The sequence below is a fragment of the Haliotis rufescens genome, unplaced genomic scaffold (assembly GCF_023055435.1).
Source record: "Haliotis rufescens isolate VD_foot unplaced genomic scaffold, xgHalRufe1.0.p SCAF_73, whole genome shotgun sequence".
In the NCBI taxonomy this organism is placed as follows: domain Eukaryota; kingdom Metazoa; phylum Mollusca; class Gastropoda; order Lepetellida; family Haliotidae; genus Haliotis; species Haliotis rufescens.
In genome coordinates this window covers 882,744-1,002,604 of record NW_025964365.1, presented here as the reverse complement: position 1 = coordinate 1,002,604, position 119,861 = coordinate 882,744, and the positions used below count along the sequence as shown (strand labels likewise).

The following is a 119,861-nucleotide window of genomic DNA, read 5'->3' as shown; positions in this document are numbered from 1 at the left end:
GGATAATCAAACTTTCCGGATTAACGAGTCTTCGTTGAGGAGTGATTTAACTTTGTATACATGTAAGCGTCCTCAGCAGTGATCGCCCGGAAGGTAAGGTTTCCAGAATAACGTAGTCCGAACAAACCAGGTTTCACTGTATCGTATTTTCGTATTTAAAGGGAAAATGACCTCCTCCGTGGTAGGTACGAACTCCGGCCGCGTCATACCAAAGGCGTTAAAATGGTACTTGTTGTTACCCTGCCTATCGCTCGGCATTAGGGGCTAAAACTAGGACTGGTCGGTTCGGAGTCAGTATAATGTGTCTGTGTAGGGTATTCATGTTTAACTGCGGCATGGCATCTCAGTGGGCTAGAACTATAAACTCGGCATTATACCAAGCCAATACACACACGCACGCACGCACGCACGCATGCGCCGCTATATAAGTGCAACAATCTTGATCGCGACGTTAAACCCCATTTCACCTCCTCGGGTAAATTGCCATTCATAGTATAACACTTAGTCTCCCTGAAAATATGTAATTTTGATAGAAACAAACAACTACATTGAAACTGAATGGGAACCCCAGTGGGATGGGAGATTCAGATAGGAAATTCTAGACTTTCTTCATTTAGGGCTGACGCATTGCAGTAAGGCATGGGCGGATGGGAGAATAATATGAAGAAGAGAAGAAGACAATTTTATTTTTTTTGTCTCACCCATGGTCACAAAATACATAACACCACAAGATGAAACATGGCCACCCATTCAGGGTTATGAGAGGCATTTATCATATAAACAAATTATAAATTAAATCACATATTTGAAACATATAAGTATTGGGTCACACGAGCAACCTGCACTTACAATATCAAATATTACCCACGATATAATATCTAAATATAACGTGCAATACAATGCTTAAAGACGACCCGCAGTGTAATATTCGGATACCGACCGCTGGAAACAGTGCTTTGTACAAATAATAAATTAATATTATATTCTTATAATATATTTACATCCATACGTCGTCGAAACATCAGGGACACTGTTGCAGCTAGGCAATGTTGTATCTCCTCGTGTTGCATAAGGTAAACAAACTGATTATTTTTGGCTAAACTGAGAAAATTATTGTCGGTGGTGTGAGCGTCCATCAGTAAGTTACAACGGATATCTGAGTATAGTCTGCAGTTCATTAGGTAATGAAATTCGTCTTCTACGATATTTTGATTACAATAGTTACATGTTCTTTCCTCTAGAGGAATTGGTGGTCGACTAAATCTTCCTAATTCAATTTGAAGAGGAAGAGTGCCACATCTCAATTTAGCGAGATTACTTCTATGTTGTCTGCTTCTGATTAATTTAACGTATGGTTCTGTGCAGGGATTAACTTTACATTTCCTATAGGTACGAAGCTTATTACCGTTGGCTAGTCCTCGGTCATTCCACAGGTTATTAAACCACGTAACAGAGTCCATGTGGATTAAATGTTCTTTGATTGTTTATTAAGCTTACGAGTTTCTAAAATAGAATAAAGAGAATACAAATGTTCAAGCGTTCCCCGTTTTCTTCTGAAACTATTTTGTTCATCAACAAGTATTTCATTATCTTCTAGCCAAGTTGAAAGTGTACAGTTTAGTACATCGGAGTATATTTTACCCGGGACTTACAGCAACGATATTCCTCGGTATCCTAACGGGTCCCTCGGGTCTGTGTCAGTTTTCTTAATAGGATGAATAATGTTAAGTTTCCAAAGTTCAGGATATGTTTGGTTTTCGAAGGAGAAGTTGAAAAGTTTATGTAAAATTTCTATACATTTGGCGTTTTTCAAAGCTTCAGCGGGTATGAAATCTTATGATTCAGGGACTGTGAGACAGGCTATAGCAGTCCCAGCAAGATTGATTCAAGTCGTTCAAACACCAGTGTGTGGCCACAACTCAAGCGTTATAATTTATAAATATCTAACAGATAATGAGTACTTTAATTACATACTGCAATGTCTCATTTTCATTGAAGGCTCTTATTACAACGTCTAGACTTCGCCATGTAGGCTCTCTCCTAGGCGGGGCGGTCGGGTAGCCTAGTGGTTAAAGCGTTAGCTCGTCACGCCGAAGACCCGGGTTCGATTCCCGACATGGGCACAATGTGTGAAGCCCATTTCTGGTGTCCTCTGCTATACTCACTCACTCCCTCCTAGGCCGTAGAGAATAAATTAAAAAAAGGAGTCCAACTCAAGTCTAGGTTGCCTCAGCGCGAGCACTGAAATTTATGATTGTTCTTGGCTCCATTTGGATTATATCTTTTACATTTTGAAGATACATATTTCTGGGTCTATTAGCCCAATAATCCATCTTGTCCATTGAAAATATTAATCCTGTTTATAATGAATAATGTATTAGTCATTCTATTTTTAAACTATGACTGATAAACATGTGATTCATTTGGGTTTTTTCTGCCCTTTGTAAGAGGGGTTAAAATTTAAATACTTAACATGGATACAAGAAACCAACACAAAAAAACACCTCAACAGTAATGTGTTTTCAGTAATCTTCTATTTCAATGTTCACGTATATTATTTCGATGAGGCGCCCAAATACACTTCGTGTTGACGCATTCAATGAGTATGGATAAACGAGTCAAGTACCGACTGCCGCCTTGCGTTTAGCTGGGCTCCGTCTCTTACAATGCGCAAATGTTTATTTCGGATGCGTACAGCGATCTTATAACCAACTTAGGGGGCGCATGCGCTGATTACGTCAGACGACGGCCATGTTAATGCAGTGAACGATCTGACTGCATAGTGAGACATTAGCCTCTTGAGCTATTCTGCACAACAGGTCTCGCGAACATTCTACCCTACTTGTGATAAAGACTCTTGCATTATGGCAGATTTCTCAGATCCAAACCCAATGGATAGTCAACCAGAAAGCAACAATTTTACAACCGACGATTTCGAGCGAGTGGACAAATACGATGCAGCTGGTGCCGAAATGGATGACTATCTTGCCCAAGACGAGGAAGTGACATCAACCTCCATTCCGGGTGAGGAACAGGCAGAAGAGGACCGATATGCTGCTGGTGCGTCGGAGGCTGAACAACTCTTGACAGATCAATTGATCTCGTTCGGAGACGAGCCTTCCCAACAGCCCACAGAATCTGTCCCAGAACCTGACTTCGCCCCTGTTCTTGTCCCATCAATTCCCGACCACTCGTCTGCATCCCCACCCTCATCATCTACTCTAGAGCCAACCCCGCCCCCTACCCCAGAGCCATCGGACTATGTTAAAACAGAGCCTCCTAAAACTATTGTGGAGTCTAGCGAGGAGCCTAAATCTGAAGGTAATTGGAGAAGTGAGGCTTGCAGTCAGCAGTACTTGTATATTGCACATCTCAGGTCTCCTTAGCACGTTGCTTACAGTATGCTTATTACGTTGATTTGTGTGTATTGTTGCATGTCATTATGGATTCCGTTTTCAATGTCAAAGTTGTTAGCAAGGGATTATTGCAATATGCACCATGTCAATTTGGTATTAAAGTGGTTGACGTGTACGTAGCACCAGTTTTCCATCTTGGCTATAGCCCGCCAACTGTCATGTGATTGTTTTGTGTGTGAATTTTATCACTAAACCGTCCTGATCAAAAATGTGTTAAGTCAGTGTAAAGATCTGAAAATTCAGCTTTTGCAGTCTGTTCTAAAACCTTTTGAGTCTTCTAGCCCGAACATGGCAATTATCATTATTTTGAGTAGTTTTTAGTGTGAATATATGGACAGTTACCAGCTGAGCTTACAAGACTCAGTCTTAGTATTTGTGGTTGAAGTTGCAGACTGGTTGTAATCAGTGTGAATAAGTTCAATGTTCAAACTGTGTATCTAATATACAAATAATCAAGACAATAGAAGAGATGTGATACCTAGCTTGGTATGCTCAACAGCTGGGTAATTGGTTGGATTAAGTTTTACAGTATCAATCTAGTTTGTTTCTAGTGTGTGGAATGCATACTAATTAAAACCTATTAAATGGTACAAAGGTTAGAATTATCATGTTCAGTTTATCTTTAGTAGTAGCAGTATAGTATGGAGATGACAGATGTATATTCGATTGCAGTATGAAGCTACATGTTAGGTATTCCCCCCATTTTTATCTCTATGTCCATGGTGTGGGTGTCGTCATGGTTTTTACATCAAGAAATTTGTTTGATTGTGAGTTTTTGACTTGAATGGCCATAATTATGAGATGACATGGTGCATATTTATAAGGTTTGCCTTTTTGAAATAATGGTTCTTTTATGGAGTACTATTGGTTTTCAGGACACATTATGTTTTTCACTTTTATCTATTCAATATTCTCTTGTGTTGTTTTAATTTAATGAGTTAATATTTGTATCCTAAAGGCTGTTCTATGATAAGCATCATAGCATAGGTCTGTGCAAAGTAGGATACCTGAATTTAAAAGTAGATGTATGAGCATGAACATCTAGCTGAGTGTCTTATAGAGAAGTAGAAGTGAAGATGTCTGTTTTGTAGTTTGGTATTGTGGGGGACGGGGCTCATTTTATTTTATTATTGATACTGATTAACAGAGTATGCATCAAACTACCTCCCAATTTCCCCTTGTTCTGGTCATGCTAATTATGTTCACCTCCGACAACTCGCAGCATGGTTCTTTTAGCTTTCTCTATTGTAATCATGGTGTACTTGTTTCTTGAGAGATTCCCTGAAAGTTTTCCCGACAATTTATGCTATACATAAACCTCCATTATTGATTTCCAATTGGGGTTTCTTGTCCCAATGTTAGAAAGATATAAACCTTTTGGAACTTTCAGGGCTCTCAAAAGGCATTATTTAATTGCTGTATGTTTCTATTTTCTTTATTTGAATATGCCTGAAGTGGTTAAATACTCTTTTAATCTATTACTTGTTTTGCTTACAGATTCGGGAATACTGGTATAGAAACACAATATATGTATTTCTGTAGAAAGTCTTATGTATCACAGTGTTGTTTTGCTGTTTCAGTTACTGAAAATAGATGTCAATTGTAAAATAAGAATTTATAATGTAAGACATGAGCAGTGATACTGAACATTTTCTCTAAGTTTGTGTGTGTACCCTGTGTGGATTCCAGGTTAGTGTAGGTCCCCAGCCACCTATGCTGGTCGTAAGAGACAACTTAATCATGTTAAAAAACAACTTGTAGAAAGTAAATATATTTTATGTAAAGTTGGTCAATTAAGTATTCAGAATCGGTGTTTGAATAAAGCATAAAAGTTCATGGGTGGATCCTTGTTAAAATTAAATTTGAAGATTTATGGTGGTCCCTTCATTCAAATTCTAACAGGTGCCATACTGTATTTTAAGAGTACTATTGAATTGTGTATAGCATTAATTAATTTATGTAGTTACAAGTAATTTTCAGATCTGCCATATCAAATAGCTAGACATTCCAGAATTATGAGACACATAAGCTGAAAGTAGGTTCTACATGGCTATTCAAAATTGCCAGGTTCTCAAAGAAACTGACAAATAAAATGCAAATCAGCTTATCTGAAATATGTTTTGGGAACAATAGGTAAATGCTTATTGGATGTATGGGTTACAATTTTGGAACAGAACTCTCAAAGACAAATGTGATATTACTTCTATAAATATTTTCATGACACAATGCACACACTTTGGCCCATCACTTAATGATTTTAATTCTGTTACTATTTTGAATTAAGTGTTCAAGTACATTATTTTACCTATATCTGTGTTGACTGACATTTAGTCTCAGAAATAAAGTTACCGTACTTAAGAATATATATCTACAAAATAAAACAAATAAAGTCCAAATGGAGCCCAGAACAATCCATAAGAGGCAGTCTAGACTTGCCTAATCATTCTAGACTTGAGTTGAGACTCCTGGGAGACAGATCAACATGGTTACCAGTAACATGATAAAATAAGGATGAATTATCAGACTTACTCATTCACATGCATTGTTTCTGATATGCTTTCAGTATGCTTCAGTATCTTTATATACTACACATGCTAGATGTTCTAAATAACAAGGGCTGTGGGGTGGCCTAGTGGTTAAAGTGTTTGATCATCACGCTGAAAACCCAGGTTCAATTCTCCCCATGGGTACAATGTGTGAAGCCAATGCTGGAATATTGCTTAAAGCAGCGTAAATTCATACTCTCAGTAAATAACGAGACCCAGTAGTGTCCCGGCATATTGATGAATTCTTGTTTCATGTTGTGATGCTGTAAGTGTGGAATAACTCTTTATTCTATTAACACGTGAAAATCTCTTTCACATCTTTTGTATTAACAATTCTTCCTCAATTATTTCAATCAGCAAGTTGAAGTTGTATTAAGATGCATGTATACAACGTTTAACTGACACCTTGTATTAGATATACTTTCTTCAACTGAGACTGTTGTGGTGACTGGTGTGAGGTGATCTGTTGTTGTCCCATTCTAAACTCCCTTTCCTTGTGGTGGTGTCTGTTTTGTAACCATGGTAACAAATTGTTGTTGGTTATTAATGCTACCTTCAGATGTTGGTTCACGGTCCCACACTTCTCCCAGAGGCTCAGTCCGATGTTCCAAATGTCACCCCCAGTTGTGTCTACACGAATGAATACACACACGTTTTGTCATTCGTTCCAGATGTGATTTCTGGATAAAATACATGTACAGAGTGTGCAATTTTGAACTGAAATTTTAAGCGAAAGAGCAGAAGCAGACTTGTCTAATTTTTATTAAAAAAAACATTGTTTAGTTTGTACACAAACACCTTATGTTGTGTGGCTAAAGCATGATGCAATGAATGAAAAAGAAGACATCATTTGTTCTGCCCACCATTTCTTGTGACAAACAATCTGAAGTATGACTGATTGTTGCACACAGTTGTGATAAACAAAGTTACCAGTCAATAATTTTGTTAAAAGATACATAGTATTAGTATAAGAATATTAACAGCAGAAGAAATAATCAATTACCTTATTCTTCGTAAAAAGCGCCTCAGGCATTTCGATAAATTTTATAGATGGGGGTGCTTATTAAAACCATAAACAGCAAGATTAAATTTATTGTCTGAGAATGTGCCATAGTGGTTAAAAGAACATAGACTGTTATGTTAATGTTGGTCATATGACGGTGGTGCTTTTTGAAAGGGTAGCTACGGATTGGTCTAGAAGTTGTTCAACAGGGCACTTAAAACAAGAATTTAACAGAAGTATTGAGTGTGTTCAAAGATGGATTTTGTGTGGACAGGTAGCAGATAGTCAGACAAAAATATTTTTTACAATGCACTTTGTGCATGTAGACATTAATGTTAAGTTGCATCTTTCAATAATAGGTTGCAGCTAAATCAAGTCCTGATTATTAAATATTGATACAATATTATGCTATTCAACCTGATATCTCTTTTTTTAGAAATGGTTATTGTTACTAAAAAGTACTTTGATGAAACAATAATACTTTCGTAGAATGGTTAAAGGGACTTGGTATTGGTCTTGCAATATGTGAACTGAGCAGAAGCCCATAGCCATTACATGACACTGATATTGAGGATTGGTTTGTTTTTTTATGCCACACTCAGCAATATTCCAGCTATATGACGGCGGTCTGTAAATAATCAAGTCTGGACCAGACAATCCAGTGATTGATATCATGAGCATCGATCCACGCAATTGTTTTACGGCAAGCAAGGGTTGCTGAAAACCTATTCTACTCTTAATCTTCACGGGTCTGATATAAAGGAGAGGCTAGGTTTGTTTTGGCAATGTCAATTTGTTTCTAAGTTCAGGGGTTAAAAATTGTAAAGTCTTAAGTTGCTGACTCTTAAAAACACACCAGTGACTTGCTTAAATTAAGTCCAATGTACCAAGTCCTGATATAAAAACAATATCTGGATACTGTGGATTTAGCTGATTCATAGTCAAGGTAATCACAAGGAAAACAATTTAAGTGGATGGTAATCATGTTAATTGTCTACTCTTTCCCATATTATTGACAAATTGGTAGGACTCAAATTTTATCTGTATCAGTAAATGTAACTCTCTAGGATTTGTTGATTTATGTAAAGGGATTTTATTGGGTTTTTTTTAGGAGGGGGGTGATTTTTGTCTTTATAGAATTTTGTACCATAGGCTTTTGTTTTACAGTAATTCAAGTCCTCAGAAACCCAATGATGGTTCCTGTGTAAACAGGTCGAAAGTTTGATGTCGGATAAAAATAAATCCTTATGTTTTGACAGGTACCCAAGCATCCCCCAAATGTGTGAAAATGTTGACTTGTTCAGAAAGGAAAAAAAAGCACATAAATTTTCAAGGTACCAATACATTATGTTAAGACATCACAGCAGACCCTACATGCTTAGAAAGGTGTTTTGAACAGGCACAATCATTCTTGTATTTCATATTACCCTTTGATCTACAATGGTGAATTGGTGATTCTGGTTATTTTAAGAGAAGAAATATTACAATTAAGCTGTTAATTGTGGACTTGAAGTGTGAGCACCCTCAAAAGTAGACTGTTGTCAGAACCCGACGTACCACCTAGATAAGAGAATAACAAGATGGATGTTGTAGTTCAATGCCAACTGAGACTTGTTGAAATCCAGACTGACAATTTGTTATCTCCCCAAATTACACTCTGTATCACAAATCACTAGTCCAGTTTAAGATATGGACGAGTTGGATGGATTTCTACCCCTGTTGTTTCAATTGGTTTAATGTTATGACTGTACAAAGTTTGTGAGCGAAGCTCTTGTATTAAGAAATGTCCATGTGTGAAATTAAAATAACGTTTCCATCTTACTGTAAAAAGAATCGTGCTGAATTTGTGCACAAATAGCCTATGGCCTTTATACTGCATACAGCTATTGATATTGTTATAATGCAAGTTGACTACAAAACAACATGACATTAGATAACTGAAAATGTTGAGGAATTGTTGAGGGAAGTACCATGTAGAGCCACTGTGTCGGCTCGTACATTGATTTGGATTAAAAATTGAAACCTTTTGAATGTAACGTGATAAATTTGTAGACCATCTGACACATGTTGTCACAGATCAATGTTGAGGAGTGCCAAATGTGGTTTAATTAAATATCAGATTACCAGCTAAGAAAGGTTAAGTTTATGACCATGATAACGTCTCATGACTTTTAGTTTAGAGATATTTTTGCATTTTCTCAAATAGTTTCGGGATGATTTCAGTTGTAATGTATTTTTGTGTACGATTTACCTTGTATACAGGCTGCTTAGAACACTGGGTACCTGGGTTAGACGAGGTTGCCTGCACTTGATTTCTTGTTGTAAGAGACGAGCTCTTTGGATTGGGTGGGCAGACTCAGTGACTTTGTTGATGACACATCATCGCACCCAGATGGCATGGGATGGTTCTGAGTAACAGTCACTGGTATGTCTGGTCCATACCGTGTAAAATATTGCTGCATTCAATGTAGTCAACTGGAGTGCCAAATGAGGGTTGTCAACAAATTAGGTTTTGGTTGATTAGACTGATTGAAACATGCAATGCAGTATGGTTGCCAAATACCCCACACTTGTAACAAGTCATTTGAATGGACATGGGATGGTATGTTGTGTATTCTGGCTTTTTATGTGTCGTTGAACCCTGACACTGACTCCTACTTGATTTCAACCCCTGGTTTTGGCTGGTCGGGATTGCTTGTTCACAAATTACCATGAAGTAACATGCACTCTTACTTCCTCAGAGTTCAGTTTAGTGTGATGCCTACTTAAATTCCTTTCTGTAATGTATTAATTCCAATAGGGTTTATAATCAGATAATTAGCCTAAGATTGTTTGACATCTAAGAGTAGGAAGAATGTATAACTGATCATTTAAAACTGCCAAAGTTCATAGTGTATTGATTTATGTCGTGTCAGAATAAGTAAGTGAACTATTTGATGAAGTAGAACTTTCATCACATGAGGTGTTGTGGAGGTACATTGACAACAAGTGTGTTCATTGCAGGTGAACAGCCATCTGCACAAGCATGGATGAAGAATGTGGACCCCAGAGGTAAGTCATTTTCTTCCTCCTACTGTTCTTTAAACATGTTTTTGGTTCTAGAAAATAGTACACATATTTTGTTGAACGACATTTCAACTTTGTTTCAATTTTTGGTGAAGAACCAATTTGAGGAATAACTTTTAGCATACAGTTTCAGTTGTATGGGGGAATCCTCGTTTATAAAGTGTCCCTTATTATGCCAGATATTAGTGAGGCACATGTTGGTTTCACCAGCCATTGCATGCCTGAAATATTGCTAAGAGCGGCAGAGAAATAAACTTGATCATTCGACCCGTAGTGAAAGTTTGTCGCACGTTTATCTTCAATACATCAATGGTTGCAGGTTCATTGGGATGTTTTCCTTTGGATCTGCTAGGAAATGGTAAACTTGTTGATTGTTGGAGCCCTTGTGGAGTATTATCATAGGAATTCTGTGGATTGTGTTGAATGCAATATTACACGGTACTTATGTCCAGTAAGTATGATAGTGCTTGTATTGCAAGTGTGTACTTGGGCACCTACAGATGAGAAAGGTCTCCATGTAGGTATTGTGTGGATGGTTGACCCGCATGCGTCTGTTCATCCACACACTAGTCGAGTAACTCCGGGGATTTGGCATGCCATACTCTCTGACATGGTCAAGTGTTGTGCCAAGCTTGCTAACCATCTCCATGCAGTGTACTTCGCAGAAATACTTCTCGCCTGCAGTCATACTCTGTGGTCATCTTTGGTCATCGCTTTATTAACACCAAATTGTGATGGTATGATACTTACTGTGATGATTCTGTGCATTAGTTATGGGAACTCAGTAACTTTGTCTATTTTGTGGCCTCAATGAAATTGTCACATCACATACATAAAGTGTGTGTGTTGGCATCATGTAGATGCCATGTTCCCTTTAATAGTTTTCGATTTTGTAGCCTGTGCATTTAATACTGTCTATGCCAAAAGCCTTTGGGTTAACCAGTCTGAATTTGGTGCTTGACATCATTTTCTGATTTTCTTATTGTCATGATGTAGACTATTACTAGCTAATGTTGGACTTGCAATAGACTTGCACAAGTCTCTAAGGCAATGGTTATAAGTATAAGTCATAATTTCTAGAATATATGTATAACAAGAAGTTGACTCTATAAAAGACTGGCATCCTATTATAAGGATAAATTTACTAAACATCCATGGACCTATCATCATGATCATTCAGTACAGCCTTGAAGCAAGGCTAGACTTGTCATGGTAATGTATTCCGTAATAAAGACAATCTGACATTTATCTGAGTACACATATTGGCCAAACATAGGTCATATGCTTAAGAAGTATATGACACAGTATAAGAAATATTTACTTGACATTGTTGTTTTTTTACTCTGACTTTGTTATATTTAGAATAGTTAAATGGCTTATCTTATTTGAAGTACTTTCAAAACTCTTGTAGAAGATAAGCTATCCTATTAAGACCAATGCCACATCTCAGGTCATGTTACCTCTTCCATGAATATGTGATTACCGTATTCGACGTAATAAGCGCCCTGCTCTAATAAGCGCCCGCGCCGACTTTTGCTAATATATTGGCTGGAGAACAATCCCAATTAGCACCCCTTCCGATTGATCAATGTACACAAGACTTATTTATTCGTGTATAATACGCACTCATGTGTTATATGCACCCTTACTTATGGACTAATAAATTCTGGAAAATTATATCTGTCGTACATAAACACTTCAGGCTGTCAGCATAAACCACGAAATTTATCTTTCAACTCTGTTTTTTCACCTAAATAATATTCTAATAAGAACACCCTTTTTCTAATATTGAGAGCGCCCTGGGCGATTATTACGTCGAATATGGTAATTGGCGATACAGCATTAAACAGTATTCACTTGTTGCTGTTTAGTGCTCATGCAGCACAAGGAATCTATTAGTGTTGCTCATTCTCTGTCGCTCCCCGCCAAGCACACGCCCAGTTAGGTCAACAATTACAGAAATGCCAGTTGTATTGCAAATTTGTGTATGATGATAATGCTGGAGAACATATTAAACAAAAGGGACCCAAAATGTTCCCAAATTTTGGTAATGTGACTTGTGAATGATCGGTATGTCATGTGACTGTGAGTCTCTAACCAGATTTGTTTAGCATCATTTTCAGAAGACTTAAGCATAATATAGCAGAGATTAAGAGACCGCATTTTTTTCTGAACAGGCTTAAGACAAAAAGCTGAATTTGTGACTCCCTGAAAATATGGGCAGATGACGGACAGTAATGAAGATTGATTGGTACCACTCAACCACATAGTGATAAAAATTAGGAGTGGTCCTGTTGCACTTGAGATTACTGCAACATATTGTAATTAAATACCTACTAAAGCTTTGTTTAATTACGGCCGGCTAAAGGAACATTCATGACTGGGATGACTTTTTTTAACGCTGATATGCAGTGCATTCGAAACCTGTTATTTCAGATTTGATTGATTAGTTACAAAGTTAATGTAGTAATGCTAGTATTGACTTCTGTGGCATGTTGATAACGAAGCTGTTCATTATGTTCAAATACTGCTGCTAGGCTCAGTTAGATGTATCCTGATTGTTAATATGAAGCATGCAATAATTGAAGCTTGTGCTGACATGACAAAAATGTTGGGAATGGATCTGGCAGTGTGTGACCCAATTAGTAAAACAACTCTTCATACAGCAGGGGAAAGGGCCATCATTATTTACAACAAACACCAGTTAATTAAAACTTGCTACTTATATATCGCTGACATTTACCTTGCCAGCGTTGTTGAGTTAATTACTCTGTTAACCATTTGATGTGGGTATGGGTTAGAAATAGTTTGCTCCAGTGTGTGGTAGTTGCTTTTCTGTGCACGATTTTGGCTGCTATGTTTAGAAACAGATCAACGTGTAAACTGAAGCATTGTGAATTCAGCACAGAGCCAAGCCAGTGCAGATCACCTTAACTTGTCCCATAAACAGAGGTTGATTTGAGTATAGGCAGGAATGCATGTGCCTCCATTGCTCCAGTGTGAATTAGACACTAAGTTTGAAAGCAGGAATGTTTTTCTGTTTTGCTTGTATTTTGGTCAAGGTTATGGTAATGAGCCAGTGAAGTTGAAAGAGCTTAGCTTCTGTTGCACGTACCTGGAGCGTGTGTAGTGATTCAGGGATGAGTCAGGGGGTTTATTTAGAATGGTAGAGTAATCACCACCTTCCATAAATGATGTAGTTGGAAATACCACTGCCTCCACTTGAGCCTCGAACCTTGCATGATGCCATTGGCAGTAGAGCAGGAACACCTGCCATCTGTTCAGCTTGCAGGACATTGATGTCCATATGGTCAACTTTGGTTCAGTAGAAATGATTGGCTAGATATGTTGGTATTCATCTAGGTTTTTTTCATACAAAAGAATGTTTGATGTTTTTAATGTATTTTTGAGCATTTTTGATCATTGGACTCATGATTTCAATGGAAAATTTGGCTCTTGCTCAGAAGTTGTAAAGTGGTATATTTTATGTAAAAATATCAGATATTTGTTACTTCCCGATGGATGGAATATAATTACCATTTCCCTTTTTGTGCTCATAGTTTCGAAAGTTTTTGTTGAGGCATATTTTAGGGAAATAATGTATTTAGAAAGTAATTGTGTTGAATATATTAGTCACACACACATGATACACTGTTCAAGTAAAAGTCAAGCAGATGATGTTGTTATGCCATACAGGAGAGTGGACTCTTAATCAGGTTTTCTCCCTCTCACCAGAACAAGACTGTTTTACCTTGGGGTTAAATATTAATGAATTTGACATTTGATTCCATACTCTGTCTTTGACCCGTAGATTTTAGTCTCTGTGTTTGGGATTATTTTTCCATGAATTTTTTTTACCAAATAAATTTTGTTGATTTATTTCAGTTTGTGCCCAAATTGAGTACTTAAAAATAGCATCTTTTTCATGAGATTTTAGTGCTATTATATGGACTATCATTAGGGACCGACCCTTTGATAGTTAGATAAAAACTATATGTCTGGTTTTGTAGCTGTAGCTGATAAAATATCAAATCTCGATACCATATCCCAGATCCCCACGCCCAGAATATCAAGTTGTCTGTCCCTCAGCTGAGGTTACTTGACCAAACAGAGTTTTACTAGACTCAGACTTCACACAAGTGGCTAAAGATGCAGACTGTTATTTATGCTTTGGGATTTGGGGACTTGTGGACCCAGTCTGCAGTATGCACGATTGTTTTGTTCAGAATTTGAAATTGCATTGTATCGTGCATTGTGTTGGGCATTTTCCGATGTTAGACTCTCCTTACAACTGTGATATGTTCGTGTACTGCCACTCAGCACTGTCTCATCTCACATCACATGCATGTATTCAGTGTCCGATGTCAGATGCTGACTCACAACCTTGTCAGCAGCATCATATGATATGTCAACACACATGATCAGTTTCCCACCAGCAGGACTGGGGAACATTTCAGCCGACTTATATAACTAATGGTCTGCCCACTTGAAAATTGAATTTTCCTGTGGTTTTGGTTTGCTACAGGTCACCTGCTCATCCTGCTCGTAGTGGAACAGGTTATTGATCTGTCATCCAGCGTTAGGACGGGCATAGTCAACAGAGGGTAATTTGGGGCATTTTGGGAGTAGATACAGAGCTCCAGATAAGCTTTTGGTGTTGTAGGTATTTTACCCATGCATTTTAAAATCATTGGGTATCAGTAATTCTACCTGCGTATTCAAATTTCTGTTACCCACTAGTTTTTACACATGTGGGTATTTAAGTTAAATATTTAAAAACACTATTCATCTAGTCCCTGCAAACTGGTGTCGTGTGGGTTCGAGAGCTTTATAGGACTCAAAAATACCACGATACTTCCACAAGAAAGCGTGATGGCAAATGATCATGATGTAACTGTCATCGTTTGGCAAGGTTGACGGAATGCCCGTTTATAATTTCAAAATAAGTTGCTGATTTGCTAATCGAATACGCAGGGTTACTTCACAATATTTTGATGATACGCACAAGTTTTATTTTTGTAGCGTATCTGTAATGTTCGTTGCGTATTTGATACGCTTGGATTATATTTTACTGTGTATTTCTGCATTTCTGATGCGTATTTCACGCAGATACGCAGCTTATCTGGAGCTCTGAGATATAATGTTGTAGACTAGAGTAGGTGTATGCAGCCACCTATGTGTTGGTATTACTGCCCGTCACGACTTGCATAGGCTTTGTGTGATAGGATTGATAGGACAGACATTAACTTGAAGATCTTCTAGCCAGGTAATATTGATTATGTACAAGCAGTCTGTGGCTTTCAGATGTTAGAAGATCAAGATAAAAAAATAATACTTAAACTAAACTTAGCTTTTTATCGCTCCATAGTAAATGTCAAACCATGGTGGACGCCATGGTAAGGCCAGTCAACTTTGATGTTTGGGCACAGGTTGTAATAGTTGTATAGCAGGATGGATTACCTGTAGAAATGGTAATTACTCACAGTATCTCCACATGGAAATATAATTCAGACAAACGATGTTGGGTTTACATGGCAATATCTAGAGACGAATGTGCTATTTAATATCATGATCTAGTCAGCAACTTTAGCCACAAGTTCAAAACCAAGGTGTGATAACATTTCTTTTAGTCAAGGAAGCTCATCTTATATACATAATATAATAAGTTTTGCTGAAATTGTGCAGGTAGATTGTGTGTACAATGTTCAAAATTAAGGAGAGTGGGGATGGTTTTCGATAGGTCTGGGACAATACACCAACTTTGCAATCTGATACGTATCACAATACTTGCATGTGCCCCTGTCTGTGGTGCATAAGCCATCTTTTTCATAGACAGGATGGCCAAATACCTGGCACACTGACGATTTACTGTTGGCAGTGTCAAGTATGGTGCAGTGGATGAAAATATTTACATTTTCACTAGTAATTAGTGTTTGGTGTAAGATTTATTAAAGAATACATTTAAGGTAAGAATCGATATTTTTTACTTATTGTGCGATTATGATCGATACTTGAATCGAGAAGTGAAAAATCATGATCCACCGATGCATAGGTGTGTTGTCCCACTGCTAGTTGTAGAGGTTTCTTGCTGTTGTATTTGAATGTAGGGACCCCTAAATCTTCAGTTTTTATGTAAGGTTCATGAGAAGGACCGTGACTAAGGTGCACTGTGTATGTCACTTGTATTAGTGGATGGAAGTTCACTTCATTTTTAACATGATTGTGAAGTAAAACACAGCTGCTATCAGAATTCATCTCCAATTGTCTATGATTTTGTGTTTTATTGTCCGCCAACTGATATGTCCCAGTGGCTGATCATGCTATAAAATAGGATACCAATATCTCTCAATTGTTATTTACAACACTGAAACCTTAAACTAATTCACTCTTAAACACACTATTGTGTTTTAAAACTACTTCTCTGGTTACAGATATTTTATTTATGACCACAGCTAAATATCAGTGTCTCTGCATCTTAAACCATTAAGATCTTCATCACATTGCCCCAAGTGTCATATTTTATAAAGCCAGTTCCCACACAGCACAGGTCATGCTTGACGAGACCAGACCAGTCCAGGCTGATGTCATGCTTGATTCACTAGCCCAGGCTGCTGTCATGCTCACCATGCTCGCCATGCATGACCACTGATGCCAGGCCAGGCCAGGCCAGGCCAGGCCAGGCAGAATAGTAATGTAAACTACAGCAAAGGTCACCATTATGGAAAATAATGCAATTGTAGTTTGATATTCTTTTGCGTACATTTTTTCGCACCAGAGGTGTGATGAGTATCATTTTTCAGTACCTCTTTATGGAGGTGTTTGACTGCATGTATGCCATTGTGGAGGCTGAAAAAGCATGACCTTCTTCCTGGCAGTATATAGCACACTGTTGTGACAACCAGTGTAGCCACATGATGACAGTTGTTTTTATTGTCATGGAAATAACCTCAGCTGTTGCACACATACATACTTCTCTGTATTTCGAGAATGTTCATATGGGAGCTATGTATCTCAGCCATTGTGATGGTCCTGCAACATTGGTAGTTAGAGCTCTAGTGTCAGTTGTCAATAATGATATTAATTATGAGAGACCATTTTGAAAAGAAAGCAGGTACATAAATTATAAAAAGTAATTCTGAATGGAAAGTAGGTACATTAATTGTAAAAGTCATTCTGAATGGAAACGGGGTACAGTGGCTCTGTGGTCTAAGATCTGGCAATTCAGTGTGCAGAGTTGTGTCCCTTAACTGTGCCAGGATCCGCAGTTCATGGCAGAGCTATAAATAAGCTTTAGGTTATTTTCGTATTTTACCCAGGGGTTTAATTTTTTATTGAGTATCCACAAGTTTAAGATGGTATTCAATTTTGTTTACCCACCTGTTTCTTGACATTTGGGTATTTAACTTAAAACCTGTTTCGTAACAATCCCTGTAAATCATTTAAAACTATGTGAATTGTGTATCAGTATGTGTGCAGCTAATCCATCAGTATGCCATTTTTTATTAATTTGTTAATTTCAATCAGCAACTAAGTAAGATACAACATGACTAGGCAGGATGTGCTTTTCAATTTCTATCTATCAGTATGTTTGTCGCAGAAGCTTTTCCGAATATAACTGTCAGTAAGAGAATTTGGCGATCAGCTGATACACAATCATTTCATCTTACAGTTGTAATATACGCAATCATTTTATCTGATAGTTATAATATACACATTAATTATATTTCAATAGCGTATTTATATTTTTAGTTTTGTATTTGATATTCTAGGATTTGGTTTGTCTGCATATTTCAGTTTATTTAATGTGTCTTTTACGTAAATAGAAGCTTATCTCGATCTTTGTCCAGGCCATTCCGATACACCATGATTACAGATCTTGGTCTGTCTTAGCATATACGACCTGGGTTAGGGTTAGTCGATTTCTTCCATCATCACCTGACAAGATCTTAATTACATGCAATCTCTATTTTGACTGCAGTGTGTAGTAAACAGAAATGTGATTATTCTTATATGTGATTTCCATTGTTTGTTGAGTGGAGTATTTTCTACTGTCAATCAGCTGTTACTGACATTGTCCTCTATATAACCATTCCCATGCGAACCCTATAAATTATTCAGGTGTTGTTTATTATTTATACCCTGTTAAGTAAAAAGATTATCTTTTACTGTTGCTGCTGTCTACCGTTAAGGCATTTTCCTACATACAAACTCATTACCAAAATCGATCTGCGTTGGCTGAGTGCACAGTGAGACATCATGGTGACTGCAGGTGCCCTTGCCACGCACATCTACAGCGCATGTAATGCACGGTGCAGCAAGTGGTATCTAAGCTTGTGTGTAGATCAATAACAAGCAGACTCTCGCTTTCCTTGCACACTGATGTTCGCCAAACATATGCTGCAGGCAGCATGGTTGATCCCAACAAAAATCAATTGTCACCGAGCTGTTTTCATCCTGAGGGGCCCATAGCACCTTGTCTATCACTTGCTCTTATAGCAGCTTAACTTTCTCAGCTTGGATTTATCTTGATTGGATGGTTTAGTTTGAATGTAGGAGTGATGAGACACTCTTTATACCTTACATAGAGTGATGCTAGCATGACCGAGAAAACTCTATCAGTAGCATCATGTATAAAAATAAATTAGAAAGAAAGCAAGCAAGAGTATTAAATAAGTATAAAAAGTGGTATGAGTTGGTAGGACTCTATACCACTTTTAGTGATTCCAGCAATATCATGGCAGGGGACACCAGAAACAGACATAAACATATCAATTAATGCAATTATATCTGTAGATTCAATGAAGTATCACATTCTATAAATATTGTGTTGGATTAAAATTTATTCGAGAAACTTGGATTTAATTATGTTTTTCACTGCATTCAGGTGATCGAGTGGTTCAGTTGTCATAGCAGCTTATGACATCATCGATGAATTGTAGCATGTCTTATTGTTCAATGAAAAGATTGTAATGAAATTTATTTTGGCTTTTTAAGATTCCAGAAAAGTGGGGAAGACAGGAATCAGTTATGTAGACAAACACCCAATAGGACAATGGTTGGATATGGCATTCAAGAATATCAAAATGATGGGAACGTTAACCTGTACCTGAGACACCTGAGCAATGTCTTCACCTTGAACATGTTAACAGGGCACTGATGGCTATCTACTGTTGCTTAGTAGCACTGCTATTATACAGGCTGGGATTTAGGAAAAGACCCCAACTCATTGGATGCAGACTCTAGCATGATTATGGTCCCCAGGGGATGGACTGGTGGCAGGGAATGCTGTATATATATAGTTCCTCTCTCCATCAACGTGAAGTGCTAAAGTCATGTATGGGATACGTCCATTCAGTCTTGCAACCAATAGCTCAATCAGCATATGGATTTCTGTATTTCTGGAAAGTGATGATTTTCCAGAAATATGGTCCAGGTGTTGAGTTATTGTGCAGTTAGCCTAGTGACCAGTCAGCTGAATGTAGTTTCACTTGACCCAGAAAGCCATCAGCAATGAGGTCGGGGAATGCCAGCTCCAGATCAATATGACTGTATTTGGTAGTGGTTAGGAACATCAATTATTTACTGCCAGAATGACTGCAGTGTATCCCGACCTACTCCACATTGATTTTAATATTTATCAGCTGTCATTGGTTGAATTTGGCTCTAGAACTCTTCTTTGAAGTGATAGAAATAGACACCAAATTAACATAATATATCGTCTTTGGGGTTACAAAGGAGTGTTCTTGGAGAAGAGAAGTCACAGAATGTATTGATCAGCTGTACTTGGTCAGATGGTGCTTGTCAAACCTTATGCTTCCAGTTGGTTTGTCAGTTACTGTTTTGCAAGAAAATATTACACAGCATGAGTCATTTGTCCAGTCAGGTGTTGAGGTAATCCACCACCATGACTGGAATATATGATACCACAAACAATCTAGATTATAAAAAAATTCATAGACTATATATAAGTCTTCTGTCGAGTTGTATTTCATTTCTTACACAAGTTACAGCAGGGTTGTTTGATGAAGGTCAGGTCTTATTGCAGTTAATAGGGGTGAAACCATACAGGAAGGTCATGATACGATATGTATCACGATACATGGGTCCCTATGCATATTTTTGTCAAATCGCGTGGAAAATATATATTTCAGAGCAGGTTCAAAAGGAAAGGGTAGCTGTAGGCCAGATTGGTAGTGGCTATTTTTTGTAGTGAACTTATTTTGCAGTATATGACTGACAAAAAATGCTTGTGGATGATTAAATGAGCAGTAAATATCTTATTTTAGCAAGTGTATCGTCTTGTATTGATACAGTAAAAAATGTATTGAATCCTCGCATGAAAACTCACAATGCACTGGTGCACCGATGTATTGTTTCCCCCCTAGGGGTTAAGAATATATATTATGGGTTCCTACTCTCCTACTCCAATATGTGAACATAGGGATCCCTTAGTGTATGACTTTTGACATTAGAGAGGTAGGACTCCAGGGATCGAAATTAACATTAGTCTGCATGTCTTAGACTAGCACAGTTCAGAAAGGACGAGTGACATTTCCTTGTAGACTACCACTTTTATCGTTAGGTTGATGGCAACTCTGTAACAGTTCGTTTTTGCAGAGTAATGAAAATAGAAATTGATTTCTAACCCTGAATAACATGGATCCCCTGCCTTTCATCCTTAATTTCGAACACAGCTTTATCTAATGTGAATGCCATTATCAGATTCCCACTGATAATTACATGAGGTCATCCACTGCAGGTAGTGTTAGGCTTGGAGTTGGTGGGTGGCAAATACAGGCTGGAAGCCACTCATAGAAGGGATATTGCAAATCGGTGGTAGCATCTAACTTCTTTTGGTTACAAGTCTTTATGATGTCTACAGGAAAACAGTCCATTTTTTTTAATTTCCCAAGTTCAATGAATACTTTAATCATTGATCATTTTGTGGTTTTGGAATGGTGTTAGTTTCTGATTCTGTTCAAGTACAGGAGGACATTAATTAAGGATATCTTGCTAATCAACTGTGGGGGCTAACTGATTTTATTTTCAAGTTCTTGTTATTTATGTATATGGGAGACCCTTGCACACTTCGTTATTTGCCTGACACAGTGGATACCTTAATTAAGCATGTTGAATTATGCTACAGCAGCAAGCACAAGTCACTTTGTAGCTCTTTCTGATGCTGACAGTTCAGAATAGAAACTATTCATATTGGGATGTTGCCAGTCACTTTGTCAGCCATTTGCTGATATTACGGAGTCTTGGTTGAGTAATACCTGTCTTCACTAAGACCCACCTGCTTGTAGTGGTGATGTTGTCAGTCAAGCTGTTACCTCAGAGATGTGTGTTATGTAATCATGTATGCTTAATCTACATAGCTTCTCATGCTTGAGTAACAGGCTTCCTTTGATGTTATGTCATGTAAGCATATTTACATAACATGTATACAATTGCCATAAATGTGAGGATTGCCTAAGTTGTTTTACTCAATATGATGTACCGTCATGGTTGGATGTGCATAAGGATAAATGGTGCTGCATACTGTGAATATTGAGATAGGCCTTATAAGGCCATCATTAAAATATCTGTTTCAGGAATGCCTTTTTCCCATTAACACAATTATGTGACCACTGACAGACGTGTTGATTGGGGAATTGTACACACCTGTAGTGCCTCATGATATGGGCCTATGAGAGGTATATGTTTATGTCTCATGTGGTGAAAAAACACCATATGAATATTTCTACCAAGACTACTTGATTCTGTATGTGTCATCATGTCGTTACATTAATTAGTCACCAGACCTGTTGAAAAACTGATACAAGATACAGAAACATGTCACAGCATTTGTCAAAGTGTAAGGTAAATAGTGTCGTTAACCAAGAGTGCATCCCGATATCTGTTTCTCACATTTATCAGCTTTGTGATCATAACACTTTCCTTTTTGGGTAAACCTTTTTTCTGGTACCATCCATGCCTTTGAACCTTTTGGGGCTGAAATAAGGGAAAGACTTGCGTTCTGTCGGCACATCTGTGATCGCAATTCAACAGAATGACATGATACCATATTGACAAAATTCTTCTACAGTTGCTACAGTTTATGAACAGCGCTGAAACAAGATGATTACAAATATGATGAGTATGAATTGAAGTTAAGTCTCACATTGAGACATATTGTTTACCAAAACCTGAAACCTTGTGTTTTAATACATAACCTGGGTATGTTAAATAACTACTGATTGTCTTTTGCAGTATGCAAACAAGAGAAACAAACGAATGAGATGCTCAGTGTTTTTTCAATGGCAACTTTCAACTTGTTTGAAAGGCTAGCTTAGCTGTTGACTTGGCTAGGTGGGTCTTCCTCACATCTCGTTGATTACGGATCTATTTGTGTAAATTGGGGTGGGTGTACTTTAAACCAGCAAAAATAATGGGTTGACTAGTGCTTGAAGCCAAGCCTTAGACACAATACTAAAGGGTATGTACCCCAAAAATATAATGCTGGCAGCCTGAAACAAAGGTTTTTTCTTCTTGTAGCCTGATGGCTTGTTCAAAAATATGTTTTTTGTCCAAATAGATTTACATTCACTCACTCATACTGGAGATAGTGTCATGTGGGCGTCACATGTAACATGACTGATGGAGTGTCACATCGGTGAGTGTCAACTCGCCCAGTTGGACTTGTACACCTAGTTTCTGACCTTCAAGGTGTGAGCTAATGTGATAACTGTCACACAAACCACTCTCTTGTAACCTGAGTTGTTTGTACACTGCAAGTAGCATAATATATACATAGGCATGTAACAGGATCATTAAATATTGTCGTAAAAGGCGACTAACAGGATAGGGTGCTCAGGCTCGCTGACTTGGTGGATGCATGTCATTGTATTCCAATTGTGTGGATCAATGTTCATGATGTCAATCACTGGATTGTCTAGTCCAGACTCGATTATTTACAGACCGCTGTCATATGGCTGGAATATTGCTGAGTGCGGCATTAAAGAACAAACTCAACCTCAAATATTCTGGTCATATATATATCAAAACCCACACATGCCGATGCCATCATGAAAGATGAAACCAAAAATTCTTATTTTTGTGAAATCATGTTATTTTGTCAAATGGAAAGGATCATTTGAAGTTATTTTGGTCATGAATCTGTTGATGCAAGACATTGTGTCTACCCTGATACTAACTGAAGAAGATATTTCCAGAGCAACTGCCACTTGTACTTGCTGTGTAGACTAACATGAATTCATCTGTGGAAAGGATTCTTTGTTCCCGGCAGGTAGCAGGTCAGGGTATATTGTGCGATGTATTGATTGAGACGGAAACTATTGCCCAGACTTGGCATGTGTTCAGCTTGAAGCATGCCGAGGTTGTTGTGCTGCTGGAGGACTAGTGGTTACCTCTAACATGCATTCAGTACTTAATCACCCACACTGCATAGCATGGACAGTTCACGTGTATAGTCTTGCATGCATGGCATGATTGAATCCTGATTCATCTTAATAATGGTTAGATTTGTTTGGTTATGTTAATTTCTTGTTTCAGTGACAGTGAAGAAGTTTTGTTTTTTGAATTGATTGCTGAAAGTATGATCAACTCGGATGTGAATACCGGTACTTGTATTGTGTAACAGAATATTGGAACTGCTCTCGTGCAAGGAGTTTGAGTATTATATTGGTCTATGAAGAGATTTTTTCAAAATTTATTGTATTGATTCAGCAAAGTTTGTAGAGACTTGTACAGACATATTTTTCTGTTTGGCATCTTAAAGTGTTCAGAATCCAATGACAGACTCTTTAAAGCGCATCTCAGAAAAGACAAATCAGTGTTAAAATCAACTGAATATTATCAGAAATAGAAGTTTGCTATTGTCGAAATGTTTATTATTCTACCATTGATAGTCATTTCTGTCAATGTGTGATGTCAGATTTGTAAGTCTTATAGGTCCCTTGCAATACGAAAAATTGTACTTGAAATTTACTGAGAAAGTGCTTGAATTTTGTTTCTCAAAATTGTTTGTGAACACATACAAAATTAAACACAAAGAAAATGAATAAAAGAAAGTAAAAATGATCAAAGATCAGAATTTGAAAATTATTCAGAATTGGGAGTGGATACTCGCAAGTTGGGATAATAGAAGTAGAAAGCTAAAAACATTTTGGGTTGATCAGAAAATATTTAGCAGTCTTTTCATCTAGTGGTTTATTTTGGTGGTACATTTTGGTGGTATATGACATTTTTTTCTGTTTTGTGTTCTAATATTATTTTCTCTTCATTTTAACAGAGAGTTCTACTGAGCCTGACTTATCTTCCTGTAAGTGGTTTAATCATTGTTAGTCAGTCTCGCCCCCTCGCATGTTGCTTTAAATGGAGTACACTCGATGTAGTGGAATGCTTAGACTCTTGGGTTGCAAGGTTGTGTACGTGTTGTCATCACATCAATTCATCTTGTTCTCTTTACTTTTAGATGTCTTCTTCATGATCAATTTCATATCTAATTTGCTGTCATTTTCCTTTGTTTGCCAAGCTTATTTTGGGACTAATTCCTTATTTTTACAGTAAGTGTTATTACTGTTAATGTGATGGCCTGCTATTTTGAGGCGAGGCCTTCATGCACTGATTGACCTGTGCAGGGAGGGGAGATATATATAGTTCTGTAGTACCATACTGTTTCGGCACAAGCCGTTTGTCATGGCAACTGCAGACAGCAAAACATTTAGAAAACATAAGAATTGTTTTTTGTTCACATGTGAGGCAAACAGCTGAAGATTTGTGGTAAGAAACAACACAAATTCCACACAGCTAGACATACCTGACATATTTTTGAAAGGGAGTCTTTGTAGCAATAAGACAGAACCAGGTGTAAAATGAATTATATTTCGTTTACTTCAAAAGGAAAAGAAAGAGCTACCTGCCTGAAGTGTATCAATCCAAAGTTAAGGTTAAATTTCATGCAAGTAAACATGGTAAATATTGTTTTAATTAAAAAAAAGCTTTTCAATAGAGTAAGTGCTTCAAAACAGACATGAGCTGTCTCTCCAGTGGTTCTCCGGGGATTTATGTAGATCTACTCAGAGGCAGCCTGCCTGCAACAAATGACTGTAAATATTTCAAATTTTGAAGTAAAGATTTCCCAATTCCTCCAGATTTACAAAAATATGAACATTTAAAAAAATTCAGTTTTTGAAAAATAATTCCCCAAATTTAGCTGTCAAAGGACATTTTGTCAGTTTGGAATCCGAGATCGATCCTAGTTCACTATAACGTGTAATGAGATAATTTCCTTTCCAATATGCTTCCCAATTTGTAACACCTCCTTTAAGGCCTGGGTGGCAGGGAAGTCTAATCGTTACAGCTGTCCCCCAGGTTCAATTCACCACATGGATACAATCTGTGAAGCTTATTGTGGATGGACACTGCCATTGCTGGAATAATGTTAAAATTACGTAAAACCTTGTACTCTTTGCTTTAGGACTAAGGGCCATACAGGTTGGATCTGCAAAGCAAAATAGATGTGCGCTTATTAGTCATTCTTTCCTGTCAGTTAAAACACTTCTTCCTGTCTAATTAATACACAAAACAGTACGCTTGTTGTTGTAACTTTTTTTAATTTAATTTGTTCTCGTTTATAATTTTTGATAATCACTTTGTTTAATTTCAGAATAGTTTTGTTTCAGGCAGGTTAATTGACAATCTGTATGTCATGTTTCAATAGTCTAATTATAGTGGAGTCCAGTCATGTTTCTTGTGATTAAAATACCTGGAATAAATGTTGGGTGGGAAGGTCCACAACAGCCTTGTTTGATGTTATATATAGGTCAGCCAGGACATTTTGTTATGATGGAAAATTTAAAATAAGTAAATCTGTATGCCTTTTAGTAATAACAGTCATACATAATATATCCAGTAATCCTGTAAAAACACACACACACGTATTTGACCCATGTCATAAGATGGGAATATGCAGGTGGTCAGAATAAATCTATCAGCATGGTATCTCCCAAGTGAATTGTTAGCGTACAGGTTACACATGTATGTAGGTAGGCCGGCTGGATAGCCCACAGCAGGCAAGACTTAGGTTTACGGCCTGTGTGCTGACTTGACAGAGAGGTGTGCTGCCCCCAACGTGGCTACTTTGATCGAGGGCTGACTCGGAGTACACGGATCTCTTTTTCTGGCCATACGCTTCAGTAACAAACACTACACTTGAGACAACTATGGAAGCTGGTATGGCATTGGGAAATCTATCACTTTGGGGAATGTGGTGATCTGGCAGGGTAATGAAAAACAGATTTATGGTGTAATTGAGGCAGGATCTGTTGATAGTTGTCTACCTGAAGACCATGTGGGCAGACAGGTGCTTATGATGCACTAGCATATGGTGGTAATCAATTATTCTTTTTTGACTTTTTCAGTCATAACTATGTATTCCTTGTCAGATTAATTCTGTATGAAAAGAAAAATACTTTTATGATTTTGTTCCATATGTTTTGTTAAATATGTTCAGAGCAGAAGGCAGTGACACACGAGGATTTTTGTTGTGATGGATTATGAGAAAGATGAATTATTACTTCTGTAGGTTTTTCATCATATCAAGAGGCACCTGTCTGGAGAAATACAGAGGACATTTGTGTTAACTTGTAACAGCCTGCATTACTATTGTGATACAGTTTTTTGAGCACAGCTGTAACAAAAGATAAAATTATCAAGCTCTGAAGTTTATTTCGATCCTGATAAATTTCATGATAAATGATACAAGTATCATGAGTATGTTTTATAATTTAATGCAGCTAAAACATTCCTAAATTGTGAGGTATTGAACAGAGAGGTGGGTGCAATCAGGGGCCATATTGCAAGGAACCTGATCGGTATAAGTGTGCTACCTGATGTGTTCTGTAGATACAGTGAGGCTATTTGATGACTGAACTGTGGACACAGAAGGCTTAACCTTTATACAACCCCCAAACACAACATCAGTCCCTTGTTATTGCTGCTTCATAGAAACAATCAGTTGATCAGATTACAGGACCAGTAACAGTAAGAAGGCTTTTCATATGCTGTATTAATTAGAGACTGGAGTAAATATTGGCAAAAGACTGAAAGTCTTGTGATATTTTGTTTGTTATGACAATGGAAGATGTAAGACTTGGGCGTGTCCTGCTCTGACGTGAAGAAAGGACTTCTCTCTGTGGGGCAGTTGGGTAGCATTGTGGTCAAAGTGTTTGCTTGTCACACCTTTAGCCTGGGTTCAATTACCCACATGGGTACAATGTGAGAAGCCCATTTCTGGTGTTGCCCACCGTGATGTTGCTGGAATATTGCTGAAAGCGGCGTGAAACTCACTTACTGTCCATTTAAATGTAACACTTTTTTAAACACTAGATGTAAATATATTCCATCTAATTATTATGAATGGCCTTATCTGTATAGATTTATTGCAATTGTATATTGTACGATTGGAACTAAAGTAAAACGTAACCACCATTGCGATCATGTTATTTTTATATATGCCCTTGTTCCACCATTTGTAGTGATTTGAAAATAAAGCAATGGGGGAAAAAAGTCACATCAAGATATTGTAAATATCTATTTAGCACTCCCTTCAAGGAATGAGATCATGTTTAGCATTAGAGCCAGTCATTTATTATGGGGATGGATGGCCAGTCAGAAAGGGGATGGTCACCAAATCCTTTGTTTGTGGTTAGTGTTGGGGTTTTTAAATTTGACATCCTATTATTTTAGTATCGGTAATATTTCTGTGGTTCTCACATTAAGCAGTCTACATCACCATAAGGGTCATGAAAGGCGGGACACAGCAGGAAGGTCATTTATGTGATGGGAGTCTCATGAAGGGGTTTTTATTTTCCTGATCGGTCAGGGTTCTGTTAGAATTTGAATTAAAGATCTCTTCTCCTTTAATCATGCATAAATAAATGTGAAATCTGTTTGACATCTTAATGTACCTTCTTGGATTTTTATTGCCAGGTGTGTGATTGCTTCTACACACTGTCGGCTATTAAACACAATCTACAAATGTTAATGAGACTTTCAGCTCTGTATGGCTACAATATAGATTATAAGAAATTTATTCAAATTCTAAAAATAAATGTGGGTGGAAAGGAAAAAATTTATTATTATTATCATCTTATATTTTTTAGCAAATAGTTCAAGGCATTTGAGTTCACTGTCGACAGATGTGATTCTTATGAAGTATGGATGTTTGCTATGGGGTAACAGTAAATGTAATTTAGTAAGGAAGACCCGTGAAGATCCGGGGTAGAATAGGTCTTCAGCAACCCATGCTTGCCGTAAAAGGCGACTATGCTTGTCGTAAGAGGCGAGGCGACCAACAGGTGGTCGGGTGATGCTTGTCATCGTATTCCATTTGCATGGATCGATTCTCATGATGTCAGTCACTGGATTCTCTGGTCCAGACTCGATTATTTACAGACACACTGTCATATAGCTGGAATATTGCTGAGTGCAGTGTTAAACATGTTAAACAACATAGAAAGAAAAGAAAAAAGAATAGTAAAGAATCAAAGTAAATACATAACCAATTTCTTCATCGGTTGGTACTTTGGCAGTATAAAAACGATGTGAGGCAGAGTGATTGATTTTAAGGATGACAGGGATGAAAATCTAACAAATAATCTGTTATGGCCTGATGCTTCAAACTACATTTTCGTAAATATCCAAGTATGAAATTGAGAACCTGATAATGTCCAGTAATTCACTGGTCCCCTGGACGGCCATCTCATCAGAAGGGAGGCGGAGTGTGTGCAGGTGAACTCAGTTTAAGCACCACGCATCACTACTGAGAAGCTCAGTATGTGTCCCTAACTTCCTCTTAGTAAACTCATACTTCAAAGCAATATCTGGTTCTCAAACCTGTTGGCTGTGTATTAATAGCTTCACTTAACTGTGGTATCAGTATAACATATGTTGGTGATATGAAGTGTGAAGACATGCGCAATTGTCAGGGTGTGATCCATTCATGCATGGCGTGTCGTGCAGATCTGTTAAGTGTTGTAGTGTCCACATTATGTGTTAAAGTATAGAAAAGTAATTGGATGTTTGGACTTTTGAACCCTTTTGTTGTTGACCTTTTTTATTAATGTTTTATAAGTACTGGCGTCTCCTGTAATTGTGATGCATATCTGTTCAATGGGAACATTTTATTGAAAATGCATGTTGACTTGGTTGACATTAGATATTATTAATAACACATATGATATATAGTGTTCAAGGATTCTTGTTGTGAATACCCTGACTGTTTAGCTTTGTAAAGTGTGGGTGTTGCAGTGACAGTGATATGAATCCAATATTGTGGATCTGTGACATGAGGTAAACAGCCATGACTGCAACTGTACCTGTCACGTCCGCTGTTACACAGCCTGTTTGAAGTGCCGGATCCTCCAGTAGTCTTACTATTGAATATTGAATGTTGCCCCCAGTGCCACTTGATACATTCCAGCTATTGCAACTAGTGTCAAGGCTAGCTGTAGGCGCCCTGCGCAGCATCAATTGTTGCCATGGCAGCCCATTATGCATTAGCCTTGTTATGAATAAGCTCTCTGTTGTGAGAGGCCCATTACTCTGACGGTTTTCCATTAGGCAGTGACCCAGCTAATGCAGATTTGCAGTGCTGAATGATATTATTCATTTATGCTAATCATATATCTGTATCGGAATATAAGAATTAAGATGAGGCAAATTATGATGATTGCAGCTGTTTATGTGGAATGACCTGATGTAATGACATTGTGTCCCCTGTCAGGTTGGCCGAGATCATGTTTGCTTTTTTCATGACATAAGCCAGAGATGAAGGTCTTCCCCGAGATTTCCTGTTCCTATCCAGTCAGCTCGGCGTGTGTTGGGGCAGGTTAAGCAGTCAGTGTTACCATGACTCTGTGGATTGTTATATGATCTCTATATTTGGCTTCATGTACACCTATTCTCAGCCCTCATCTTATTCGATCAATGACATTGACCTTGAGTCAGGTCAGTGTGACATTACTGGTACTGGCCACGAAGTTTCAGCCAGTTGTTATGAATAAAAGATGACGCTTAAAATAAAGTAGAAATGAGAAACTCTTGTTAAGGAATGATGTCATTTGCTTATACAAGGTTCATGCAGGCTTGAAAATGCCTTGAATGTTAAGGTCACTCTTGAGTTTTAGTGTCACCCTTGAAAAGCCTTGAAAATCACCAAAATAGCTTGAAAAGCCTTGAATTTGTTTCAAAAAGACATATACTTGTTAATAAAAGTATCATAATTCATGACAGACTTTTTTAATTCAATTCATTTGTTGGTTATGAAAAAACATCTTGTTGGAAAATTTGGCTAATAAACCAACTAAAAAGCCTCGGAAAGCCTTGAAGAGACCTGTAATTTTTGTGTTCTATATCTGTATGAACCTTGGTATAGTTAATTTACATCTTTGACAATATGTAGATATTTCTATCTGGCAAAACGATAAATATTTAACATGTTTTATTGGTACTTAAGTGCTTGTTTTGTTTCATTTAAGAAACTTCTGTAGATGTTTTTTGTTTGTTTTTTATTGCCTTTGTTTTCGGAGGAAACATAACATGGAATAGAATTTGATATGATTCATATACTTAACTGCTACATTCAATATTTGTTTGTCTCAGTTTTGGAGCTGATGTACTGGCGCGATGTTCGGAAGACGGGTGTGGTGTTTGGGAGCATGATGTTCGTGCTGCTCTCTTTGGCGTTCTTCTCAGTGCTCAGCGTGGTGGCGTACCTGTCTCTTGCCATGCTCACCGTCACCCTCAGCTTTAGAGTCTATAAAAACGTCATGGCCGCCGTTCAAAAGACTGGCGAAGGACACCCATTCAAGTAAGAAATACCTTAATGTGGAACATCTTGTGTAAATTAACCCCTGTCATCCTTGGGTATTTATAGTATGGAGGATGTAATGGTTTGATTGGGAAGGAAATGTTCTCCATGGGCCTTTGGCCCTATGTTAACAAACTTTTTGGCAAATATTGGCCTTATATTTAACTCTTTGAACCATTGATATTTGCAGTGAGCCATAAATTCAACATAAGTTTTTAATGATTGCAGCTGAATAAAATACTTTATTCTTTGTGATTGTAATGTTAAACTTCAAACAATAACATGTCCAAGCCACATGTAACCAGTTCAAATCATGTTTTACAAAAAATGTTCGAGTTTCAATGAATTAGTACTGTCGTGTAAACAGGATGGCGGTCATCTTCCCAAGTCAAGAGCGTTCACCAGCCTTTTTATCAAAGTCTTGTTTCCACCCTTGCCACAGCAAGCCCTGTGCTAAATATGATTGGACTACTTCACATATCGATAGTCCAATCAGAGAACGTTTCACAAAATCAACATCCACGACTGGTACACCTTCGTATGAAAGTGATTTACCGCTGCCTGTCTTTGTTGACACATCTTTTTCATGTTTTAAACCCCCTAACGATTTCCTATGTTTTTGTGTCAGGGATAAAATCGCGAATGTTTTTTCGTTATCTGATCGACTGGGTCATCACCTATGGTAGTTGCATCTTTGTGAAGCTATACGAGATTAGAACAGTGATTTGATTGGCTATTGCATTTTCATTACAAGGAGCACAACTATTGATCTTCGCGAGGTGGCGCCATGGTCGGGCCTTGAAAAGTGGCCTTGATGTTGCAAGGGTAGAAAGTAGGCTTTGATGTAGGCTAGTGGACATGCTTGCCTCGGAAAGATAGATGCCTCGGAAAGATAGATGGTGGCAAATCGGCGAGTCAGTGGTTGATAACATTTAATTATGATTTGTCAGTCAACTTAAACTTGGTGGCGCTGGTAAGACAACAGCACATGCAGGCCTGTTACTGTATTTTCTGATGCACCATTTTCTCAAATTATTCGTGAATTGTGCACAGCGAAGGACTTATGATTAACGCATTTCCAACATGTATAATTCTTTATGACCTTGACATTTCAGGCAATATCTGGAAATGGACCTTGACCTTAAACAAGACAAAGTTCAGCCAGTAGTGGAGACGATTCTGAAGCACATCAATTGCACAGCAAAGGAAGTTCGCAGACTCTTCCTCATCGAAGATCTTGTCGATTCAATCAAGGTCAGTACAAGGGAGATAACTGTCGGATTGCAATTTAATGAAGAAAATCCTAAAAATGATGATTGTTGTGACAATACATCAGGGACTGCGTCTTGTGTCTCTTTGAGATTGCCTACCATGATATTATGGTGTTTTTTTTCCATCTACAACTCCTGATCGGAAATGTTCAGGCATACTGTTGGCGGCATTTAGAGGTCAGAGGAAGTTGTGCCCAAAACAACTTTAGGTTTTATGGCAGGGTTTTTACTTAGGATATATAATCTCGAAAGGAATTTTTGTTTTGTTTTGGTCAACTGTTGAGGTCAAAGTCAACATTGGTTACATGGTCATGCATGACATAAACCTGAAGAATAGTCATTTGAATTGTGTCAGTTGCTTCAAGTTAGTTATTAAGTAAATACTTCAACAACCCCTCTAAAGTGTTCAAAACATCTTCAGTGTTTTCTCATGGAATGGATAATCATTGAGATAACTACATTCAAAACAAATAGGTAAGCACCACCTACTTCAGAGTTTCAAATAATGCCATCTAAGAAGTGACACTGAAAATGTCAAAGTGATATGACAAAAACAGTCTACAATAGATATCATCCAACAGCTGGAGATCAAGGTGAGGCACACTCAAAATTCAACTGTACAATGTTCAAAATTGCATAATGAAATCAACATTTGGTTTGTAAACAACATGGATTTCATCATGCAGATTTCAGTTGACTGCAAAGGATATGTCAACTGGGCGTAGACAGATGTTTTCAAAAACTTTTCTTGTTTTTAAGCAAGGTGTTCACGTGATTTGATGCACCTCGTCTTGACTGGGTATCGCCATTTTGTTTGACGCAAATGCAAGTGATATGAGAGGTGGAATCTGACTGACGGGCAAACCTTTTTGATGTTTGTTTTTTGTACAAAATGTATGCATTTGTAACTTGTCTGTAAAAGACAGCTTTTAGCTTAAACCCATCAGATTCCCAACGTTTATTTTCCTAAAAAAATGGAATTTTCAGTTTTTTAATGCTGTCAGATTTTGTTTTAATTGCAACTCCTGGAAGACGTAGGTTGTGTTCATCTTTAAAAATGCAGGTGGTGCTTAACTTTTGGTTAGAGTATATGATAACCTGTGAGGTAACAATGATAACCTGTGAGGTAACAATGATTACCTGTGAGGTAACAATGATAACGTCTAAGGTCACAATGATAACGTCTAAGGTCACAATGATAACTTAGCGTAACTGTTTCCAGTGTATTTCCTTTGGCTGTTTCACCCGTGTTACTTCATTGTAATGGTAAATGAGATTCCATATTAGAATTGTCCCAAACCACCAATGCTTGTGAAGTTGGATGACAAATGGATGAGGTTGTAAGGCTTGGAGACTTTGTAGAGTCTTTGTACCCAGACACTTTGCCCAAAATGTCATCCTTTGGTATGTCTGGCCTGGACAGGCTGCTGTTCATGTCTGCAGAAGTTGCTGAATGAGGCGTAAAACATCATTCACTCACTGTCAAAGATAATGCCTTGAATGGTTTCTGGGGCGGTCGGGTAGCCTAGTAGTTAAAGCATTAGCTTGTCATGCCAAAGACCCGGGTTCGATTCCCAACATGGGTACAATGTGTGAAGCCCATTTACGGTGTCCCTTGCCGTGATATTGCTGGAATATTGCTAAAAGCGGCGTAAAACCATACTCACTCGCTCACCCACCGACTCACTGAATGGTTTCTAATGAATTAGTGACAGTAACATCGGTAAGTTACATTGACTCCTTTATGAACACCTGTGTCTGTCTCTTGCAGTTCGGCCTGCTTCTTTGGGTTCTCACATATGTTGGTTCGTGGTTCAATGGAATGACACTTATTATCCTTGGTAAGTCAACTTTCATATGTCCACTGTTTTCAAAGTAACCTTTATGATTATGAAACTTTGTATGAATGATCCAGCTGTGGTGTCTCTAAAAAGTGCTCACAGGATTGCTGTCTGATTTGTAAACTTGGAGGTCCATATTGAAAATATGATTTTTACCATAACTCAGCCATATCTGCATCTATCATTATGGAATTTGTTATATTCCGATTTTTCATCAAGGGTACAACCTTTTGATCTCCATTAGCCACCCTTTTTCTGATGTTACTGTTGGAGCTGAAACTTTGTGTTAATGATCCCAGCTATGGTGTCTCTAAAGAGTGCTCACAGAAAATGATCTGATTTTTCGACATGGCAACTGTGGTCTTGTGCAGGAATTCTGTGGCAGAATGAATGATTGTTTGCCTGTAGTTGTTCTATTCCCAGTCGCTGTGAAAGAGTAGGTGTAAAACAACATTCATTCAATGGCTTCCACAAAGCATTATTGCAAAATTTTAGATCAATGGCGCATACTGTTTCACATATGCTTCAAGCATCCCAAAAGTAGACCCCCTGTTAAACCACATGCATTCTTTTGTTTCAGCTGTTGTTGCAATTTTCACATTACCCAAGGTGTACGAGACATACAAGGTGAGTACAATTGCTTTATATTGCCTGTCATGGCATACAGTTTTTTGGTTGAACATTATTAATATCTTCATTGGATTTTCCCTGCTTGTTTCAAAATAATTTTAGGTCAATATGTGATGCATTTCTGATCTTAACTGTCCTTAGTTGACAGGTCTTGATAATCTATGTACTGTACTTGAAATGGCTGAAATGTACGATGTAACAATGTTAGTATAGCCCGCTCATAATTTCCAACGTTTTGTCATTGATGAGTTTCAAGTTCATTGTCAATATTCACAGGTTCAGATCGACAACTACGTCAACATGGCACAAAGTCAGCTCAACAACATTATTGCGCAGTGAGTTCATGTTACCTGGTTGAAAATATATACTATAGCAATACATTTGAGGCACTTGGGGGAAGTCCATCGTTTAGGACCACTGGAGGCAAACATTTTGATAAATTGGTCGCAGTAGATGTGTATAACTCCTGCTGTGACTGGTCGATGGTGACCTTGATATTCTGGATCATCTTTGTTTCCTTGATTGACTCCTGGTTGGCCTGGTTTGATCTAAAAGCACCTGATCGTGTACCGAGGTTTAATTATACTAAACATGCTGTAAGACCTTCTCACAACCATAGCATTAACCTTAATGAAGTGAGACATGCATCAATTTGGGCTATCCTCCCACAGTAAGGTAACAAGCTGTGATATTACTGGAATACTAATCAAAAACGTCGTTGAAGCCAACTCAGTCACTCGTTAAAGGAAGTGAAGTGAAGTGGGTGTGGAGACTGATCATCTTAGGTGCTGTAATTAGTTGTGCAGAGTTGTCTCCCTTTGGGATCCTGTGATTTTTGGTTAGAATCCCAAATTCACACTGAAAATAGTTCTTGGTTTGTCAGTACCAGTGTTAGTGGTATTATCCAAACTGGTAAACATCAAAGGTCTGCATCACTTTGGGCTTTCCTCACACATAAAGCTGACATATAGCTGTGATGGAACTGAAATCTGTTTGTAGGGGCATTTAACACTAATATATACCTCATTGAGTTTCTATGACCATTACCATGCTGTTGTGCTTGTTCCAGGGTCCAGGCTAAAGTTCCCTTCCTGAAGAAAAAGGAGAAGGCACAGTGAAGGAAAAACCACCTGATTGAGCAGCAGGTACAGAATAGTGTCACTGATATCTTGGTGAAGCTTCATACGTCTGATATGTCTGTCCATCTGTGTGTTCGTTGGTTGTCCGTCAACAGTTCGGCGGAAATGGGTTGGTGTCAAGTGCTGCCTTATTTGCATTATTTCAAGAAAAAAGAGTTTTTTGTGGACTTTCTGTATGCAAGCAAGATATAAAGAATGTGGCTACTTCGTGCATTGTAAACATAGTTGCTGTGGAGCACAGTGGAGGCCAACCTCTCTGTGACTTTTGTCCAACCATTTCGCTGTAGTCGGGAGTTTCTTACATTTGTTTTCTTAGACGCCAGTGTATGCAACAGCTGTTTATCCGAGTATGCAGATCTCAGTTGATTTATTTTATGAAAGTAATCATGTTCTCACATTGCATTGCACTTGGCCTCGCCACGTCTGTGATGTTCTTGTGGACATTTGGATGTGAACAACAAAACACAGAGAAGATAATTATCCCCGTTTGTATTGTACTTGTAAACAATTGCAATATTTATATCACTTGTAAATGATGCTTGTGTAGTGTAGTGTGTTGAGTGTCAGGGTGGACAATGAAGGCATTGTCATCATCGTAGTCACATGCTGTTACTATGGAGACTTAGTTGTCGTACATACGTACATTCTTGTCATCCATGTTACGTGGTTTAACTGATAGATGTAGTGTTGTACAGTCATATTTTGAACCACTAGTTTCTCAACTTTGTTTTCATTGTAGATGGCATACATTCCCCCCCCCCCCCCCCCCCCCCCCCCAGATATATTTCCTACATGCAGGTGTAATATGAAGATGTAGCGTTTCAGTTCGGAATTCTTGCTCAAAATTTAGTGTGGTATGTTTGACATGTTGCATGTAGAGCTAACATATTTATATTCAAGTCAATAAATAACCCAGCACGCTATCTAATGGGTTGATTTCACCTATAATTACAGACATTTCTCCAACTTTTATCTTAATTACTGGATTGTCAATGCATTTGAACTTGACTGTGAATAAAATTTCTGTAAAAGCTTCTTTTGTGAGTTTGTTGCCCTTGAATTTTGTGAAATGTCTACTTGGGATTACACCTTCTTGGTGGATTACAAATTCTTGTACTTCATAGGGTGGAGTCCCACCTGGGATTCAAATACACACTTTCAGAGTGATGCAATTCGTCAGCGTGTGTCTGAGTGGGTTAGATCGCTGTCTAAGACTCAAGTTGGTGTGGTGGGTCTCAACCTCAAAAAAGTACTGGAATTTGTACTATATGTGTAATCTTAAATATAACCTTTGTTGCACGCAGACAGACAGAATATTTTATTTACATCTCACTCGCAATTACATAGAACATAACTATTATACTTATTATTCAGTAAAACTAAATTGCGACCAATTGCCACACGATTTATGGGAGATGATAAAACCACTCAGTCATAAAATAATACATACCTTATTCGACGTAATAAGCGCCCCGCTCTAATAAGTGCCCATGGCGATAATTGCTAACATATTAGCAAGTGAACAATCCCAATTAGCACCACTTCCGATTGATCAATGTACACAAGACTTATTTATTCACGTATAATACGCACTCGTGTGTTATATGCACTCTTAATAATGGGATATTTAATTTTGGAATAATATATCTGTCCTACATAAACATTTCAGGCTGTCAGCATAAACCACAAAATTTATCTTTCAACTCTGTTTTTTCCACCAAAATAATATTCTAATAAGAGCCCCCTGTTTGTAATTTTGAGAGCTCCCTGGGCGCTTATTACGTCAAATACGGTAATAGATGAACACAGTCAATTACAGAGTGTTAGGAAATATACCCCAAAACACAATTTATCTGTTCATTAAATCTATGTTCTAAGATATTGCAACAGGTTTTGGCTACAGAAAATATCATGTCTTCATTTGATAAAAGTAGGGCAAGCTGTTGACTCGATAACACATTCAAACCAGGCCATATGTTATAACACTTCCTAAGATATCTTCACAAAACCATATATAAAGGACAGCTTAACAACATATACCGTATTCGACGTAATAAGCGCCCCGCTCTAATAAGCGCCCACGGCGACATTTGCTAAGATATTGGCTAGTGAACAATCCCAATCAGCACCCCTTCCGAGTGATCAATGTACACAAGACTTATTTATTCGCGTATAATACACACTCGTGTGTTATATGCACCCTTAATTATGGGCATTAAATTCTGGAAAAATATATATGTCGTACATAAACATTTCAGGCTGCCAGCATAAACCACGAAATTTATCTTTCAACTCTGTTTTTTCCACCCAAATAAATTCTAATAAGAGCCCCCTATTTCTAATTTTGAGAGCGCCCCGCTCTAATAAGCGCCCATGGCGGTATTTGCTAATATATTGGCTAGTGAACAATCCCAATTAGCACCCCTTCCAATTGATCAATGTACACAAGACTTATTTATTCGCGTATAATAAACATTTCAGGCTGTCAGCATAAACCACGAAATCTATCTTTCAACTGTTTTTTTTTCACCAAAATAATATTCTAATAAGAGCCCCCTATTCCTAATTTTGAGAGCGCCCTGGGCGCTTATTACGTCGAATACGGTAAGCCTCATCTTCTACACCATTCACACAATAAACAGTATCTGTGATCTGTGATCTGCCGGAATATTCTCATAGCGTCCAGTCTGTATTCTTATGGGGGCTACACCACATCTAAATTTCGCAAACACACTCCTCTGTAACTTTTGACCACTTTCTAAAAGGCATTGTGTTTCTATGAACCCTATTATTTCACATGTTGAACCAAGTGTGAAATTTGGTAGACTGGACCAGAAGGAAGGACAATTCTTGTTGCTGGATGTCCGATTCCTCTGGAGAGAAAATGGAGAATACTGTCAACTATCAGTGCCAACATACGGAGATAACTGTTGCTTCTGTGGCCATTCCAGGTGAAAATACCAAGCCATAATTATCCCAAGAAAGCGAAAATGAGGATTTAGTGCTTGCACTTTGTGACCTGGGTGATTGTGTGTCATGGTAACCCTGATGGCATCGATCATTGCTTCCAACCAGGTTTGCTTGGTCCATTCTCAAAACATCAACTCACAAACATTCTATTCTGTATACACTCTAAAACAAAAGTCACTCATCATATACTTTCATTGTTAACTGAACACTAGGAAGAATAATTGTGATGGCATATGGTATTTGGATATCAATGGTATCAAGACAATCCTTGTTGACATTTTAGTGTGTGTTTGAGTGAAGTTTTCATTTGCTTTCAAAAGATTTTGTAAACTCTAATATGGAATCAAAATAATTACCTGTATAGAGAATTCAAATACTGCAAGGCTGAATTTTTTATTTAAGTTTTTATTTTCGTAAATTAAAAATCTAAAGAAATATCTGAGGTCCCATCTTCAGCCTAAACACCAGTACAATCGGTGAAACAAGTTTGGATTTACTTCTGAAGAATCCCGATATCATGGGAAAGCAGCAGAACATGGCAGACAAGTGTGGGGAAAATCACCACAATGTTGAGGTACACCTGTACTTGGAACAGGGTGCCAAGAGAGAGAACTTCATCACACAATCCACACCATCAGGGCAAGATCAGGTGCATGTTGATCTACCTCAAAGGGTGTTTGGACACTACAAGATGCCCATGAATGTCAATACACCTGGGCCCACTTGACCAAAGGGATGTTAACACCACGATTATTGTAAGTCTATGTGAAAGTATGGTTAGCTACTATTGTCATAGCCGAAGATGCTTTGTTCAAGTTGACTCATTTTGTTTTGGCTTCTCAGTAGCACAGATGGGTAGAGAACAAACTTAGTTCAAAATGTTGAAACTAACAGTTTTCTATCCCCCTGCGGAGGGATATAGTCATCATCCTTTCTGTCTGTCTCTTCGTATTTCGTTTCCAGAGCATAACTTGAAAGATTTTTCATCCAAACTTGCTACATGTATTAACCAAAGTTAACTGAAGGGGTCTCTTTTGCTATTGAGTGTGTGTGTTTGTTATCTTCTGATGACTGTTGTTGATAAGTTACAAAACAATTAAAAGGTACCCCTTTTTTTAAATATCTAATATGCACCGGAAAATATAGTAGGTCTTTGTATTGTTGGTTATAAAGATTACGAACAGATTGGTCTAGAAGTTGGTCAGGGGAGCTTATTGGAGCTGGAGGCTTAATTCAGGGGTACTCTGTTGTAAACGGGTATGTTATTATGAGGACTGGGCACAGTGCAGCGAGATTAATTGAAAACAGATAACAGGTTAAAGGTCTGACAAGACATTAAGGGGATCATCAATCTCATTAAAATCAGATGACCTAATCAGTTGCGAGAACGAAGATCTGATTTCAACGAGTTTGAAGGGATCATGAGTCTGAGGACATGATGTTCAAGACAAGATACACCACTAGGGAATATGGATGGTCCAGTCATGGGAGTTTGTACAACACACCTTACATTGCCTGGGAATATGGATGGCTCAGTTTTGGACGGTGCTGCAATTCGGTGTGCAGAGTTGTGCCCTATATGGGATTGAATCCCCTATGGCCAACTGATATGGCCTGTCAAAATGTTCCTAAATAGTTTGGCATTCCTGCGACCATGCTTTCGTACAATATGTTGCAATTCTCTGTGCAGAGTTGCGCCCCGTTGGCGTGACATAAACATATGATCGGTGTTCGAATACCAGCTACAGCAAGGTTGTGTCTACGTTTGTCAGCACCACAGCCATGCTTGTGGGTTTCACCACAATTCTTGAGGTTGAGACCTTCATCACTTAATAATTTCCTCCCAGGATTACATCACAGGCTGCGTTATAACTGAAATACTCTGGGGTAAAACCAAACACACCAATACATTTTCTCAAAGTTTTTGTTTTTAATCTGATTTTGTTCCGTACAAGTCGCAAGAAGTCGCATACGTAAGTAAATAAACTTCCCGAACAGATTGAGAATATACGGGAAATACCAAACGTTTCCCACCTATTCATAAAATGGACTTGTCCGACATTGCCGACATCCGATTCTAAAGAGGGAGTCATCATTATTAAACCTAAGGTAACTATTGTTAAAGCTTGCACATCTTATCAACATCCTAAAAGAGGCTGTACATAATGTTGATATCTCATACAACTCCCACTCGTTTATTTCTGAAATAAATATCTACAATCTTCATATCAACTACTACTGGGATCAAGGCATCTGAAACAGTGTTTTCTTAAATAATAGCTTCGGTCAACACATAAACCCTTCATGTTCCTCTTGAAATAAAATATTGCCCCAATGCATTTACGTTATATGTTGTTGAGATCTACATTTAAGTTAATAGTTTATACAGCGACATTTATTGCTTAATGCATGAAATTACGAAATTACTTTCGACTTAGGGTACGAAATTTCTTATTTCTAGCGGTTCAAATTCGTTTGGGTTACGAATTTACATACGCCATAAGGAAAAGCTGCAATGGACGGGTCGTACATGTATATAATTTCCACAAGAAATTTGTGTCATTGGACGTGCATTTACATCCTTGATTACCCAACGTATTATATTATAATGGAATGGATATATGATAGCCTTCGCTAGATAATCGAAGATGCTGTATTTCATGTCGGCTGCAGTTGAATTTTTAACCAAACCAATTAGTAGCCAGGGAAAATTCGTAGCCACTCGCAAATCGTAGCCAAAATCCGCGATGATCTCGTAGACAAAATAAATACAACAGAGAAATAGAACTGAGGAATGATTTATTACATTGCAAGTTGTCCTGGAATGCACACATTAATATATATTACGTCAGTGATTTGTCAATATGACAGTGACAACAGTCAATACAGTGGAAACTGAAACCTGTTTCTAAGATAGTGGCACAACTACTTATAGGTAAATACGAATGGTCTCCACATAGTGTTTCTACTTGCCTTTCGCGGCAGTCCATCGGTCCAACGTCTGGAGTAACTGTCCTTTATCAAAGGAAAGCTACTCTAAACTGACGAAAAAACTTCACAAACTGAAATTTTGACACGTTGGGTCCAAACCCCGAATAGTGTTACAAAATGGTTGAGAATCAATCGCCCAAACACAACCAAAACAATTTGCTGAGTAATGAGCATGCTCAGTACCCAGATCAATGGAACTTGAATTTGAAGTGAAACTTTGGCTGCTCTTATTGCATGCCAACCTGCAAAGATATGGATATAAAAGGAACGATTTACTGTTCATTCCCACCCAAACCGTTGGACAGTAGTAAGATTAACCCTACAACAGAAAGAACAAGTCGTTGGTATGATACACCAAGGAGCAACGCATGATGACGTTGTTGGGAGTTTTGGTTGTAGACGAGTGATGGTCACCAGGCGCATGGCCTAATTCAGGCAGACTGGGCGGAAGAGAGACAGGCCTAGGAGTGTCAGTCCTGCCATCATCAGCCAGGAGACTTTACATGCGTATCCTCCACCTGAGGAATATTGATACTGTGACGTCATCAGCTGAGACAGTCTTCCTGTCAGTCGCTGGACAATTTCAAGCAGACTCTTTCGGTGCAATATCAGAGCTTGCAGACTACTATGAGGCGTAACGCTGACACTGCAACGCTGGTAGAACAGAAACTGGTAAAGACTAAAGAGTGATGTTCACAGGAGAGCAGATTCAAGCTTTTCCATGCAAGCAGATGTAAGAATTTGTGTCAACCTCCGACAAAGAGAATATTGTTGCATTCAAGATGTTAAACCGTTTGGAGGTGTCAGCATCTGTAGCCCTGTCAATGCGGCACTATTAGCCCTATCAAGGCGGCGCCTGTAGCCAAGTCATGCCGCATCATTAGTCCTGCAATGCAGTATCGATAGCCAAGTCAAACAGATCTGGTGATTTGGGAAGGAAACTTCATTGGACAGCATTACATTGACCAATCTTTTCCCCTTTTGTACCACCGTTCTTCCAACAGCACAGGGCAGATCCTGTTTCAACAAGATACCCATACAACATCTTGCCTTTGCTAGCACAATCACTAGACTTAATTATCACCTACAGAACTCTTTCACATTGGCCGTCAAATTAGAGTACGACCAGGTCGCCCTTATAACAAAGATCAGTTAGCACAGGCCCTCTGAGAAGAATGGTGTTGAATTCCATTTCCGTCAGACGAATCACATCTTCTAAATATCAGAGTCGAGTTTGGGCGTGCATTGATTCCCGTGGTTGGCATTCTCTACACGGTCGACACAGTACCTTCCATCTTGTTCTCATTCATGACATAACTTGTAATGATCATATATAATTCATGTCTTTTGACAATACCAGCTAGAGACCATATACCGATTTATGGCATATGGTCTCTGACGATACAAGTGTGTTTATGCTGTATTCTTTCCAAGTAAGGGTAAAGGATGCTCAGTTGGCATTTCACATCACAGACAACAAGTGTTTCAGTGAAAGCACATATCGCGAAATACGCTTTATTGATGAGGATGACTGTTGAGTCATTTATGAAGAACAAATAAATGCGCCTTGGAGCAACCTTGATTACCAAAGGGAGATAATAAAGGAAATCTTCAACAGAAAGAGGAACATAAAGTACCCTTTTCCGGTTTGGCAATATTGCTTGACATTTCTGACGTTTTGCATTTTTACTAAACAACAAAGAAAGTGTGACTTAATTCAATGGCAGACAATGCTGATCAATCTGAAACCGAACTAACTAGATCGAAATCAGTGGATGAGAAAGTCGCGGAACTAGAATTGAAGACCCGAGCTGTACACGATGCAGAACCGCTGACGAAAATCCTTGTGCTGTACACAGGGGGAACGATTGGAATGGTTACAAAAAATGGAGGTTGTGCTATTTTTTTATACAATTTATATGAAATCAAATACCATTTAAGTGTCGAAGTAGTGTTTAATCATAACCAAGATGTTTTCCTGGAGTTTGACAGCCATTCAGTTTTTGAAACTCAACTCCGACGGACGGACTCTTAGGCCAGTTACTCTTGTTTCTCATTTCCCCTTCATGGTCCAGTGGAGTTGTACATCCTTAAGCTTTTGTCACGGAGTACGTTGATCAACTCCATGCTCAAGGTCATGTCCATTTAAAGGCGTAATTAAAAAGTATGAGCCAAACAGCAGTTATATCTTAGGCATGAACACTTAATGTATCAAGTGTCCATGCTGTAGGTCTATGAAACTTGGAACAGGTCACCCTGGTAAGATTTGAGTGACCCAAGTATAAGTTTAGTTTACCTGTGAAGGCAAATATTTTGACATTTTGTGATGGTCCTATGGCATTTATACCCATAATGTCAAGCATTGTAGGACTTACCAACATCTGAATACCATGTATAATATCTTATTAATGTGAAGTTTAAATCATATATGGCTTTACTATTGGATGAGAGGTGGTCATTTGACAGTGAAAGTAATGTTCATAAGTGTATGAACGACACATTTTGACGTTCATATTTTTTTCACGAGAGTATTCTTGAAATGATGTAAGCACTGATGTACTACTTCAACATTGCTAGGGAAAGCCCTGGGACTTCCCTAGGACGAATAAATACAGGAGCATTGTTTCTGATAATTTAAACCTTTAAATATCAAACTCATCATTTTAGCTTATATTGGGAAAAGTCAGGGAGTTTGACTGCATGCCCATGCATGATTATCCTCGCTACGACCTTCCTAGTGAACAAAAATAAGAAATGAAACCCAAAGTATGCCTAGACTTACAGTGACAGCCTACAGCAATCTATGAGTTTACTTCATTATCTATTTGACACATCTTTATGCTCATCTCTTAATGATCGTCCCACTAAGTAACACTTGTAATCGCAACAGGTTAATTAACAACTTTGGAAATCTCTCCAGTCACATTGATTGTGTCAGCCATTTTGTTGTTTTGTACTTGATGTAAGTGTATTATGATACACTGTGACTGTGGCTGGCTTACCAAGGTTATTCTTAACAGACCTTTCTCATGTAATGATGATATTCTTTGAATCTATTTGTTGTAACCAAACTGCAAAAGATGTTGCTCTCATGTCACCTCCCCTTTTGAGGAACTATTTTATTTCCTGATACATCTGGTTGTTGTATGGCTGTCAGTGTAAACATGGAGTCATACATTCCAAATAAAATAGTGTATCTATCACTCGAGGTATAAAAGAATAAGAATAATGAAGTATAAGAATTGACATTCACTTTGTGTGAGTTCATTGGAGTATGACACTTTAAAGACTGAAAGTCAAACTGTATTATCATTGATGAAAGTCAATTTTTAAAATGTCTGTTTGATACATATTATAATTGATGATGAGTAAAATTCAGTAATGACAACCTGGGTATAAAAGCATCAGGTCACTCTGACCTACTTTCAATGAGTTCCATGCCATATTTTCATTGTTTAATTGAATCCATACAAAATATATCATATGTTTCAGCATTAGAAACTGGCACTAGTCCTATGGTCCTTGCCAAACTGCCCAGTAGTTAAGGTGTCCTAAGGACCAGTAGACATTTTCCAGTTTTACTATATGGTTTAAGGACTGGTGGGCCAAAACTGTTAGTTTCTATTGGTGTTTTTATCAAGTGAATTGCTTTTATGGTATTTTGTATGCGCTTTGTGGACAGACATTACCAATTTCGGGGCTCAAATTAACTCTCAAGAGCATTCACTCAGAACAAGCTTGTTTTACAATTACGGTATTTGACGTAATAAGCACCCAGGGCGCTCTCAAACTTAAAAATAGCAGGCTCTTATTAGAATATTATTTTGGTGAAAAAAAAACAGAGTTGAAAGATGAATTTCGTGGTTTATGCTGACAGCCTGAAATGTTTATATACGACACAGATATATTTTTCCAGAATTTAATTGCCCATAATTAAGGGTGCATATAACACACGAGTGTGTATTATACATGAATAAATAGGTCTTCTGTACATTGATCAATCGGAAGGGGTGCTAATTGGGATTGTTCACCAGCCAATATATTAGCAAATATTGCCGTGGGCGCTTATTAGAGCGGGGCGCTTATTATGTCGAATACGGTACTCAAAGAATGCTGACAGTAGGTGCATGCAGATCATGATTATGGTGGGTCATTGAACTGGTAAGTGTTAGAGTGACCTAAAGTTAAGATCAAGGTTACAGTGTAGGTAAATCTGTGAAATTATCATGCTTGTTTGTGTTTCTCTGGGTCTATATTTAACTCTGTTGCCATGGAACATGTAGCTGATATCAATGTTAAGTGACTCTGATGTATACTACTGAAAAGAAGTTAAAGAACCCCCAATTTCTACAGTTAATCTGTCATGGCTGGTGGGTATTGCAGCACACTTCCTTCCAATGTAGGAGGGGCGCCCGGGTAGCCTAGTGGTTAAAGTGTTCGCTCGTTACGCTGAAGACCCGGGTTCGATTCCCGACATGGGTACAATGTGTGAAGCCCATTTCTGGTGACCCCCTGCCGTGATATTGCTGGAATATTGCTAAAAGTGGCGTAAAACCATACTCACTCACTCACTCCAATGTAGGTTTTCTTTCACTTGTTGTGAGTAGTATATTTTATTGATGGCAGCTGAATATCAACTTGTTGCACCAAGTTTAGGTCATTGTGATCTACTTTCTATTATGAACACGATGCTTTGTAGAATTGGCTGTAAGGGATTTCAATGTTTATTGATAACTATATGATGTCTCTTTGGCTTTCAACTGAAACATGTGACAGGTCAAAGTCACATTACATCTTGTTAGCTCAAATAATTCCTGAAGGAGCACGACTGACCCAGTCGTCTAACATGCCTAGGGTTCCTCAATTTGCTGTGCATAATTGTGTCCCCTGGCAAACCAGACCTATGATTATGGGTTTGAATCCCAGTTTGCCAGGATTATGTTTCTTGGTTTATTAGCACCATGCTCAGGGTGAGGGCTTTATTTATGAGAAGGCCATGATACATTTTACTTTCATCATGCAGATATTTATCTTCCCGAGGCAAGAGCCTATCAAAGTCTTGTTTCCACCCTTGCCACATCAAGCCCACTTTCCTGTGCTAAATATAATTGGACCACAAATATCAATAGTCCAATCAGAGAACGTTTCACAAAATCAACATCCACGACTGGTACACCTTCGTATGAAAGTGATTTCCCGCTGCCTGTCTTTGTTGACACATCTTTTTCATCTTTTTAACCCCCCAACGATTTCCTATGTTTTTGTGTCAGGGATGAAAACGCGAATGTTTTCGTTATCTGATTGACTAGGTCGTCGCCTATGGTAGTGTCGCCATCTTTGTGAAGTTCTACAAAATAAGAACAGCGATCTGATTGGATATCGCATTTTCATCACAATGGGCACAACTCATGATCTTCGCGAGGTGGCGCCAGGGTCGAGCCAAGAAAAGTGGCCTTGATGTGGCAAGGGTAGAAACTAGGCTAGTGGACACGCTTGCCTCGGGAGGATGAGGGATATTAAGTGTATGAGTTCGTTAGAATGTACATACTCTACTTTATATAGGCCACTAACTATGACCCACTTTTCTTTCTGTGCATCAGTCACAGTTGTTTTGTTATAGAAAAAGCCTGAAAGTATTTTTTTAGCATGTGATACAAACACTGTTCTCCTTTACTTTGTAACTTACAGTTCCTCAAAGGTTATAGAAATTAACATGATCAATACTTAAAATGTTATGATTTTAAGAAAGTGACCTTAATTTTCCCTTGTAATTCTGTTTGACTTTCCTTCAGTTCTATAAGATTGTATTGTGCCAACACCTACTGTTCATTAATCTAACATACTGTTAATGTCTGCTCTTGATCTGAAATTCTTCATTAACTCCTGTGCTGCAGTGTATGAGCCGGAGCCTGACTGTATGGTACAGAAACTCAGAGCCCTTCCCATCTTCCATGATGCTGAATATGGAGACGCTCATTTTTGCCCTGAAACTAAGGCGAATCATCTAGCTTTACCGTAAGTATGTCCATTACATTATGTTATACAACATAAGTAGGAATAAGGTAATGTCTGTGTCAGAAACATAATGGAATAGGAAGACTACAAGTGTGTCAGACAGGAGGACAGGATCGGATATTGAATTGTTACTTTTTATATTTATCTACCGATCCATTATATCGAACATTCACTCATAATTGTCAAAATGTTTAATTGAGGTTCCAGAAGTCCTTTTTCTTCCTACTGAGTAACTTGGACTTACCATTCAAAGAAACACCATCTTCCCCAGGCAAGGGCGTTACCTGACTAAGTCCACTTTCCACCCTTGCCGAACTAGGCTGGAATTCCAGAGTTACATTTTGGCTTGACTAACGAGTCTATGCATCGTCCAATCAAAAATCGTGTAATGCAACATGGATTAAACGTGCAGGTTTCAATCGACTGCAGGATTTGCAAAGCATGTGTACTGTCATATGGGCATTGACAGATGTTTTGCAAATCTTTTCATGTTTTTAATCAAGGTGCTCAAGTGATCTGATGCACGTGGTGGGGTAAGACCCGTTTTATTACAATATAGATCTTTTATTGTCAGTTATTGCCCTTGCCTAGGGAAGATGAAGATACACTCATGTGTTTGTAGTACTATATTCACAAAAACAGATTAATTGGTTTAAATTTCCAAGTTGCAAGTAATTAAAAAGTCCTTCTTTCTATGTTTGCACTAACCACCACTGTATAAATGGTGTCAGATTTGATGTGTTTCATGTAGGATTCTATTAAATGTGTATGTAATCAGTACATGGTATGTAACACAGGCTGCTCAAATCGAAGCTGAAAACAGATGGCCAACCTTCTCCAAATGGGTAACACTAGCGATCACTTTGCTTGCCTGCTGACTCACTTTACTCATTTTACTGACTGTCGTGTTGTTGTATCTACTGTATGTTGGTGTACTGATGTCACGGACGACAGAGACAACTCCATCGTTAAAATCTCTCACCATGGACTCTCATGTAGAAGGGTGTAGAAAAACTAATTGATTAACTTGTACTACATGTACTACCATGACTACTGGTATATGGATAGCGGAGTCTTAGATAATGTAGATGGCCTCATGTAGCCATGATAGTATTAACAAGAATTCTGAATCATACACATCTTTGATTTAGACCTGACCATTTTCTTTTCTTGTTTTAGCATGTTTTCTACATTTTATGTTTTCAAAGAAACAAATATCAATAACAATACTGTGTTTGATTGTTTTGGTGTCAAAACCTGAATTCAATTTCTATTCATCCCCTTTGCATATTGACCATAAAATTTGTTAAACAAGAAAATGAGGTGGTCCGACGATTGTGATGAATAATTGTCTGAATAATGAAAACTATCAGACAGGCAAAAATCAGAGGGTCTGAGAAGCATTTTTTGCATCTTTTTTGTATCCAGAAGCATGATTAACCATTATTATTTTTCTATTTGTTGGATCACATTTTTTTTCCGATTTAGAAGTCTAAGGAGGGAATAAAAATGTATAAAAAAGAAGCTGATATTGACTTCTTTTTATCAAGACTTGATCACGGAATGTTTTTTGCAAATATTACGGGAAGTACGACAATTGAGGATAATCTCGGCAACATCTGTGTATCAAGGACAAGGGACATAACTCTAGATTTATTATGTAAGTAATTTTCCTACCACTAGTCGCGTGAATGATTTGGCCAAATATCAATGTCAAATTGAGCATCATAAGTAATCTCCAAATGATACAAAAATAAGTTTCACTTGCATTACTATATTTTACAATTGTTAAGAAAATACGTTAAACGGAGCCGTGATCCAACAAATAAAAACTAATGGCCTTATCTGGAACTGCTTTGTATTGATGTGTCCATTTTTATGTCCTGAACCAAATGTTTCAATGTTGTGGATTAAGATGTAATGTGGTCATGAACATGATGAATATTGTCATATCCGATGTCCAGGTCCTATCTAGTGTTAACACAGTCAGGCCTTCTTTGTGCTGACATTATTGTTCCCAGTAAAGTGGCCCAGATGAATCTGTACACAGAAAGTTACTCATGTCAAGGCAGATGAGGGTAGCTTGATTCTCTTTTTAAGGATGTCCTCTGGTCTGAGTTTGTGATTACTGCACAATCCTAAGTGCCATGAATCAGGAGTTCTTTGCGACATATAGTATTTATACCACTCAAAAGAAGTTAAAGAACACACAATTTTTTCATATGACTATAGTTACTGTATCATGGCCAACAATTTCACGCAAGCAGTTGACGTTTATCAGAGGCCGACACCTTTTATATTTAATGCTGGCACAGTGGCAACCTTACCAAATCCCAAATTCTACAGTCATACAAGGGTATATTTGCAGGAAACTGTCTTCATTAGGTGAATGCAGTAATCGTTACATGCTGTAAGTTAATGTGATAGGGATAATAAATGTCATCTAGAGAAATATCACTTATCCGGCTTCTAATAAAGGACTGGCTTCTATTTTTTGGGCGGAGCATATAACCCAGCGTCAACTCGAGGGTGGTGTGTACTGGAGACCCGGTGTCTTTTAGAGGAAATACAGTAATCTGAATACAGATCAGTGGACATCCTTCAGGCATAACTTGGTTCAGTAGGAGGGCACGCATAACAATCTGAGATTTTCTCTCTTTATCTTTTTGAAACTGATGAACGTCGGTAATAGGGAATGAACTACGCATTTCACCATAGTTTTTGTACAGAATTGGAATTCTGGATTTTGGTAAGAATTTTGCATAATATATTGTAAATTCTTTAGAAAGTCGATTGGGTCCATCATCTATCATCGTTGTTTGATTGTTTGTTGTTTAACGCCGCACTCAGCAATATTCCAGCTATATGACGGTGGTCTGTAAATAATCTCGTCTGGACCAGACAGTCCAGTGATTGACATCATGAGCATCGATCTACGCAATTGGAATACGATGACATGCATCAACCAAGTAAACATGCCTGACCAAACAATCTCATTAGTCGCCTCTTACGACAAGCATAGTCACCTTTTACGGCAAGCATGGGTTGCTGAAGACCTATTCTACCCCGGATCTATCCTCCTTGATTGTCCAGTGTATTATATCTTTCTATAACAGTAATTACCCTGGGCCCAATCATCGCCATAGGTTCATACGGAAAATGCGGATATAGTACAATGGATAAGGGGAGGGTCTTTTTTAAATCTTGATTTGTGGAATAACTACAGACATGACGACAGTTACTTCCGCCATTGATCATACACTACTCACTTTCAATTTCCTAGCAGCAACTTGAATCCAGGAAACTGAACGTGATTCTGAGGGTCAGGTTGCTGTGTGCTATGGATGCTGTATGGCCCAGAAAGATGACACCTAGAGCATATATACATGCTACATTGTAATAGTTGTCACTGATTCACTCCGTACAACCTTTCTATATATCCAGTATACGTGTGGAAATTGACAGCGTGTCAGAAAGTGTTTTTATTGCATTTGACACAAGTACATTCATTGTAAATATTTCCATTTTTGGACGACTCATTTGAAACCATGGAAACCATTTGTATAACCTTTAGAATCTGTAGTATCAGTGAAGCACTTTTTTCATAAATGTAAGTATCTGTACCATTGCTGAACGGAAATGTCACATTTAAATATTGTAAAAGTTAACTTGAATGCCAAATCAGACCTGTTTTGAAGCAAGTTGAGATCCAGGTCATATAAAAAGAGAGTGAAGTTACCTTGGTTATTTGCAGGCTGTTAAGTATAAATATATTTGTCAATATGGTTGCCGAAATGCCATGCATGGACATAGTTTGAATGAAAACGTCATCACTTGCTGTCTTCTTACATTGGTGTCTGGCTATGCGGTGATATTACTGTACTATTGCTAAAACTTATGTAAAACTATGATCACTCACTTTTTCCTGTCTGGAAGATGACTGATGGACCCAAATTATACAAGTTGATATTATTAAATGTGGCTTCAAGTTCCTGTGATCTTTGTGTTTGTCCACCCTCTCCCCACAAGACAGTTGCAGTACTATGTCGTAAATATATGGGGCATTTTTAAAACGTTGCTGACCATGGTTATGTTTTGTTGCGATGGACTTGTATTTCTAACTTTCTGAATATTTCCGTGCCCCCTGCCCCTTCCACCCCCTCTCCCCTCCACCGCCTCTCTCCCCCCCCTCTCTCCCCCACCCCCACACACACACAATTTCTTTAGGATTGGTGTCTTTCAGATTCTTGTACGAGTATTGCCTTCCATTTAAAGGTTCTTTGTTTTCTTCTATCGTGTTAATTGACATCAGTAAAGTTTTGAACAATACAAGATATTTTGCAGAAATCATAAGCAGTATTGACTGCATAATATTCAGATATTTTCTTTTTCTGGTTGTCTGTGGTATAGTTACATTTGCAAGCTAAGGCCCAAGTCTTTGAAAGGCATTCAGAAGTGATACACATAAGGAAGAGAAATTTATGGATGTCTACTTCTTTATTATGCAGAACACAACGTTTTTGAGTATTAACCTAATCTTTCATCAGGTGAAGAGAAATTTATGGATGTCAACTTCTTTATTATGAAGAACATACTGTTTCGTAGTACATACTTACTCCTTGTAACAATAAAAATTCTTCCACTTACAACACGGACAATTGTCACGGGAGGCTATTCATGTTCGGCTTCGAGATCAACAAAGATCGATTATGTCTCTCTTTACTAGTTGGTGATGATAACAAATAAAATAACTCACTACTCGGCTTATTTGTTTACATTTTTTCAAAAATTAGAGTCGGCAGGTCCGTAATGTGAAAAATATAATACGCCTGGCCCAATGAATGTCCTGTGAGAGGAGGCCCACTTGCTGGTATCTTAACCTGTGCAGTAAAGGAGTTACAATTACCAATTAAAAATATATACTGAATAAACATCCTGTTTATCTGTTATCTTTATTATCTACACAATGAGCCTGTTGACCAACAAAGTAACACAGATTAGGACTACCGTAAACACACTGACTTTAGACTCAAGTTATCTGTGACCTTGACCCAAGGGGTTTGTCAAATGATGCTTTCAATTATATTGTTCCATGATAACATTTGATATAGAATTCTGTAGGTTGGATGGGAGGTGAATGTAACTGAAATAAGGGGAAGTGTGATGGCACAGAAAAACTTTCACATCCTATCACCAACCATGTCATCGTAATGACAGGACACGTGCACACCTGGTCAGCATGGTGAACAGAGCTTTCAGTGGAGAATGTTATGTTTAGATGGAGACTCTTCACGAATGGCTAATGGAATGATGTACTTGTTGTCAATGTACAGTGTCCAAGTTGGTGTGAAAGGAGGAATTATTCATGTAATATTTTTAATCGTGCTTCATTTTATATGCATGGGCATTTTATATTTTTACTCCACAAATACATATACCGTATTCGCCGTAATAGGCGCCCCGCTCTTATAAGCGCCCACTGGCGATATCTGCCAATTTTCTGGCTAGTGAACAATCCCGATTAGCACCCTTCCGATTGATCAATGTACACAAGACTTATTTATTCGTGTATAATATGCACCCGTGTCTTATATGCACCCTTAAATTCTGGAAAAATATATCTGTCGTGTACAGACTTTTCTTTTGTATCATTTCAGGCAGTCAGCATAAACCACAAAATTTACGATCTTTCACCTCTTCACCCAAATTATATTCTAATAATTAGCCCCCTATTTCTAATTTTGAGAGTACCCTGGGTGTTTATTACGTCGAATGCGGTATCTGCATTTAGGGTTTTGTTTATGTAGGATTCCAAACCAAGTACCCTTGGCAGCCAGTTAGGGAAAAACATGTTGTTAAAGCTGTTTATGTTCCAAAATTCAGAAGTATGTTAACATTGTATTCTCAAACAGCATTACCATATTCGCCATATTAAGCGCCTTGCTCCATGCAATCAGTGTCCCTTGACCACTGCTAACTGCTAGACCTATTGTAAGTAATTTTAATAAGCAGCCCCTTCTAAGATTGAAAATTTACATGTGTTTATCAGAGATATTTTATAGAAGTGGTATATAATTGCCTAGTAGTAGTAACTATCGAAAAAATATGTATAATCTAATAAATGTTAGCTTCATTTGAACTATGTTTGTTCAACACTTCTTGTTTAGTGATAAGGAACTGAAATCATTGTGTATGGTTTCAATATACCGGTACACCCCCTTGTAAGTTTTTTAAGGGCCCGTGGTGCTTATTATGTAAAATAAAGTAATTGCAACCATGTAATACTGAGCATCAAATATGTTAAATCCTCTCCCTCTATATTGGTCCCGTTATCAGTGAAATACAAGTCCCAGCTAAAACCCATAACATTAATTATAACTATAACTGAAGACTTGGGGCTGAATATCATGAATATCGGCCTCTGAGCTGGTACGGAATTACTAACTCCCTGCATGTCATATAACCTACTTGGAACAGGAAGACTGACATGAAATTACACTTTTTATTCCCTGCCATGAAGTGTGGTAGGGGATATAGGAATGGAGTTAGTTCTTCTATCTGTCTTTACGTCCATCCATCTGCTTCTCAAAGGGAACAGGGGAGGTCGGGTAGCCTAGTGGTTAAAGCTTTCGCTCGTCACGCCGAAGACCCGGGTTCGATTCCCGACATGGGTACAATGTGTGAAGCCTATTTCTGGTGTCCCCTGCCGTGATATTGCTGGAATATTGCTAAAAGCGGCGTAAAACCATACTCACTCACTCACTCACTCACTCAAAGGGTACAAATTTTCTCTAAAACTATTTAAGTTAGAGAAATGAAAGTTTACACATTGATACTACTAGTCTTGATCTTAAATGAGTTTGAAAATTGGTGTCTTAAGTACATTTTTACAGAGTGATGGACTTTGCCCCGTGCTCTTCACAGCTTGTCATGTCCATGTTGTGTTCTTGTAGTTGTCATGTCAGGTGTCTTTCCATTATTGTAATATCAACCTCACGAACATCTCGACTCTCCCCACACCTGGATGCCGATATGCTGCACTGATGTGCCATATTTGGTTTGTAAAAAAAATGATTAAATAAAAATTTATACCAATCCAGGCACTGACCACAAAGTATGACCTGTATTTTGATATCTATCACATGTCCGGTTAATTCTGCGCCAGGAGAGTCTGGGGCAGAGTAGATCCTTGGCGTAAAAGCCCATGCAATGTGGAGAGTTGATCATGCCTGGTTCAAGCTGGAGTATAAAGGGCTACTGAGGTGGCAGGGATGTCATTGTATGTTGCGATATTGATCTATTGGAAAAATGTTATAGTCGATGATCTATAGATACAAATTTGTGAATATCGTTACTATGTAATTCACTGCCACAGAAACATTCACGTTTTTTTAGATTACCGTGGTTAAGAGTGACAATGGGATGGCAGATAATTCAATTTGAAGCTTTGAAGGGATCAGTCTTGTTCATGTTTAGCAATACCGGAAGATTAATTTCAGGTGTACTTCAGTATTTCCAATCAATGACACCCCTACCAGGAAGTTAGAAAATTCTGGCTGCGGCATAATGTAATCAGTGTTACATGAAATAACATGTCAAGTGTTCTTATCATGTAAACAAGCTACTGACATGTCTCTTGCCAGAACCTGAATCATATACTGCTGTGTAAACTGGACTAATATTTCAGCAGTCTCATTAAAATCAGATGTTAGTGCTCGCTACCGATCTTATTTTAATGAGATTGATATTTCAGTTACAAATGGATATGGTTTGTACAGATTCTAGCAAGAACATTTATGATATGTATTGTTATCATGATCATAGATATGTATGGCTCAGGATCAATTATGGCAAAAACATAAATGCCATATAAGGCTAAAAAAAAAAAAAATCTTGGTTCTCAGGCCCGCATCATCATAAATCACGTTTCTTTTTTTATTTCCATTTTCAAAAAAATATATTAAAGTCCTAATACTTAAAAACAATGCGATCCAATAAAGGATGCAGTTACCTTTACATGTGCACCAATTTACTGCGCACCTTGTGTTATAGTAATGGTGGCAATAGGAGTTTGTATGCTTCTATATGTAGGGAGGCCCTTTCCCAGGTTGATGGTACACAACTGTTTATTTCGTTACATACTAGTTTGAACAAGCCAAAAAAACCAAACCACCACCCGCCTGCACTATATTTTCAAAAGTCATTGCCTGAGAACTAATTCTAATTTTTTTAAGCCTGAGGAGCATTTATTTGCATGAATTTTCACATGTACCCCAGACTGACAATATAGTGAAAGAACAGCACACTATTATTTCACTGATTGAATGTCATAAGAAGTATTGGTATCTGGGAGCGAACACTGTTCGGCAGATTGCTTTGTGTCCACTCATGTTTTCCAACAGTATGTCATTTTGTGACCCCTGTTTTGTTTCTCCCTGTGTGTTTGTCACAGGTAAGTGTTTGCAAGAGGTTTTTCTTTTCTGACAGACTTACAAAGGAGGACTTCCGTGTGTTGTTCACTGTGGAGGAGTTCGAGCCGCTCCTAGACTCATCCAACATGAACATGCAGGACTGGGCCACCATTGCTAATAGGATACAGGTAAACGTGATTGTCTCCCTTGTATCAGTTGGGTGTTGTGAATGATAGCTTGTGTGTACCAGTTTAGGCCTTCAGTTATGTTGAGTATCACCCATAAGGGTTGAATGATCCTGTGAAATAACTTTATGATATTTGCATTTTAGCAGTTCTCAATGCTGATTGGTCAATTGTAGGCATGTGATGTCACAGTGCTTCATTGATGAGAAAAATATGGTATGACGTCATCCATTGTTCATGACGTCACAGATTGATTACATTACGTCACCTGAACAATAGGCTGCCTTCAGTGAAGTTTCTCTGTAGGGTTGACATTTCATAAGTTTCTTCTTATTCTTCTTCCTGACCCGTGAAGATCCAGGGTAGAACAGGGAGCCGTTGTACAAAGCGATCTTAGCGCTTAGGTGATTGTAACTCCCATACCTTAACATAGACTTACGACAGCGCTAAGGTTGTTTTGTACAACGACACCCTATGCTTGCCGTAAAAGGCGACTGTGCTTGTTGTAAGAAGCATCAGGTGGCCAGGCTCACTGACTTGGTTGATGCATGTCATTGTATCCCAATTTCAGGGATCGATGCTCATGATGTCAATCACTGGATTGTCTGGTCCAGACTTGATTATTTACAGACCGCCGTCATATAGCTGGAATATTGCTGAGTGAGGCGTTAAACAACAAACAAACAAACATTTTCTCCCTTGAAATATCAATGAGTAAAATATAGAATAACCAACAAGGTAAGAGGAATTAGGGATTATCTGTCCCTCGTGAATAATTGCTATAAGTCCCTCAACACGGACTTGGAATTAACACCATTCATTCACTTGGGTCAGATAATCCATAATTCGCTGTAGCTCGTTGGTTATTCTCTAAGTATTTGCTCTGGTTAATCCTATGAAAGATTTTGCCTACTCATCAACTAGGGTACTTGGGACTCGGGTCAAGTGGGTACTGAGAAGGACCTGGGTACCCACCGGACTACCCGGACCTGTGGTTTGTCACGTGACATATTGTTTATTAATAAAAATTATCTAGGACTCCATGGTTCCACAACAAGTCACTAATGTTCGCATTTCTTTCTCACTATGTACGGATTACTACTGATGTTTATATTTTTAAATAAAGATAGAACTTCAGTCAACTTCAGAGTATGCATGACCAGATCATTTTATAAATGTACTTAAATGCCAGGGCTGCAGTCAAACTATTCCCAATCGGACAGTTTGAACTTATCTTTTGAGACCCTCAGCGGGTACCCGGGTAGGGTCAGGTAATACGGGGTTGGGTACCTGTGTAGGGTAGGGTATTACGGGGGGGTGGGTACCTGGGTAGGGTCGGGTAATACAGGATTGGGTACCTGAGTAGCGTCGGGTAATACGGGGTTGGGTACCTGAGTAGGGTAGGGTAATACGGGGTTGTGTACCCGAGTAGTGAAGGGTAATACAGGGTTGGGTACCTAAGTAGGGTAGGGTAATACAGGGTTGGGTACCCGAGTAGTGTAGGGTAATACAGGGTTGGGTACCTGAGTAGGGTAGGGTAATACAGGGTTGGGTACCCGAGTAGTGTAGGGTAATACGGGGTTGGGTTCCAGCCCAAAGGTTAGTAGATTGCCGAGGATGTTGTTAGGGTGTAAAGGAAGTAGAACTCATGATTGTGTGGTTTACTGATTGGAACATGTTCTTAATAGATACAGACCGCCTCTGTTATCTAGTGGATGGAGTGGAGTGTCGATGGTTTAATACCCCAGCCGCATCATACCATTAGATGTTAAAAGATGGTACTTGTTGTTACCCTGTCTGGTGTTCAGCATTGGGGAGATAAAACAAGGTTGGCATTTGTCTTGACAAGTAAAAACAACAGCAGTTACTGCACATATACATACATGCATGTTGCTATATATTGTGGCAATAGGACAAAGATGTCTTTGTCAATTACCTAAGTGTAATCACATAATTGCAGCTGTACACAAGAGTGTGGCTTGTGCCATGAGCTTGCACTCAGCATCTTGCTAGTGAGAGTTATCTCCCTCATACTGCCTTTGGCAGAGGCCCATCTAAGGTTGGGGCCCATTTAGGGTTTAGCTAAGACCACATATTTGTGCAATAATCTTGAACATGACATTAAACCTCATTACCCCTCACCTGAATGGATACCGACATGTGACTTTGTTATGTCTGTTGCAACTGTAGCAGGTGTAGGTGTGTACTGATGTCAACCATTGCCGTTATAACTTGTCATCATTGTATTGACAGTGGAACCATGGACAATTGCAATACATTGTGAATACACAATGCCATTTAGAAAGTGGTCACTTGTAACAAGTGTTATATTTGGGATAACACTTTCTTAGTAAAGTACAGATTCTCGTACTTTTTGGGGGTTGAGTCCCGTCCGGGATTCGAACCCACACTTGCCAGAGTAAGGGACACAAAGTCAGCGATCTAACCCACTCAGCCACCGAGGCTTCCACAAAAATGAAAGTCCGAAAACTGGTAGTCTAGATCACATACTTTGAGTACCCCTCTGACAAGGGTAAATTGGCACGGCTCCCGGACGGGACTCAACCTAAAAAAAGTACGAGAATCTGTACTTTACTAAGAAAGTGTTATCCCAAATATAACATTTGTTGCTATACATTGATCATCCAGTATTTACACCCGAGTCACGCCAGCTACCCTCCCTGTTTCTCTGTCTGGCTTGGGTCTGATGGTGTGTTATGTTTTCTGCAGGACAACTATGACCAGTTTGATGGATTTGTGGTTCTGCATGGCACGGACACGATGGCATACACTGCATCTGCTCTCTCCTTCATGTGTGAACACCTGGGCAAGCCAATCATACTCACCGGCTCACAGGTAGGTGGGGAAATATACCTGCAATGACTATTAAACATTAACATTATTCTTTCTACAGGAATGAAACGACACTTGAAAAATCAATGTCTGAAGGTCTGTGGAGACTACTGTGATAATGTAAGGAAAAGTTTAAGGTGAAAACAAGTGGCATGTATTTTGTTTGTGAAACTTTCCAACATGTTTATTTTGTTGAGAAGTGTATATCTATTTTGTTGAGAAGTGTATGTTTATTTGTTGAGAAGTGTATGTTTATTTGTTGAGAAGTGTATGTTTATTTTGTTGAGAAGTGTATGTTTATTTGTTGAGAAGTGTATGTTTATTTGTTGAGAAGTGTATGTTTATTTGTTGAGAAGTGTATGTTTGTTGACTGAGAACTTCTGATTGTGTTTACGACTGTTACCTGTGTCCTTGTGTCTCCAGATCCCGATCTATGAAGTGAGGAGTGATGGCCGGGACAACTTCCTCTCGTCGCTCATCATTGCTGGGAACTACTGCATCCCCGAGGTGAGTAGGGGTGGTATGGGCTTTTTGGGTGGCTAGGATATTGCTAAACATCAACATCACAACAAACAAACAAACAAGATATTTTACTGTAGTATTAAGACATATATTATCTGCTGTCAGGTCTAATATGATAAAAGTAATGTCATGATATATTGATGTAAGACTTGTTAGCTGCTGCACATTCTGTCCAATAACAATGATCTTGGGTTGTGTACTTCTCAAGGAGCGAGGATATGCAAGACCACATCATTCAAAGTACATTTATTATTACATCGGTTTTAATCGTAGTATACTTGTTAGTTTTAATCAATGGCTAAACTTGCATACAATTGCCAGCGACTGAAGGGATGGTGTAAAACCTGCTGGGGTCCATGTAGATAGCAAAGGTACTATAAGTCCCTAGTATGGTGATCTGCCTGACGATCTATAGCCCGCTTTTACAATGTATTGTTCTGTTTAGTAATAGCTTTTTATGGTCACATACTAGTTTTAAAAGTTGATATCTGTGATAAGTCTAGTAATTTTTCTGTCCTTTGCTGACAGGTTTTTATATTGTCTAAGTTAATGCTTTCTTAATGTTTTAATTGCTTTAGTCACGATATGGCTGAAATATTGCCGATATGACTTTAAATATTAACTCACTCACTCACAGTTTTACTTCTAAACTGTGATAGTCTAGTTATCATACTGTTTGTTGATGACAGGTATTTATTCATCTAAATTTAAATATTATTAATGCTCTCGTCACGATATGGCTGAAATATTGCCAATGTGATGTTAAATTTTAACTCACTCACTCTCAAGGAGCTGGGAATGAAAATCAAGTGCACACTGATCAATTAACTTGGGGTAATAATGTTAGAGCTTAGAACGTGCCTTAGGGTGTGGATTTGGTGCAATATAAATATGCACATTAATATTATTATCTTTGTGAACTGTAAATTTGTTGGAACTTTTAAAAATACTGGAAATGTCTCAACAAGAACGTATTTACAAACAAGTGGCCGCTGCTTTTAGTATTTTCCAAATCAGCATTTGGCTTTATTGTTTGCCAGGTCCAGTGATAGTCAGTATGTGAATGTTCCAGGTGCTTGTGTGTTTCAACGAAAAGGTGTTTCGAGGTAACCGCACCATCAAGAATGATTCAACAAGCTTCAGTGCTTTCAAGTCCCCCAACATGGCTCCCATCGTGACGCTGGAGATTGATATTTCAGGTACTGCCATGCACTGTAGTATCAGTGACACATCAAGTTATTGTTATCAAGAACCCAACTTGAAGTCTCATACATTTTATATTTTACGATATTGGAGGAAAGTTTGTCTTTGGAGTGAATGATATGGTACCTAAAAGTTTAGTTCATGTGTGAAATTTGGTCTGACAAAGAAACAGATCGAAGACATTGCCCATTGATGTATTGACTTCAATATGGTTTTGCATTTATGGAGTTATATATGAAAATACAGGTGTTCACACTTGCATGGTTTTGATTCGCTACCAGTTTCTATAAATGCAAAAATATTCTTGACTGAACATGGTCAAATCTTCCAATATTACAACCTACTGATTATCTTCCCTGCAGTGGACTGGGCAGGTGTATTCCGCAGCGGCACCACGGAGAAGTTCCGTGTGGCAACCAACTTCTGCCCCAATGTGGGTCTGTTGAGGATCTTTCCAGGCATAACTGCTCAAACAGTGAGTACAGACCTCTCCGCATACACGTCCGAGACGGTCTATTTTCTGATGGATGGTCAGTTTTGAAAGTTGCATGACAAATGGTCAGGAGTTAAAGTTACTAAGTTGAGAATCCACCAGTGTATTGTTATTTTTCTGAGAACTAACATTACTAGTCTTATGTTTGCCCTTTTGTTACTTTTGTTCGTTAGTCGAGAAAATTCTGGACTGGCAACATTTTATCTGGTCTGGTAACTTTGCATAGTTGCAAGTCCGGTTGTCTGATTAAAAGTTTGGAGAATTTTCATACACTGATCAATCTCATTGAAATCAGATCATAGTGCTCACTACCACTTGTCAAAGATCTGAGGACATCCCATTACAGGTCATGTCAGAACAACCTTTCGTGACCTTTGACCAACCAATGAAATGACTAACAAAAAAAATAAGCTTTTGCCAATCAGAAAGCAGCTTTCTCAAGCACTAGTTTCAAACTGGAGACTTCCATTCCAGACTATACTTTTGAATCTTTTTGGACAAATTCTCGATTAAAAATGTGAATATTGAACAAATGAAAATTCTGGACTGTCTTACAGATGGCCGAGATTACCGTATATGTCCGCAATTAAGCCGAATTTTGAGGACCAGAAAAATGATTCCGTAGAAAGGGGTCGGCTTATCCACGGGATACACTTTCATGATAGTATTTTTCAGATCGTGATCTGTCAGAACCATCGCCTGAATGACGGTCCGATAGATTACAACTTCCCGAAAGTTTGGAAGTTGCCATGACTAGAGCCATTATTGTTATAAATTATCAATAAAGTTATTGTTATACACCAATGTTGTCATTATTAAAAAAATGTTATGCATGTTACTACTTCCGATAATAATTTTTCAATTGAATGTTCAAAGTTTATCGTTCTATGTGTCACAACTTCCCGTGCACTGTGGAAAGTCTTTTCTGTTTGAAATGTTTCTTTGAAGTGAGAGACAGACGATGATTTTGACCGAATCAGTTGTACAGTCCACAAGTGTTTTGACGTGACCCGTAACAGTATGTCCTCAGATCATATACACAGTCTGTGAATTTGTTGATTAAATGCTCATATCTAGGTCCAGCTAGACTTGCCTACTTTTATCAGCTGGATTGGTTTTGATTCAGCTAAATGCAGGTGTTCCGCAGTCATGGTGCAGGACTATTCAGACCGTATTCGTGGAAATGGAGGCACACTGTCCTAGCACCAGCTAATGGATTGTAATGTGAGTCTGTGTTCTTCCATGTAGGTGCGAGCATTTATGCAGCCGCCAATGCAGGGAGTTGTTCTTCAAACATACGGGGCTGGTAACGCCCCCGACAACCGACAGGACCTGCTGCAACTGTTCCGGGAAGCCACCAACTGGGGCATCATCATCATCAACATCACCCAGTGTACTCACGGCAGAGTGTCCACATCCTACGCTACAGGGAAGGTAGGAGGAATAGACACACCATAGTCGACAGTACATGTTTGTCGGGCTCAATTGGTAAATGTCTTAGACCTGCATCACTTTCAGTTTTCCTCACACATTAAAACTGATATGCTGTGAAAAGATTAAAATGCTGGTTGTGGCGATATGACAAAGATGTCTTCGTTCGTTAACTATGTTTAATCACTGTAATTGTAGCTGTGTACAAGAGTGTAGCTGGTGCCATGTGCTTGCACCCTGCAGCATGCTCGTGAGAGTTATCTCCCCTACACTGTCTTTGACTGAGGCCCATTTAAGGATGGGGCCCATTTAGGGTTTAACTAATACCACACTGGTGAAAGTGGCATTAAATCACTAACACCAATCCACTCACTTGCAGACATCTGTGAAGATCCAGGTTAGAATAGGTCATCAGCAACCCATGCTTGCCGTAAGAGGCGACTATGCTTGTTGTAAGAGGCATCAGGTGGTCAGGCACGCTGACTTGGTTGATGCATGTCGTTGTATCCCAACTGTGTGGATCGCTTCTCATGGTATCAATCACTGGATTGTCTTGATTATTTATAGACTTCTGATGTTGGTGTTATACAAAAAAACAAACAAACAAACAAACAGTCTTGCAGACATACAACATCTGTGAGGATGCCGGATAAGTATAGGTCCCTAGCAACCCATACTGTTCGTTAGGAGTGACCTGATGGATTGGGTGGTCATATATGTTGACTTGGTTGATACTGTGTCACTGTCACTTTCCTGATCTGGTAAGTGATGCTCTGATTGGTCAGATGAAAGGCCATTCTCACCTGATTTGTCAAGGGATGTCCTCAGATCTGAGGGTAGGATTTCACTAATATATAAATCGTCTGTGAAATGTGTGTGGCATTAAACAACAAACAAACAAACTGACACATCATGCTTAAATTATCTGTAATCCTCCAGGTACAATAGGTAGCATTTATATCCCACTTTCATCTTGAAATGACGTTGACGTTGTGTTTTCTGACTGTGATCTCTGACTGTGGTGTGTCCAGGCCCTGCGAGAAACAGGGGTCATACCTGGCGGCGACATGACCCCAGAGGCCGCTCTCGCCAAACTCGGATACATTCTCGGCAAAGATAGTTGGTCTCTGGACAAGAAGCGAAAGGTGAGGGCTCAGACACTTGGAGGGCTGCTTGTATCTAACTTAGTGATTGTTGTACATTCCATGATCTGAAGGGAATCTTATCTGGTCTTGTGATTCAGGATGATACCATGCCGAGTGAAATTGTCAGGATAAACAAAGTTCTTGATCAATGAATGGTGGGCATGGGTAAATATCCTTTTTGTGACTTCGTGAGTGTGTGTGTGTGTGTGTGCGTGTGCGTGTTTGTGTGCATTCCTAACTGTACCAAAATTGGAAGGTCAGTGGCATTAAGAGATTGTACTTGTTCCCACCTTGCCTGGCGCTTGGCATCGAGGGGCTAAAACAAGGACTGGTCGGCTCAGAGTCAGTATACTGTGTCTGAGTGGGGTATAAACATTTCAATGGGTTAGCACTGTAAAACTGGCATAAGTCCCAACTAGTACAAGTAGCCTCACCTGCACGTGCATGCACATCGCTATGTAAGTGCAATAATCTTGAACTTGCCTGAATTACATGATTGAATGTTTTGTTGGGTGTCATGTTATTCCCCTGTTGATGCATGGCTAGTGACACTTACTATTGCATGGGTTTTTAGTTTTACCATGTGGCAGACTTCTTTACTGTTCCACGTTGATCTGTGCAGATGATGAGCCGCAACCTGCGCGGTGAGATGACCACGTCTATCCAGGAGGAGATCTCCATCATGGACCACGAGCTGATAGAGAGTGTAGCCAGGACCCTCAGCCTCAGCAGCAAGGATGTGGGTGTGACAGGAATTAGCTTGTACACTGTAGTTGAAGGGGAACTCATTACATTCACTTTACAGTCAGAATATCATTTACACATTGAGCTTGTGGGGATTCCAAGTTAGAATGTGTCGCCTGCAACCAATGCAAGGCGAAAGAAATGACTCATGTGTATCATGGTATCACAATGGCAGAATGTTGCTTATGATATCAATCACTGGGTTGTCTGGTCCAGACTCAATCTTTTAGGGCCTCCATCATAAAGCTGACAAACTGCTGACCAACATCCATGTGACATTTAGATAGAAAGTCATTTATAGTTTATATGTGACATTAAAATTGACAGTCATTTGCAATTTACATGTGACATTAAACTTGACAGTCATACAAACAAATATGTGACTTTACAATAGAAATTTGTTTACATTTTACATGTGACATCAAGTCATGAGATAAGAAGGTCTGTTACGCTTAAGTTGAGACATTGAGATGGAATGTCATTTACATTTTTCATTAAGATGGAAAGGCTTTCACATTTTACGTTGAAGTCATTTACACATTACTTCATTAAGATGGAAAGGCTTTCACATTTTATGTTGAAGTCATTTACACATTACTTCATAAAGATGGAAAGGCTTTCACATTTTACGTTGAAGTCATTTACACATTACTTCATTAAGATGGAAAGGCTTTCACATTTTACGTTGAAGTCATTTACACATTACTTCATTAAGATGGAAAAGCATTAATAGCAGGGTTGTGATATGAGTGGGTGAGTGAAGACTTGTGCTGGTCAGCAGGGTTGTGATATGAGTGGGTGAGTGAAGACTTGTGCTGGCCACCAGGGTTGTAGCTAATTAAGCATATCCTGGAAGAAATACTATCTTATTTCGTTCAAAGGAAAAAGACAGAAAATGCAAAATATATTTGGCTAACCCTGTGAATTTCCTTTCAGCTATTTCATCAAGACATACAAGTTCTGTACTGGCTGTTACAGCCCTGATACCTTCCTGATACATAACGATGACTAAACAGTGTATCAGTGGTTACAGCCCTGATACCTTCCTGATACATAACGATGACTAAACAGTGTACCAGTGGTTACAGCCCTGATACCTTCCTGATACATAACGATGACTAAACAGTGTATCAGTGGTTACAGCCCTGATAACTTCCTGATACATAACGATGACTAAACAGTGTATCAGTGGTTACAGCCCTGATAACTTCCTGATACATAACGATGACTAAACAGTGTATCAGTGGTTACAGCCCTGATAACTTCCTGATACATAACGATGACTAAACAGTGTATCAGTGGTTACAGCCCTGATAACTTCCTGATACATAACGATGACTAAACAGTGTATCAGTGGTTACAGCCCTGATAACTTCCTGATACATAACGATGACTAAACAGTGTACCAGTGGTTACAGCCCTGATAACTTCCTGATACATAACGATGACTAAACAGTGTATCAGTGGTTACAGCCCTGATAACTTCCTGATACATAACGATGACTAAACAGTGTATCAGTGGTTACAGCCCTGATAACTTCCTGATACATAACGATGACTAAACAGTGTATCAGTGGTTACAGCCCTGATAACTTCCTGATACATAACGATGACTAAACAGTGTACCAGTGGTTACAGCCCTGATAACTTCCTGATACATAACGATGACTAAACAGTGTATCAGTGGTTACAGCCCTGATAACTTCCTGATACATAACGATGACTAAACAGTGTATCAGTGGTTACAGCCCTGATAACTTCCTGATACATAACGATGACTAAACAGTGTATCAGTGGTTACAGCCCTGATAACTTCCTGATTCATAACGATGACTAAACAGTGTATCAGTGGTTACAGCCCTGATAACTTCCTGATACATAACGATGACTAAACAGTGTATCAGTGGTTACAGCCCTGATAACTTCCTGATTCATAATGATGACTAAACAGTGTATCAGTGGTTACAGCCCTGATAACTTCCTGATACATAACGATGACTAAACAGTGTATCAGTGGTTACAGCCCTGATAACTTCCTGATACATAACGATGACTAAACAGTGTATCAGTGGTTACAGCCCTGATAACTTCCTGATACATAACGATGACTAAACAGTGTATCAGTGGTTACAGCCCTGATAACTTCCTGATACATAACGATGACTAAACAGTGTATCAGTGGTTACAGCCCTGATAACTTCCTGATACATAACGATGACTAAACAGTGTATCAGTGGTTACAGCCCTGATAACTTCCTGATACATAACGATGACTAAACAGTGTATCAGTGGTTACAGCCCTGATAACTTCCTGATTCATAACGATGACTAAACAGTGTATCAGTGGTTACAGCCCTGATAACTTCCTGATACATAACGATGACTAAACAGTGTATCAGTGGTTACAGCCCTGATAACTTCCTGATTCATAACGATGACTAAACAGTGTATCAGTGGTTACAGCCCTGATAACTTCCTGATACATAACGATGACTAAACAGTGTATCAGTGGTTACAGCCCTGATAACTTCCTGATACATAACGATGACTAAACAGTGTATCAGTGGTTACAGCCCTGATAACTTCCTGATACATAACGATGACTAAACAGTGTATCAGTGGTTACAGCCCTGATAACTTCCTGATACATAACGATGACTAAACAGTGTATCAGTGGTTACAGCCCTGATAACTTCCTGATACATAACGATGACTAAACAGTGTATCAGTGGTTACAGCCCTGATAACTTCCTGATACATAACGATGACTAAACAGTGTATCAGTGGTTACAGCCCTGATAACTTCCTGATTCATAACGATGACTAAACAGTGTATCAGTGGTTACAGCCCTGATAACTTCCTGATACATAACGATGACTAAACAGTGTATCAGTGGTTACAGCCCTGATAACTTCCTGATACATAACGATGACTAAACAGTGTATCAGTGGTTACAGCCCTGATAACTTCCTGATACATAACGATGACTAAACAGTGTACCAGTGGTTACAGCCCTGATAACTTCCTGATACATAACGATGACTAAACAGTGTACCAGTGGTTACAGCCCTGATAACTTCCTGATACATAACGATGACTAAACAGTGTATCAGTGGTTACAGCCCTGATAACTTCCTGATACATAACGATGACTAAACAGTGTATCAGTGGTTACAGCCCTGATACCTTCCTGATACATAACGATGACTAAACAGTGTATCAGTGGTTACAGCCCTGATACCTTCCTGATACATAACGATGACTAAACAGTGTATCAGTGGTTACAGCCCTGATACCTTCCTGATACATAACGATGACTAAACAGTGTATCAGTGGTTACAGCCCTGATACCTTCCTGATACATAACGATGACTAAACAGTGTATCAGTGGTTACAGCCCTGATAACTTCCTGATACATAACGATGACTAAACAGTGTATCAGTGGTTACAGCCCTGATACCTTCCTGATACATAATGATGACTAAACAGTGTATCAGTGGTTACAGCCCTGATAACTTCCTGATACATAACGATGACTAAACAGTGTATCAGTGGTTACAGCCCTGATAACTTCCTGATACATAACGATGACTAAACAGTGTATCAGTGGTTACAGCCCTGATAACTTCCTGATACATAACGATGACTAAACAGTGTATCAGTGGTTACAGCCCTGATAACTTCCTGATACATAACGATGACTAAACAGTGTATCAGTGGTTACAGCCCTGATAACTTCCTGATACATAACGATGACTAAACAGTGTATCAGTGGTTACAGCCCTGATAACTTCCTGATACATAACGATGACTAAACAGTGTATCAGTGGTTACAGCCCTGATAACTTCCTGATACATAACGATGACTAAACAGTGTATCAGTGGTTACAGCCCTGATACCTTCCTGATACATAACGATGACTAAACAGTGTATCAGTGGTTACAGCCCTGATAACTTCCTGATACATAACGATGACTAAACAGTGTACCAGTGGTTACAGCCCTGATAACTTCCTGATACATAACGATGACTAAACAGTGTATCAGTGGTTACAGCCCTGATAACTTCCTGATACATAACGATGACTAAACAGTGTATCAGTGGTTACAGCCCTGATAACTTCCTGATACATAACGATGACTAAACAGTGTATCAGTGGTTACAGCCCTGATAACTTCCTGATACATAACGATGACTAAACAGTGTATCAGTGGTTACAGCCCTGATAACTTCCTGATACATAACGATGACTAAACAGTGTATCAGTGGTTACAGCCCTGATACCTTCCTGATACATAACGATGACTAAACAGTGTACCAGTGGTTACAGCCCTGATACCTTCCTGATACATAACGATGACTAAACAGTGTATCAGTGGTTACAGCCCTGATAACTTCCTGATACATAACGATGACTAAACAGTGTATCAGTGGTTACAGCCCTGATACCTTCCTGATACATAACGATGACTAAACAGTGTATCAGTGGTTACAGCCCTGATAACTTCCTGATACATAACGATGACTAAACAGTGTATCAGTGGTTACAGCCCTGATAACTTCCTGATACATAACGATGACTAAACAGTGTATCAGTGGTTACAGCCCTGATAACTTCCTGATACATAACGATGACTAAACAGTGTATCAGTGGTTACAGCCCTGATAACTTCCTGATTCATAACGATGACTAAACAGTGTATCAGTGGTTACAGCCCTGATAACTTCCTGATACATAACGATGACTAAACAGTGTATCAGTGGTTACAGCCCTGATAACTTCCTGATACATAACGATGACTAAACAGTGTATCAGTGGTTACAGCCCTGATACCTTCCTGATACATAACGATGACTAAACAGTGTATCAGTGGTTACAGCCCTGATAACTTCCTGATTCATAACGATGACTAAACAGTGTATCAGTGGTTACAGCCCTGATAACTTCCTGATACATAACGATGACTAAACAGTGTATCAGTGGTTACAGCCCTGATACCTTCCTGATACATAACGATGACTAAACAGTGTATCAGTGGTTACAGTAACACATTAACAGCCTCCCATGTATGCCATCAAACAAACTCTGTATACTTCATCTCTCTGTATTTGAGGTAGCCTAGTGGTTATGGTGTTTGCTCGCCACACTGAAGACCTGGGTTTGATTCCTCACATGGTACGCAATGTGTGAAGCCCACTGCCACTCCCATGGCTGGCATGAAGCTAACTCGGGGGTAAAACATTAAGGACACTTACATATTTTTAATAAAAAATATTTTAAATAATCAGGTAGAAATTCAACATATGCAAAGGACCACACCTTTAAAGATGACTATTTTGGTCCTTAGCAAATGTTGAGTGGTATATGAGTCACATTAAAACAGAATTTCCTTTCATTGAAATTTAATTTTACTAAACCACATATCTTGTAAGTATTATACCATACAATTGTGTGGATAATTCAACTAAAACCTGGACAAAATTGTATTCAGTCAAACCCTGTTGTCTCAAACTTGGATGTGTTAAATCCCTGGATTCTCAAGCTCACACACCAGTCACTGAAAACTCTTTCTATAACTAACACTTTGTGTAGCCCAGATGTAAACTCAATTTATAGTCCCAAGACTTAAAACTAAGTTAAAACATACCCTTATAAGTCAAAGTCAAGACAATTTTAAAGCAACATTTATCTCCAGTTAGAATTTTAAATTTTTTGATGAAATGCTTCTAGATGTAGATGACGCATGCCAAATCAAAAACAGATCTCGGGAAAGTTCTTCAATATATTTAGGCAGCTATTGATTAATAAACCACACTTCAACTGCCTCGAGTTATTCACAGTACAATCAAAACTATATGGATTAACAATTAAGTTTGGGTTTTGTATCTTGTAAATGAAGAATGTATTTGTTTAAAATTAAACACAAAACATGACAGTTGATCATTACAGTACATTCACTGATACCTGATAGGCTGATACAATGAGACATGCGTCATGAAAGTGAAGTAAACGTACTAATTGTCTGGCACACAACATTACACACCTGGCCTTGATGCACTGCCACGCCTCTTATTTCCAGGAGATTGTGAAACTGCGCGATGCTCTGTATCCCAACCTGATGTGTGCTGCAGCCTGCACTGGGGATGTTCAGGCTCTTGAAAAGCTACGCCAGACTGTGAGTGCACTGATGCATGTTGGGTAGTGGCACTGATGCATGCTGGGTGGTGGTTTGTTCCCAGACAAGACACTTGTGGAATCTGAAATGAATGCAATGGGGTGGTCTGTTTTTGAAATAATTTTCATAACAATTTTTTGAGAATATGTAGTAAGAGTGCACGGTATTACCGGTATATTGGTAAATTGAAGTTCATTCTTATCATGATACATATCACAATATCATGTTTCAATGCTCGGTATATCAGTTGATTTTATCATGTGATTAATGTTATACACTTGCCAAATTAACGTACCTTCAAAATGTTTCCATAAGACCAAAATGCAAGTTCGCATTCTGGATTACTTCTCTGGCAATTTTGTAACACCAAGTCATCTCTGTCCTGGAGCGTGCATCCTTGCATATTTTTTGAATGAGTAAACATAATATGCTGTTCCAGCATCTTGTTTTGTTCCATTTATGAAGTTCAATTCCTGCATTGATTCCTTCTAAATGCAAAGTTTTGAATTATACAATATAGTGTGATACCTATCGCACTACGGCCTTGTGCATTGTAAAATATTGTGATACACGTTAAACATCCAATACCCATCCCTAATATATAGTGCGTAAAAGACTTACAGACAGTTGTTTCTCAGGCATTAACTTTAGGAAAGTGGCATGGATGGCAAAATAATACCACAAATATGACAATTTATCTTGTGTCCAAAATATATCATCTCACACAAAGGGGTATGATATTGATGGAAGAGGGGAATCTCAAGACAGAAAATATATATTTATTTGTCTAACAATATGGAAGTAAGCTTAACTTCCATTATGTCAATTTTATTAATTTTGTTATAGTTTTTTATCCTAAACCACACAATCATCTGTAGCATCACCTTACAACTTCTGTATTCTCCTTCTTCAGGGGGGTAATATATCTGCTGCCAACCAAGATGGCCGCACAGCTCTACATGTGGCCTGTCGGGGTGGTCATTTCTCCACCGTGCAGTATCTGCTCCACCATGGGGCATCGGTCCACATCAAGGATTACCATGGCGACACCCCACTGATTGATGCCATCAGTGGGAAGCACATGGCCATCATCAAGCTGCTGGTCCAGACTGGGGCTGTCAGTCCCCTGAAGCCCGAGAAGATGGCGGTGGAGCTGTGTAGGTGAGTGACAGGACGTAGGTTATACCTGGTAGTTGATCAGTCCCGTTGTCATGGCCTGTCTTTCCCTCCATCAATATGGAAGTCTGTCCTGGGTTTAAGATGTTAGGTCTGATTAATATCTCATCTGATATTTCTAGTGCATCTGTGTTTGTTTTGCATACTGGTTCTCTGACCTGAGACATTCAGGTACCACTTTATAAGGCAGTTTAATTTCCTGTGCAGAGTTGTGTCCCTTAGGTGTGCCAGGAACCTATGAGCATGGGTTTGAATCCTGCTTCTCCCTGATAATGATTCTAGGTTTGTCAGCTCCATATCAGTCTGTGCTCATGGGTTTCACCAGTTGTGAATATCTAAGACCTGCTTGACTTTGGTGATATAACGGAAATAGTGTTCAAAACAGTGTTGAAGGGCATGTAAACTGAAAAAGATGATATTGAAATTTTGTTGCAAAAGTCACTTTTCCTAGATATATTTAGTCAGATTTCGAGAGAGAAAACTTCATAATATTCACAGAAAGTATGTAAATGTCCAAGTGAAAGTGTTGGAATCACATGCTCTGTTGTCGGCTTCCTAAGCAAACCCATTTTGGGCCTTGGCCTATACCTCTGGGCACAGTGGTGACCAATGATTTCATTGGCTGATATGTTTGTCTCGTTTAGCTTATATAATCAGATGGATGAGCAGACAAAAAAAATGAGTTTTGAGTTTTTAAAAAAGCTCTTTGATGAGTTAGAACATGGTCACTGAAGTTTTGCTCTTTTCCTTTTGTAAGTTCACTCATGTTTGCAGTACTGATATTATTAACATTGTAACCCATATTTCAGTGCTGCCTCTCAGAATGATGTTGACACAATCAGGGCATGGCACGAGGCAGGAGCTGACCTCAACGTCTGTGACTACAACTACCGAGCTGCACTTCATGTGGTGAGCTGAGTGAAGGAGTAGTTGTCCATTGGGAGGGTAATGTTTGCTGTCAAGGAGGTGGCTGTGGGAAGAGATGCTAATCAGTGATACAAGAAACAACATAGAAATACAGGACACAGGTTGCCAGGAGCACTTGAACTTTATGTTTTGTGCTTTGTTTGTTTGTTTGATTGTTGTTTGATTCCGCATTCAGCAATATTCCAGCTATATGCCGGCGGTCTGTAAATAATCGAGTTTGGACCAGACAATCCAGTGGTTGACATGAGCATCGATCCACGCAATTGGGATACGATGACATGCATCATCTAAGTCAGCGGGCCTGACCACCCGATCCCGATCCCAACCTCAATCCTGTTAATGCAGTTAATGCTACTACAAGCATGGGTTGCTGAAGACCTATCCTAACCTGGATCTTCACTAATTTGTTTTATGTTATGTGTATGTGGTAATACATGTGTTTCAGGCTGTGTGTATGTGGTAATACATTTGTTTTAGGCTGTGTGTATGTGGTAATACATGTGTTTCAGGCTGTGTGTATGTGGTAATACATGCGTTTCAGGCTGTGTGTATGTGGTAATACATGTGTTTCAGGCTGTGTGTATGTGGTAATACATGTGAGTCAGGCTGTGTGTATGTGGTAATACATGTGTTTCAGGCTGTGTGTATGTGGTAATACATGTGTTTCAGGCTGTGTGTATGTGGTAATACATGTGTTTCAGGCTGTGTGTATGTGGTAAAACATGTGTTTCAGGCTGTGTGAATATGTGGTAATACATGTGTTTCAGGCTGTGTGTATATGGTAATACATTTGTTTCAGGCTGTGTGTATGTGGTAATACATGTGTTTCAGGCTATGTGTATATGGTAATACATATGTTTCAGGCTGTGTGTATGTGGTAATGCATGTGTTTCAGGCTGTGTGTATGTGGTAATACATTTGTTCCAGGCTGTGTGTATGTGGTAATGCATTTGTTTCAGTCTGTGTGTATATGGTAATACATGTGTTTCAGGCTGTGTGTATGTGGTAAAACATGTGTTTCAGGCTGTGTGTATGTGGTAATGCATGTGTTTCAGGCTGTGTGTATGTGGTAATACATTTGTTCCAGGCTGTGTGTATGTGGTAATGCATTTGTTTCAGTCTGTGTGTATATGGTAATACATGTGTTTCAGGCTGTGTGTATATGGTAATACATGTGTTTCAGGCTGTGTGTATGTGGTAATGCATGTGTTTCAGGCTGTGTGTATGTGGTAATACATTTGTTCCAGGCTGTGTGTATGTGGTAATGCATTTGTTTCAGTCTGTGTGTATATGGTAATACATGTGTTTCAGGCTGTGCGTATGTGGTAAAACATGTGTTTCAGGTTGTGTGTATATGGTAATACATGTGTTTCAGGCTGTGTGTATGTGGTAATACATGTGTTTCAGGCTGTGTGTATGTGATAATACATGTGTTTCAGGCTGTGTGTATGTGATAATACATGTGTTTCAGGCTGTGTGTATGTGGTAATACATGTGTTTCAGGCTGTGTGTATGTGGTAATACATGTGTTTCAGGTTGTGTGTATATGGTAATACATGTGTTTCAGGCTATGTGTATGTGGTAATACATGTGTTTCAGGCTGTGTGTATGTGATAATACATGTGTTTCAGGCTGTGTGTATGTGATAATACATGTGTTTCAGGCTGTGTGTATGTGGTAATACATGTGTTTCAGGCTGTGTGTATGTGGTAATACATGTGTTTCAGGCTGTGTGTATGTGGTAATACATGTGTTTCAGGCTATGTGCATGTGGTAATACATGTGTTTCAGGCTGTGTGTATATGGTAATACATGTGTTTCAGGCTATGTGCATGTGGTAATACATGTGTTTCAGGCTGTGTGTATGTGGTAATACATGTGTTTCAGGCTATGTGCATGTGGTAATACATGTGTTTCAGGCTTTGTGTATGTGGTAATACATGTGTTTCAGGCTTTGTGTATGTGGTAATACATGTGTTTCAGGCTTTGTGTATGTGGTAATACATGTGTTTCAGGCTGTGTGCATGTGGTAATACATGTGTTTCAGGCTTTGTGTATGTGGTAATACATGTGTTTCAGGCTTTGTGTATGTGGTAATACATGTGTTTCAGGCTGTGTGTATGTGGTAATGCATTTGTTTCAGTCTGTGTGTATGTGGTAATACATGTGTTTCAGGCTGTGTGTATGTGGTAATACATGTGTTTCAGGCTATGTGCATGTGGTAATACATGTGTTTCAGGCTTTGTGTATGTGGTAATACATGTGTTTCAGGCTTTGTGTATGTGGTAATACATGTGTTTCAGGCTGTGTGTATGTGGTAATGCATTTGTTTCAGTCTGTGTGTATGTGGTAATACATGTGTTTCAGGCTGTGTGTATGTGGTAATACATGTGTTTCAGGCTGTGTGTATGTGATAATACATGTGTTTCAGGCTGTGTGTATGTGATAATACATGTGTTTCAGGCTGTGTGTATGTGATAAAACATGTGTTTCAGGCTGTGTGTATGTGATAAAACATGTGTTTCAGGCTGTGTGTATGTGATAATACATGTGTTTCAGGCTGTGTGTATGTGGTAATACATGTGTTTCAGGCTGTGTGTACCTACAACACAGACGTTGTGCAGTACCTCCTTGACAACGGCGCCAACACAGATATACAGGATATATTTGGTAACACACCCATGTCACATGCAGAGAAGCTGTGCTACCATGACATCTTGAAGATGATGGGCCAAGAGTCTGCTGTCAATCATATTGAGTGACATTCTAACAGCCAATCAGATCACATACAATTGTAAGCCATGTACAATTGTGTCACTTGGGCATTATTGTGATGAGGGTCACGTGAGAGTGAGATTAATCCTAACATAGTAACCAGGAAGTGTTCATCCTGAAGTTGTTCTCAGTGTTCTGTGAACATTACTGGCTGGTAACAGTTCCTTTCATTCTGAGTGCATGAGAAGTTACATTGAATGTTTACTTGAGCACTGTGAATTCTACAATTGTGAATTTATGTAGAATTGATGACATCCTCCGCTCTGTCTGGTTCAGAATATTCACGGAAGATAGAATATAATGAACACACATGCCACGGAGGAGAAATAGGGTATATTCAGTGAATGGTCACATTTCCCTTCCAAATACCATGTCTACTTCTTAATTAGACAGAAAAGTCCATAATTGTACAAAATGTTTTGTGGCCAGTCACTTACAATATGTCGAGCTTGAGATCTGATATGTTGGTGAAAAATGTTGAGATTATGGGGTTAGTGTTTAAATTGAAGCTATAGTGAACATGTTTAAACTGAGATGTTGGTGAAAAATGTTTATGCTCAGATGATGGTATGATGATGATGATGATGATGATGATGATGATGATGATCTGTTTCAGTTTCTCTCAGTGATTTGTTGAACACTACCCAATGTTTATTAATATGGTTGTAGACACAAGTCATCTACAAGACAACATACACTAGTTTGTGAAGAAACTGCGCTTCCCTGTTGGAAATGCTTTCTGTAGCTTCACAGTTTTCGACAGCCACAGAGCACTTTACAAAGAATGTTTTAAATCATTGTAGATCTCATGACAAGGAAAATTACCAAGTTATCTCATTACCTCACAAATTATTGATCTCAAATTTGTTAAAATTAGAAATGTCTACTGTCTGGAATGATCCCATCGACATGGGGAGGAATGGTTTCTGGTTGTGTTGGCAAGTGACCAAATAGTTTCTATGAGGTTATTTATGCAGTAATGGGTAGTTTTTATGTTTGTTTGTTGTTTAATGCCTCACTCAGCAATATTCCAGCTATATGACGGCTGCCTGTAACTACCTGAGTCTGGACCAGACAATCCAGTGATTGATATCATGAGCATCGCTCTACACTACTATTGAGATGCGATGACATGCATCAACCAAGTCAGCGAGCTAGAACACCCATTCCTGTTACACCTCTTACATGGCAAGCATGGTTTGCTGAAGATCGATTCTAAACCTGATCTTCACGGTGGGACAAGCATCGGTTTCTGAAGACCAATTCTAACCTGAATCTTCACAGGGAACAAGCATGGGTTTCTGAAGACCAATTCTAACCCTGATCTTCACGGGGAACAAGCATGGGTTTCTGAAGACCAATTCTAACCCTGATCTTCATTGGGTTATATTTGTACTGCCATGTCAAGCTGAAGAAAGTAGACCTGATACTAACGGAAACCATATTTCCTGCAATAGATGACCAGATAGTGTATTTACTCAGACAATATGAGTCAGCATTTTATGTTTCATAAATCTCATTAAAATCAAAACTTTTGTCTGGATTAAGATCAGAGGATACTTCCCTAACAGGTCAGGTGAACCCTGTGCGAACTTTGACTCCCCAATCTTTAAAAAAGCTGTGTTATGTGGGTTATCAAGCAAATCACCTGTCAGGTTTCTAAAATGATCTTTTATACTGATACGATACCAATGTCATTAAAATTAAATCTTTTATACTGATACGATACCAATGTCATTAAAATCAGATCTTTTAAACTGATGCGATACCAATGTAATTAAAATCAGATCTTTTAAACTGATGCGATACCAATGTAATTAAAATCAGATCTTTTAAACTGATGCGATACCAATGTCATTAAAATCAGATCTTTTAGACTGATACGATACCAATGTCATTAAAATCAGATCATTTAGACTGATACAATAGCAATGTCATTAAAATCAGATCTTTTATACTGATACGATACCAATGTCATTAACATCAGATCTTTTATACTGATACGATACCAATGTCATTAACATCAGATCTTTTAGACTGATATGATACCAATGTCATTAACATCAGATCTTTTATACTGATACGATACCAATGTCATTAACATCAGATCTTTTAGACTGATTTCCCAGTTTTCCTGCCAAGGGTACTCAGTTTGGAACCACCTCATCCTCAAGTCCCTCTGTGCCCTTGGCAGGAAAACTGGCGAAAAGTAATCATTTTTTCAAAATTGGGATTTTGTTTAAGTTATTATTTTCTAAAACTAGGAGGTATTTTAATTTGCCTTCACGGTAATAGTGTAAAACTGAGCACTTAAGCCTTTTGGGTCCTCTTTATGGGTCCTCTTTATCCGTCCTGTTATCTGTGAGTCACCTCTACAAGGCCAATCACTGGTTATCATTGGTTATAACTATAGCTACATAAATCGGGAAATTTGGAATTCCTATTTGGGAATTTGTACTGACATTGGCTGTAGAATTGGAGGCCTCCATTCTCAAATTTGATTTGGACTCCACGTATCTCCATCATCTTCTGACAGTCCATCTTCCATTGGGGGAGACATAATTATGGTAGTCACAAACATAATCGGTGGGGTAAGATATTGTCAGACTTGTATAAATATAAAACGTCAATGCCAGAGAATATCCTGTCTTAATTATCCACGAAACAGATTCCATTGGGGGTAAAAAGCAAAATAGCAGTGAAATTATGTAAATCGATCACCAAAAACCAGTGAAGACACTAGGTCTTTGTGAAAAAGCTCAGGATGTCCATAGGGAAATACTCTTGAAACATTAAACCAGTGAGTTATATTGTAACTAGTGGTGTAACGATACGGCGATACAGTATTGTATCCCGATGCACAGCCCACGATACGATGCATCGATTTGGAAAGCATGTATCGCGATACATACGATATTTTCATAACACAGTTTTACTTACTTTTAAACATGAAATACGTTTAACAGTTTCAAAGCCAGTTTGTTGTTTCAGTAAAACATACTGTATTGCTGACAATTTGCTATAACAGTAAATAAACACCTTATATCTTCTTCAACAGTACTTGTCACATCTTTTAGAGAGCAGAAAGACATCAACTTGGTTTAGCTTGTACCAGTAAACACTGTATCGTGATACGTATCGTATCGCGACCCCTGTATCGGGATACGTATCGTATCGCGACCCTCCCGTATCGTTACACCTCTAATTGTAACCAGTTGAGGTTTATTTCATGAGGTTTTACTGGAATGTAATAATGCATTTATTAAGCACCTGACTTCCAACTTGGGTGGGTGCTCAGAGTTGCAACATGGTATTACTGTGTATTGTATGCCAGTAATAATCAGGGAATAAAACCTATCAAAATCAGAGTTTATACAGTGTATTGTCAGTTATACCGGTATTATGGCTAACTATGTATGTTTGTAAATGTTGAGGTCTTTTTTATTAAGTCTTGGTTTACAGATTACTTTGTGTTATAAAAACAAAAACATTTAAAATTTGTTGTTTAAAAAGTTATCTGTACATGATGCAGTATGTGCAGTGTGTGCAGTGTGTGCAGTGTGTGCAGTGTTCATGAAGTTTGCATCATACCGTGTAAAGTTTGCACAGCTGTTTCAGTAAGCACTTTGCTGTCAACTATATCTTCTCTTTTTTATTTTTCCACTCAAACTATTTCAGCAGATCTGTAAACCAATTCGAATAAAAAGTATTTCCTAAACCTGATGTATATCCGAGTGAATGTGCATTTAACACAAGTATTTAATATTACTTATGTTCTTGTTCCAAGAGCTAATTTGGTACTGTTACTCTTCGTGTCGAGATCAAGTTTGTTGTGTTTACAAATGATTCCCATCACATGTAAGGGTAACAATGATGTTGAGATTACTGCTCTTGGAGATATTTATTTGTTATTTGTGGAATTGTTTTACAACAATGTTTTCATCAAGTGCTATTTTATGTTGTTGTTGATGTTGTTTTTATTGAAGAGCGTATTTTACCAAAGTCTTATGTATTTTTTGTGCTTAACTTCAAGTAGCTTGCCAAAGGTTATGAAAACGGGTTTATCATGTGTCAGCCTTCCAGTGGTTTATTTTTGTGAAATAATTAAAAAACGTAAATTTCTATATTTCATATCATGGCTCTTGGATAACTGTACTTAAAATATGCATATCAGTATAGCTGTTTGGATTAAACATTGTTCTCATTTGTAAGACAATATTCTTGGCACATTTCCATAACAGATGATGCCAGAAATATGTTTGCTCTATTCGTTTTAAACTTATGTTTTAGACTGGTATGTTTTTATTCCGGTATTTAGCATGCTTGTTTTCTTCATACAGTACAGCTATATTTTTGTTATTTGAAGCTTGTTATTTGTTTTCGTAGCTTTGTAGTTGTGTTTACATAACCCCAACACCACGAAGACTGAGTTCGAATGGTCCTGAAAGTTGTTTGTACAGAGTTGCGGCCCTTGATCCATGTCAATTTAATTGGTGCATAGTGCTTGCAGTGGGGACAAGACTTCTCAGAAACTACTGAAGTAAGCTTATCTAAGAGATACTTATCAAGGCTCAGTTATTTTTTCCAGTGAAGGGGCCTTTTGTGTGTATTAACTTCACATTTAATCATTTTTTTTTATGACACAAAGCGGCCCAATTGCCTATCTCTTCTTAAGGCTTTATGCTTTTTTATAGTTTATATTCACTGCTATATGAACAAACAAAATTCTAATGTGCCCAATGGCGGGGTTAGTGATAACGCTGTTTTATGTTGATATTATTTCATAACTGGAATAATTCCTACTTTGTTGATATATATATATATCCTGCATGAGGTATTGAGGTACCAGTGGACTCACGGGTAGGCAACAATATATTGCCAGTTATAAACAGAACTTGTACTCAAACACCACTGGAAAATAGTCATGTTTAATTCCTGAAACATTAAAAAGTTATTGCATTATCTTTTGTGTTGTTTCTTTATTTAGATCTTATATTCCGATTATGTTCTTAAAACGAAACTGTGAAAGTATTTGATTTATAATTGCGTTGATATGGACCACAAATGGATTTCATGATCGATCAGTCTTCTGTGTACACAACAAACCACTCAAGGTTAGCTTGATGCTGAAACTATGATTTATGCGTTTATATGTAATATTGTAAGTGTAATGGTCACAAAAGTGACCCTTGATGTAACGAAATGGGCGTATGATTCTCATTCCTCATATGAGGTGAAAAGAGAGTCACACTAAACTTTTTCTGCCTATTTCCAATATCCCGTATCTTCCGTGGATCTGTGAATTTTAGTGACCACAAATTTGTTAAATTCTGATGAAGCCCCCATAAATGCCCCAAATGATGGACCATTGAAAAAAAGTTTCAGCTGAAAAGGAAAATATCCATTCTCATCCCTGAATATCTGTGCATGTCTAAAGTGAAATGACACAAGCAGAGAACAATAATTAGCTTGCAGAAATTGACTTTGTTGCAATTTTAGTTTAAGACAATTTAAAATCTTTAGAAATCCTATTGGACCCGTCTCCAGCCCAATAAGACACAAAAAGAACATGATCTAAGGTACTTGTGGTCTAGATATTATAGATGATGCTGTATGTAATGCCAATAACCTGACGCATGTCCCCAAATGATCTCCTATAGTCACTGGGGGCACGGGTGGCCAAGTCAGGCGTCGCAATTCCCTATGCAGAGAAACATTGTTCTGGGCTCCATTTTAATTCCACATTATTTTGTGGATATATTTTCTGGGACAAAATGTTAGTCAAGGTCACTTCATGAGATGTTATTTGTCAAGAAATGCCAAATATCCTCTATCTTGCTATATTGATGGTGCTAGCAGAGGACATGACTGGTCAATTAGCATCAATTCCACTTTTCTATGCCCAGGTCAGATGAGACAATATTGAGTTCAGCAACAGTAAATCCTGACTATATAAAAGAGGCAACATATCTTGTTCAATTCTTTTATTGTAAAAACAAGCCCTGCTAACTGCTAAGTAAGTACATTGCGTCAACATGCAAAACAGATGACTAGGAAAGTTCCTGGTAAAATCAACATGAGGTAATATCAGCTTTCCAATGGGATCAGTGTCCTTGAGGGTTTGGCTGCACGTTGCCTTTGGACTGATTTGTAGCAAACAATATACCTGGTACTCGTTTTTCCAGTAACCAACCTATCAATTCACATATTATGGCCATGACATTGTTAACACATCTATCAGCAAGGCAAACTTTCATAAATATAACGTATCAGTTCTTAAGGATGCTAGTATGTACTTTTTTCGTGGAAAGGCACAGGTAACAGTTTTCATCAACAATCAGTATGATGAGTATAGTGTTTATATCATGGCTGTATTGGAATGGTATATTATGGCAGATATATGCCTTAGTGTGATACACAATTGTATCAGTCACTGGGAATGCTTCCTAAACTAGTGGGTATTCTACTACTGATTCCAATGCGGTAGGCTTGTAGAAAATAAGCAACAAGTGTCTGGTGTTGCTGGCAAAGGTTATTGCAAACGTCTACACTGGTAGATAGGACAACACTGTAGATGCTGTTGGCTGTTAGGGCAACCCTAGATGATGTTGTCGGTTGTCACCTGTTGCTAGGACAACATCCACTCTCTGTCCAGGGGAATGGGGGCTCGACTAGCACTGAAACAAATAAAAGAAGATGTATAAAAGCAGGTTTGAGAAATGAGTGAGTGAGTATGGTTTTATGTCACTTTCAGCAATATTCCAGCAATATCACGAAATGGGCTTCACAAATTGTACCAATGTCACGAATGTCGAACCCGGGTCTGCGGCGTGACGAGCGAACATTTCAACCACTAGGCTACCCAACCATCCCTTGAGAAATGAAGGAGCCACTCTTCTATTGCATCATAATGATGTTTCCAGGACAAATGACAGTCAAATAATTACTGTGACAGCTAATAAAAGCTCCTGGAAGACCTTGTTGATTACATGCTTGATAAAGATCCTAACACCAGTATTATCTGTTCATTGACATTACACCTTCTGAAATGCTGCTTAAATAAACATTCCTGGTATTGTCTGTGCTGTATTTTGCCAGAAGGGCCAGCCTGTGGGGCTTACCTTGTTTTCCTGAGTCGTACACCTCCAGCAGTCCTCGTAGCCGAGATGTAGCACAGGCCGGCAAACTCAATCAGCTGAAATTGAAGACCACATGTTAGAATGCCCACTTGTGACTAGTTGACCAAGTAGATCAGATGGTACAGGTAGAGTTGTCTATAAGATGTCACAATTTGCCTTGCAGAGTTACGTCCCTTAGGCATGCCCAAAAGCAATAAAGATAGTTGCTTCTGAATCCCCGTTTTTATGTCTGTCACTACCATACTTTGTTTTGGGGTGTCACAGTCAAAGTGGTAAACACCTAAGAGCTGCATCCCTAATGTATGGAGCCTGATTTCTTGTAGTTTTGATGCTAGCACTACAGTTGCTGAATAGGCCCCTATATTGCACCCTCTTGGACCCACCTGGTTTTGCTTGGCAGGGGGCAGGATCTTTGTCGTTGCCTGCTTCCTCCCCGTCATGAAGGCTGTGAGCATTTCCTCCAGCTGCAGCACCGACTCCTCCTCTAGACTGGCACTCTGTAAACAGGGAATCACAAAACAAGGTCACAAAACACACACTTGACAATAGTCCTCCCATCTTCCCGGGGCAAGAGATTTAACTGACTTTAAAAGTCCAGTTGCCACCCTTGCCGAACTAGGCTGGAATTCCTGGGCTCAATTGTAGTGCCACCAGTGGTTATTATGAGTTATGTCCCTTCTAAGTCTCTCCTATGGACCAATCAGATTCCATCACTTGGATTTGTTTCAAACAAAATGGCGGTGCCCAGTCAAGATGATCTGATCAATAATCGAGATCTATATTGTATTAAAACGGGTCTTACATTGCGAAGTGCATCAAATCATGCGAGCACCTTCATTAAAAACATGAACAGGTTTGGGAAATATCTGTTGACGAGTTGGCGATGCACAGGCTTTACAAATCCTGCAATCGACCGAAATCTGCACAACAGTTTATGAATCAGATTTCGATTTCGTTGCATGATTTTGATTGGACTATGCATAGACTTGTTAGTCCAGCCAAAATGTTACTCCATAATAGATCGGCAAGAGTGGAAACAATCAGTTAACTCTCTTGCCTCGGGAAGATTTTGTCCTCCAGACTGGAACTGTTAACAGGGGAATCACAAGCCAATTAAGGCACATACTTGACAAGTCCTACAGACTACGTAGATGTGAGCATCTGAAATATCACCACTTCTGAAGCATAACATAAATCCTGCTATTCCTTAAAACAGATAACTGAATTACGTGCTCTTGAATGAAGTATCTGAAAACTCCCAAGAAAGTCGACAATAGTTTGGCAAGTCTAGATTTCTTGAGTTCCATGTTGAACATTATCATCCAGGCTTATTTAAATCATAAATAAAAAAAAAATTAAAAGAACATTTTAGAGATGTTACTTTTAGCCTATGAATTATATTGCATGGTCTCACACACCTGTATTGGCAGTCGTGCTCTTGATGTCCGTGACGTCTCCTCGATGCATGATTTCCTCTCCTGGTACTTTCTGTGGGGAGTGACCTGCTTCCCACAGACTCCACTTTTCTTCTTTGGAGTGTTCGGCTTCTCATGAACACCAGATTTCTTTTTGGGGGTGTTCGGCTTCCCAGGAACACCAGATTTCTTTTTGGGGGTGTTTGGCTTCCCATGAATGCCAGATTTCTTTTTGGGGGAAGTCGACTTCCCATGGGGAGTGCATGGCTTCCCTTGGGATGCAGAGGTCTTGTGTGGAGTATGGTCTCTTGCCAACTCACTGAAATTTGGGTTGAAGCGTTTCTTCAGAGGAACAGTTCTGTTTTCATTGTAGAAAAGCTTTCTTTTTGCACTCTCAAAAGTTGGTGATGCATCGGGCACTGAATTGTCTGACAGAGGCAGTGGCAATGTTGATGGAAAGGCAACAGACTTGGTATTTCCTTCGTGGATGTCATTGTCTGTTACAGTCTCCTTGTTCTGTGAATCAGGCATGGTTGTCCGGAGGTCCCAAAACCCACTGCCAAAACTGTTCTCTCCTTCCTCGGATTCATTCATCATCAAAATATTAGCATTTCTTGTTCTTTCTCGTATGGTCTCTGGGTCCCTACATGACCCTGGACGTGCAACCACAGATGCCAATATCACAGAACACAATGCTGGTGAAGACTGAGACAGGGGGGAGGCTCCAAAGGGTTGCAACAGTGACTTGGATTTACTAGCCAGCCTCCATGGCAGTTGGGAAGACATGTTCCTCGTCTTGGGTGAGTCTTCAGTTGCCTTGCTTCGATGTCTGGTTGATTCATGCTCGTGTGGTACAGTTGTCTCATCCGACTCCATCACATCCTGCATCAATGGTTTCCTCCATGAATCCTTATTCAATGTTCTCATGTCTGGTGTCATCTGGAAGGGTTTTACTTTCAACATCTTCTGCTTTGGTGTGTGGGCCTTCATGAAGGATGCCTTCCATGTTTGGAATGTGTGTGATTGACTTGCTGAGGCTGCAAGTGGACTTGGGGGATGCCTTGATTTTGGGACTGTGGTGCCTGCTTTCCTTACAGATGTTGCTTGTGAAGCATCTGTCACTGGTGCTTTGTTTGGAGTGAAGCTATTTGAACAGAGGAATGGTTTGCAGGTCAGGATAGAAGATGGTGGAGTTGATGGATGTGTGGTCACCTCATCTGTTGCCTGCCTTGGCGGAAGAGTCACCCGCTCGTTCATGGGTATCTGCTTATCATTCCTGTCTGTTAGGGCGTCTGTCTCATTCTCATGGGAAGGTTGAAACTTCAAGCCTTTTCGTCTCTGAGCATGATAGGGACATGTGTTCTTGCATGGTGAGGACATCTGATTCAGACCGGCGATCTTCTGTCCAGCAAGCTTGAAGAATGGCAGGATCCCAGTTGTCGGTGTCAAGGGCCCTTCCTTCATGCAGGATGGAGTTGTAGCGGATACTGTGGGGTGATCATTGGATGCCGGTGTCATTGGGGCTGTATTTACAAGTGTGGCCAGGTCTCCTCTTGATGATAACGGGGGTGAGCTGACTGATGGCTCCAGGTCAAAAACCAGTACTTGAGATGGTGGTGACGTGTCTGTGACAGGATCTGGTGATAGTAGTGATGAGTACATGACAGGATCTGGTGATGGTAGTGACGTGTCTGTGACAGGATCTGGTGATGGTAGTGATGAGTCCGTGGCAGGATCTGGTGATGGCAGTGATGTGTCTGTGGCAGATTCTGGTGATGGTAGTGACGTGTCTGTGACAGGATCTGGTGATGGTAGTGATGTGTCTGTGGCAGATTCTGGTGATGGTAGTGATGAGTCTGTGAAAGGAGCTGGTGATGGAAGTGATGTGTCTGTGACAGGATCTGGTGATGGAAGTGATGTGTCTGTGGCAGGATCTGGTGATGGAAGTGATGTGTCTGTGGCAGGGTCAGGTGATGGTAGTGATGTGTCTGTTGATGGTGACGACAAGACAGAGACAGCGTCTGAGATAGTGGAAGAAACATGCAAATTAGATTAGGGTAACAAATACCCTCTTGAATATTAAACCTCATTTAAAATTTCATGTTGTTTCTGTCAGGTATCTTAAACGTTGTTATTCAGGGAAAAATAATAAGGCAACGGTAATTGAAAAATTCATTTCAATTTTTAGTTTACAGTGGTAAGACTCATACTTTTTTCTTGATAATCATATATTCATAAGTACCATATGTAGTAACAGCATATATATATGACAGGAAAAGAAAGGAAAATTGATCACTGATGATTTGATTATAACCTAACCCTGACCCATCTTCCTGAGGCAGGGGAGTTTACTGAGTTTCCACCCTTGCCGACTTAGGCTGGAATTTCGTACCTCAGTTGTAGCACTAATAGTGGCTATTAAAAGTTATGTCCCTTCTGCGTCCCTCCTATTGACCACTCAGATTGTATTACTTGCATTTGCTTAAAACAAAATGTTGCACCCAGTCAAAATGATCTGATCTTTAAACAAATTCTGGATTATAACACCAACAAAGGGGATCTAACCCTGCATGCCTACTTCTTAGGACATAGATTAGAAAAAGATAAGGAAAATATCTGTCGACACCTAGTTGACGGAACACATGTTTTGAAAAATCCGGCAATCGACCGAAATCATGGCATGGCACTTTAAAAATCAGATGTTGACTTAGTTAAGCGGTTTGGAATGGACTATGCATGGACTTGTTACTCCAGCCAAAACATAACTCCGAAATTCCAGCCTAGATCAGCAAGGGTGAAAAATGGACTTCTATAGTCAGTTACCTCCCTTGCCTCTGGCAGATGATCTCAGCCATCAGAATACCATTTGTCCATGAACAATCTACACAATGATGAATCAAGTTACCAACAACATGATGTGTACCTTCAATGCTGGACTCCGTAATCCCTTGAACTGTCCGCACCAGGTCCAGCATCTGTCGTGTGATTACCTCTCTCTGCATCATCTCGCATACGCTCAGAACAGTGTGGATGTTGTCCAGGCTGTTCTCTAGAGCCTCAAACTGAAGCACCGTCTCTCTGTCCGGTCCTGAGAACAACAACAATTAGTTTTTACCATACAGAAAATAGTGTGGGAAAGGTGTGGCAATAATGTCGCGGTAGTCACATGCCTGTCGGATACTTCATTTCTCAATTGTTGTTTGTTTATTTGTTTTTTTAACGCTGCACTCAGCAATATTCCAGCTGTATGACGGTGGTCTGTAAATAATCGAGTCTGGACCAGACATTCCAGTGATTGACATCATGAGCATCGATCCACGCAATTGAGATATGATGACATGCATCAACCAAGGTCTCTATTGTCATGGAAGTCAAGGTCAACATTGTTTATTTGTTGAACCATTTCCATGTTCTCTATTGTCACGGAATAAACAATGTTGACCTTGACTTCTATAAGTGGCAATTAGAAGCTGGTATGATGAACAAGGGATATATAGTTCTAAGAATATACAACTTCTTTACAACACTGACTGTGAAGTTTCGCTGTAGATGCTAGCATCGTTGTCTCCAAGTGATGAACAGAAATGTGAAGGTTAAAACATGGAGATAATTGATGTTCATCCAAGATTATAAAAGTAAAACAGAAAAGGGAAAAGCATAAAGCCTTATTGATGTACACAAAGAGGATTAACAAGGCATGGTGGATAAAACAAAATACAGTGAATGATATGCAAATGAGATTAGGATTGTTTAGTGATGCGCTCATGGAAGGCCGTTGGAATGTAAATTGTAATAAAGAAGTTCTTTATCCATAGAACTATATCCCTTGTTCAATGTTGACCTGGGTTGATAGTGACAAACTTCACCAATTATTTTCCAGTCTTGAAACCATAACCTGGTTAAAAAGAATATGAAATAATCTTGCTTTGATTTAAGAGAATAAATGTAACAAGGGAGTTAACCCATGATGTCTTTCACAAGAATTATAATTGATCATTATTCAATATTCAATTGACTACCTGGCAATAAACGCTAGAAAACGCACACAATATTTGTCAGTGTATTCAAAAGTCAAAACTGTGTTATACGAAAATTTCTTTTCTCACTTGACCACCATAAACTGCGCTTAACTGGTCATGGAAAGATAAGGGGGTTGTGCGATCCGAGCCGTGGGGGTGTTGGTGGGGGTAGGGGGTGACAACAGACAACGTGCACCCTGCCTTACTGCTCACGGCATGGCTGTTCACAGTTCTCAAGAAAAAAGTCATCGACTCTGAAGACAGGACGTTTCAAGTATAGAACTTGATAAAGCCTAACAACAAAAATGTCACAATTTGTATAAATGTATGCAGGTATAGTTTAAACAACCGCATGTGCGTATTGAAGGTACCTATAACTTATCGTCTGTGAACAGAGTGGAGTTAATTATGGCGCCAGTCACTTTCAGTCGAATTGGCAATGCGAATTTAGAATATTACTTGTAAACATAGATACACTCACGTGGATTCATGCTCAGTTCAAATCCGTTCTCTTCTTCTTCTTCTCTTTATGGCAGTTGTTGCCACTTTTACGCAAGTTCCCCGTCTTGTACACACCACAGGTTCCCGCAAGTAGCTGGAACCGACCACGTGATCGGATGTTGACACTTGTCTGGTAGCCAATCATTGATTAGAACTGAAGGGGCGGGGTTTACACATTCCCATTGCGTCGAAGAACGGTCTGTTTGACGGCTCCTACAATTCCCAATGACATACCAAATGACTTAAATTAACCGGTTTTGAATTTTAAAGCTTTATTACCATGTGGGGAATAAAGGCTGATGTCATATTTTTCATGTTTTCGTAATCTAAATCTGGCAAATAGTTCACAATGAATCAGTCCATAGCTCAATGTGTAACCCAAGTGAACTTGACACTGAAAATCACATTGTCGTATGCAGACTAACAAAAACTTCAGAACTATATTTATTAAAAAGATAAAAAAAAATCTCAATTAGTTTTCCACACAGTTTTCTATCAGGAACTGAAATAACCACAACACACACACGTGATTTATTGTATACGAAGACGTATATGTATGTCTTTGTTCAATACTATTCAAGATTACTTACTCAGTATTCTTATGTATTTGAAATACCGTGCACCCCAGCGCTGCAATTCCATAAGGATCGCCCCCCTCCCCTCATCTCCCCCACCCCTCCTCACAGACCTTGCCCCACCCCCATTGCGTATGCCGTGCGATGCCACGAGAGGTTAACCTGAGACGGGCAGGGGTAAGGGTGGAGTAAGGCAATCAACGCTGGCATTGTGATGTGTTTATTCTCCAACTAACAATCTGTCAACACACAGTCAACTTAAAGAGAGCCGACGTTGACTTGCCGCCTCCAATACCCAAGCCGCCTGCAATCCCATCTCTGCACCACAGGTGCCCAACGCTTCTCTCAGATTGGTCTGCTCTTGCCGCATGACAGTGATGAGCAGAGGCCATTGAATTGTTACGTAAGGCTAAAGATCTTCACAATCACCGGGTGTGACCAAGTAGACAGAATCTCGTAAGGGTTTGTGATTTTTACATTTGCCAAATGACCATGGTGAGTCTTGCTGGGGAAACCAAAGGTGATTAGAGGAAATTGTTTTTTTCCTGCCCGTCGGTCACATGTATAGCCAATTTTCTTTTCAAATTTCCCGCGTCACAGGAAGCATTCTGTGTTATACCAAAATAAAATGCCTGACAGCTGACACTCCGCCAATTGCTGTATAATGATGGGGGAAAACCTAAGTTTAGTGATCACCCTTGTTTTCAATAAAGAATAAATAAAGTCCTACCCCCCCCCCCCCCCCCCACCCTCTTCATTACCTTACCATCATAAAACCAAAAAAATTGACAGAGGAATAACTAAACTACAAACAGGCCACACTAAGTTAAACTCCCACCTGTACCAAATTAAAAAAACACCAAACCGGTAAATGCCCCCACTGCAACTTAAAAGAAACGCCCGAACACGTAATGCTATATTGCACACATTACCAGCAACACAGAACAACACTCCAATCCACACTAAATTGCAACAATCAAATGACACTAGCAACTGTACTGAACCCCTTAAATGACTTAAAAACCTTTAAAGCACTAGGCAAATATCTAAACAAAACAGGCCTACTTGGCCGCATCTAAAAATAAAAGTACAACAAACAAGCTGCCAATAAACCCTAAAATTCTAAAACCCTAAAACACACAAACTCCTTTTAGTCTCTCTCTCTCTCTCTCTCTCTCTCTCTCTCTCTCTCTCTCTCTCTCTCTCTCTCTCTCTCCCCCCACCTTTTATTGCATATTTCAAAAATTCCAAAATTGTTCTCCAAATTAAGTAAGCCACCCTAAAGAGCCCCACCTAGGTTGCCTTACCTTTTCGACAAACACCAAATGGCCTGGCGGGCCCGTGCGCGAAATACACATGTCGGAAAGCGCACGTTAAATTCCCAATTTAAGTAAGTACTCCTCATTTTTGAGGAAAATGTGCCAGAGAAACGTTTAATTTCCTTGCAGCCTAAACAGAACATGCACAAACTGGGCAATTAATCATAATCGTTACATTGTCTCTCAGCCATTGGTACCCCCCCCCCCCCCTCCCCCCCCCCCCCCCCCCGACACACACAAACAATTTAATTAATACATCTAATCGCATTCACCAGAACATTGCTATACATTGGAAGCAGTTATGTTATATCTTCTAAACAATATCTGATTTTCGTGTAACCAAATGACGCTTAAAAAAGCCTACCGTCCCAAATTTGTACAGGTAGGAAAAAAACAATTTGTACTTTTGCTATACGTGTGTATTCCGACTTGAGGTGAAATGTAACCTCACGTATTTTATATTTGGTCCTAAATACACTAAACATCTTGAAATGTCGTTGAAGTAAAACTATAATTGTTTAGTGTTTAGAAGTTAACGGTCCATACAGTCGAATTAGCTCATGCATAAATTGAGCTTTTAACATACGACGCACCTAAAATAAAGTCGATATCCATTCACTATGAATATATCTATCTGTTCAGTTGTAAGTTGCCAAAAGCTGATGTAAGATACCTAATGTCCTTTGTTTATAAGCTTCCCCACTGGTTATTTCTCTCCCTGTAAGAGGGTGTCGTTCAATAAGGACAATACGCCAGTTCGCCGCTACCAATATCAACGGACATTTTGTAAAAGAAGACAAGTTACTTTTTTTATTCGCCTTGTATGCATACACTAGAATACATAATAAAGAACATAAGTGTAAATAAGTACATGCGACTATTCCCAGACTTATGGGGACTCTAATATATAATAACTGCTAAAAACGAAATTATGTACATGTCGTATTCTTATCACTCTGTAGTGTAAAAGGTACACCAAAACGTATTAAAAAGAAGTCTTTGTCGTTATTCAAATATAAAGTGTACATTTTGTGTCTGCTAAAATGCCTTTGCATGGTTTGGCACGTACAAAATACGTAAGGGGATTGGCTAAAATGAGACACTATCCACCAGCAGTTGGCTCATTTCTGAACGCAATGGCGATGTCGCCAAGCAGGAATCTGTGACATCAACAATGGAGACGCGTCATTGTTTAGTGTGTCCTCATAAGTACTGACATCATAAACAGAATACGTCAACAATCAGTTGACGTCATAGAGAATCATATCTATGTGACTGACCCGAACAATAAGGAGCGACGCCAGCCACATGGATGCAGGTTCCACAAACGGCCTGGAACGTAATGGCGATGTCGCCAAGCATGATTCTGTGACGTCAACAATGGAGCCGCGTCATTGTTTAGTGTGTCCTCATAAGTACTGACATCATAAACAGAATACGTCAACAATCAGCTGACGTCATAGAGAATCAGTCTATCGTCAGTGTACGCGGCCGGCGGACGTGTTGCTTGCGGAGTGTACTACAAAATCAGGATTTTGGTGCTTCAGGAACGGAGTTTTGGTAGAGGTTAGTGAGCGCCTTTATTCTTGGATGTGAAATCATTAAATCTTATAACCAAAAAAGCCTAGGCTTTAAACACTGATATATGTGTGTACACTGTGGACGACTGCATGTGTAGATTTTATGATTGTACTTTGTTTTGATTTTCAATATGAATATGATGGTCCAAAGGAAAGTGTATGTGTCAGCGTCGGGATGTTGGTGGTGAATGAAGGGTCTTGTTAAAAGGTTATTGTTTGCTCCTTTTTCAGTGTAATTTGATAACCATTATGTGAAAAAAGTTTGCTGGTGTATATTTAAGGATTTGTCATAAAATGTACTGTGCAGTTGTCACGATGTTGCGTTGTGTTTTAACAGTATTCGGTTGGCAGTATGAAGGGTCACTTCTATTGATAAAGATATTTCTCTAAAAACGTCAGTGGTCTCCCGGAGCTTCGCTTCCTTTGCTAGTGATCAATCAGCGTTCTTTGTTGTGTTTTCTGTATTTTGTTTGCTATCTGTGATAACTGTATGATAGATAGCATCGTAATGGGTTTGCCAAAGGGACCATATCTATGTGACTGACCCGAACAATAAGGAGCGACGCCAGCCACATGGATGCAGGTTCCACAAACGGCCTGGAACGTAATGGCGATGTCGACAAGCAGGAATCTGTGACGTCAACAATGGAGCCGCGTCATTGTTTAGTGTGTCCTCATAAGTACTGACATCATAAACAGAATACGTCAACAATCAGCTGACGTCATAGAGAATCAGTCTATCGTCAGTGTACGCGGCCGGCGGACGTGTAGCTTGCGGAGTGTACTACAAAACCAGGATTTTGGTGCTACAGGAACGGAGTTTTGGTAGAGGTTAGTGAGCGCCTTTATTCTTGGATGTGAAATCCTTTACATTAAATAATAAAAAAGCCTAGGCTTTAAACACTGAAATATGTGTGTACACTGTTGACGACTGCATGTGTAGATTTTGTGATTGTCTATTGCTGTATTTTAAACATGAATTGACAACGTTGATGGTCGAAAGGAAAGTGTTTTTGGCAGCGTCGGGATGTTGGTGGTGAATGAAGGGTCTTGTTAAAACTTTATTGTGTCCTCCTATTTCAGTGTGATTGGATAGACAGTGTATGAAGGAAGTTTGCTGGTGTATATTTAAGGATTTGTCATAAAATGTACTGTGCAGTTTTCACGATGTTTCGTTGTGTTTTTAACAGTATTCGGTTGGCAGTATAAAGGCTGACTTCTAGTGGTAAACATATTTCTCTTAAAACGTCAGTGGTCTCCCGGAGCCTCGCTTCCGTTGCTAGTGATGAATCAGCGTTCTTTGTTGTGTTTTCTGTATTTTGTTTGCTATCTGTGATAACTGTATGATAGATAGCATCGTAATGGGTTTGTCAAAGGGACCATATCTATGTGACTGACCCGAACAATAAGGAGCGACGCCAGCCACATGGATGCAGGTTCCACAAACGGCCTGGAACGTAATGGCGATGTCGCCAAGCAGGAATCTGTGACGTCAACAATGGAGCCGCGTCATTGTTTAGTGTGTCCTCATAAGTACTGACATCATAAACAGAATACGTCAACAATCAGCTGACGTCATAGAGAATCAGTCTATCGTCAGTGTACGCGGCCGGCGGACGTGTTGCTTGCGGAGTGTACTACAAAATCAGGATTTTGGTGCTACAGGAACGGAGTTTTGGTGGAGGTTAGTGAGCGCCTTTATTCTTGGATGTGAAATCCTTTACATTAAATAATAAAAAAGCCTAGGCTTTAAACACTGAAATATGTGTGTACACTGTTGACGACTGCATGTGTAGATTTTGTGATTGTCTATTGCTGTATTTTAAACATGAATTGACAACGTTGATGGTCGAAAGGAAAGTGTTTTTGGCAGCGTCGGGATGTTGGTGGTGAATGAAGGGCCTTGTTAAAACTTTATTGTGTCCTCCTATTTCAGTGTGATTGGATAGACAGTGTATGAAGGAAGTTTGCTGGTGTATATTTAAGGATTTGTCATAAAATGTACTGTGCAGTTTTCACGATGTTTCGTTGTGTTTTTAACAGTATTCGGTTGGCAGTATGAAGGCTGACTTCTAGTGGTAAACATATTTCTCTTAAAACGTCAGTGGTCTCCCGGAGCTTCGCTTCCGTTGCTAGTGATCAATCAGCGTTCTTTGTTGTGTTTTCTGTATTTTGTTTGCTATCTGTGATAACTGTATGATAGATAGCATCGTAATGGGTTTGCCAAAGGGACCATATCTATGTGACTGACCCGAACAATAAGGAGCGACGCCAGCCACATGGATGCAGGTTCCACAAACGGCCTGGAACGCAATGGCGATGTCGCCAAGCAGGAATCTGTGACGTCAACAATGGAGCCGCGTCATTGTTTAGTGTGTCCTCATAAGTACTGACATCATAAACAGAATACGTCAACAATCAGCTGACGTCATAGAGAATCAGTCTATCGTCAGTGTACGCGGCCGGCGGACGTGTTGCTGGCGGAGTGTACTACAAAACCAGGATTTTGGTTCTACAGGAACGGAGTTTTGGTGGAGGTTAGTGAGCGCCTTTATTCTTGGATGTGAAATCCTTTACATTAAATAATTAAAAAGCCTAGGCTTTAAACACTGAAATATGTGTGTACACTGTTGACGACTGCATGTGTAGATTTTGTGATTGTCTATTGCTGTATTTTAAACATGAATTGACAACGTTGATGGTCGAAAGGAAAGTGTTTTTGGCAGCGTCGGGATGTTGGTGGTGAATGAAGGGTCTTGTTAAAACTTTATTGTGTCCTCCTATTTCAGTGTGATTGGATAGACAGTGTATGAAGGAAGTTTTCTGGTGTATATTTAAGGATTTGTCATAAAATGTACTGTGCAGTTTTCACGATGTTTCGTTGTGTTTTTAACAGTATTCGGTTGGCAGTATGAAGGCTGACTTCTAGTGGTGACCATATTTCTCTTAAAACGTCAGTGGTCTCCCGGAGCCTCGCTTCCGTTGCTAGTGATGAATCAGCGTTCTTTGTTGTGTTTTCTGTATTTTGTTTGCTATCTGTGATAACTGTATGATAGATAGCATCGTAATGGGTTTGCCAAAGGGACCATATCTATGTGACTGACCCGAACAATAAGGAGCGACGCCAGCCATATGGATGCAGGTTCCACAAACGGCCTGGAACGCAATGGCGATGTCGCCAAGCAGGAATCTGTGACGTCAACAATGGAGCCGCGTCATTGTTTAGTGTGTCCTCATAAGTACTGACATCATAAAGAGAATACGTCAACAATCAGCTGACGTCATAGAGAATCAGTCTATCGTCAGTGTACGCGGCCGGCGGACGTGTTGCTTGCGGAGTGTACTACAAAATCAGGATTTTGGTGCTACAGGAACGGAGTTTTGGTGGAGGTTAGTGAGCGCCTTTATTCTTGGATGTGAAATCCTTTACATTAAATAATAAAAAAGCCTAGGCTTTAAACACTGAAATATGTGTGTACACTGTTGACGACTGCATGTGTAGATTTTGTGATTGTCTATTGCTGTATTTTAAACATGAATTGACAACGTTGATGGTCGAAAGGAAAGTGTTTTTGGCAGCGTCGGGATGTTGGTGGTGAATGAAGGGCCTTGTTAAAACTTTATTGTGTCCTCCTATTTCAGTGTGATTGGATAGACAGTGTATGAAGGAAGTTTGCTGGTGTATATTTAAGGATTTGTCATAAAATGTACTGTGCAGTTTTCACGATGTTTCGTTGTGTTTTTAACAGTATTCGGTTGGCAGTATGAAGGCTGACTTCTAGTGGTAAACATATTTCTCTTAAAACGTCAGTGGTCTCCCGGAGCTTCGCTTCCGTTGCTAGTGATCAATCAGCGTTCTTTGTTGTGTTTTCTGTATTTTGTTTGCTATCTGTGATAACTGTATGATAGATAGCATCGTAATGGGTTTGCCAAAGGGACCATATCTATGTGACTGACCCGAACAATAAGGAGCGACGCCAGCCACATGGATGCAGGTTCCACAAACGGCCTGGAACGCAATGGCGATGTCGCCAAGCAGGAATCTGTGACGTCAACAATGGAGCCGCGTCATTGTTTAGTGTGTCCTCATAAGTACTGACATCATAAACAGAATACGTCAACAATCAGCTGACGTCATAGAGAATCAGTCTATCGTCAGTGTACGCGGCCGGCGGACGTGTTGCTTGCGGAGTGTACTACAAAACCAGGATTTTGGTGCTACAGGAACGGAGTTTTGGTGGAGGTTAGTGAGCGCCTTTATTCTTGGATGTGAAATCCTTTACATTAAATAATAAAAAAGCCTAGGCTTTAAACACTGAAATATGTGTGTACACTGTTGACGACTGCATGTGTAGATTTTGTGATTGTCTATTGCTGTATTTTAAACATGAATTGACAACGTTGATGGTCGAAAGGAAAGTGTTTTTGGCAGCGTCGGGATGTTGGTGGTGAATGAAGGGTCTTGTTAAAACTTTATTGTGTCCTCCTATTTCAGTGTGATTGGATAGACAGTGTATGAAGGAAGTTTGCTGGTGTATATTTAAGGATTATTCATAAAATGTACTGTGCAGTTTTCACGATGTTTCGTTGTGTTTTTAACAGTATTCGGTTGGCAGTATGAAGGCTGACTTCTAGTGGTAAACATATTTCTCTTAAAACGTCAGTGGTCTCCCGGAGCCTCGCTTCCGTTGCTAGTGATCAATCAGCGTTCTTTGTTGTGTTTTCTGTATTTTGTTTGCTATCTGTGATAACTGTATGATAGATAGCATCGTAATGGGTTTGTCAAAGGGACCATATCTATGTGACTGACCCGAACAATAAGGAGCGACGCCAGCCACATGGATGCAGGTTCCACAAACGGCCTGGAACGCAATGGCGATGTCGCCAAGCAGGAATCTGTGACGTCAACAATGGAGCCGCGTCATTGTTTAGTGTGTCCTCATAAGTACTGACATCATAAAGAGAATACGTCAACAATCAGCTGACGTCATAGAGAATCAGTCTATCGTCAGTGTACGCGGCCGGCGGACGTGTTGCTTGCGGAGTGTACTACAAAATCAGGATTTTGGTGCTACAGGAACGGAGTTTTGGTAGAGGTTAGTGAGCGCCTTTATTCTTGGATGTGAAATCCTTTACATTAAATAATAAAAAAGCCTAGGCTTTAAACACTGAAATATGTGTGTACACTGTTGACGACTGCATGTGTAGATTTTGTGATTGTCTATTGCTGTATTTTAAACATGAATTGACAACGTTGATGGTCGAAAGGAAAGTGTTTTTGGCAGCGTCGGGATGTTGGTGGTGAATGAAGGGTCTTGTTAAAACTTTATTGTGTCCTCCTATTTCAGTGTGATTGGATAGACAGTGTATGAAGGAAGTTTTCTGGTGTATATTTAAGGATTTGTCATAAAATGTACTGTGCAGTTTTCACGATGTTTCGTTGTGTTTTTAACAGTATTCGGTTGGCAGTATGAAGGCTGACTTCTAGTGGTAAACATATTTCTCTTAAAACGTCAGTGGTCTCCCGGAGCCTCGCTTCCGTTGCTAGTGATGAATCAGCGTTCTTTGTTGTGTTTTCTGTATTTTGTTTGCTATCTGTGATAACTGTATGATAGATAGCATCGTAATGGGTTTGCCAAAGGGACCATATCTATGTGACTGACCCGAACAATAAGGAGCGACGCCAGCCACATGGATGCAGGTTCCACAAACGGCCTGGAACGCAATGGCGATGTCGCCAAGCAGGAATCTGTGACGTCAACAATGGAGCCGCGTCATTGTTTAGTGTGTCCTCATAAGTACTGACATCATAAAGAGAATACGTCAACAATCAGCTGACGTCATAGAGAATCAGTCTATCGTCAGTGTACGCGGCCGGCGGACGTGTTGCTTGCGGAGTGTACTACAAAATCAGGATTTTGGTGCTACAGGAACGGAGTTTTGGTGGAGGTTAGTGAGCGCCTTTATTCTTGGATGTGAAATCCTTTACATTAAATAATAAAAAAGCCTAGGCTTTAAACACTGAAATATGTGTGTACACTGTTGACGACTGCATGTGTAGATTTTGTGATTGTCTATTGCTGTATTTTTAACATGAATTGACAACGTTGATGGTCGAAAGGAAAGTGTTTTTGGCAGCGTCGGGATGTTGGTGGTGAATGAAGGGTCTTGTTAAAACTTTATTGTGTCCTCCTATTTCAGTGTGATTGGATAGACAGTGTATGAAGGAAGTTTGCTGGTGTATATTTAAGGATTTGTCATAAAATGTACTGTGCAGTTTTCACGATGTTTCGTTGTGTTTTTAACAGTATTCGGTTGGCAGTATGAAGGCTGACTTCTAGTGGTAAACATATTTCTCTTAAAACGTCAGTGGTCTCCCGGAGCCTCGCTTCCGTTGCTAGTGATGAATCAGCGTTCTTTGTTGTGTTTTCTGTATTTTGTTTGCTATCTGTGATAACTGTATGATAGATAGCATCGTAATGGGTTTGCCAAAGGGACCATATCTATGTGACTGACCCGAACAATAAGGAGCGACGCCAGCCACATGGATGCAGGTTCCACAAACGGCCTGGAACGCAATGGCGATGTCGCCAAGCAGGAATCTGTGACGTCAACAATGGAGCCGCGTCATTGTTTAGTGTGTCCTCATAAGTACTGACATCATAAAGAGAATACGTCAACAATCAGCTGACGTCATAGAGAATCAGTCTATCGTCAGTGTACGCGGCCGGCGGACGTGTTGCTTGCGGAGTGTACTACAAAATCAGGATTTTGGTGCTACAGGAACGGAGTTTTGGTAGAGGTTAGTGAGCGCCTTTTTTCTTGGATGTGAAATCCTTTACATTAAATAATAAAAAAGCCTAGGCTTTAAACACTGAAATATGTGTGTACACTGTTGACGACTGCATGTGTAGATTTTGTGATTGTCTATTGCTGTATTTTAAACATGAATTGACAACGTTGATGGTCGAAAGGAAAGTGTTTTTGGCAGCGTCGGGATGTTGGTGGTGAATGAAGGGTCTTGTTAAAACTTTATTGTGTCCTCCTATTTCAGTGTGATTGGATAGACAGTGTATGAAGGAAGTTTGCTGGTGTATATTTAAGGATTATTCATAAAATGTACTGTGCAGTTTTCACGATGTTTCGTTGTGTTTTTAACAGTATTCGGTTGGCAGTATGAAGGCTGACTTCTAGTGGTAAACATATTTCTCTTAAAACGTCAGTGGTCTCCCGGAGCCTCGCTTCCGTTGCTAGTGATGAATCAGCGTTCTTTGTTGTGTTTTCTGTATTTTGTTTGCTATCTGTGATAACTGTATGATAGATAGCATCGTAATGGGTTTGTCAAAGGGACCATATCTATGTGACTGACCCGAACAATAAGGAGCGACGCCAGCCACATGGATGCAGGTTCCACAAACGGCCTGGAACGCAATGGCGATGTCGCCAAGCAGGAATCTGTGACGTCAACAATGGAGCCGCGTCATTGTTTAGTGTGTCCTCATAAGTACTGACATCATAAACAGAATACGTCAACAATCAGCTGACGTCATAGAGAATCAGTCTATCGTCAGTGTACGCGGCCGGCGGACGTGTTGCTTGCGGAGTGTACTACAAAATCAGGATTTTGGTGCTACAGGAACGGAGTTTTGGTAGAGGTTAGTGAGCGCCTTTATTCTTGGATGTGAAATCCTTTACATTAAATAATAAAAAAAAGCCTAGGCTTTAAACACTGAAATATGTGTGTACACTGTTGACGACTGCATGTGTAGATTTTGTGATTGTCTATTGCTGTATTTTAAACATGAATTGACAACGTTGATGGTCGAAAGGAAAGTGTTTTTGGCAGCGTCGGGATGTTGGTGGTGAATGAAGGGTCTTGTTAAAACTTTATTGTGTCCTCCTATTTCAGTGTGATTGGATAGACAGTGTATGAAGGAAGTTTGCTGGTGTATATTTAAGGATTTGTCATAAAATGTACTGTGCAGTTTTCACGATGTTTCGTTGTGTTTTTAACAGTATTCGGTTGGCAGTATGAAGGCTGACTTCTAGTGGTAAACATATTTCTCTTAAAACGTCAGTGGTCTCCCGGAGCCTCGCTTCCGTTGCTAGTGATGAATCAGCGTTCTTTGTTGTGTTTTCTGTATTTTGTTTGCTATCTGTGATAACTGTATGATAGATAGCATCGTAATGGGTTTGCCAAAGGGACCATATCTATGTGACTGACCCGAACAATAAGGAGCGACGCCAGCCACATGGATGCAGGTTCCACAAACGGCCTGGAACGCAATGGCGATGTCGCCAAGCAGGAATCTGTGACGTCAACAATGGAGCCGCGTCATTGTTTAGTGTGTCCTCATAAGTACTGACATCATAAACAGAATACGTCAACAATCAGCTGACGTCATAGAGAATCAGTCTATCGTCAGTGTACGCGGCCGGCGGACGTGTTGCTTGCGGAGTGTACTACAAAATCAGGATTTTGGTGCTACAGGAACGGAGTTTTGGTAGAGGTTAGTGAGCGCCTTTATTCTTGGATGTGAAATCCTTTACATTAAATAATAAAAAAAGCCTAGGCTTTAAACACTGAAATATGTGTGTACACTGTTGACGACTGCATGTGTAGATTTTGTGATTGTCTATTGCTGTATTTTAAACATGAATTGACAACGTTGATGGTCGAAAGGAAAGTGTTTTTGGCAGCGTCATGATGTTGGTGGTGAATGAAGGGTCTTGTTAAAACTTTATTGTGTCCTCCTATTTCAGTGTGATTGGATAGACAGTGTATGAAGGAAGTTTGCTGGTGTATATTTAAGGATTTGTCATAAAATGTACTGTGCAGTTTTCACGATGTTTCGTTGTGTTTTTAACAGTATTCAGTTGGCAGTATGAAGGCTGACTTCTAGTGGTAAACATATTTCTCTTAAAACGTCAGTGGTCTCCCGGAGCCTCGCTTCCGTTGCTAGTGATGAATCAGCGTTCTTTGTTGTGTTTTCTGTATTTTGTTTGCTATCTGTGATAACTGTATGATAGATAGCATCGTAATGGGTTTGCCAAAGGGACCATATCTATGTGACTGACCCGAACAATAAGGAGCGACGCCAGCCACATGGATGCAGGTTCCACAAACGGCCTGGAACGCAATGGCGATGTCGCCAAGCAGGAATCTGTGACGTCAACAATGGAGCCGCGTCATTGTTTAGTGTGTCCTCATAAGTACTGACATCATAAACAGAATACGTCAACAATCAGCTGACGTCATAGAGAATCAGTCTATTGTCAGTGTACGCGGCCGGCGGACGTGTTGCTTGCGGAGTGTACTACAAAATCAGGATTTTGGTGCTACAGGAACGGAGTTTTGGTGGAGGTTAGTGAGCGCCTTTATTCTTGGATGTGAAATCCTTTACATTAAATAATAAAAAAGCCTAGGCTTTAAACACTGAAATATGTGTGTACACTGTTGACGACTGCATGTGTAGATTTTGTGATTGTCTATTGCTGTATTTTAAACATGAATTGACAACGTTGATGGTCGAAAGGAAAGTGTTTTTGGCAGCGTCATGATGTTGGTGGTGAATGAAGGGTCTTGTTAAAACTTTATTGTGTCCTCCTATTTCAGTGTGATTGGATAGACAGTGTATGAAGGAAGTTTGCTGGTGTATATTTAAGGATTTGTCATAAAATGTACTGTGCAGTTTTCACGATGTTTCGTTGTGTTTTCAACAGTATTCGGTTGGCAGTATGAAGGCTGACTTCTAGTGGTAAACATATTTCTCTTAAAACGTCAGTGGTCTCCCGGAGCTTCGCTTCCGTTGCTAGTGATCAATCAGCGTTCTTTGTTGTGTTTTCTGTATTTTGTTTGCTATCTGTGATAACTGTATGATAGATAGCATCGTAATGGGTTTGCCAAAGGGACCATATCTATGTGACTGACCCGAACAATAAGGAGCGACGCCAGCCACATGGATGCAGGTTCCACAAACGGCCTGGAACGCAATGGCGATGTCGCCAAGCAGGAATCTGTGACGTCAACAATGGAGCCGCGTCATTGTTTAGTGTGTCCTCATAAGTACTGACATCATAAAGAGAATACGTCAACAATCAGCTGACGTCATAGAGAATCAGTCTATCGTCAGTGTACGCGGCCGGCGGACGTGTTGCTTGCGGAGTGTACTACAAAATCAGGATTTTGGTGCTACAGGAACGGAGTTTTGGTGGAGGTTAGTGAGCGCCTTTATTCTTGGATGTGAAATCCTTTACATTAAATAATAAAAAAGCCTAGGCTTTAAACACTGAAATATGTGTGTACACTGTTGACGACTGCATGTGTAGATTTTGTGATTGTCTATTGCTGTATTTTAAACATGAATTGACAACGTTGATGGTCGAAAGGAAAGTGTTTTTGGCAGCGTCGGGATGTTGGTGGTGAATGAAGGGCCTTGTTAAAACTTTATTGTGTCCTCCTATTTCAGTGTGATTGGATAGACAGTGTATGAAGGAAGTTTGCTGGTGTATATTTAAGGATTTGTCATAAAATGTACTGTGCAGTTTTCACGATGTTTCGTTGTGTTTTTAACAGTATTCGGTTGGCAGTATGAAGGCTGACTTCTAGTGGTAAACATATTTCTCTTAAAACGTCAGTGGTCTCCCGGAGCCTCGCTTCCGTTGCTAGTGATGAATCAGCGTTCTTTGTTGTGTTTTCTGTATTTTGTTTGCTATCTGTGATAACTGTATGATAGATAGCATCGTAATGGGTTTGTCAAAGGGACCATATCTATGTGACTGACCCGAACAATAAGGAGCGACGCCAGCCACATGGATGCAGGTTCCACAAACGGCCTGGAACGCAATGGCGATGTCGCCAAGCAGGAATCTGTGACGTCAACAATGGAGCCGCGTCATTGTTTAGTGTGTCCTCATAAGTACTGACATCATAAACAGAATACGTCAACAATCAGCTGACGTCATAGAGAATCAGTCTATCGTCAGTGTACGCGGCCGGCGGACGTGTTGCTTGCGGAGTGTACTACAAAATCAGGATTTTGGTGCTACAGGAACGGAGTTTTGGTGGAGGTTAGTGAGCGCCTTTATTCTTGGATGTGAAATCCTTTACATTAAATAATAAAAAAGCCTAGGCTTTAAACACTGAAATATGTGTGTACACTGTTGACGACTGCATGTGTAGATTTTGTGATTGTCTATTGCTGTATTTTAAACATGAATTGACAACGTTGATGGTCGAAAGGAAAGTGTTTTTGGCAGCGTCATGATGTTGGTGGTGAATGAAGGGTCTTGTTAAAACTTTATTGTGTCCTCCTATTTCAGTGTGATTGGATAGACAGTGTATGAAGGAAGTTTGCTGGTGTATATTTAAGGATTTGTCATAAAATGTACTGTGCAGTTTTCACGATGTTTCGTTGTGTTTTCAACAGTATTCGGTTGGCAGTATGAAGGCTGACTTCTAGTGGTAAACATATTTCTCTTAAAACGTCAGTGGTCTCCCGGAGCCTCGCTTCCGTTGCTAGTGATCAATCAGCGTTCTTTGTTGTGTTTTCTGTATTTTGTTTGCTATCTGTGATAACTGTATGATAGATAGCATCGTAATGGGTTTGCCAAAGGGACCATATCTATGTGACTGACCCGAACAATAAGGAGCGACGCCAGCCACATGGATGCAGGTTCCACAAACGGCCTGGAACGCAATGGCGATGTCGCCAAGCAGGAATCTGTGACGTCAACAATGGAGCCGCGTCATTGTTTAGTGTGTCCTCATAAGTACTGACATCATAAAGAGAATACGTCAACAATCAGCTGACGTCATAGAGAATCAGTCTATCGTCAGTGTACGCGGCCGGCGGACGTGTTGCTTGCGGAGTGTACTACAAAATCAGGATTTTGGTGCTACAGGAACGGAGTTTTGGTGGAGGTTAGTGAGCGCCTTTATTCTTGGATGTGAAATCCTTTACATTAAATAATAAAAAAGCCTAGGCTTTAAACACTGAAATATGTGTGTACACTGTTGACGACTGCATGTGTAGATTTTGTGATTGTCTATTGCTGTATTTTAAACATGAATTGACAACGTTGATGGTCGAAAGGAAAGTGTTTTTGGCAGCGTCATGATGTTAGTGGTGAATGAAGGGTCTTGTTAAAACTTTATTGTGTCCTCCTATTTCAGTGTGATTGGATAGACAGTGTATGAAGGAAGTTTGCTGGTGTATATTTAAGGATTTGTCATAAAATGTACTGTGCAGTTTTCACGATGTTTCGTTGTGTTTTCAACAGTATTCGGTTGGCAGTATGAAGGCTGACTTCTAGTGGTAAACATATTTCTCTTAAAACGTCAGTGGTCTCCCGGAGCCTCGCTTCCGTTGCTAGTGATGAATCAGCGTTCTTTGTTGTGTTTTCTGTATTTTGTTTGCTATCTGTGATAACTGTATGATAGATAGCATCGTAATGGGTTTGCCAAAGGGACCATATCTATGTGACTGACCCGAACAATAAGGAGCGACGCCAGCCACATGGATGCAGGTTCCACAAACGGCCTGGAACGCAATGGCGATGTCGCCAAGCAGGAATCTGTGACGTCAACAATGGAGCCGCGTCATTGTTTAGTGTGTCCTCATAAGTACTGACATCATAAACAGAATACGTCAACAATCAGCTGACGTCATAGAGAATCAGTCTATCGTCAGTGTACGCGGCCGGCGGACGTGTTGCTTGCGGAGTGTACTACAAAATCAGGATTTTGGTGCTACAGGAACGGAGTTTTGGTGGAGGTTAGTGAGCGCCTTTATTCTTGGATGTGAAATCCTTTACATTAAATAATAAAAAAGCCTAGGCTTTAAACACTGAAATATGTGTGTACACTGTTGACGACTGCATGTGTAGATTTTGTGATTGTCTATTGCTGTATTTTAAACATGAATTGACAACGTTGATGGTCGAAAGGAAAGTGTTTTTGGCAGCGTCATGATGTTGGTGGTGAATGAAGGGTCTTGTTAAAACTTTATTGTGTCCTCCTATTTCAGTGTGATTGGATAGACAGTGTATGAAGGAAGTTTGCTGGTGTATATTTAAGGATTTGTCATAAAATGTACTGTGCAGTTTTCACGATGTTTCGTTGTGTTTTTAACAGTATTCGGTTGGCAGTATGAAGGCTGACTTCTAGTGGTAAACATATTTCTCTTAAAACGTCAGTGGTCTCCCGGAGCCTCGCTTCCGTTGCTAGTGATGAATCAGCGTTCTTTGTTGTGTTTTCTGTATTTTGTTTGCTATCTGTGATAACTGTATGATAGATAGCATCGTAATGGGTTTGCCAAAGGGACCATATCTATGTGACTGACCCGAACAATAAGGAGCGACGCCAGCCACATGGATGCAGGTTCCACAAACGGCCTGGAACGCAATGGCGATGTCGCCAAGCAGGAATCTGTGACGTCAACAATGGAGCCGCGTCATTGTTTAGTGTGTCCTCATAAGTACTGACATCATAAACAGAATACGTCAACAATCAGCTGACGTCATAGAGAATCAGTCTATCGTCAGTGTACGCGGCCGGCGGACGTGTTGCTTGCGGAGTGTACTACAAAATCAGGATTTTGGTGCTACAGGAACGGAGTTTTGGTGGAGGTTAGTGAGCGCCTTTATTCTTGGATGTGAAATCCTTTACATTAAATAATAAAAAAGCCTAGGCTTTAAACACTGAAATATGTGTGTACACTGTTGACGACTGCATGTGTAGATTTTGTGATTGTCTATTGCTGTATTTTAAACATGAATTGACAACGTTGATGGTCGAAAGGAAAGTGTTTTTGGCAGCGTCATGATGTTGGTAGTGAATGAAGGGTCTTGTTAAAACTTTATTGTGTCCTCCTATTTCAGTGTGATTGGATAGACAGTGTATGAAGGAAGTTTGCTGGTGTATATTTAAGGATTTGTCATAAAATGTACTGTGCAGTTTTCACGATGTTTCGTTGTGTTTTTAACAGTATTCGGTTGGCAGTATGAAGGCTGACTTCTAGTGGTAAACATATTTCTCTTAAAACGTCAGTGGTCTCCCGGAGCCTCGCTTCCGTTGCTAGTGATGAATCAGCGTTCTTTGTTGTGTTTTCTGTATTTTGTTTGCTATCTGTGATAACTGTATGATAGATAGCATCGTAATGGGTTTGCCAAAGGGACCATATCTATGTGACTGACCCGAACAATAAGGAGCGACGCCAGCCACATGGATGCAGGTTCCACAAACGGCCTGGAACGCAATGGCGATGTCGCCAAGCAGGAATCTGTGACGTCAACAATGGAGCCGCGTCATTGTTTAGTGTGTCCTCATAAGTACTGACATCATAAACAGAATACGTCAACAATCAGCTGACGTCATAGAGAATCAGTCTATCGTCAGTGTACGCGGCCGGCGGACGTGTTGCTTGCGGAGTGTACTACAAAATCAGGATTTTGGTGCTACAGGAACGGAGTTTTGGTAGAGGTTAGTGAGCGCCTTAATTCTTGGATGTGAAATCCTTTACATTAAATAATAAAAAAGCCTAGGCTTTAAACACTGAAATATGTGTGTACACTGTTGACGACTGCATGTGTAGATTTTGTGATTGTCTATTGCTGTATTTTAAACATGAATTGACAACGTTGATGGTCGAAAGGAAAGTGTTTTTGGCAGCGTCGGGATGTTGGTGGTGAATGAAGGGTCTTGTTAAAACTTTATTGTGTCCTCCTATTTCAGTGTGATTGGATAGACAGTGTATGAAGGAAGTTTGCTGGTGTATATTTAAGGATTTGTCATAAAATGTACTGTGCAGTTTTCACGATGTTTCGTTGTGTTTTTAACAGTATTCGGTTGGCAGTATGAAGGCTGACTTCTAGTGGTAAACATATTTCTTTTAAAACGTCAGTGGTCTCCCGGAGCCTCGCTTCCGTTGCTAGTGATGAATCAGCGTTCTTTGTTGTGTTTTCTGTATTTTGTTTGCTATCTGTGATAACTGTATGATAGATAGCATCGTAATGGGTTTGTCAAAGGGACCATATCTATGTGACTGACCCGAACAATAAGGAGCGACGCCAGCCACATGGATGCAGGTTCCACAAACGGCCTGGAACGCAATGGCGATGTCGCCAAGCAGGAATCTGTGACGTCAACAATGGAGCCGCGTCATTGTTTAGTGTGTCCTCATAAGTACTGACATCTTAAACAGAATATGTCAACAATCAGCTGACGTCATAGAGAATCAGTCTATCGTCAGTGTACGCGGCCGGCGGACGTGTTGCTTGCGGAGATTACTACAAAATCAGGATTTTGGTGCTACAGGAACGGAGTTTTGGTAGAGGTTAGTGAGCGCCTTTATTCTTGGATGTGAAATCCTTTACGTTAAATAATAAAAAAAGCCTAGGCTTTGAACACTGAAATATGTGTGTACACTGTTGACGACTGCATGTGTAGATTTTGTGATTGTCTATTGCTGTATTTTAAACATGAATTGACAACGTTGATGGTCGAAAGGAAAGTGTTTTTGGCAGCGTCATGATGTTGGTGGTGAATGAAGGGTCTTGTTAAAACTTTATTGTGTCCTCCTATTTCAGTGTGATTGGATAGTCAGTGTATGAAGGAAGTTTGCTGGTGTATATTTAAGGATTTGTCATAAAATGTACTGTGCAGTTTTCACGATGTTTCGTTGTGTTTTTAACAGTATTCGGTTGGCAGTATGAAGGCTGACTTCCAGTGGTAAACATATTTCTCTTAAAACGTCAGTGGTCTCCCGGAGCCTCGCTTCCGTTGCTAGTGATGAATCAGCGTTCTTTGTTGTGTTTTCTGTATTTTGTTTGCTATCTGTGATAACTGTATGATAGATAGCATCGTAATGGGTTTGTCAAAGGGACCATATCTATGTGACTGACCCGAACAATAAGGAGCGACGCCAGCCACATGGATGCAGGTTCCACAAACGGCCTGGAACGCAATGGCGATGTCGCCAAGCAGGAATCTGTGACGTCAACAATGGAGCCGCGTCATTGTTTAGTGTGTCCTCATAAGTACTGACATCATAAACAGAATACGTCAACAATCAGCTGACGTCATAGAGAATCAGTCTATCGTCAGTGTACGCGGCCGGCGGACGTGTTGCTTGCGGAGTGTACTACAAAATCAGGATTTTGGTGCTACAGGAACGGAGTTTTGGTAGAGGTTAGTGAGCGCCTTAATTCTTGGATGTGAAATCCTTTACATTAAATAATAAAAAAGCCTAGGCTTTAAACACTGAAATATGTGTGTACACTGTTGACGACTGCATGTGTAGATTTTGTGATTGTCTATTGCTGTATTTTAAACATGAATTGACAACGTTGATGGTCGAAAGGAAAGTGTTTTTGGCAGCGTCGGGATGTTGGTGGTGAATGAAGGGTCTTGTTAAAACTTTATTGTGTCCTCCTATTTCAGTGTGATTGGATAGACAGTGTATGAAGGAAGTTTGCTGGTGTATATTTAAGGATTTGTCATAAAATGTACTGTGCAGTTTTCACGATGTTTCGTTGTGTTTTTAACAGTATTCGGTTGGCAGTATGAAGGCTGACTTCTAGTGGTAAACATATTTCTTTTAAAACGTCAGTGGTCTCCCGGAGCCTCGCTTCCGTTGCTAGTGATGAATCAGCGTTCTTTGTTGTGTTTTCTGTATTTTGTTTGCTATCTGTGATAACTGTATGATAGATAGCATCGTAATGGGTTTGTCAAAGGGACCATATCTATGTGACTGACCCGAACAATAAGGAGCGACGCCAGCCACATGGATGCAGGTTCCACAAACGGCCTGGAACGCAATGGCGATGTCGCCAAGCAGGAATCTGTGACGTCAACAATGGAGCCGCGTCATTGTTTAGTGTGTCCTCATAAGTACTGACATCATAAACAGAATATGTCAACAATCAGCTGACGTCATAGAGAATCAGTCTATCGTCAGTGTACGCGGCCGGCGGACGTGTTGCTTGCGGAGATTACTACAAAATCAGGATTTTGGTGCTACAGGAACGGAGTTTTGGTAGAGGTTAGTGAGCGCCTTTATTCTTGGATGTGAAATCCTTTACGTTAAATAATAAAAAAAGCCTAGGCTTTGAACACTGAAATATGTGTGTACACTGTTGACGACTGCATGTGTAGATTTTGTGATTGTCTATTGCTGTATTTTAAACATGAATTGACAACGTTGATGGTCGAAAGGAAAGTGTTTTTGGTAGCGTCATGATGTTGGTGGTGAATGAAGGGTCTTGTTAAAACTTTATTGTGTCCTCCTATTTCAGTGTGATTGGATAGACAGTGTATGAAGGAAGTTTGCTGGTGTATATTTAAGGATTTGTCATAAAATGTACTGTGCAGTTTTCACGATGTTTCGTTGTGTTTTTAACAGTATTCGGTTGGCAGTATGAAGGCTGACTTCCAGTGGTAAACATATTTCTCTTAAAACGTCAGTGGTCTCCCGGAGCCTCGCTTCCGTTGCTAGTGATGAATCAGCGTTCTTTGTTGTGTTTTCTGTATTTTGTTTGCTATCTGTGATAACTGTATGATAGATAGCATCGTAATGGGTTTGTCAAAGGGACCATATCTATGTGACCGACCCGAACAATAAGGAGCGACGCCAGCCACATGGATGCAGGTTCCACAAACGGCCTGGAACGCAATGGCGATGTCGCCAAGCAGGAATCTGTGACGTCAACAATGGAGCCGCGTCATTGTTTAGTGTGTCCTCATAAGTACTGACATCATAAACAGAATACGTCAACAATCAGCTGACGTCATAGAGAATCAGTCTATCGTCAGTGTACGCGGCCGGCGGACGTGTTGCTTGCGGAGTGTACTACAAAATCAGGATTTTGGTGCTACAGGAACGGAGTTTTGGTGGAGGTTAGTGAGCGCCTTTATTCTTGGATGTGAAATCCTTTACATTAAATAATAAAAAAGCCTAGGCTTTAAACACGTAAATATGTGTGTACACTGTTGACGACTGCATGTGTAGATTTTGTGATTGTCTATTGCTGTATTTTAAACATGAATTGACAACGTTGATGGTCGAAAGGAAAGTGTTTTTGGCAGCGTCATGATGTTAGTGGTGAATGAAGGGTCTTGTTAAAACTTTATTGTGTCCTCCTATTTCAGTGTGATTGGATAGACAGTGTATGAAGGAAGTTTGCTGGTGTATATTTAAGGATTTGTCATAAAATGTACTGTGCAGTTTTCACGATGTTTCGTTGTGTTTTTAACAGTATTCGGTTGGCAGTATGAAGGCTGACTTCTAGTGGTAAACATATTTCTCTTAAAACGTCAGTGGTCTCCCGGAGCCTCGCTTCCGTTGCTAGTGATGAATCAGCGTTCTTTGTTGTGTTTTCTGTATTTTGTTTGCTATCTGTGATAACTGTATGATAGATAGCATCGTAATGGGTTTGCCAAAGGGACCATATCTATGTGACTGACCCGAACAATAAGGAGCGACGCCAGCCACATGGATGCAGGTTCCACAAACGGCCTGGAACGCAATGGCGATGTCGCCAAGCAGGAATCTGTGACGTCAACAATGGAGCCGCGTCATTGTTTAGTGTGTCCTCATAAGTACTGACATCATAAACAGAATACGTCAACAATCAGCTGACGTCATAGAGAATCAGTCTATCGTCAGTGTACGCGGCCGGCGGACGTGTTGCTTGCGGAGTGTACTACAAAATCAGGATTTTGGTGCTACAGGAACGGAGTTTTGGTGGAGGTTAGTGAGCGCCTTTATTCTTGGATGTGAAATCCTTTACATTAAATAATAAAAAAGCCTAGGCTTTAAACACTGAAATATGTGTGTACACTGTTGACGACTGCATGTGTAGATTTTGTGATTGTCTATTGCTGTATTTTAAACATGAATTGACAACGTTGATGGTCGAAAGGAAAGTGTTTTTGGCAGCGTCATGATGTTGGTAGTGAATGAAGGGTCTTGTTAAAACTTTATTGTGTCCTCCTATTTCAGTGTGATTGGATAGACAGTGTATGAAGGAAGTTTGCTGGTGTATATTTAAGGATTTGTCATAAAATGTACTGTGCAGTTTTCACGATGTTTCGTTGTGTTTTTAACAGTATTCGGTTGGCAGTATGAAGGCTGACTTCTAGTGGTAAACATATTTCTCTTAAAACGTCAGTGGTCTCCCGGAGCCTCGCTTCCGTTGCTAGTGATGAATCAGCGTTCTTTGTTGTGTTTTCTGTATTTTGTTTGCTATCTGTGACAACTGTATGATAGATAGCATCGTAATGGGTTTGCCAAAGGGACCATATCTATGTGACTGACCCGAACAATAAGGAGCGACGCCAGCCACATGGATGCAGGTTCCACAAACGGCCTGGAACGCAATGGCGATGTCGCCAAGCAGGAATCTGTGACGTCAACAATGGAGCCGCGTCATTGTTTAGTGTGTCCTCATAAGTACTGACATCATAAACAGAATACGTCAACAATCAGCTGACGTCATAGAGAATCAGTCTATCGTCAGTGTACGCGGCCGGCGGACGTGTTGCTTGCGGAGTGTACTACAAAATCAGGATTTTGGTGCTACAGGAACGGAGTTTTGGTAGAGGTTAGTGAGCGCCTTAATTCTTGGATGTGAAATCCTTTACATTAAATAATAAAAAAGCCTAGGCTTTAAACACTGAAATATGTATGTACACTGTTGACGACTGCATGTGTAGATTTTGTGATTGTCTATTGCTGTATTTTAAACATGAATTGACAACGTTGATGGTCGAAAGGAAAGTGTTTTTGGCAGCGTCGGGATGTTGGTGGTGAATGAAGGGTCTTGTTAAAACTTTATTGTGTCCTCCTATTTCAGTGTGATTGGATAGACAGTGTATGAAGGAAGTTTGCTGGTGTATATTTAAGGATTTGTCATAAAATGTACTGTGCAGTTTTCACGATGTTTCGTTGTGTTTTTAACAGTATTCGGTTGGCAGTATGAAGGCTGACTTCTAGTGGTAAACATATTTCTTTTAAAACGTCAGTGGTCTCCCGGAGCCTCGCTTCCGTTGCTAGTGATGAATCAGCGTTCTTTGTTGTGTTTTCTGTATTTTGTTTGCTATCTGTGATAACTGTATGATAGATAGCATCGTAATGGGTTTGTCAAAGGGACCATATCTATGTGACTGACCCGAACAATAAGGAGCGACGCCAGCCACATGGATGCAGGTTCCACAAACGGCCTGGAACGCAATGGCGATGTCGCCAAGCAGGAATCTGTGACGTCAACAATGGAGCCGCGTCATTGTTTAGTGTGTCCTCATAAGTACTGACATCTTAAACAGAATATGTCAACAATCAGCTGACGTCATAGAGAATCAGTCTATCGTCAGTGTACGCGGCCGGCGGACGTGTTGCTTGCGGAGATTACTACAAAATCAGGATTTTGGTGCTACAGGAACGGAGTTTTGGTGGAGGTTAGTGAACGCCTTTATTCTTGGATGTGAAATCCTTTACGTTAAATAATAAAAAAAGCCTAGGCTTTGAACACTGAAATATGTGTGTACACTGTTGACGACTGCATGTGTAGATTTTGTGATTGTCTATTGCTGTATTTTAAACATGAATTGACAACGTTGATGGTCGAAAGGAAAGTGTTTTTGGCAGCGTCATGATGTTGGTGGTGAATGAAGGGTCTTGTTAAAACTTTATTGTGTCCTCCTATTTCAGTGTGATTGGATAGACAGTGTATGAAGGAAGTTTGCTGGTGTATATTTAAGGATTTGTCATAAAATGTACTGTGCAGTTTTCACGATGTTTCGTTGTGTTTTTAACAGTATTCGGTTGGCAGTATGAAGGCTGACTTCCAGTGGTAAACATATTTCTCTTAAAACGTCAGTGGTCTCCCGGAGCCTCGCTTCCGTTGCTAGTGATGAATCAGCGTTCTTTGTTGTGTTTTCTGTATTTTGTTTGCTATCTGTGATAACTGTATGATAGATAGCATCGTAATGGGTTTGTCAAAGGGACCATATCTATGTGACTGACCCGAACAATAAGGAGCGACGCCAGCCACATGGATGCAGGTTCCACAAACGGCCTGGAACGCAATGGCGATGTCGCCAAGCAGGAATCTGTGACGTCAACAATGGAGCCGCGTCATTGTTTAGTGTGTCCTCATAAGTACTGACATCTTAAACAGAATATGTCAACAATCAGCTGACGTCATAGAGAATCAGTCTATCGTCAGTGTACGCGGCCGGCGGACGTGTTGCTTGCGGAGATTACTACAAAATCAGGATTTTGGTGCTACAGGAACGGAGTTTTGGTGGAGGTTAGTGAGCGCCTTTATTCTTGGATGTGAAATCCTTTACGTTAAATAATAAAAAAAGCCTAGGCTTTGAACACTGAAATATGTGTGTACACTGTTGACGACTGCATGTGTAGATTTTGTGATTGTCTATTGCTGTATTTTAAACATGAATTGACAACGTTGATGGTCGAAAGGAAAGTGTTTTTGGCAGCGTCATGATGTTGGTGGTGAATGAAGGGTCTTGTTAAAACTTTATTGTGTCCTCCTATTTCAGTGTGATTGGATAGACAGTGTATGAAGGAAGTTTGCTGGTGTATATTTAAGGATTTGTCATAAAATGTACTGTGCAGTTTTCACGATGTTTCGTTGTGTTTTTAACAGTATTCGGTTGGCAGTATGAAGGCTGACTTCCAGTGGTAAACATATTTCTCTTAAAACGTCAGTGGTCTCCCGGAGCCTCGCTTCCGTTGCTAGTGATGAATCAGCGTTCTTTGTTGTGTTTTCTGTATTTTGTTTGCTATCTGTGATAACTGTATGATAGATAGCATCGTAATGGGTTTGTCAAAGGGACCATATCTATGTGACCGACCCGAACAATAAGGAGCGACGCCAGCCACATGGATGCAGGTTCCACAAACGGCCTGGAACGCAATGGCGATGTCGCCAAGCAGGAATCTGTGACGTCAACAATGGAGCCGCGTCATTGTTTAGTGTGTCCTCATAAGTACTGACATCATAAACAGAATACGTCAACAATCAGCTGACGTCATAGAGAATCAGTCTATCGTCAGTGTACGCGGCCGGCGGACGTGTTGCTTGCGGAGTGTACTACAAAATCAGGATTTTGGTGCTACAGGAACGGAGTTTTGGTGGAGGTTAGTGAGCGCCTTTATTCTTGGATGTGAAATCCTTTACATTAAATAATAAAAAAGCCTAGGCTTTAAACACGTAAATATGTGTGTACACTGTTGACGACTGCATGTGTAGATTTTGTGATTGTCTATTGCTGTATTTTAAACATGAATTGACAACGTTGATGGTCGAAAGGAAAGTGTTTTTGGCAGCGTCATGATGTTGGTGGTGAATGAAGGGTCTTGTTAAAACTTTATTGTGTCCTCCTATTTCAGTGTGATTGGATAGACAGTGTATGAAGGAAGTTTGCTGGTGTATATTTAAGGATTTGTCATAAAATGTACTGTGCAGTTTTCACGATGTTTCGTTGTGTTTTTAACAGTATTCGGTTGGCAGTATGAAGGCTGACTTCTAGTGGTAAACATATTTCTTTTAAAACGTCAGTGGTCTCCCGGAGCCTCGCTTCCGTTGCTAGTGATGAATCAGCGTTCTTTGTTGTGTTTTCTGTATTTTGTTTGCTATCTGTGATAACTGTATGATAGATAGCATCGTAATGGGTTTGTCAAAGGGACCATATCTATGTGACTGACCCGAACAATAAGGAGCGACGCCAGCCACATGGATGCAGGTTCCACAAACGGCCTGGAACGCAATGGCGATGTCGCCAAGCAGGAATCTGTGACGTCAACAATGGAGCCGCGTCATTGTTTAGTGTGTCCTCATAAGTACTGACATCTTAAACAGAATATGTCAACAATCAGCTGACGTCATAGAGAATCAGTCTATCGTCAGTGTACGCGGCCGGCGGACGTGTTGCTTGCGGAGATTACTACAAAATCAGGATTTTGGTGCTACAGGAACGGAGTTTTGGTGGAGGTTAGTGAGCGCCTTTATTCTTGGATGTGAAATCCTTTACGTTAAATAATAAAAAAAGCCTAGGCTTTGAACACTGAAATATGTGTGTACACTGTTGACGACTGCATGTGTAGATTTTGTGATTGTCTATTGCTGTATTTTAAACATGAATTGACAACGTTGATGGTCGAAAGGAAAGTGTTTTTGGCAGCGTCATGATGTTGGTGGTGAATGAAGGGTCTTGTTAAAACTTTATTGTGTCCTCCTATTTCAGTGTGATTGGATAGACAGTGTATGAAGGAAGTTTGCTGGTGTATATTTAAGGATTTGTCATAAAATGTACTGTGCAGTTTTCACGATGTTTCGTTGTGTTTTTAACAGTATTCGGTTGGCAGTATGAAGGCTGACTTCCAGTGGTAAACATATTTCTCTTAAAACGTCAGTGGTCTCCCGGAGCCTCGCTTCCGTTGCTAGTGATGAATCAGCGTTCTTTGTTGTGTTTTCTGTATTTTGTTTGCTATCTGTGATAACTGTATGATAGATAGCATCGTAATGGGTTTGCCAAAGGGACCATATCTATGTGACTGACCCGAACAATAAGGAGCGACGCCAGCCACATGGATGCAGGTTCCACAAACGGCCTGGAACGCAATGGCGATGTCGCCAAGCAGGAATCTGTGACGTCAACAATGGAGCCGCGTCATTGTTTAGTGTGTCCTCATAAGTACTGACATCATAAACAGAATACGTCAACAATCAGCTGACGTCATAGAGAATCAGTCTATCGTCAGTGTACGCGGCCGGCGGACGTGTTGCTTGCGGAGATTACTACAAAATCAGGATTTTGGTGCTACAGGAACGGAGTTTTGGTGGAGGTTAGTGAGCGCCTTTATTCTTGGATGTGAAATCCTTTACATTAAATAATAAAAAAGCCTAGGCTTTAAACACTGAAATATGTGTGTACACTGTTGACGACTGCATGTGTAGATTTTGTGATTGTCTATTGCTGTATTTTAAACATGAATTGACAACGTTGATGGTCGAAAGGAAAGTGTTTTTGGCAGCGTCATGATGTTGGTAGTGAATGAAGGGTCTTGTTAAAACTTTATTGTGTCCTCCTATTTCAGTGTGATTGGATAGACAGTGTATGAAGGAAGTTTGCTGGTGTATATTTAAGGATTTGTCATAAAATGTACTGTGCAGTTTTCACGATGTTTCGTTGTGTTTTTAACAGTATTCGGTTGGCAGTATGAAGGCTGACTTCTAGTGGTAAACATATTTCTCTTAAAACGTCAGTGGTCTCCCGGAGCCTCGCTTCCGTTGCTAGTGATGAATCAGCGTTCTTTGTTGTGTTTTCTGTATTTTGTTTGCTATCTGTGATAACTGTATGATAGATAGCATCGTAATGGGTTTGTCAAAGGGACCATATCTATGTGACCGACCCGAACAATAAGGAGCGACGCCAGCCACATGGATGCAGGTTCCACAAACGGCCTGGAACGCAATGGCGATGTCGCCAAGCAGGAATCTGTGACGTCAACAATGGAGCCGCGTCATTGTTTAGTGTGTCCTCATAAGTACTGACATCATAAACAGAATACGTCAACAATCAGCTGACGTCATAGAGAATCAGTCTATCGTCAGTGTACGCGGCCGGCGGACGTGTTGCTTGCGGAGTGTACTACAAAATCAGGATTTTGGTGCTACAGGAACGGAGTTTTGGTGGAGGTTAGTGAGCGCCTTTATTCTTGGATGTGAAATCCTTTACATTAAATAATAAAAAAGCCTAGGCTTTAAACACGTAAATATGTGTGTACACTGTTGACGACTGCATGTGTAGATTTTGTGATTGTCTATTGCTGTATTTTAAACATGAATTGACAACGTTGATGGTCGAAAGGAAAGTGTTTTTGGCAGCGTCATGATGTTAGTGGTGAATGAAGGGTCTTGTTAAAACTTTATTGTGTCCTCCTATTTCAGTGTGATTGGATAGACAGTGTATGAAGGAAGTTTGCTGGTGTATATTTAAGGATTTGTCATAAAATGTACTGTGCAGTTTTCACGATGTTTCGTTGTGTTTTTAACAGTATTCGGTTGGCAGTATGAAGGCTGACTTCTAGTGGTAAACATATTTCTCTTAAAACGTCAGTGGTCTCCCGGAGCCTCGCTTCCGTTGCTAGTGATGAATCAGCGTTCTTTGTTGTGTTTTCTGTATTTTGTTTGCTATCTGTGATAACTGTATGATAGATAGCATCGTAATGGGTTTGCCAAAGGGACCATATCTATGTGACTGACCCGAACAATAAGGAGCGACGCCAGCCACATGGATGCAGGTTCCACAAACGGCCTGGAACGCAATGGCGATGTCGCCAAGCAGGAATCTGTGACGTCAACAATGGAGCCGCGTCATTGTTTAGTGTGTCCTCATAAGTACTGACATCATAAACAGAATACGTCAACAATCAGCTGACGTCATAGAGAATCAGTCTATCGTCAGTGTACGCGGCCGGCGGACGTGTTGCTTGCGGAGTGTACTACAAAATCAGGATTTTGGTGCTACAGGAACGGAGTTTTGGTGGAGGTTAGTGAGCGCCTTTATTCTTGGATGTGAAATCCTTTACATTAAATAATAAAAAAGCCTAGGCTTTAAACACGTAAATATGTGTGTACACTGTTGACGACTGCATGTGTAGATTTTGTGATTGTCTATTGCTGTATTTTAAACATGAATTGACAACGTTGATGGTCGAAAGGAAAGTGTTTTTGGCAGCGTCATGATGTTGGTAGTGAATGAAGGGTCTTGTTAAAACTTTATTGTGTCCTCCTATTTCAGTGTGATTGGATAGACAGTGTATGAAGGAAGTTTGCTGGTGTATATTTAAGGATTTGTCATAAAATGTACTGTGCAGTTTTCACGATGTTTCGTTGTGTTTTTAACAGTATTCGGTTGGCAGTATGAAGGCTGACTTCTAGTGGTAAACATATTTCTCTTAAAACGTCAGTGGTCTCCCGGAGCCTCGCTTCCGTTGCTAGTGATGAATCAGCGTTCTTTGTTGTGTTTTCTGTATTTTGTTTGCTATCTGTGATAACTGTATGATAGATAGCATCGTAATGGGTTTGCCAAAGGGACCATATCTATGTGACTGACCCGAACAATAAGGAGCGACGCCAGCCACATGGATGCAGGTTCCACAAACGGCCTGGAACGCAATGGCGATGTCGCCAAGCAGGAATCTGTGACGTCAACAATGGAGCCGCGTCATTGTTTAGTGTGTCCTCATAAGTACTGACATCATAAACAGAATACGTCAACAATCAGCTGACGTCATAGAGAATCAGTCTATCGTCAGTGTACGCGGCCGGCGGACGTGTTGCTTGCGGAGTGTACTACAAAATCAGGATTTTGGTGCTACAGGAACGGAGTTTTGGTAGAGGTTAGTGAGCGCCTTTATTCTTGGATGTGAAATCCTTTACGTTAAATAATAAAAAAAGCCTAGGCTTTGAACACTGAAATATGTGTGTACACTGTTGACGACTGCATGTGTAGATTTTGTGATTGTCTATTGCTGTATTTTAAACATGAATTGACAACGTTGATGGTCGAAAGGAAAGTGTTTTTGGCAGCGTCATGATGTTGGTGGTGAATGAAGGGTCTTGTTAAAACTTTATTGTGTCCTCCTATTTCAGTGTGATTGGATAGACAGTGTATGAAGGAAGTTTGCTGGTGTATATTTAAGGATTTGTCATAAAATGTACTGTGCAGTTTTCACGATGTTTCGTTGTGTTTTTAACAGTATTCGGTTGGCAGTATGAAGGCTGACTTCCAGTGGTAAACATATTTCTCTTAAAACGTCAGTGGTCTCCCGGAGCCTCGCTTCCGTTGCTAGTGATGAATCAGCGTTCTTTGTTGTGTTTTCTGTATTTTGTTTGCTATCTGTGATAACTGTATGATAGATAGCATCGTAATGGGTTTGCCAAAGGGACCATATCTATGTGACTGACCCGAACAATAAGGAGCGACGCCAGCCACATGGATGCAGGTTCCACAAACGGCCTGGAACGCAATGGCGATGTCGCCAAGCAGGAATCTGTGACGTCAACAATGGAGCCGCGTCATTGTTTAGTGTGTCCTCATAAGTACTGACATCATAAACAGAATACGTCAACAATCAGCTGACGTCATAGAGAATCAGTCTATCGTCAGTGTACGCGGCCGGCGGACGTGTTGCTTGCGGAGTGTACTACAAAATCAGGATTTTGGTGCTACAGGAACGGAGTTTTGGTGGAGGTTAGTGAGCGCCTTTATTCTTGGATGTGAAATCCTTTACATTAAATAATAAAAAAGCCTAGGCTTTAAACACTGAAATATGTGTGTACACTGTTGACGACTGCATGTGTAGATTTTGTGATTGTCTATTGCTGTATTTTAAACATGAATTGACAACGTTGATGGTCGAAAGGAAAGTGTTTTTGGCAGCGTCATGATGTTGGTAGTGAATGAAGGGTCTTGT

The 119,861-nt window shown here is 39.6% G+C and overlaps 3 protein-coding genes across 9 annotated transcripts; 2 read left to right on the top strand and 1 right to left on the bottom strand.

Moving 5' to 3' along the window:
• The first annotated feature begins 2,719 nt into the window (after nt 1-2,719).
• LOC124119190 (reticulon-1-A-like) lies at nt 2,720-36,822 on the top strand. Of its 6 annotated transcripts, none has more exons than XM_046481622.2 (9): nt 2,720-3,321; nt 9,969-10,016; nt 24,325-24,354; nt 30,699-30,906; nt 32,022-32,160; nt 33,949-34,018; nt 34,599-34,645; nt 34,925-34,983; nt 35,718-36,822. In XM_046481622.2, the coding sequence occupies exons 1-9, from the start codon at nt 2,865-2,867 to the stop codon at nt 35,764-35,766; spliced, it is 1,107 nt and encodes a 368-aa protein (XP_046337578.1). In that variant the 5' UTR covers nt 2,720-2,864; the 3' UTR covers nt 35,767-36,822. The 6 variants fall into 6 exon arrangements, with proteins under 6 accessions (XP_046337578.1, XP_046337582.1, XP_046337580.1 ...); XM_046481626.2 differs by having other exon boundaries at nt 2,721-3,024; XM_046481624.2 differs by having other exon boundaries at nt 2,721-3,060.
• A 6,484-nt stretch (nt 36,823-43,306) lies between these two features.
• On the top strand, nt 43,307-78,284 carry LOC124119170 (L-asparaginase-like). Of its 2 annotated transcripts, XM_048388535.1 has the most exons (16): nt 43,307-43,640; nt 47,643-47,763; nt 48,561-48,608; nt 56,251-56,362; nt 59,090-59,215; nt 59,636-59,719; nt 60,807-60,933; nt 61,300-61,412; nt 62,679-62,864; nt 63,893-64,006; nt 64,629-64,745; nt 70,834-70,929; nt 71,843-72,090; nt 72,915-73,014; nt 75,624-75,826; nt 76,477-78,284. In XM_048388535.1, the coding sequence occupies exons 1-15, from the start codon at nt 43,469-43,471 to the stop codon at nt 75,792-75,794; spliced, it is 1,935 nt and encodes a 644-aa protein (XP_048244492.1). In that variant the 5' UTR covers nt 43,307-43,468; the 3' UTR covers nt 75,795-75,826; nt 76,477-78,284. The 2 variants fall into 2 exon arrangements, with proteins under 2 accessions (XP_048244492.1, XP_048244493.1); XM_048388536.1 differs by lacking the exon at nt 48,561-48,608 and having other exon boundaries at nt 43,310-43,640; nt 75,624-78,284.
• A 3,498-nt stretch (nt 78,285-81,782) lies between these two features.
• LOC124119193 (flocculation protein FLO11-like) lies at nt 81,783-87,412 on the bottom strand. Its single transcript, XM_046481631.2, has 5 exons — nt 87,285-87,412; nt 84,365-86,382; nt 83,330-83,443; nt 82,929-83,002; nt 81,783-82,484 (listed from the first exon to the last, which is right to left on the bottom strand). The coding sequence occupies exons 1-5, from the start codon at nt 87,364-87,366 to the stop codon at nt 82,436-82,438; spliced, it is 2,337 nt and encodes a 778-aa protein (XP_046337587.2). The 5' UTR covers nt 87,367-87,412; the 3' UTR covers nt 81,783-82,435.
• Between the last annotated feature and the right edge of the window lie 32,449 nt (nt 87,413-119,861).

Excerpts from the sequence above, each read along its gene's own strand:
- LOC124119190 (XM_046481622.2), top strand. The coding sequence starts at position 2,865 with ATGGCAGATTTCTCAGATCCAAACCCAATGGATAGTCAACCAGAAAGC. Across the intron at positions 10,017-24,324 it reads GAAGAATGTGGACCCCAGAG|AGAGTTCTACTGAGCCTGAC; the intron begins GTAAGTCATTTT and ends TCATTTTAACAG. Across the intron at positions 34,019-34,598 it reads AATGACACTTATTATCCTTG|CTGTTGTTGCAATTTTCACA; the intron begins GTAAGTCAACTT and ends CTTTTGTTTCAG.
- LOC124119170 (XM_048388535.1), top strand. The coding sequence starts at position 43,469 with ATGGCAGACAATGCTGATCAATCTGAAACCGAACTAACTAGATCGAAA. Across the intron at positions 43,641-47,642 it reads AATGGTTACAAAAAATGGAG|TGTATGAGCCGGAGCCTGAC; the intron begins GTTGTGCTATTT and ends CCTGTGCTGCAG. Across the intron at positions 70,930-71,842 it reads TTGAAAAGCTACGCCAGACT|GGGGGTAATATATCTGCTGC; the intron begins GTGAGTGCACTG and ends CTCCTTCTTCAG.
- LOC124119193 (XM_046481631.2), bottom strand. The coding sequence starts at position 87,366 with ATGATGCAGAGAGAGGTAATCACACGACAGATGCTGGACCTGGTGCGG. Across the intron at positions 86,383-87,284 it reads TACGGAGTCCAGCATTGAAG|ACGCTGTCTCTGTCTTGTCG; the intron begins GTACACATCATG and ends CCACTATCTCAG. Across the intron at positions 83,444-84,364 it reads GAGCACGACTGCCAATACAG|AGTGCCAGTCTAGAGGAGGA; the intron begins GTGTGTGAGACC and ends CCCTGTTTACAG.